At 46.2% G+C, this 142,824-nt stretch overlaps 3 protein-coding genes across 8 annotated transcripts in view; 2 read left to right on the top strand and 1 right to left on the bottom strand.

Moving 5' to 3' along the window:
• The window catches only part of ZNF286A (zinc finger protein 286A), a 14,334-nt gene extending 2,376 nt beyond the window's left edge, over positions 1-11,958 (bottom strand). The window contains exons 1-7 of one of the 3 annotated variants that reach the window (XM_059907672.1): positions 11,884-11,958; positions 11,382-11,592; positions 10,244-10,332; positions 6,684-6,798; positions 5,542-5,634; positions 915-2,169; positions 1-36 (exon numbers count right to left, since the gene is read on the bottom strand). The exon at positions 1-36 is cut by the window's left edge and continues 2,376 nt beyond it. In XM_059907672.1, coding sequence (XP_059763655.1) covers positions 938-2,169; positions 5,542-5,634; positions 6,684-6,798; positions 10,244-10,332; positions 11,382-11,418 — 1,566 coding nt within the window. In that variant the 5' untranslated portion in view covers positions 11,419-11,592; positions 11,884-11,958 and the 3' untranslated portion in view covers positions 1-36; positions 915-937. Of the gene's footprint in view, positions 2,170-5,541; positions 5,635-6,683; positions 6,799-9,302; positions 9,485-10,243; positions 10,333-11,381; positions 11,593-11,883 lie in introns of those variants that run through there. The other 2 variants (XM_059907671.1, XM_059907673.1) reach the window with 2 other exon arrangements.
• Positions 11,959-35,631: 23,673 nt separating this feature from the next.
• On the top strand, positions 35,632-99,864 carry LOC132354588 (F-box/WD repeat-containing protein 10-like). The gene is made up of 21 exons (XM_059906448.1): positions 35,632-36,164; positions 42,271-42,366; positions 45,743-45,976; positions 48,196-48,361; positions 48,795-48,890; positions 52,720-53,294; positions 53,756-53,817; positions 57,108-57,235; positions 60,430-60,951; positions 62,893-63,069; positions 64,096-64,299; positions 64,402-64,529; positions 65,223-65,345; positions 71,575-71,684; positions 73,311-73,511; positions 81,200-81,321; positions 84,997-85,145; positions 86,134-86,276; positions 95,408-95,673; positions 96,409-96,555; positions 98,991-99,864. Exons 1-21 carry the CDS (start codon positions 35,658-35,660, stop codon positions 99,812-99,814), a joined length of 4,980 nt encoding a protein of 1,659 aa, XP_059762431.1. The 5' UTR covers positions 35,632-35,657; the 3' UTR covers positions 99,815-99,864.
• Positions 99,865-101,596: 1,732 nt separating this feature from the next.
• TVP23C (trans-golgi network vesicle protein 23 homolog C) lies at positions 101,597-125,908 on the top strand. 4 transcript variants are annotated; one of them, XR_009499375.1, is made up of 9 exons: positions 101,597-101,739; positions 104,906-104,988; positions 106,177-106,321; positions 110,253-110,342; positions 111,557-111,688; positions 116,078-116,206; positions 117,665-117,794; positions 118,912-121,042; positions 125,867-125,908. XR_009499375.1 is itself a non-coding variant. In XM_059906678.1 (7 exons), exons 1-7 carry the CDS (start codon positions 101,728-101,730, stop codon positions 117,689-117,691), a joined length of 618 nt encoding a protein of 205 aa, XP_059762661.1. In that variant the 5' UTR covers positions 101,597-101,727; the 3' UTR covers positions 117,692-118,067. The 4 variants fall into 4 exon arrangements, 1 of the variants encoding a protein (XP_059762661.1); XR_009499376.1 differs by lacking the exon at positions 125,867-125,908 and having other exon boundaries at positions 118,912-119,069; positions 120,952-121,077; XR_009499374.1 differs by lacking the exon at positions 125,867-125,908 and having other exon boundaries at positions 118,912-121,077.
• Positions 125,909-142,824: the final 16,916 nt, after the last annotated feature.

Raw genomic sequence — 142,824 nt, 5'->3', positions numbered from 1 at the left:
TCAAAGCTGCTTCAGTTCTTCTTCTTGTCCGAGACCCTACATGTAACCACACATGGAACCCATCAACTTTTCACTCTGCACATCCCAGGGGCTTTCTCTCCAAGTGACAAAACATACTTTACAGAGAGCAGAATAAGGTAAAGAAATGAAATCTCCCTAATACTGTGATTACAGAAAACCAAGGATTCATTCAGTGCCAAGGATAAGAAAAGAGGGACTTGATCAAAAACTACAGTTAAGATTCTGACTCTTTCTCTACCTCAGGGTAACTTCCAAGGAAGTGTAAAGTGAAGATGTACCCAGCGGGGGGATAATAATCATCTAAATCTCAGCATAATCCATGTGAGCATAATTTAGACCTCTTATATTCATCAAACGAGACAGTAGCCTTTGGGGTTGGGAGGGAATCCAAAGCACATTTCAGCTCTTAACCTTTAAGTTTTTATAGTTAATGTAAAAGAAATGACATTCTCTGTATATCTGGGTCTCCACTTTGGATTCAAAGAGCAACAGCTCTGTGTCTTCCCGATGATAAGAATATGAACCCTCTGCCTCACCTACCAGATAAGAATGTCCTTACAAAGTGAGATGCTATAACAGGCTTTGATGTGACAAAGAGGGGGGAACTGGATTTCACATTGATTGCATTACTACCCACTCCCAAGGATTTCTGAATTTCCACAAAAGGGTATTGGGGGGGAAGGGGGTGGGTTAGGGATCAACCTTTGAGATTCCTGGCTGGAAGCATTCAGAATGATCAAATCAATGGATATAAAGAACATTCTGTTTATGCCTCAAAGCTATGTATTATGCAAGTAGAGTTAGATACACACAGAACTGGTCCTCAGGCAGCAGTTTATGGGTCTTCCACACAAACTGCTCAGGTATTTAACACAGCGATAAAACCAACTCACATTTCTTCACATTCAGTCATTTTTCAGGGCTGCTCTTCCGTGTGAATCCTTTGATGTCTGATGAGGGATGAACTGCACTTAAAGCTTTTTCCACATTCGTTACACCTATAGGGTTTCTCCCCAGTATGAGTTCTCTGGTGTTGAATAAGGGCTGATGAATGAATGAAGGCTTTTCCGCATTCGTTACATTTGTATGGTTTCTTCCCAATATGAATTCTTTGATGTTTAGCAAAATTTGAGCTCCGGCTGAAGGTTTTCCCACATTCGTTACACTCATAGGGTTTCTCTCCGGTGTGAATTCTCTGATGCTGAACAAGATGTGTGCTCTGACTGAAGGTTTTTCCACATTCACTACATTCGTAGGGTTTTTCTCCGGTATGAACCCTCTGATGTTTGGTAAGGGATGAGCAGTGGCTAAAGGCTTTCCCACATTCCTGACATTTATAGGGTTTCTCTCCAGTGTGAGTTCTTTGATGTTTAATGAGTGCTGAAGAATGAATGAAGGCTTTATCACACTCGTTGCATTCATAAGGCTTCACCCCTGTGTGGATCAGCTGGTGCTGCACAAGGTGTGTACTTCGATTAAAGCCTTTCCCACACTCACTGCACTCATATGGTCTCTCTCCAATGTGAATCCTCTGATGTATTGCAAGGGATGCGCTTTCTGTGAAGGCCTTCTTGCATTCGCTGCACTCGAAGAGAATTCTAGTGTGAGTTCTCTGATGTTTAGTTAAATTCGCCCTGTGGCTGAAAGACTTCCCACACTCGGTGCAGCTGTAGGGTTTTTCCCCGGTATGGACTCTCTGGTGTCGAATGAGCACTGAATGGTAAGTGAAGAGCTCACCACAGTCATTACATTTATGAGGTTTCTTCTCTTTGTAGGTCCTCTGCTTTTTCATTAAGGTTGATTTCTGTTTCAATCTTTTTTCAAGGGTATGGAAGGCACAGGATCCTTTGGGAACTCTGTCTTGAGTGAGAAGTACTGACTTCTGACTCAAGTTTTTCCAGTAAACATCATGCTCATGAGCTCTCTCTTCCGGGAGTGAATTCATGTGGGTGAACATTTCTCTCAAGCGTCTCTCCTGATTTCCTTGCTGATTCTCTAACCGGTTTTCACATGCGAGAGTTGTTTCCAAGTTGGAGTCATAGACACCATTCCTTGTCAGCCTGTCTATGACTGCAACCTGGCATGATTCTTCTTTGGAAAAATCTTGCACTGAAGTTGAATCTTTGCTCCCGGGTCTAGTCTCTGAGTCTGAAACAAATTGGAAATGCAAATTTCCTTTGTTTTCTGAATTCAACAAAAAGGCAGGTCTGTAACGGGTAAGAGTTAATGAAGGTGAAGAGCATGGCTTCAAAGAACAAGTGGATTTGACTCTTAGAAGATGACTTGCAAAGAGAAGCAAATGGAGGGAAACAAATGCACAGTAGATGCAGAGAAAATCAGCAGACCCTACCCAGGAATCAGAATGGGGGAAAGATGACCAAAAGACAGGAGAAGGAGGGATGCAGATGAAGCACCATTTCACCACATGAGCAGGAAATGAGCATCCCAGATCAGGATAGGGGAGGAACAACCTCTATAGAATATCAAGCACTGTCATAAACTTCCAGGCAGTTACCACCTTAGTGCAGGGCACAGTGATGACTTCTAAGTTTCCAGTTACCCAACCCTACTCACATCCTAATATGCATTCCATTTCCAGTTTAAAATCTTCCCTAAGAATTCTTTTATAATATGTCCCTGTTGAAAAATCAATGATCTCCCAAAGATATAATGGCAGATACATTAAATTATATCCGAACAAGGCTAATCATTACAACACTAATTGAGGTAGCAAAAGACTGGTAACATCTCAAATATTAAAATACAGTAATATTTCAATACTATAAAGAACTGATTAAACTATGGTGTACACATACAATGAAGTATGTGCAACTTAAAATAATAAAATTATTAAAATATTAAACATTATATTATTAAAATAATGAGAATGATCTTCTATTGCTATGAAGTGATCTTCAGGATACATTAAACTTAAAAAACCCAGCAAGCTGTGAAGGAGTGTGTATGGTCTGCTACTTTTTGTGTAGGGGAAAAAAGGGGAGATACAAATATATAGACATATTTGGTTATATTTTCCAAAACTAAGGACAGATAAATGAAATACTAATAAAAATGACTGCCTACAGAGAGAACACCAGAATAGAGAGGGCAAGGATGGAAGCCAACCTCTCTGAATATATCTACTATAAATCTATTAGAATTTTTATATTCAATATGAAACTACTCTATAAAGCTAAAATAAAGAGTTTGGTTCAAAAGAATATGTAAATAGACCAATGAAACAAAACAGCAATTTCAGAAGTAAAGTCAAGTAAATATAGGAATTAAGGACAATACAAAGGTGGTTACTTCAGTCAGTAAACTAAAGATAATTTGTTTTTACAACAAATGGTCCTGTGAGTGATTAAACATTCAAAAGACAGTTAAGTTAGATCTGCCCCTCATTCCACACAGCCAAGTGAATTCTGTTCCTTCATCTATGTACTCTTCTATCCATTTATTCAACAATTACCTATTGGATGTCTACCATATGCTAGGCTCTGGGGAAAAACACGCAGTCCCTATGTATATGAAGGGAGAGAAAATTTAGTCTAACATCTACAAATACATATAAAAATGCACCTGTAGTAAGTACTAAGAAATAAAAGGCGAATGATGCTGTGAAAGATGATAAGGGGAACCCAGGGGGATGAGGGGAGGCCTCCCTGAGGAGGTAAATGGCTGAGCTGAAATTGAAGTGGGTTTGGGGCTCAGGTGAGTGTTCCAGGTAACAGGTACAGCAGCACGGGGGTGAGTGTTCCACATAACAGGTAGAGAAGCACGGGTGTGAGTGTTCCAGGTAGAGGGAATGACATGTACAGAAGCCCCAAGGTGAGAGGGGACATTCAGGAAGAGCACAGTGGTTGAGAGCAATGGACTCTGAAATCAGAATGCATGAATTTAATCCCAGCTCTGCCACTTACTAGCTGTGTGACCTGGGGCATGTTGTTTTACGCTTCTACTTCAGTTTCCTTATCTGTAAGCTGGGGCAATAACGGTACCTACCTCATGAGGAATACAAACAACACCTACCTTAAGGAGCGTTTAATGAAAATATTTATAAAACACTTAAAACTCTGACACAGCATCGGTGCTATATAAGTGTTTGTTAAATCAGTAAAACATAAATTGATATAAGGATAGTGTAGGTAGGTAGAGGCTGTGACCTCAAAGGGTGGTCTGAGGATCCCTGGGAGTCTGTAGGTTCAAAACTATTTTCAGAATAATGCTTAGATCTTATTTGCCTTTTTCATTGTCTTGACATTTGCACTGATGTTGCAAAAGTGATGGTGGTAAAACTGCCCACAACTTATGCACAAATCAGGACAAGACACCAAATGTACTAGTAGTTGTATTTTTCCCCACCATGTACTCTCAGTTAAAAAAAAAAAAAAAAAAAAAAAGCCAGTTTCACTTAAAAATTTCTGAGGAAACAACAGGAATTATTACTAACTTAATAAATTAATTTTATTTATTAAACCTTGACTACACGCCTTCTTAATATTCTGGATGATGAAATAGGAAATATTCAATTCATAATGCAAGTCTGCTCATATCGAAGTATGATGCTTGCCTTGAGGAAAACCACTCATGAGACTGTTTGAGAGATGAACTGGCCATTTTTTTGTTTGTTTGTTTGTTTTTTGTTTTTTTTTGCCATTTTTTTTTTTCATGGACCATCACTTTTACTTGAAAGAATGACTGACAAACTATGTTATCCATGTTGGGTATTTGGCAGATATTTCCTCAAAACTGAAAAAAAAAAAAAAATGATCCTGTCACTTCAAGGAAAACAACTGACAGTATTTGATAAAATATGAGCTTTTGGGCAGAAATTAGAATTTTGGAAAACTTTTATCTACCACTGAGAGCTTGATAGCTTTCTAATACTTAAAGGCTTTTCTGGTAAGGTCAGTGGTGATACTGAAAATTGTGGTTTTTAAAATATCGCATAATGTATTGTGTCAGTATTTGGAAGATATGCATAACTCAGTGAACCAATATTTTCCAAAAGATCAATAGATTTTAAGAGTAGGAAAAATTCATGGATACGGTTTCAGATGCACCTTGCACCTAACCTTTAAGAAACTACCACTTGCACAACTTTGGTGTAATATCAGAATAGCCAAAATTATCTGGAAAGTATAGTAATTATTTTTTTGTTTGTGTTTTTTTTCTTTATTTTTTTTATTAGTAAGGTTGTTTCTTGATGTGGATGCTAGCTACATGAATGTGTTCAATTTGGGAAAATTCATAAAACTGTACAGTTATGATATTTTAATCTATTTTACATTACAAAAAAAGGAAAAGAAAAAAGGCAAATGAAGCAAATGTGAGCATATGTTTGATCTCAGTGTTATTTTATTTCCTTGACTTTGTATGTATTCAAAATGCAATATAATTTAAAATAAATAAAAGCATGTTGGCACTTCTATATTCTTTCTTAAGCACTGAAGAGCGCCACTTCTTTACTGTCTTGTGGGGTTATTCTTTCCGAAGATTCCCGTCTATCTGACTCACCTGAACAGCTGCTTTTGGGGGCTTTTCTCTCAAGCATCAATGGTTCTTTTCCATTCTCCAAATTGTGGTTCTCAGGTTTGGAAACTGGAAGCCCTGCTCATTAAAAAAGAAAAAAAAAAAGAAAGAAAGAAAAAAAAGGGACTTAACTCTTTGTGATGGGCACAAAGCTCTATCCCAGAGCACGGTCCCAACCCCTGGATCCACAAAAGACAGGACATCATAGGAAGTTCTGGAATAAGGGAGCGGAGGGCCTCTAAATGAACCTTAAAACAGGTGCAGCAAGAGCCTGGGCCTCATAAGGAGTTACATGCATTTGAAAAGACAAATATTTAGCCTGTAAAAAAATAGAAGAGAATTTCTCTTGTTTACTGTGGGAGTTCTAGGGAGATACTGCAGACCAGTCCTCAGCTCAGAGAAGGAGTTGGGTGAAGTGGGACCCCAGTGGCAGCACCACAAGCCTGTGACTCTGTGACTAGCTGTCTTCTGATGTTTTTCCTTTCTCCTTTCTTCAGTTACTAGAACCTGCTTTCTTAGGGAATTTATTATACGAGGTTTGGGAGGAGCTAACATAGTTCCTTCCACCAATGATACGAACACATATGTGTACATGCATGTGTGTACATGTGTACACATGCACATACCTCCCCCCCCAGAGGTGGGCACAGTATCCAAACTGGTCAGAGCATACTCTATCTCCCTGGCTCGAGTTACTGCTTCACTGATGGACATGTGACCCTATTTGCTGAAACTCCCAGGATAGAAGCCTTCTTTTTTTCCTTAGCTCTCTAACTGGAAGAATAATGTAACCCTAGAGCGGCCAATGGCCATCTGTGACACACAAGAGATCAGGGAAAGCTATACCACGTAATTAAAAAATAAGTAAATAAAAGAAATTCCTGACAATATATCTGATTCCCTTTTAAGCTAGTGTGAATTCGGTTTCTGTCACTTGAATCCAAAGACTCCTGATACAAAACAAGCCTAGACATTTCACCAAGAACCCAGAGCAGAAACAGATTTTCTCTGGGCCCAAAGGGATCAATACTTTACGATTACTGGCTTTGTTATGCTACTTCATTGTCAATAAGGTAATGATGTCCCCGTAAGCAGGGACCAGAGTCACGGTGGGAGCCCATCCTTACAGAGCGAGACCAGGTTCCTGTAGTTCTCCAGCATCACGTCCCTCTGTGCAGGATCCAGCCTCCCCCACTCCTCTGGGGTAAAGTCCATGGCCACATCCTTGAACGTCACTGATGCCTAAGACACAAAACATACTTTTGTTCACCATCTGTCACTCCACAGCCTCCCTTTCACCCCCCAGTTTCTGTTGGCCCTGGAGTAGATGCGTAGCTGTATTCAACGGGGGAAAATCACTGTGAAAAATGACAAGCATTCTCATGTGTCCTGGACATTCCATGGAAAGTCACTGGGTATCAATTACGTGCCAGGCACACTGTCCAAGATTCAACATGAGAACCAAACGAAACAAGACCACGGTTTCTCCACTGACAGACTAATTTTTCTGGGGAACAAAGAGTTAAAACATGAACCAATGAATCAACAATGTAGTTTGGCAAAGTAAACAAAATATAGGCAGAGAAAAAAAGGCATGTGTCTGTATAATTCTCCTGTGAGTCCTCGCCATGGAATGAACAGACTGGCACCAAATCCAGTGAAGCACGGAATCAATTCAAGGCAAGATGCATTAAATTGGAAAATGACAGCAACAAATTAATTAAGGGTACAGATATCACGTATAAATGTTTATGGGTAAACACCATAGGATTATTTATACAAGACATAAAATACAAAAACTATATGGAGATAGACACATACCAGTACTGAACATGTCTCTTTAAGTAAAGATATAGAGAATGGGAATAATATTCCAGGTTATTGAAATAAATATATACCAAATGCTATAACTGGATAGAAAACACCTTCTATTTAAATATTCATGAAGCACTTGCAAAAGTAACAAAGTAAATGTTAATAAATTCCAAAACAGAGATGAAAGAGCAATAACTGATAACTGAAAAAACATATCAAAATTTCAAAATAATGAAATAAAACGCAAAAATCAATGCCATAAGGCTAAAACTGTACTCAGAGGAAACACTTCAATTTCGTTAAAAGAAAATTAATGTAATTAAATGAACAAAGCATACAAATCAAATTAGAGACAGAACCCAACAACAAATTAGGGAAAACAGAAGGAATTACAGGATAAAAGTAGAAATTAAGGGGAAGAAAAACAAGAAAAATAAGACAGCTGGGAAATCTGAATAAGAGCAGTAGGTTATAGTACTATACCAACGTTAACTTCCTGATTTTGGAAAAAGAATAATAAAAGCAAGGTGAAATGCTAAATTTTGGAAAATCTGAAAGGAGAGCATATGAGAAATCTTTCTACCACTTGCTAAATTTCTATAAGTCTCAAATTATTTCAAAATAAAGTTCCCCAAAATGGAAATAATCTGAGACTTAAAAAATGTAAGAATCATCCTTGGAAAATAAAACGTAAAAATCATTAAGCAGCTACTAAATAGACAAGATACTGTGAGAAAAAATGACTTTGATCCTACAATCTGCATATCTATAGCTAAACTGACAGTGGAAATTAACTTCCAAACCATAAAAGAAAAAAAAAATCAGAATAACAAAAATGCAAACTACAGCACAAAAGGGAGAAAAAAATACAAAAGAAGAAACAAAGCATAGTAAACACAATTATAAAAATCACATAGCAAGAAAAATGTGAAACATACAAGTAATCATCATAATATGAATAAATTAATTTCTCTTATAAAAAGGTTTCTTAAAATAGCCACATCCTCTTTACAGAAAAGAGATCCAGACAAAACCCCCAAAGTTGGGGATGGAGGGGGGGATGGAAGGAAATATAGTATACCACATATCTGAATACAGTACTTCAAGCTCAACAAAAACATGGAAAAATATACACAAAACCGTTATCCTCAGTAGGGAGAGGTGGTGGACTGAACTTGGGGAGGTAAGGACAGGTAATATACTTTAATATTTATATACGTCTGTACCGTTCACCTGGTTACCATGAGCAAAAATTAAAACTCTAATTATTTAAAAAGTCTAATAAGTAAAAGATAAACAGCCCAGGCAAATACTAATAAGAAAGACAATTGCAGTATTAGCATCAAACAAAATCCAATGCAATGCAAAAAGGACAGTTTTAAACATTTCCATAAAAGGTTTAATCCATTCTGAAGCTATAAAAGCAGTCTTGAATCTAATATTAATGTGTTGAAATGTATAAAGCATTCACCCTTTTTCTGGTACCTGTACTCTGACTTTCCTCTGGCTGCTATGCCTGTGGCCACTTTTAGGCCATGCGGTTCAGGTAGTACAGCTCCATCTCTGACCCATGGGTGGGATGTGTGTTTGTATGTGTATGTACAGGTATATTTTCTAGTCTGATCATCACACTCAGATTTGCCAATAATGGTCCAACAATGGGCCTAATACCCATTATAGAGTTAAGCTCAGTCCTTCTTCTGCAACGACCAGAAGGGAAGATGCCCCTTTTCTCTGATCTTCAACATGGGAAGATGTAGGCCTAAATTCGTTAGGGGCTACCCTGCACGAGAAGAAAAGCCTGCTTGAGTGCAAAACACACAGAAAGAAAAGAAAAGGTCACTGAAATGGAGAAAATAGATTCTAATGTCACTGCCTGAACTCAATTTTAGCCAGACCTGGATTTTTCACTTATAATAGTCAATAAATACCTCTTTTTGCTTAAGCCAGTTTGAATCGAGTTTTCATCAGGTGCAACTTAAAGCTTCTTGACTAATGAAGTCTTCAATATTCACATAAGGTATTCGAGAAACCAATGGAGGCAAGCAAGTATGCAAGGATCCTGAGAAATCACGTTGACAAACAGCAGCAATGTGCAATGTCCACTTTCACACTTTGGATTAAAGTAGCAAAAAGAGAGGCTAGTGGAGGAATCTTTGCATTGTGGTATGACACACACCATGGAGAACTCTCTTCTCCCACTCAACTTCGTTTAAGAAAAATGTTCAGACATACAAAAAGTTGAAAGACTAACACACTAATCACCCATATACAACTACCACTTAAATTCAGCAATTCTTAATATTTGCCCTTGGGGAAGTGAGAGTTTGGAAACTGAGTTGTAACTTGGTAACAGTTCACCTCTAAAATACAACCGCATTCATCATCTTGTTGGGCTGGATTCTAACTCTTTAAATTAAATCTTCTATAGGCTTCCCTTTCCAGCATTCCTTTGAACTATTTGAGTACTCACTATGTTCATAATTCACTCCAGCACTTCAGGTGTTTTCTTAAATTCGTACTTAACAGTCATGTGTATGTTGTTTCCCCTAGTGAAACATACATTTTAAGAGGTATGCACCACATTGTCTTTTAAAATCGTTTCCCAAATAACAAGCATAGAAATTAGCTAATGGGCTAAAGAAGGGCAATGCTCCTTCCACGTCTGCTGAGTGATAATAAATACTAGACGGACAACATACAACGAAGAAGCAGAAAACATTTTCCACTGAGCCCTTTAGTCACTCAAGTTGTCTCTTAGAATTAGAACTCAGCTCTAATGGACACAGAAACTCCACATCAAAAAGAAGGGAGTGCGTCTGCACTCCGAGAAATAAGGTGGAATTTCAATAACCAGCAGAGACTCACTCACCTGCGATCTGGCTGTGAGGCGCAAAGCTGCCACTTCTCCCTCTTCTGTCCTCTTTTCTTGGGAAAAGGGAGAATCCTGGGAAGACGGAGCTAAGGGCAAGAAAGCAGTCATGATAGGGCCTAGATCTACCTTGTGACTCAGATTTATGAGCTTAAAATTCTCGGGACTTCCCTGGTGGCCCAGTGGATAAGACTCCGTGCTCCCAATGCAGGGGGCCCCAGTTTGATCCCTGGTCAGGGAACTAGACCCCACATGCATGCCGCAACTAAGAGTTCGCATGCCACAACTAAGGAGCCCTGGAGCCGCAACTAAGGAGGCCACCTGCCGCAACTAAGACCCGGCGCAACCAAATAAATAAATAAATATTAAAAAAAAAAAATTCCCACCACCGTACTCCTGGTGTTCCCTACAAACACTGCGACTGAAGGCAGCCTGAAACAACGACATCCTGGAAGACGGCACTCTCTGATCCGGAAATTAAAATAAGTTTTTCTCTGAGCTTAATCTACATTAAATTAATACGGGAAAAAGAGGCTCAACGGTTCTGAAAAATCACCCTGCAAGCTTAGTCTAAATGTAGCTTGCTGGATCCCATCTCTAAATAATTATCACTAGCTGAGACTGGGGTACAATCTAGAAATCCAACAAGCAGAGGTAGGGGCAGGGTGTGGATTCTGATATAAGAGGTCACAGACCAAACTTCTAGGAGAACTGGAAGCCAGTCACTGACTCCTCTGCCTGGTGCCTCCTCTATTAAGCAAAAGTATCTGCTCTACTGAAACCAAAGGGTTTTTGTCCAAAGTGGAGGAACAGGAGTGGAAAATACTTTTGCCAACCAAAAAGCTAAACTGTCAGACCCACTGATGAGGCTAGGATGGTATAATCACCCGGGAGGAAGAAGGTGTGAGACAAACTACGAGGCTATGCTCAAGCCTCAGAAGATGACATTTCGCTCACATTTTGGCGGTGTCTTTGGAGGGTCCGCTGTGTACCCAGCTGGGATCCCACAGCACGCCCTCCACTCTCACCCAAAGAGCCCTTCCATCCCCAGACAAAGGAGCCGGACAGCAGTGACTCCCGCTCAGGAGGAAGAATTCGGCCCGGCCCCCAGCACAAGTTCAACACCGGCCCCCCTCACCGCTCTTCCCAGGCATTTCGGCCATATCTGTCTCCATGGTCACCACCTCCTCCCGGCCGCGAAGGTTCAGCTCTCCCCCCAGCGCAGCCCTCGCCGCGCGGAGGAGCGGGAAGCCCCGAGGCCTCGTGGTCCTCCTTCCCGCCTCCCCTCGGGGGGCTCCTCCGAAAGGCTTCGCTCCGTCCCGAGCCGGCTTGGCCCTCGAGGCTGGCACCTGGAAAGCCGGGACAGCATCCCTGAGGCTGGGCGCTCGCGCCTGGCGCTGCCGCTCGGAGCTGCGCGGCGGCCGCGCGGCCGGAGGAGAGGCGCCCGGGCCGCAGCCAAGGGGCCGCCGCGCAGACCAATCCCCCGCCCACCCCGCGCCCCGGGGCTTCGGGGATGGGGCTCGTGCCTGCCCTCGACGCCCCTTTCTCCAGCGCGCACTCCACCCGGCTCGGCGCAGACTAATGGCCCGGGGGCACCGCCGAGGCCGAGCAAGGAGAGCCGCACCTGAGCAACAACTCACCTTCTACGCCGGGCCTCACAAAGGCTACGAACTTCTCTGGCCAGCGGGGCCGCGCATGCGCAACAGCACAAGGCAAGGCTGGCGGGCCTCGTCCGGCCCCGGAACTACGATTCCCAGAAGCCCGCGGGAGTGGCCGGACTCCGCTCCTCAGCAGGTGGGAGCTCGCGTAGCGCGGTTTGGGGAATCCAAGGAGCCGTGGTCTCCCTCCCTCTCGCGAGAGTAGCGGTCGCTTAGCTCGTGCGGGATCCTGCGGACACGCGAGAGCGTGAACCGCAGAGCTGCGTTGTTGCCAGTCCGGCGCTGTGTCTGCACGTGGACCTGCTGACGCTGCCCACGCAAATCACTCCAGTGTAAGGTATCTTAGAGTATATGGCTTTCCCCATATTCTTGTCCTCCCAAGACTCATCCTTTACCGTCAAACAATGTGGAAGGTGTACTTTGCAAACCGATGTGCATGCGTCCGTAGGCTACTTGTTATACAGAAAATTCACACGTGTGAGATAGGGGAGTTGAAAAGATTTAACCAGTTTCAACAAATTTGAGCAACAGGTTATTTGCAAGCATAAAAATTAGATTTATCAAAGGAGGTGTTCTCTCTAGGGAGCACGTTTCGTCTCTAATTCTGTTACTGGACACACCCAAACTCAAAATGTCTAAATGCCCCTCTTCTTCTTTAAAGGAGGTTTTTTTTTGTTTGTTTTCAAAATTTATTTATTTATTTTTATTTTTGGCTGTGTTGGGTCTTCGTTTCTGTGTTAGGGCTTTCTCTAGTTGCGGCAAGCGGGGGCCACTCTTAATCGCGGTGCGCGGGCCTCTCACTATCGCGGCCTCTCTTGTTGCAGAGCACAGGCTCCAGACGCGCAGGCTCAGTAGTTGTGGCTCACGGGCCTAGTTGCTCCGCGGCATGTGGGATCTTCCCAGACCAGGGCTCGAACCCGTGTCCCCTGCATTAGCAGGCAGATTCTCAACCACTGCGCCACCAGGGAAGCCCGCCCCTCTTCTTCTTAGTGAGTAATATTACTGCTCACAAACCCATTTGCAAAAACCAGAAGCAGAATATCCTCAACTATCGCTGTCTGTTCATCACGAAGTCCTATTTATTGTATTCTCCAGTTTGTCCATCTTTCTCTTTTCCCACCAGTATTACCCTAGCTCTAGCCACCGACATTTCACTAGGATTAGAGTACCAGTCTCTTAGCTGATTTCCCCAAGTCAAGTTTGCCTTCCCACCAATCTATTTCCCACACGTTCTGGCTCATGATCGTTCTGAAGCAAGAATAAGATGTTACTTAACCCTTCAGTGGCTTTCAAAAACTTTGGGAAAGATGATTTTTAGTTCCTACAAGAAGGCACCCCCTTATCCAGTTCCCATTTTCCAATGTGGTTCTCATTATCTGAGCCTCCTGGTATTCACACCTGTGTGTAATCCACCCCCCACTGAGTGTGGATAGGACTTGTGACTTACTTTTAACCCATAAAACATAACAAAGGTGACATGATTCTAATGCTTGTTTTGCTAGGGTAATCCTCTTTGCTGGCATGGGTGAAGCAAGTGTAATGTTGGGGAAATCCACATGACAGGGAACTGTCAACCAGTAGGGACCTAACCCCTGCCAACAACCCCCAGGTACTTGGAAGTGGATCATCCCTAGTAGAGTCTTCATATGAGAACCCAGTCCTGGCCGAAACCTTGACAGCTGGCTGCAGAGGACCCAGCTAAGCTGTGCCCGGACCTTCAGCCACAGATACCGTGAGATAATAAGTGTGTGCTGTTTTGAGCCACTAAGTCTGTAGTAATATTGTTATACAGAAAAAGGTAGCTAACACAGCATCCTGATGTAAGTGGCTAGCTCCTTGTCCAAAACCCAACCTGGATGCCTTTGGAAGGAGGGAGGTTGTTGGATTGAGAAACTATTGAAAAACTGATTGGAGACCTTCTGGGAGACAGATGGCTACAGTTGGTCCTACGGGGTGTGTGTGTGTGTGTGTGTGTGTGTGTGTGTGTGCGTGTGTCTATGTGGGGAGGGAATGGTAGCAGCAATGGATAGCTCCAGATGCCCCAAGGGGACTGCAGGGAGATGCTTTCTGTTGTTTTGTGTGCTCTTTTCTGTTCACTCCCACATTGCCCCGGGAAAATCTTTGCCCACTCTTTCACCATCACACAGGGTAACCTTAGAGCTGGTCTGGGAGAGGCATGGATTGTAATACAAGATACAAGCAGCTCCACCTCAAAGGTTTTTATTCACCTTTCTCCCACCCTGATACACACAAACACCCACACACACATATACGTGCACGAACACACACACAGTGAGCCAGGTGATTATTGCAAAAAAGAGGTGGGATGATGAGGTTCCTTGTGGGGTAAGATCACCTGGTAGGAAAAGGGAGGTAAATGGGGAGTGATCTTGCCCCAATTTTAACATCATAGATTCTCTGCTTTGAAAATAACTCAAATTTCCCTAAGCCCCCTTTTCCCTCCCCACATACACATACATACATATAATTCAGCCACAGCTTGTTCCCTTCCTGGTGAGTTGAAGGAGGTATAGGAAATACCCCAGGGTTTTGGTTCCCTTTGTCCCTACATTACCAGCTTATATCCTGGGATTGGGGAATGTGGACTCACAGTGAAAAAATAAGATCTGAAGCATTCTATTGCTATAAAAGAAAAACAATAATTTGAATGATCTATAACAGATAAGGCAGAATTAGTGGGCCATTTAGAATGTATTTTTAAAAAGCTATCCTAAAAGAGTTAAAGGAGGACATAAGAAATATTAAGCAAGAACTTGTCATAGTATTCAGTTTTTTATTGAATAGCAGAATGTGTAAAACTGAAGAGTGAATTTGAAAGCTGGGCTCTCGGATCAAGGAACTCTCCTGTGCCATAAGATAACAGGAAGGGATAGAAACTTGAAAAATGTGAAAGGAATATTAAGCAATATAGAAACTGACTAGATATTCATATAATGAGAGTCCTAGAAGGGAATAAAGAATAAACAGAGCGAACATGTTTTAAGAAATAACAACCACAAATTATGGAGAAATAAAGGTTAAAGAACTTGGATGGAAAGTGCTCGTTGAAAGACAAACAGGAAAAATATGAAAAGACATTACACGTTATAATAAAATCTAACAACATAAATGTTGGTTCACAACTTCAGGAGTTTCTGGGTGAAATTCGAAACTGGCCCCTGTATATGGGGGGCAAGGAGAGACCAAAGAAAGATGCAGACCACAATCCAGGTTGGTAGGTGGCAGGATTAATAAGGGAACTCAGATACGAGCCTTGTCTTGGGCCGGCCACGAGACGAGTTGATCTCTGCACCCAACCACCAGGGTCTTAAAAGTTTACACAGAGGCCTTAACTGGGTTCAATCACGTATTCAGTCCAGATGTTCTCAACAACACACTGCTCTCTCAAGGCTGCATCCCTGAAACAACTCCTACTGTGGGAACAGTGGGCAGAATGTACATTCCAAGGACAGGGAGGGCGTGAGGAGCCTCCAGTTGCCTGAGTCTAGTTCTTGGGTTAAAACCAAAGTGTCAAAAACAGTGCCTGGCATTTTGTGGCCCCTCAATGAGTAACAATTGACTAAATAAATCTGACTTTTCAGTAGCACTGAAACAACAAGAAACAAGAAAATGTAATGATATCTTCAAATTGTAAAAGATAAAACTTTGAATCTAGAATTTGATATTTTACTTAAGAATCATGTAAATGAGGTAAAATAAAGATACTCTTATGCATGTAAGACCTTGGAAATATTCTTGGAGGAAGTATTTCAGCAAGAAGAGAAAAAATGAGGGAGATGCTTCAAGATACAAAGAAAGTAAGGATAAGAATAATTTAGTAAAGAGTTTGTTATCGTCTTAATAATCAAGGAGCAGAGATAGTGAGACAGGGTGACACCAACTACATGTGCATAACAGTGCGATACTAAAATTTTAATGACACCAGTGGGGAGGAGGGTGGGAAGTAGAAATGAGAAAGAGTAACTAAGTTACTTGTCTTGATTAGAGAGGGGATGTACATATTCACAAGCTTAATAAATGGATAGGGTGAGAGGAAACATAGGTGTGGGTTTTACAACTTAGGTACAAGTACCATGAGAATAAAAGTAGAACGTATAACACTCAAACCAGAAGAAAACAACTGATTGTTCAATAGAAAACTGGACAAGAGGAAAGCAAAAAACAAAGTGTGGTAAAGGGAAAACACAGAATAAGACCCGTTATATCATTTATCACAATATATGCAAATGGGTCAAACCTACTGATCAAAAGGCAGAGAACTTCAGTTTAAATTAAAAAGAAACAAACAAATGGAAAAAAACCCCACAAAAGACAAACCCCAAGATGCAGCAATATGTTCTTTACATCAGAAACCAAGCAACACAGAAAGATTAAAAACAAAGTGATGGCAAAAGATATACCAGGCAAACATGAATGAAAAGAATACCCAGACCACAATGTTATTATTAATATAAGTAGATTCAAGATAAAATGTCATATTGGACAAAAGAGGAACATTATATGTTTGTAAAACTCATGAGGATAAGTGTAGTCAATTGTATTTGCCCATATTTCTGCTCTTTCCATTTTTCTTCTTTCCTGATGCTCCCTGATTCCTTCCTTTAGCATTCATTTTTTGATAGAAGAACTTCTCTTAGCCATTCTTTAAGGGTAAGTCTGCTAAGTGACAAATTCTTTTAGTTTCCAGTCATCTGAGAATGTCTGGATTTCCTCTTCATTCCTGAAGGATAGTTTAGCTGGGTATTCAATCGTGGTTGACAGTTCTTGTCCTTCAAGTTGACAGCACTTGAAAATGTGCCATTTCTCTCTGGGCTTCATGGTTTCAAATGAGAAGCCTGCTGTCATTCAGATTGGTGCTCTCCTGTAGGTAATGTGGCATTTCTCTCTGCTGCTTTCAATATTTTTTTCTTTGTCTTTAATTTGCAGAATTTTAATTATGATGTGTCTCAGCAGGGATTTCGTTGAGTTTATTTCTTGAATCTGTTAAGTTTGTGTCTTTCACCAAATTTGGAAACTTATCTGCCATTGTTCTCTTGAATACTCTATCAGCTCCACCTACTCTTTCCTGTGCTTTTGGGACTCTGATGTTAAGATTGCTGGATCTTTTGTCATTGTCGCAGCAGGTCTCTGAGGCTCTGTTCATTGCTTTTCAGTCTGTTTTCTCTCTGTTGTTCAGATTGGGTACATTCAATTGATCTGTCCTCAAGTTCACTGATTCCAAAATCTGTCATTTCCACTTTGCTGTTGAGCCCATCCAGTGAGTTTTTAATTTCAGTATTTGTATTTTTTAGTTTTATAATGTTCCTTTGGTTCTTTTTTTTATAACTTCTTTTTCTTTGCTAAGATTTTCTATTTTATAGTTTGTTTTGAGAGAATTTGTAAATTCTTGTTGAACATTTTTTTCGAACAATGGCTGCTTTATTTATTTATTTTATTTTTGGCTGCATTGGGTCTTCGTTGCTGCACACAGGCTTTCTCTAGTTGCGGTGAGTGGGGGCTACTATTCGTTGTGGTGTGCGGGCTTCTCATTGCAGTGGCTTCTCTTTTTGCAGAGCATGGGCTCTAGGTGCGCGGGCTTCAGTAGTTGTGCTGCACGGGCTTCAGTAGTTGTGGCTTGCGGGCTCTAGAGCGCAGGCTCAGTAGTTTTGGTGCACGTTGTGGCTTGCGGGCTCTAGAGTGCAGGCTCAGTAGTTGTGGCGCACGGGTTTAGTTGCTCCGTGGCATGTGAGATCTTCCCGGACCAGGGCTCAAACCTGTGTCCCCTGCATTACCAGACGGATGCTTAACCACTGTGCCACCAGGGAAGTCCACGATGGCTGCTTTAAATCCTTGTCAGATGATTCCAATGTCCAGTTTGTCTCAGTATTGGCGTTAGTTTGTTGCCTTTTCTCCTCCAGGTTGTGATTTTCCTGGCTCTTGGTATAATGGATGATTTTGTATTGATCCTGGATATTTTGTCTGTTATGTTAGGAGACTCAAGGTCCTATGTAAATCTTCTATTTTAGAACATCGTCAACCTATTTATAGGTCTTGGTGTACTTTGGTGGGCTGTGGTTTCAATGGCAATTTAATTTTCAGAGCCTTTGTGGTACTAATTTGGTCTGCTTGGTTTATCTGGTACTGCTAGGGCTCCCGCTGGTCCCTGCTGATGCTGCCTGAGTGGGTGGAAAGGGCTTCCCCAGGCTGGTCCAAGGTGGGGAAAGGGGTCTTCAGCCCTTGAGGAAAAAGAGTGCTTCCTGGGTCGGGTGCTTTCTGTGGTGGCATCCCCCTGCCAGTACCACCCAACCACCTGCTGTCTCTAGGTGTGTGTGTGTATGTGTGTTTTTGGGGGGAGTGGAGATTCCCAGGTCCGGTTGAGACAGAGTACTTCCTGGGCCAGCCGATTGTTGTGGCAGGATCCCCCCTGCTGGTGCCATCTGGAGCCTGGTTTCTCTCTGTGGGTGAGCGGGGTCTCAGGTTTGGGGGGACAGAGAGCCTTCTCAAACAGGATCCCCCTCGTCAGTGCCACTTCACCCCTGCTTCAGCTCTGGGTGGGGGAGGGAAGACTCAAGTCCAAGGGATAAAGAGGCTTCCTGTGTGGGTGATGGTTGTGACAGTTGCTGACTGGAGCACTGTGATGAGGCCACAGCGTGGATCGCTGTGAGCTGCTGCCAGGGGTGTGAGTAGAGTGTGGGGCACGTGTGCCGGGAATCGCCATCCTCGTTATTTCTGCCTGAGGCAGTTGGGGGGGGGGTCACTGGTTAAGAGGGGATTTTCCTGTTAACTGAATTAGCTCAGAACCTCGCGAAGCTGTGAAGAGCCGCCGCGGGTTACTCCTTGCAGCTGACGTTAGGAACTTATCTCGCAAAGACTTTGCCTCGTGTGAGCTGTTTGTGAGTGAATGAACGAACACATTTTATCTGTTTGTTTTGCACTCACAAGGGTCTTAGATTCACGGTTCTCAACCACGGGTGTTTTTGCCCCTGAGGGGGGACAATTGCCAGTGTCTGGAAACCTTTTTGGTTGTCTCCACTTGGGGAGGGGGTGTCACTGGCATCTAGAGGCAGAAGCAAGGGATGCTTATGCTTTAGACATCCTACAATGCACAGGGCAGCCTCCCTGCAGTAAAGAACGATCCCGCCCCACGTGGCAACAGTGGGGAGGCTGAGAAACCTTGATAGGCAATCCGCCATGGCGGCATGTGACCACCAGGCGGCAGTCATGCCTGCTGCTGAGATGTTGAATCACAGGCGCTCACCAGCCCCACAGTTGATTGTAATAACAGTCCGTCACTCTTAACATACACACAAGTTGTTTTTAAATTACAAAAGTGAAACATTCTTTGCAACAGGTTCAAATAATATAGAAGTATATAAAGTACAACATAAGGGTTCTTCTGATCCCCCTTTAAGTCTTACCCTTAAAGAATTGAGTTTGAATCTGAGGATCTATCCCGATTCCTTTCTCAGATATGTGTGTGTATACATATGCATATGTTGTGTGTGTGTGGACACACACGTCACTAGTATCATACTGTTTCTTTTGTTTAGCAACTCACTTTTAGTTCTCAACATCATACTGTGGACGAATTTACAAGTACTTTAGAGCTACCTCACGTTTTAAATGGATGCACAGTGTTCCGGTGTATGAATGCACTATAATTTATTTATATATATTCTTATATAAAAGTTTGGAAGAACTTGAGTTCTTTCCAAATTTTTTTTTTTTTTTTGCTGATGCAAGCAATTTTGTGGTCATGCTGCTATTTCTGTAGGATAGATTCCCAGAAATGTGATAAGTCAGAGTGTATGTTCGTTGGAAACTTGATGACACGGCAGCACTAATTCATGTTCTAACAGTGCAGGAGAGGACCTGTTTCCCCTACTCTCACCGACATTGGATACTATTGATATTTTACTATCTTTAATTTATGTTTTATTGTATGAGTTTGGATATATTTTTATATGTTTATAGTTTCATATGTTTATCAGTGTATTTCCCTTTCCCATTTTTATATTTGTTTTTTTAAAAAAATCAGTTCGAAGTAGTTTTTTATATGTTTTGCTTATTAATACTTTGTCTGAGTTTTGATTTTGAATAAGGGTTGAGTTAGGGATAAAACTTAATATTTTCTCAAATAGCTAGCCAATCGAACTAACAGCCTTTATTAAATAATTCCTTCCTTTCCCCTTGTAATGAACTGCATGCATCCCTGTGTCTATTTTTGGATTCTGTTCTATCTGATCTTGCGCCAGCTTCACAGTGTTTTGTTCATGGTAGCTTTATAGCTGGTGAGGAGGGATGGGAAGAGTGCTAGAATGACTTCTGTGATGTACAAAAGCCGAGTGGGAGGAGAAGACATGGCAAGAGACTCAAAGCCGCCAGAGGCTGAAGAAGGCACGTGGGCGGGAGGAGAAGGGGATGGGGTTGGAGTGAGAGCAGGCTCAGATCATACAGGGCCCTGCAGGCCGTTTAAAATTGGATCTTTATCCTTAGAGCCATGGATCCACAGACGGATTCTGACCAGAGGAATAATATGATCAGATCTATATTTTATTCAGCTTTCTCTGGACTTCTGTTTCCACCCACGATGGAGTAACTGGTACCAGACTAGCCCTCCCACCACAAACCTCTATAAAACTTGACAAGATGTAAGAGAGAACTATTTTCAGGCAGTGAATGACAGGCAGCACGAGACTGTTGATCCCTGACAGAAGGAAAAACTCAAGAGGTGAGCCCAGTGGCCACCCAACTTTCTGTCTGGGAACAATTTCGCAACCATGACACAGAGAGCTGGAGTCCAGCAGAGCACAGAGGCCCCGCTAAGCTGAGGGTCTGGAGAAATCAGGGTCCAGAGCAGCTGAAGCAGCTAGAAACTGTGGGGCGAGCTGCACAGAGGAAGGTGTCGTGTAAAGAAACATAACACTCCGATTGCATGTACATTACACCTCGGTAAGGTGGATTTTAAAGCTCTTTCCCTCGGGAATTCGCTGGCGGTCCAGTGGTTAGGACTGGGTCCTTTCACTGCGGTGGCCCTGGGTTCAATCCCTGGATGGGGAACTAAGATCTCGCAAAATAATAAGTAAATAAAGAAATAAAAAAGCTTTTCCTGGATGCACTATGGAGAACGGATTGCAGGGAGTGGCGGGTGGATGCAAGGGTTCCAGTTTGTAGGCTGTCACCGTAATGCACGTGAGAGACAGTGGTGGCTCCGGCTACAGTCATGGAACTTAAAGGGTAAAGGTGCTGGAGGTACTTGGGGTGTAAAATGGTGATGGAATGGATGTGGGGGACGAGGGAAAGGGAGGAGGGAGGGGCGCTCCCTGGGTATCTGGTTGAGTGCTGGCAGCAACCTCAGGGACGAGAACCAGGAAGAGGGCCAGCTTTGTCTGGGGGGGCATCCGGAAAGGTCATCAGTTTCATTTGGGCTGTGCTGGGTTTGAGGTGACTGAGAACGTCAAGTCTTTATATTTAGAACATAGTTGGAGATACGGATCTGAAAGTCTGAGCTGGAGACGTCAGTTTGTACCGACGGTAGCTGAAGTCTAAGGAAGGGGTGAACTCATCGAGGGCAGAGAATAGGTTGGGAAGGGGAAGTGATCGTGGCTTGAGCTTCAAGGAGCTTCTCGTCTTTACCAGCCGGGGAGAAAGAGAGGAACAAGAAGAGCAGATGGGAGAGTGGTGGCCGGGAGATGAGGGCGACCGGGAGAAAGGGGGTCCCTGGAAGGCTGTCTAGTCATTATCGAACTTACCACTACATCATCTTGATCTAAAATTTAGAGTCTTGCAATAACCCTGAGAGTTAGACAAAGTGAGTACTACTCTAATTTGACAGGTGAAGGAACTAGAGGCTCGGAAGGCAGATGACATCTGGAAGTGGCTAACGAACAGCTGAGCTGAGTGCAAACCCGTCTTCTGACTCCTAAATCCTGGGCGTCTCTGCTTGGAAGACGATCACTGAGCCGCCACAGGAGCTGTGCCAACAAACAGGTTCATTTTTTAAAGTTGCAGTTTTATGATTTTGTACATTATGAGTTGTTGGTTTAAAAATTGGAAAATATGGGAAAAAAGTAACTACCTGCGATAATTTCATGGAGCTCTTTTCCCGCTGTCTACACGTAGACACACATACACTGAAGCTGTTCTTTTTGACATAATTAGTCTCAAAGTGCACGATCCATTTTATAATCTTTAAGAAACTTAATATATTGTGATCCTTCCTCATGCCTTTAAATAATGAGTAACTGGTTTGAATGACTTAGAAAGAAAAGCAAACAGAACAACTTGCCAAAAGCAAACAAGGCTTGTTGGGTGGATGACCTTTAATCCTACCCAACTGCCTATGACCTTTTTGTATACTTTTTATTGAACATTTGCATCTGCTTTTTGGAATGAGTGGTGGTGCAGGAACTAAAGCTTCCACGGCACAGACTTGTAATTCCCACCGCTCTCCTGCAACCCTGGAGGGCGTGTGTTGTATGCCTCAGCCTGACCCGATGCTCCCAGGCCCGTGGGTCCACCTGGGCTTCGGGTTTACGGGGACGGAATGAGCACACTCTTCCCCAGGCCCCCAAGGTGAAGCCGCAGCATACTTCAAAGATGAAACTTCAGAAACCCCTATGCTCAGTTGAGGGAAACAAAACCAATAGGTTCATATGGTTGTCAGGATAGGTCCCAGGCAGGATCAAGTTTCAAACCTGACACCGATCCAGAAGCCACACGCGCCAGTCCAGAGCGGGAGGGGAACACGTGCTTTAAGGGGTCAGTGGAAGCACCGTGTTCGGGTTCGTGGTCGGGGCAGCAGATCTAAGACACATGTTACTTTGATCCTGAGACCGTCACCTGCCTGCCTCAGGAAGCTTCCCTGATGCCCATTTTCTTAGGATGTAGTCTGTCCAGCTTTGAGATGCAGGGGCTGATAGGTCATGCTGGGGAGAAAGCCAGGATCTGAACAGATTAGGGGTGTGTGGTCAGAAGTCAGAGCAGGTCCTCCTCTACCTCTGTCTGGATTTCTTCAGGCTGAGTTTTTCCCACCTTTGTCTTTACTCACGTTGTACATTCATCCAGGCTTTTTATCACCTTTGCTGTCCTACAGCTCTCATATTTACTATCCCCATCTGCTGTGCGTTATGAATTCTCCAACCAATTTTGACCATCCTGATGCTGATTTAACTTTCAACTTCATCCAAGCCTGCACCCAACCGCGGACAGGCGCTCCTTTCTGGGCCTCAGCTGCCCTCCCCTCTGCTACAAGTCGGGAAATGGGGTCACTGTGCTGCCTTTTCACCCTTACAACTGACATGTCATCCCAGCAAAGTGTGAAACCCACCTGTACCACCCTCTGAATTACAGCTGCCACCACGTGAGCCCGTTTGTGCTTTTCAAAGATGATTCAGAACCGGGGGTTCAACTTGGCTCTTAAATCCTATTTTAGCTGCTGTATTGCCCTGGTTGGCTTGTGTTCACCATAAGGGACCCATGAGGTGTGGTTTTAGTCAAACACTGTGCCCCTCCTTTGTGGCCATGGGCAGACTCAACGTCCAGTACTGATTTCTGGGCTGCCCACCATTCTGTGATCCACCAGGCTGACCCCAGGTATTACTGGTGGTGACCGACCTGGGGTGGGCAGGCAGGGTAAACGGCATTGACTTGCCCTTCCATGACATTTGCTGTGTGGAGACTGGTGGGAAGAAGGTCTCTTCCCTTTTGGATCCCAGGCTGTAAGGGTGTAGATCGGACCTGCTTCTGGGTACCTTTCCTGCCACGTGGAGATAGTGTACCACTTACACTGCTTCCAGCTGGACCTCAAGGACATTTATCATCTGATATGACTTGAAGCCTGAAAACAGGCAGTTGTTTTTTTTTTTAAAAACCATGGGCTTTATTTATTTATTTATTTATTTTTGGCTGTGTTGGGTCTTCGTTTCTGTGCGAGGGCTTTCTCTAGTTGTGGCAAGCGGGGACCACTCACTATCGCGGCCTCTCTTGTTGCGGAGCACAGGCTCCAGACGCGCAGGCTCAGTAGTTGTGGCTCACGGGCCTAGTTGCTCCACGGCATGTGGGATCTTCCCAGACCAGGGCTCGAACCCGTGTCCCCTGCATTAGCAGGCAGATTCTCAACCACTGCGCCACCAGGGAAACAAGCAGTTTTGAACAGCTCAGCAGTGTCACCGAAGCTCTTCCCATCTTCCTGTTCCATCTTCCTCAACTACTGACTTGGCCCTTGCCTTGGTCCTCACGACTGCAAGGTGACTGCCGCAGCACAAAAAGCAGAGCTCTCAGCCAAGTCAAGGTGGAATTCCGGAGATTTTGTGAATGTAGGACTGGCCACCTGTGCTCTTTGTGGGCAGGGCCTGTGTCATAGCCTGTATGTGTTTTGTGACCTGCACAGTATCTCACAACAAGCGTGGGATGGGTGCAGCCTGGATATAGATGGATGAATGAACCCTGCCTTCTGGGTCATCTCTCAGGCCAGGCCTGACTCTGGGGCAGACACATGGAGACCCTTTTCACTGGAGGGCGCTTCGGTGTTTGGGAAAGAATTAAAATGAGGTAAAGACGTTTCAGGAGAGAATGTGCCCGTTTTTTCCTCCCTTGGGGAGGGGGGCCTCCTGAGAAGATTCAGCTGAAGGACAGACAGAGCCCGAGCATGGACAGCCCGCTTCTCCACTACCAGCCAAGTCAGAAGAAGCTTCCCCAAATCTGCTGGTGAGGGACCACCTCCCTGCCCGCGGAGATGAAAGGTACCTCACAGCACCTCTGCCCCTCCCGAGGACCAGCCTCCGTGCAGTCCACCTGGGGCTTCTCCTGGCTTTGGAGTGACCAGTGTGCATTTAAATCCCAGCTCCATCGTATGTGAGGCGTGTGGCCACCCAATCTCATGTATAAACCCGCTCTCACAGAGATGTTATAACGTGTATCTGCCACTCAGCACGTGAGCAGTCAGCTGTGGTGCTGGTGCTGGTGGTGGCAGTGGCTGGGATTTCAGAGACAGTCCTGCTGTCGAGCTCAGGAAGAACACAGCCTTGTCTTGGAGATGCTCTGTGATTGGGGGTCAGGTGGAAGTGGTCTGAGGGCCCGATTGTGTGAAAGATGAAATTGGAGGACCAGAAACCGAAGGATTCAAAGCAGGATGTATGCAATGTCTGTAAATAGTGGACGAGACATAGGTGAGTCTGAACCAGGAAGTTCAAGGAAACCCCAACAAGGTCATGGTACGGAATCTGGGACGCTTATGAAAACTGGGCCGGAATCAGTACAAATAGAGACCTGGTTTTGGGGCAGCCGTACCTGAGCTCACAGCTGACTCTGGGCCTGGCCTCTCACAGCCAGGTCTCAGGAGGATTCACTTTAACAAGTATTTATTAGGCACCTACTGTATGCGTTATATAATCTGCCAAATACTGTATTTTTGGAATAGATGATAAGCTCTAGGGGCAGTGAGGAAATGGAAAAATCAATATTTACTTATGAAGGGGGCAGAACCTGAGCTGACACTTGAGGGGTGATGTTTGGAGGGAAGTGGGTGGGATCTTGAGGCAGAAATGATCCCTTAGCTCAAATCTAGGACTCAGAGTTTCTTTAAGAGTCTGTCAGAGAAGAAGCCAGAGGAGAGAGTGTGGGGCTGAGAGGGCAGGACCAGGTCTGGAGGAGGGAGAAGTGGCCTCTGAGCGGCTCAAGGGCTGGTGGGAGCATGCTTAGCCACCATTCACCCTCTGCTAAATCCCCACGTAGGAATGACTCCTGAGGACGCTGGCCTGTTGAAAAGGGAGGCTGTACGAGACATGCACCGTATAATCTAATGCTCTCAGCATCCTGGAGGCTGAGTGCTGTTTTCATTTCCATCTGGGTAAACTTGGAGGAGGTAAGGACATGTCCAAGGTCACCCCTGAAGGTTTGAACCCAGATGACCTAATTCCAGAGCACGCACTGCAGAGCTGCAGGAATTGCCAGTTTCCCGGCCAAGACGAGGGTGCAGGAGGCAAATGTGGAGTGGGCCACGTTTCCAAAGCTGGAGCCGCCTTGGATGGCCACATCACATGCAGGCAGCCTGGGCCCGCCATTATACCCCAAAAGGAGTACCAAGAGTTAAGGATGGGCGAGGAAAGCAGGAAACGTCAAATGCCAGGCTGGGACAAGGGGTGGGGAACAGCGTCCGGTGACTGTCACCAGTAGAAATTATGCCTGTAAAGTGAAAGGGCTCCTGTGTGCTGAGGAGACCATCTCACATAGCTCCAAGGGTGTTGTGATGAGCTTTGTGGTTGAGGTCTCCTGACAATGTCCATTCCTTCCTGAAAAAAGGCCAGTAGCACCTGGAGGTACACTTGACTTAAAGTGCTTGTGGCAGAAGAATTCAAGCCGGTTTCAGGGCACATGCTTTTCAAAGTATTCCTCCGTCAGGTCAGATGTTTTAGGCTATTTGCCGACCAATCCAAACATTTAAAAATCATAACGAAATGCTTAGAAAGTGGATCAGTTTGATTCTGCAGCTCAGTGGTGCCAAGGACGAGGTCCTCTTAGTCTCTGCTTTGCTGTGCGCGGTGAGGGCACCATCCTAAGCTGGTCCCTTCATACCTAGGATAGTTGCCAGGAACAACGCTTCTTGGTCCATCTCCAGAGGGAAAGAGGCCGGTTTCCCAATTATCTCTTAGGAGCCAGGAAAACCCCAGCAGACTTCTCAGATATCTTCGGCCTAAATTTGCATGGACATCCGCATCCCTGGAGCAGTCAGCGTAGGCCAGTGGGCCGGAACGACCAGGCCCGGCGTAGATGAACAGAGTCTATCCCTGGAGCCCCCTGGGTGCTGGGAAGTCCTGTTTTCCAAGCTGCGGAAGAAAAAAAAGAAAAAGCCATGTTCTGGTGATTTAGAGTGAAGCTAGAACGTGGGATTCAGAAAGTCTGGGCCTTTCTGGTGAACTCGTGGGGCAGCCCCCCAGGGGTCTCCGCACGAGAGGCCGAGGAGCGGCCCAGCAGAGCGTCTGTCCCGAGGGAAGGGGTCGACTGTGGTGGGTTTGGCTGTGCACAGCTTCAGGGTCAGAGTGGAGGGTGGTCCTGAGGAGGGCAGAATATGTCCACAGCTAGCCTCTGTGGGATCATGGAGTTTCAGGGAGAAAAGGGGCTCTGAGCAAAGAGAGAATGAGCAGTTTCAGGAAGATGGGAGGGACCCTGGGTTTGGGACGCCTCTGACAAAACATGTTACGGGACCTCCCTGGTGGTCCAGTGGGCGCTCCCAATGCAGGGGGCCCGGGTTCCATCCCTGGTGCTCCAGCGGGTGCTCCCAATGCAGGGGGCCCAGGTTCCATCCCTGGTGGTCCAGCAGGCGCTCCCAATGCAGGGAGCCTGTGTTCCATCCCTGGTGGTCTGGTGAGCACTCCCAATGCAGGGGGCCCGGGTTCGATCCCTGGTTGGGGAACTAGATACCGCATGCATGCCGCAACTAAGAAGTCCGCATGCCACAACTAAAAATCCTGCGTGCCGCAACTAAGACCTGGTGCAGCCAAAACAAACAAACAAACAAGAAAACGTGTTACAAACCCTGGGCAACCCTGGGCCCCTTTGGACTCTAGAGCATCAGAGGCAGCAGTGGTGGGAGAAGAAGGTACCCAGTGGATGGTGGTGCCCCCGGGGACCCCCAGAAACACTGGGAGGAGGGGTTGTACAGGTCTGGGACCCTGGCCTTAGTCTGCAGGGGAAGGAGCAAGGAAACATGAATGGTGACTATAAAAGTGACCCTCTTCGTATTCACAGGCTTCTGTGACCTGGGGAAATTAGGTTTTCATAACTTTTGGAGAGAGGAGGGTCATCCTTAGCCTGTTCCTTGTCTCACAGCTTAAGAGAATTCATTTGAAGGAGGCTTCTGCTCATTAAGTCCTGGCGTGTTTGTGACCATAATATCATTAGTATACAGATTCACTTGCATTATATGATGGCTTCACTTCCATCTTTTCACAAACCACACTATAAGTTAGCTGGACCAGATATTGCATCCCCATTTGTTGGATGAGGAAATGGAGATTCAGAGAGGTTAAGCTACTTACCAAGGTCACACAGCTGGCAGGTGCTAGCATCAGGGCTCTGACCACCTAACGCTTCTAATCCAGATTCTCTTTCTGATTATATTTGGATTCCCCCAACATATACAGACACATCTCCTGTTTAATAAGCTTGTTTCTTTCCTACTAAAATATTCTTGGCAAGACAGCAATTATTTCATTCCCATGGAGGTAATAGCTCCTACTCTTGGTGTTTCATTTAGTTCCTGAGTCTGTGCACCAGGCTTTGGATCAGGGCGACCCCCTCATCCCTGGAAATCCAGATACAGATGTTATGCTTCCTCCACCCAGTCAGGGGTACAGAAATACAGAGCGTTCTTCAACTTCTGGTTTGCAACAGTGAGGTGGAAATTGAAACCATTTGAGCGAATGTGTGTGGGCTGTGGCAAAGTGCAAGTAAGGATGCAGCTTCTATAGCTCCTGAGACCCAGCATCTTCCTGCAGGGAGGGGCCTTTGGTGAGGAAGAGAGTATATTATGTATACAGACCTTTTGTCCTCAGACCCAGCCACAGACAATCCCTGGGGTGGGAGGTGGGGAAGTTCTCTGGTTTTTCCTCTCTTTGTTCAGGGATCTAGGTCAGTAGTCCTTTTTTATTATTAAAAAATAAGTAAATAACTAAGAGGAGCCCATTCCAAGATTGCTGGAGGAGAGTTAACACAATGCAGTGTGGTAATGCACATTGTAATAGAAACTGTAGACATGTCCTCGTTAGCATTGTTGGGGAGGAAGACATTTCCCTCTACCCTTCTAGGTTCTTCTGGCTGGTCTAAGAATTAAAGTGACATGAAACAAATCAACAGGAGGAAATTAAATGAAAGTTTAATAACATGTGTACATGGGAAAGACCCAGGAAAAATGAGTAACTCACCAAAATGGCTGAAACTCTCACCTTAAATACCATCTTCAGCTAAAGACAGAAGAGGATGTTGGGGGTAGTGGTTTGGGATGTCAAAGGGGAGGAATGCAATTCACATGAAGATGGAAAAGCAAATGTTTGGAAAACAAGTGTTTGCTGGGCCAGCAGAGACAATGGGACTCGGAGAAGAATTTTAACAAACAGACTTTTCTGGGTTCTTCCCTGTCTGCCACTCAGTTCATACTATATATATCTATGGGGATAGCTCACTTACTGGAATGGGTCCTTGCTCTACATTCTTCTAGGCTGCTCAGGGGAGGTAAACAGAAAGAATTCTTGAGTCTTCTGTTTCTTAAAAATAATCAGCCTGAATTAGTCCTCATGCCTGAGAGACACATTTTGGGGTCTACTTTTGCTCCCCTCCGGTGTCACGGGTTCTGAATCAGCCTCTTGGGTTCAAATCCAGCTGGTTCAGAACCAAGGGTCTTTGGGCAGGTTATCTAACCCCAGAAAACTTAGTTTCCTCATCTGCTAAATAGGAATAGTAATGGCCGCTGTCTCGGGGCTGTTGTGCGACTCACCCAGTTGGTACATGAGGGCCCTGAGCATTTATACTGGTGTTAGTGCTATCACCAGCACCCTCCTCTGGGCTTCATCTAACTCCACATGCAGAGATGCCCGAACCACAGTTACTGCATTTTGATTTTTTAATTACATTCTTTTCTTCCATGGCTAAAACAGATGTGCAGTGTATGTTTGACAGGCCACAAAGCAGACTGTTCTGGTTAGTGTAAAGTTTAAGTTAAATCATGTATAAGCCAGAATGACTTCCCCATACCTCAATATGTGAAAATTTCCTCTCTCATTTTCCTCTTTTGATTGCAAGTATTCTGACAGAAAATATTGATGATTAAAATATTTGCCCCTTGATGCCAGGGTGGTTGCTGCTTGCTCTGGGTCCATCATGTCCCTTGTTGCTAGGCAGAACACTCTTTGACATAAATTGTAGCAATATTTTTTTTGGATATGTCTCCTAAGGCAAAAGAAATAAAAACAAAAATAAATCGTACCTAATTAAGCTTTAAAGCTTCTGTATAGCAAAGGAAACCATTGACAACATGCAAAGACAACCTACAGAATGGGAGAAAATATTTGCAAATGATATGACTGATAAGGGGTTAATAACCAAAATATATAAACAGCTCATACAACTCAACAGCAAGAAAACCAAACAACCCAATTAAAAAATGGGCAGAAGACCTGAATAGACATTTTTCCAAAGAGGACATGCAGATGGCCAACAGGCACATGAAAAGATGCTCAACATCTCTAATCATCAGGGAAATGCAAATCAAGACCACAATGAGATATCACTTCACACCCGTCAGAATGGCCATCATCAAAAATAACAAATAACATGTTGGAGAGGGTGTGAAGAAAACACAACCCTTGTACACTGTTGGTGGGAATGTAAAGTGGTGCAGTCATTGTGGAAAACAGTATGGAGTGTTCTCAAAAAACTAAAAATAGAACTACCGTATGATCCAGCAATTCCACTCCTAGGTATATATCCAAAGAAAGTGAAAACACTAATTTGAAAAGATATATGCACCCAATGTTCATAGCAGCGTTATTTACAATAGCCAAGATAATGGAAGCAACCCAAGTGCCTGTCAAAAGATGAATGGATAAGGAAGATGTGGTACATATATACAATGGAATACTACTCAGCCATAAAAAGGAATGAAATTTTGTCATTTGCAGCAACATGAGTGGATCTAGAGAGTATTATGCTAAGTGAAATAAGTCAGACAAAGACAAATATTCTATGTTATTACTTATATGTGGAATCTAAAAAATGAAACAAAGGAATGAATATAACAAAACAGAAACAGACTCACAGATATAGAGAACAAACTAGTGGTTACCAGTGGGGAGAGGGGAGGGGGAATAGGCAAGACAGGGGTAGGGGATTAAGATGTACAAACTACTATGTATAAAATAGATAAGCAACAAGGATATATTGTACAGCACAGGGAAATATAGGGGCTTTTGGGTCATTTTCCGCATCTTTCCATCCGAGGTGCCCATTCTGACTGGTTGGGGGTGCGCAGCTGTCCCAGGTCCAGAAAACTGGCCAAACAACAGTGGTACCAAAGCAACAGCTGTCCTAGGACCTCTGGGGTGAGCTAGACTTGGAACCCATCTTCCGTCCCCAGGGCAAGAGAGAGCATTTGTTGCGTGTTTGAAAAGATTCGCTCATTTGGTCGCAGTAGGTTGTTTTGCCATTTTAAGCCTAAGCCGTAAAGGTGACTAGAGTTTACTTTGTGTAGTTACTTTGGGTTTTCTCATACACAGTTCTCAGAGTGTGAGGCATGTGCTGACCATGTGCCACATAAAACGTCACGTCTTTGGGTCTGGAATTTATGAGGAATGATTGGAGAGTGTGGTCCAGGTCCTGGGCTCTTCGTTTCTAGGGCATTGAACGCTCCTGCGGAGGTTCCTGGGAGGTCCAGCTGCTAATTCTGGCCCTGAGAGCCTGGGTGACTGGAGGATTGCTGCTCAAGGGTGCACCATGACCACACCTCGTCGGCAAACAAGAGTGAGCTGGGAACAGCCCCGGGCCAGACCTTCTGTGGCCTCGGCAGGAAATGACCCCGTGTGCTTCCTTAGTTGCAGGTGGTCTGTAGGCCAGTTTTCTCCACCCATCATCAGGAGTCCTGCAGGCATTGTGTTAGGTGCTCACGGGCAAGGCAAACCCTATGCAGGCTCACAATCTTGTTTTCTGAACCAACGTGTGTGCCCCCGTCTTTGTGAAGAGCAGACATGTGGAATACCCTGGGACAGCCCTGCCTTCCTCAGTGGGCCAGTCACTACCCGACAAAGAGACAGGAGGTTTGGGGGGGGGACTCAGAAGGGGCTCGTGTGGTCACACCTGTTGTGCTCTGAGACTAGGAGCAAAGATCCTTTGAGTCTGTTCTCCTCTCCTGCAGTTTGTTCTCTTGTTTTGCAGTAGTTAATTACCAAAAACGATCTAAGAGGCTGTCTTCTCATTTTAGGAGAAAAGCAGGGCTGGGGACCAGTTTGCTGGTGGCAACCCCAGGCCAGAAAGTCTACTGGGCCCACACCCCCAGGTGAATCAGGAAAAGTCTGGGCTGGTTTCTGGAAGAGTGGTGATGCAGCTTCCAGCTCTGTGGTTCTCTGATTTGGGGATTTTACCAGAAAAACTGCACAGTGAATTTGGAGGACTGATTTAAATGTAACTCTTCCAGATAACTCCACCTCACTGTTATCACCATAGTTTTCATAAAAGATAAGACTTTCAGTTCCAGAAAAGGGGGAAGGACACAGTCTCAATCAAGTATCATCCCTTGAAATCAATCAAATTCAGATCTATGACTTGTTTATTATGTTATTCTTATTTTTCTCAGTCTGATTGCCTGCTTTTTCTTAATTTCTGATGGACAAATATTAGCTAGGTTTGTGAGTCACAGCTTGGCAGACACAGACGAAAAATATCCAGAGAGATTTTTGAAGCTGTTTCCTTAGGAGAGAGGCTGCGGGGCTTCCTTAGTCTGAAGCTGCCAGATAGAGTCTTTGGGTTGAGAATGCTCTTCTTGAATTCTTCCAGATCCCTCAGGGTGATGGCCTTAAACCCATAAACTGGGAAGGGATCTGTTGGCAGCCATCGTTCATGTGACTCCAAGGGAGTTTGTCAGTTTGTGGGATTATTCATCGCAGAGTCAACTGGATGAAAGATTAATGATGACCTACCTGCCGACCGATTTCCTACCACATGGCTTGGTAGAGTTTGAGTTTCAAAATTCTGAGCAGGGAAACCTCCCTCAATTCTGGGAAGGAATACCAAGCCACAGCTTGGCCCTAACATCCCTGGTGGCAGGTTTGATTCAGGAAAGAAGGAAATTACAAAATTTGTTTTGTGCCGAAGAGAGAGAGACACCTGTTTCATGTGAGGTTGAGTGATGGGAGGCTGGCCTGGAGGACAGGACAGGGTGGAATTGCAGGGCCATCTGACGTCCGGGGAGCAGGTGTGATGAGAGGGCCGGGAGGTGGTCTGGAAATTGTGACGGGGGGTCAGGAGGACCCCCACCTCGGCTCTGAGATACGTTGGTGGGGGGCGGTGGGGGGGAGAAGGATAGCACCAGCCGAGAGGCGGCAGGAGAAGCAGCGTCTTTGGCGAAAGCCGAGCTCCGGTTAAGGCAGGGAGGCAGGGGACTGTCTGAGAAGAGGCTGAGGATATTGGGGTGCTCAGGGCGCAGCGGGGGCGGGGTGGTGACTGTGAGCGCTGGGTCAAGAGGGAATTAGGGTCTAGGACATACGTGGGCATTAGCCCTGCCTTCCGGTGCGGGAGCATTGACCCAGGAGGCCTGGGTGTGATGAGGTGCCCTGCAGCTCCTGGAGGCCGGCCGGAAGGTGCTGTGTCAGGCCTGGCGGGGGAGGGGGTTTAGAAGTTGAGGTGGATTCTGTGGTCCTGGGAGGGCCAGAGGCCGCCACGGGGTCAGTGCTCTCAGGCCCAAGTCCGGGCAGATGTCACAGCTTGGCCACGGCGCCCTTTTCCCACAAGCTCAGGCGGATCTCAGACACAGCGCAGTTTCCCCGAGAGCCACACTGGGAATCTGTTTACCAGCCCTGGCTTCGGCCAACCTCCTCACTTCATAGATGAGGAAGCTGGGGTTGAGAGAGGACAAATGATTTTCCCAGTTCAGGCTGGGACTGAAAATTCAGGTTTCCTGTTTTCCAAGCTGCTGTGGAATGTCTGGTCGCTTGGAGCTCCGATGGGGCACCGGGACGGGCTGAGCAAAGCTGTGGGCTGCCCTCCGGGGTCAGCAGGAGAGAAGGGGCGGGGAGGTAGGGGAGAGCCGGGCTCAGTGCCCCCCGATCGGCGCCTGAGGTCGTGGGACGGGTCAGGCTGGGCAGCTACGCCGCCTCCCCCTCCCCGGAAATACCAGAGGCGCTGTGGCATGTGGGTGGGCCAGTTCAGCTTCCAGAACCAGGCCATTCGGAGAGAGGGACAGAAAAGAAAGCAACCCTACTCGTTAATGTTGTAGAAGACTCCAGGAACGTTCTGGGCTGCGAGAAGCCAGCTCCTTTCCCTCCTGGCCAGAGATTTAAAACCATGAAATGAAACGCAGGGGAACCTCTGGGAACCTCTTCTGGCGTGTCTTCAGCAGTGGAAGAGGGCAGCCAGGTCAGGGATACTCAGGAACCTTCGTACTGCTGAAAAGGGCCGCATCTAGGCCGTCATGACATGCGTGCTCTGTACATGCTGACAGTCAACAGAGCTGCATCTGACATAGATTTTTACTGTTTTCCATGCCCTCCAACACCAAGCGGGAATTCTCGGTCAGTGACAAGAACTGCCCCTTGGTTTATGTGCTTTAATCCAGATCCTGCCAAATCACACGGGGTGGAGAGCCATGGGGGAGTGCGATGGCTTGGACCCACCCCATCCCTAATCTCAGGGGCGAGCTGGACCGGCCCCCACCCCATTCTCCCTCTGTTCCCTTAGTTTTCCAAATCCACTTGAGTGTATATGAAGAAATCCTGTGGGGGAGCTGTAGAACCTCTCCAGGACAGGGGTCCCCAACCCCCGGGCCACAGACCAGTGGTGGTCCGTGGCCTGTTAGGATCCAGGTTGCACAGCAGGAGGTGCGTGGTGGGTGAGCGAGCGAAGCTTCATCTGTATTTACAGCCGCTCCCCATCACTCGCATTACTGCCTGAGCTCCGCCTCCTGTCAGCATTGTGGTGAGTTGTATAATTGTTTCATTATATATTACAATGTAACGATAATAGAAATAAAGTGCACAGTAAATGTAATGCGCTTGACTCATCCCGAAACATTCCCCCTGACCCCGGTCCGTGGAAGAATTGTCTTCCGTGAAACCAGTCCCTGGTGCCAAAAAGGTTGGGGACTGCTGCTCTAGGCTACGAACGTTGGGGGCCAGGTACCCTGGAACGGTCCTGGGTTCCTTGGTGCCCCCCTGGCGTCCCCACCCAGTGGCGCTGCCCAGGAGCACCTTTCTTCTGAGGCGCGAGATGCTTCCCACCTTCTCCCCTGGCGTCTGTTATGGGCTGAACTGTGAACCGCCCGCCCCCCGCCAAAACCCCGCATCGGATGTTGAAGTCCTAACCAATGCCGAAAGCTCAGCTTCTCTGTACTGGTGCCAAATCGAATCTCGGAGTTTTGGGTGAAGTAGAAAGAAAAGAATAGCTTTATCGCTTTGCCAGGCAAAGGGGGCCACAGCCAGTGCCAGCCTCAAAGAACTATGTGTCCCAGCCCGGGAGGATCTGCTGAGGGGTTTTATAGCAGTGGTTCAGAGGTGAGGTCTCTGACAAGATGAGGGTGTGTGTGCCGGGTCTCAGGTGGGTCTCCTGATCTTTTTTTTTTTTTTTTTTTTAATATATTTATTTATTTTTAGCTGTGTTGGGTCTTCGTTTCTGTGCGAGGGCTTTGACCGCAGAGCCCAGGAATCTCCAGTCCTTTCCAGACCGATCCCCCAGCTTGGCTGAGATTATGGGGGGGCGAATGATTCACAGAAGAATAGCAGTTTTGGGTCTGGGCTGGAGGACGGGTCGGAGCCTGTGGGGAGATAGCCTGGGCCTCCCTGAGCCTGGGGACTCGGGCTGCCTTGTGGCCACTGCAGCTGGCCGTCCTCTAAGCCGAGCAGAGTAATGACGACCGACCGAGCTTCCTCTGGGGGGAGGAAACAGTTAAAATCCTGCCGCAGCTGCCGTCAGCTGGGCGTGGTTCTCCCATCTGACTGGGGCGGCAGGATCCTGGGCCCAGGAGCAGAGGAAGCCCAGCTCCTGCGCAGAACTTCCACATGGCTGAGTTTGATCTGATGGCTCCAGGGCCTCTGCCCGGGGTCCCCGCTCACCCTCCGGCCACTCTCAGCCCAGACTCTGGGTTGGCCAGCCCAGCAGAAGGAGAGGGCACAGCCTCCCTGGGGAGCTCCCCGGGGGAGAGCTGGGGACAGAGCCGTGGCTCTGCCTGGCAGGGGCGTCCTGGGGCGGAGGTGGAGGAGGAGGAGGAGGTCCTGTGCGACTTCTGCCTCGGGGCCAACAGGGTGAGGGCCGTGAAGTCCTGCCTGACCTGCATGGTGAACTACTGCCCAGAGCACCTGCGGCCACACCAGGAGAACAGCAGGCTGCAGGGCCACCAGCTGGCAGAGCCCGTGAAGGACCGGGACCTGCTCGTGTGCCTGGCCCACCGCAGCCCGCTGGTTGCCTTCTGCTGCCCCGATGGGCAGTGCATCTGCCAGGAGTGCGGCCGGGCCGAGCACAGGGGCCATGCCTCTGTCTCCCTCGATGCCGCTCACAGGGACAAGGAGGCAAGTGCCGGGGTCCGTGCGGAGAGGGAGGTGGGGAGGCCGTGGGTCAGGGAGAGGCCTGGGCTCTGCCTCGGCTCCTGGGGCTGCCGGCTTCACTCCTGTGCTCTTAGCTTTGGCCCCTGGCTGTGCAGCCAGCATCCCTGTCTCTTGCACTTGGCTTTGGAAACTGGAGTCGGTTACTCTGTCGCCATCTCGGTCCTGCTGTCCCTGTACTCTCTCTGTCTGCGTCTGTCGCTCCTCTGGCTACTTTCCTGCTACTTCTCACTCAGCTTTTGGTGACTGATCCGTGGGTGGGTGTTGGGTGCAGAAGATGTTTCCCTCTGGCTGGATCTGAGTGGCAACGAATGCAATGTAAAGCTTGGCAGAAATTCAAGAGAAAACAGCCAAAACTTTGCCCGAAGTTCTCTTTTCCCCTTTACCCCAAACAAGAGATCAGTAGCAAGGGCCCCTCTGGCGACACCGGGTATGAAATCCAAGAGCTTGAATAGTGCCGAGATAAGAGAGAACTGGAAACTTCCCTCCAGGTACAATGTCAAGGACTGCTTACCTTAGGGAAAATAAATCTCCTCATCAGATAGAGGTATCATAAGAGATTGAGAAATACTGTGCTCGTAGCCTGTAATTTTATTCCCATCAGGTAGGGCAACCGTTTCTAGAACAGCTGACTTTTCTTTGCCCTGAGAAAGCTGAGAGCCTGGAGAAGTTCCTGGGAATGGATTCATATGCTTCGTTTCTCATACTTGGACTTTCCACGAGCACGTTTGTTCTCAGTGGGGAAGTGCAGTTCTTTTGTCCCACATTTCTTGTGTCCAGACTCTGGGCAGCTCCCTGTCTGCACTGAGGCCTGTGGCAGCGTCTTGGCCCCGGGGGTCCCTGGGCAGCGGACAAGGAGCTTCCTGGGAGGGGCAGCAGACAAGGAGCTTCCTGGAGGAGGACCCGCTCCTCCACACCCTCCCTTAAGCGTGGATTTTATCCAGCGTTAGTGGGAATTGTTCCAGAAAGCTCTGTATTCCAGATGCCAGTGAGTCATTGTTATCAGCTCTACAATCCACTTGCCAGCAGTTCCCAGCATCTCCAGTGCCAGGAAATGTCCGATCAGGAGAGCAGGTCACTGCCACCCACTCCCCACGTTCACAGTCACGTTCACAGAGGAGGCTCTGGGTCAGCAGACAGGTCAGAGGATAAAGCTCCACGTAACTGACTCCTTGGTCTTCGTGGAGCCTTGCCGTGTGCTATGTGCTTTCCGTGGATCTTCCCATCCAGTCCTGGAATAACTCACTGAGGTGGTGACTCTTTTCGTCTTCACCAAATTTGTCCAGACTCATACAGATGACTAAGCCATGGAGTGGGAGTGGAAGCTTCTGGAAAGCCACCCCACTGGAGGAACACAGGGAAGGACCCCAAGGTCACAATATTATAACCTTACTTTATTTTTTTTGCACCAAAACCCTGCCACACATGTCGTAGAGAGATTAAAGCAGAGTGTACTGCTTTCCCCTTGTTCAGGGTATAATATCTGAATTCTGTTATGTTTCACTGGAAAAGTGATGCATGTCCCCGTTCAGAAACAATCTCCACCAAATACTGAGATAGATTTTCCCAGAAAAGGCCTCCCTCCCAGCCTGGATCTGCCCATCTCCCTCCTCAGAAGCAGACACCACGATCTACTCTTTCTTCTGTTTCCTTTCAGAAATTCTATGCCTGTAGCAGCATAGATACAATGTGAATTTTAACGTAGTGTAAGCTGGTGCGTTACAGAGACGTAGGGTAATTGTCGTTCTGAGCAGGGAGGGTTGTGTTTCTCGTGTGTGGAACCCCAAATTCAGACATCCCAGGAGGGAGCGGTGTGAGGTAAAATACAGACAACTGGGGCAGTTCTTGGTGCTGAAAGCAGGCCGGTTCCAGGTGTGACGCAGCAGCCCCGTACCCCGGATCCTTGGTGCGGGCCCAGTGCCCAGCCTCTGCCTTCCCAGTGTGCCTAGCAGAGTTCCTGCCTTTCCACCCCGCATCCTTGCTTTCAACGCTGAGAGTGCGTGTGTGCTCTGTGAGCGCTTTTTGGGTGGCCCTGCCACGGCTCAGGAGCCAAAGGGTTTCTTGCAAGGAGCCCAGGAGACCAGCTCCGAAGACACAGTACCTGGATGAGGCTGCAGCCACCACCAGGATTATCTTGAAAGTCTTGTTAGACATAAGTAAGGCTCCAGAAGCTCCGTCTCTCCTCCAGCCAGCCCCAGCCCGCTGGAGCCGCTTGCTGAAGGTCACTTTGGATCGAGGTAAGCGCCAGTCACTCAGGCATGTTGTGCAAGGGAAACCGTGAACAGCGGGGTCAGCAACAGGGACACAGAGCGGCCGGGAGCTGCATCGGGTCCACAGAGCGACTGATTTCTCAGTTCACCGACAGAGCCCCTCCTGAGGCCCCCACGGTCTCTAGCTATGCCAGTGGGCAAAAACTCTGGATTTGGGAATTCTGGGTGTTCTCTGATGATTTGTTCTGTGCCGCTGGGCTTCCAGAGCCCAGCTCTTCCCAATGGGGACTCCGTTCTTCCCCTTGCCCAGGCCAGCGTCCCAGGGCCTCTTAGTTGTTTGTTTTTTTTTTTTAAATTGAAGTGTAGTTGATTTACGATGTTGTGTTAATTTCTGCTGTACAGCAAAGTGACTCAGTTTTACACGTATATACATTTTTAAAAAAAAACTAATTAATTAATTAATTAATTTCCAGCTGTGTTGGGTCTTCGTTTCTGTGTGACGGCTTTCTCTAGTTGCGGCAAGTGGGGGCCACTCTTCATCACAGTGCGCAGGCCTCTCACTATCGCGGCCTCTCTTGTTGCGGAGCACAGGCTCCAGACGCGCAGGCTCAGTAGCTGTGGCTCACGGGCCCAGTTGCTCCGCAGCATGTGGGATCCTCCCAGACCAGGACTCGAACCCGTGTCCCCTGCATTGGCAGGCAGACTCTCAACCACTGCGCCACCAGGGAAGCCCTATACATTCTTTTTTAAATATTCTTTTCCATTATGGCTTGCCCCAGGAGACTGGATATAGTTCCCTGTGCTCTACAGTAGGACCTTGTTGTTTATCCATTCTACATGTAATTGTTTGCATCTACCAACCCCAAATTCCCAGGCCATCCCTCTCGCTTAGCTTTTTTTTTTCTTTTTGGCTGCACCCTGCAGCGTGCAGAACTTCCCCGACCACTGTGCCCCCTGCAGTGGAAGTGCAGAGTCTTAACCACTGGACCACCAGGGAAGCCCTTCCCTTAGCTTTTAAGAGCAGCTAATCTTAACTCCACTCACCTTCTCTGAACTCAGGCTCGCTGCTGGGAAATGAAGCTGTGGCATGCATGTGTGTGAGTTGTGAAGTTTGCACTCTTTCTGTGACTGCTTTCCTGTTTGTTCTTTTCTGTTCCTTTTCAAGTTTATCAAACGTTATCAAGTACTTTCTATGGGCTAAGTGTGCTACACTATCTCAGGGAGCGTGGGCTGTAGTCAGGAAGCCAGGGCAGGTCCACGTCTCCCTGGATGCCAAAGGGCTGGGGCAGCACAAAGGCCCTGCTGCGTGTTCCAAGGAGGAAGACCCCCAGCAGTGAGGTCAGGGCAGGTATCTTGGGGGAAGGAAGGCTCGGCTGGGCCCCGTCTTAGACCTTCAAGTCCATTAGTGGCAGGTCACTGCGTCCAATCTCAGCATTGGTTCCAGAAAGCTCAGGATACGGTGGGGATCTCGGACACAGTCTCCAGGTGGAGCAGGAGCCAAGGTCTGAGAGCCACAAGTGTTCCTGCTTCTTGGGGGCGCCGTTAACCAGCATTGTTCACGGCCCATCTGCTGCCAAAAGGCGGATGGTTTGAGGCTGTTCAGGAGAATTTCTCCTAGAAGTTCCGAGGAGTGCCTTGGACTCAGTATTATGCAACTTGTTTTATCCTGAACATTCCAGCAGGCTGTATGTCTTTCAAGAGCAGGGACAGTGTCTTATATAACTGGACTGGCATGTAGCGAGCTCTCATCAGCCGGCCAAGGAGTGAAGTCAGGGCCCAGCTGGGACCCTAGTGTTCCCAGACACAGACTCTCCAGAGGGAAACACCAAGCAACTGACACCATCTGGAATTTCCTCCTCTCTTCTCCCTCCCCCTGCTGTTCCAGTTTGCATCTCTAACCCGACCCTGGCCACTGAGCTGGGTACCCCCTTTGCCCTGGAGACAGAAGCAAGAACGATTTTGTTAACATATCCTTGAGGCACCAGAGGAGATGCTAAACCATCTGATGAGGGTCGTAGAGCCTGAGAGAGGCAGGTCTTGTACCCCAGATATGGTGCCTTTTGCACAGCATCTGTCCTCACCCCGCTGAAGCGGGGAGGACTCTCTGTGCCCTTGGACATGGGGCCGTCTACTCTCATTGGCACTGCTGTCCTGCTTTTGTGTGGGGCCTGCCTGGGCCTGCGATGTGATGTGCGTATGGCTGACGCCTTGGGACACCCTGGAGCCAGGGTCTGGGCACCCCATCATTTCCTGGGAACAGGAAAAACTGGAGATGCTGGTCTCCCAAGTGGCCCCGCCTCTTGTGGTAAGCAGGAGTGCCTGCTTGTGGGGTGACTCACTCAGAGGTCCCCACTAGGCACTTGGGAGTCCCTTTCTCCTTTTATGGCAGTCCGCAGACAGCGGGGAGAAACCCCCTCCCTGGACACTCTGGGGGTCTCCTGTGACCCCGGATGGTGCTGGGGCCGACCGCTTTAACACACTCTGCACTCGTTGCTACTGTGTGCTCTGTTGTGTCTCCCACCACCTTTCAACAAGCAGCTCATGTCCCCTCCCGTCCTGGAGCAGGTCACTGGGTAATAAGCCTTCTAGACAGACCAAGATTCCACATTGCCCCCAAACAGGCCAGACCCCGCATCTTCCCTGCTTCCCCCACTCCTGGGCATCAGGTCTCAGGTCTCAGGGGCGGGAGGTCACCTGGGCTCCCTCGGCTCTGAGTCGGGGCCGCAGGGCCTGAGCAAACGTTCCCGGGCTTCTGCAGAGGGAGACGAGTCCCCTGCCTGCCTGGGCTGCCACCACTGGGGCCTGGGATTCCCGCGGGCTTCAGTGGGAGGAAGGGGAGACGCGTCACGGTGCCCCCGCACCCCGAGTTCTGTTAGGGTGAATGACGACACAGCTGGCGTGCAGACACGCTGCTGTGAAAATCAGTGAAAGCTCTTCTTTCTGTTGCTGCTGTCTCGTGCCCTTGTGGACGCAGAAAGCGACAGGGCTTCTGAAGCTTGCAAAGGCTCTGGTTTCAAGCCTCGGCACGTTCTCAGCAGACAGTGCTTGGGGAGTTTCAGGAGGCGAGAGTGGGGCTGGGCAGGGGCGTTGACGTGGGCGCAAACCCAGGGTTCTCAGGCGGGCACTTGCCTCGGCGGGGAGGGTTCGCTCTGCCTGCATCTGGCAGAGAATAAGAGTCCGTGATGGAAAGCAGCTGAGGTAGAGCTAGTAACGATGATGAGGATAATGACGCCACCCACACGGATGGAGAACCTGCAACGTGCCCGCTACTGTACAGAGTTCCTGCTGACACGCCTCCCATCCTTGCGGGAACCCTGTGAATTGGGCACTTTAGCTGCTCCCACCTCACAGGTGAAGAAATGCAAGTGTGGAGGCGTTAAGTAGATTTTCCCGAAGTCTCATCTGCTAAGTAGGAAGCCTGGGATGCCCACCCCCGACTTCAAGCGCCCTGTGCTCCTTGTAAGGCTGTTCTGGGGCCGGATGGGCTGGACTCAACTCCACTGACAACTGTGTGACCTTGGATAGGTGGCTCCATTTTCTCACCTGTACAATGGAGATAATGTGTTTACCTGCTATGGGCATGGTCAGGATGATAGGAGGTGACGCAGAGAAACGCTTGAAGCGATGCCCAGCGCAGCGTAAGCTCTCCCTGCACTTTAGCCAGTTCACCCCAGGAAGTGCCGGCCCGCGGCTGACCCTCTGTGCCTCCGCTGAGAGTGGGTGCTCCAGCCTGGCTTCCGAGAGCAGCTTCTGAGACTGACTCCCCTTTCCATGGAAGAAGGGCAGACGGTGCCTTTGCTCCTGGGGACCTTCCGAGTGCCCTGGGCTCCTGCCTCCTTGACGCTGACCTTTCCTCTTCTTAGGCTGAGCTTCGGAGCACCCAGTTAGACCTGGAGCGGAAACTCAAGTTGAATGAAGACGCCATCGCCAGGCTCCAAGCCAACCATAAATCCGTTCTGGTAAGGCTGGCTGGGGTCACCTGCCGGGCTTTGGCACACCTGGCAGCTGCTGCGTGCTCAGCCAGGCCCACCCGGGGTTGTGGGATGCAGGGTGCAGGCCCGGCCCCCATGTCCACGGGCCCCATGGGTTTTATCATTGGGTGAGAACTGTGGGTACAGATAAGGTCGGCCACACCGCAGGGTGACTTCACCTTGTTACGGGGATTTGCTATGAAATTAGTTCAAGATTCAGAACTGGCAAGTGATTTACTTTTTAATGTTATAGAGTAGAAGCAAGCTAGTCCTGTAATGACAGTGTCCTTATTTGTATATGTGCATATGCTTTTTTGACCAGGAGAAAAGGGTATATGTGGGAGTCAAGGGGGGTGGTTAGCTAGAGCTCCAGAAATTATGCATAATCTTGGATTCTTCCATCATGGGAGGGTGTTCTGCATGCGATTTTCACCAGTCCTAAATCCTGGCAGCCAGAAAAGAGAGGTGAGAGCTGCTGAATTAGTGGATGGTATTTGATAAGGCCAGTGGCGTGCCAGGCTACTTAGTTTTAGTCTCTCTGGTTTATGACCACTTTCTATAATAAACTCTAAGTAGACCCAAACAGTTCCCACAAAGGTTTCTCATTAGTGGCAAGCCAATAACCACAACTCAGAGGAGAATGCAAAACAACTACCCTATGGCAGTCAGTCAGCAGCAGCATCTTTGCATATCAAGAATGATTCTATCCATTCATCCATCCATCCACCTACGTATCCACTATCCATCCATCCATCCATCCATCCATCCATCTGTCCATCCATCCACCCACCCATCCATCCATCCATCCATCCATCCATCCATCCACCCATCCATCCACCCATCCATCCATCCACCCACCTATCCATCTATCCATCCATCCATCCATCCGTTCTTCCATCCACCCACCTATCCATCCATCCACCCATCCACCCATCCATTCTTCCACCCACCTATTCATCCATCCATCCATCCACCCATCCGTCTATCCATCCATCCATCCATCACCTACCCATCCACTCACCCATCCATCCATCCATCCATCCATCCATATCTAATACATGTAACCATTTCAACTTAATTTCTTCCTCCTTGGTGTTTATAACTAACTAGCTGTGGAAGCAGGAATACCTATTTCTTACCCATATAATCTTATGAAAAGAAGAACAATAATTATCCCTTTAAAGTCTTGGAAACCTTCAGAGATTGTTGATTTCCATGCTCAATGTAATCTGGAGAACCGCATGGAGCATCTTGCCTTTTTCCAGCTCTTTATTTTCCAGACACTTTGATCCCTACTCAGTTCTTCTCTTAACTGCATGGTAACCAGGTGAGGTAGCTACCACAGTGGCCACCGTGTAGGAGGTACATGAGGACACAAAGACAACAAGAACTGTCCAGGGCCCCCAGGTTGATGGGACAGGAGAGCCTGGGAGTGTTGCTTCCTTGACCTAAGAATGACTCAGTCTGTTGCAATGGTGGTGCTTTAGTTTCTTTATCTAAGAAATGGGGACTGTAGTAGTACAGTCGTCCCTTGGTGTCCTCAGGGGATTGGTTTTAGGACAACCCCCAATCCCCCCCCCCATGGATACCAAAATCCACAGATGCTCAAGTCCCTTGTATAAAATGGCCCAGTATTTGCATGTAAACCTACGCACATCCTCCTGTATACTTTAAATCTTCTCTAGATTACTTACAATACCGGCTACAATGTAAATGCTATGTAAATAGTGGCCAGCTTGGCAGAGTCTAGTTTTGCTTTTTGGAACTTTCTGGAATTTTTTTCCCAAATGTTTTCATTCTGTGGTTGGTTGAATTCGTGAATGTGGAATCCGCAGATATGGAGGGCCATCTGTATTTACCTTCTGGGGTTGCCATGAGAGAATATGTATACAGTGCTCAGAACAGTGCCCGGCCCATGATAAGCACTTCCTAAATGTGGCCGTTATTGTATTACTATGTTATGTAACTAAAAAGTGACCAGGCAGGCGGCAGGACCCCAGGAGAACAGAAAACAGTACCTGGAGGGGCTGCTCAGAGGGGTCTCAGATGGGATGGTCATGGAGGAACAATGGGGGAGATTGAGGCAGGCGGGGCATGGGCTCCGGGCTGTGGAGTGGTGCGAAGGGAGGGTGAGCAAAGGAAAGTGTTTCCAAGAACTTTACATGAAGTTGAACCAGGTAATTTGTGTTGGGGCAACGATCTGGAGTTGGGCGTTGTCAGAGGGAGCCATCAGCACCAGGACCTAAGAACTACCAAAGAGAAGTGGAAACCATTGAAAATGTGGATTGAAGTTGTAAATATGGCATTGACTGAAGGCATTTGTAAAGGATGTGGAAGGATAGAATCCCACATGCACAAGTGCCATCATGCAAATCCTTGCTATTCATCACATGGAATTTGTTTTATATATATATATATATATATATATATATATATATATATATTTAAAGTTGGGCTTATCCTTTTTTTTTTTTTAATTAATTTATTTATTTATGGCTGTGTTGGGTCTTCATTTCTGTGCTAGGGCTTTCTCTAGTTGTGGCAAGCGGGGGCCACTCTTGATCGCGGTGCGCGTGCCTCTCACTGTCGCGGCCTCTCTTGCTGCGGGGCACAGGCTCCAGACGCGCAGGCTCAGTAATTGTGGCTCACAGGCCCAGTTGCTCCGCGGCATGTGGGATCCTCCCAGGCCAGGGCTCGAACCCGTGTCCCCTGCACCGGCAGGCAGATTCTCAACCACTGCGCCACCAGGGAAGCCCTGTTTTATATATTTTTGAACGTGGCATTCCATTCTGCATAGGTAGGCTGGTCCTGCAATGCTTCGGTGCTGTGGACACCTGCACACACCCTAAACATTTTGTGCCTGGCACAGACACCATAGGGTTAGATGTGCTTTTGGCTCAGATGGACCCGGTGGGCAGTTTAACTGGACATAAAGGAAATGCTAAGAAAGCAAATTCATGCTACTGATTTGTACAAAGAAGCCAAATTATTATTTTACCACAAGAAACATGACTATCAAGTATACTGAATACGCACATTGTCCTGGTTGGAAGATTGATGTCACAAACTTGAAGAGCAGCCCGACTGTCAGAGCTGGACTCAGAAATGAGATAATTCACCCTCCCATCTGATGGATGAGAGACTAAGGGAATGATTGGCAAATAAGTACTTATACCCTGGAGAGTCCTTCTTGCTTCCGGGAACCCAGGATTCAAATGAGAATAAAGGCTTCCTTTTACAATAGGAAATCGCTCCCTGATTTGCGGGTTTCTCGGGTTTGCGTTTCTGCATGTTGAGCTTTGAGAAGGTTGGACGCCTCACTAACAGGTTCTTCACCCCCACCCCCACCCCCGCCCCCTGCCAGGTGTCGGTGTCGGAGGTAAAGGCGGTGGCGAAGGAGCAGTTTGGGGATCTCCTTGCTGCCATGAGGAAGGCCCAGGCTGACGTGATGCTCTTCTTGGAGGAGAAGGAGCAAGCTGCCCTGGGCCAGGCCAATGGCATCAAGACCCACCTGGAGTACAGGAGCGCAGAGATGGAGAAGACCAGGCAGGAGCTGGACAGAATCGCTGCCATCGGCAGCCCCGTGCTTTTCCTGGAGGTATGGGCCGCCGTGCCGCTGATGACAGGGAGACCTTCACTCTGCTCGGCCTGCGGCGCACGGGAGAGGGGAACTGCCCGCTGATAATCGGGTGTGCAGGGAGCTGTGAGGACAGAGAGCGGCTGAGTACACGAGTACGGGAGGGAGGGCTTTCCAGAGCGGAGAGGCTGGAACCGGGTCGTGGAAGATGCATCATGTGCCAGCAGAGGCAGCGGCATGTGCAAAGGCAGAGAGGTTTGAGACAGCACAGCCGATTTGGGGAACTAAGGTGCTTTCACAAGGATGGGGTGTGGGACGCTGGGCACAGAGCGATGGGAGGCAAGGCTGGCGGGGCCAGGTGGGCATCTGGCTGTAGAAGCTTGTTCTTCATCGTGAAGTCACAGCAACCCAGGGAGGACTTCAGGTGAGGGGTGATGAGCTCAGGCCTCAGTGTGCTTTATAAACCACTCCGACAGTGGAGGGATGCTTGCTGGGCCGGGGTGAGACCGGGGTCCTGCTGCCTTTCGGAGAGGGCTGCACGTGCTGGGGTGACTGAGGACAGACAGCCCAGCAGAGAAGATGAGACCTTTCATTACAACGTGCCATTCATTGTATGTTAAGCCACCTGCCATCAGACATTCCATCCTCCTGGATCTGTCACTAGAGCGCTGTGTAGTTTTTAGCAAGTCACTTAACCTTTTTGCGTCTCAGATTCCTCATTTATAAACAAGCAGGTCGGAGTCAGTGATTTCCAAGGCTCCTTCAGTGCTAATATTCCTACACACAAATAATTCTTTTATTGCATTTTGGGAAGAGATTCCCTTCTAGTTAACGGCAAACATAAATGTTTATTTTGAAAAAAAAAACTTGGAAAATATGGAAAAATATAAAGGAACACTATCATCCATATTCCCATCACCCAAGATAATCATCGTTAGCCTTGTAATGAGTGAGAGGAAGAGAAGCAGACAGAGACAGACAGACATACCAAAGAATGTCTTTCAGTTCCTTTACTTTTCAATATCAAAACAAAGAAACTATGAAGAAAAATTTGGCTTCCCATGTCATGAGTTTCCTAAAGAGCATATAAATAATTAAAAAAAAGAAATAAAATCTCTTTTTTTTTTCTCCTTTGGTAACTTTAACATAAAAACTTTAATATGTATAAAATATATTTTAGTATAGGACAACTTATTTTAGTTAAACATAACTTCTTTTTCCACAAATATTTATCCAATCGAAATGACATGTATTGTTCCCCAGTGATTCTTTTTTTTTAGAAACAGACCATTTTATTTTATTTTTTATTTTTTCCCTGTGCCGTGCGGTATGAGGGATCTTAGTGCCCCGACCAGGGATCCAACCCTCGCCCTCTGCCTTGGAAGCATAGAGTCTTAACCACTGGACCGCCAGGGAAGTCCCCCCAGTGATCTAAAATGTTACTTTTATCATATATGGCACTAACTCTACATATGGTGTTAAAATGTTTATTTTTCTCCCTATCTACTCTCTGGCTTGGCCTCTTTCTTCTCTTCCATTAATCTAACCATTCTGGTACAACTGTTTTCATCACTAAGTTTTCTGCTGTACCCAGTCTGTAATTCAGTGCTTCCATTGCATTTGAATTTTGATAATGTGTTACACCTGAAAGCAATCTTTCCTGATCACTGCAGAGTTTTGAAGCATGAGAGGCTTAATGTGATTATCTATGTGAAAACACTTTTCAAACTCTTAAAGCACAGAACAAGAATTAGAGAACACTGTGTATTGGGTTGAACCGATTAGGAAAATGCAGCAGCAAGCATTCCTGCCTGAGGAATTGTCTGTGAATCTTCCAAGTGCTACACCCGTTCCTCCATCCCTGTCGTGGCTTGTGTTTAAATTAGTTAAAAAAAAAAAAAAAAGTACTGATAGAATGAAGGTTGGAGGAATGTTACCGCCATCTGCGCTGTTGGTGTAACACATTTGTTCTTCGATTCCCTGTCTGGGCTGTGTATTGCATCTGCTCGTGGGTGCCTAGTATCTCTTGATCTTTAAAAGTCCACTTTCCCAGTTAAAAAACACGAATGCTTTCTACATTATCAGATGCTGAGCTGGACCCATTACACACACTTTCTTTGTGAAGTGCACATCACCATCAGCCTATTTTACAGATGCGGAAGGTGCCGTATTGAGGAGGGCAGCCCTGTTTAAGAAGCACAGAAGCCAGGGCAAGTTCTGCCGTGTGTCCTTTCCTGCAGGAGTACTGCAAGTTCAAGAACATGAAGGATGATGCTTTCCCCAGTGTCTACATTGGACTCAAGGACAAGCTCTCGGGCATCCACAAGGTTATCACGGACTCCACCGCACACCTGATCCAGTTGCTGCAGAACTACAAGGAGAAGCTCCAGGAGTTCTCCAAGGAGGGTGAGAGGCTGTGGCTTGTAGTGTCTCGGAGGGGCTGACGGGGGAGGTGGGAGTTGGGAGGGAGAGCAGAACCGGGGAGCTTCTCATTTTCAGAGCCATCCCCTGGCTAGCCGTGCTAGTGATGGACACTTAGCTTGATGACTGAGACCCGAGAATGTGAGTCAGTCACGTCACGCCCTTGGCTGGCATCTCCGAGACTAGCTTCTGAGGTTGCTGACGCCTGTACTTTCAGGTGAAATCCAAGTCAGGCTGGGGTCTTTCCTCAGCGTGTTTTACTTTTGTGTGGTCCGTTGAGCAGGGGTCTCTGACACGTGACTGGTGTCCGGACCCTTCTTCCCCGAGGAAGCCCAGGGAAGAGGGTCTGGGGGTTCCTGCTTCTTAGGTTCTCCTGCCACCTGGACAGGTGTGCATGCACAATTCTCTGATTTTCTAGAGGAGTACGACATCGGAACTCAGGTGTGTGCCTTCACTGAACACAAACACTGGACCTCGGAACCCGAGCCCAGCACCAGGCAGCAGTTCCTCCAGTGTAAGTTGTGAGCAACTTCCCTCTCCCTGGGTGTGGACGTACGTGTGAGGCTTTGGAAGCAAGGATGCCGTCTCTCATGTAGGTTTCAGGTTCTTGCAACATCAGGGTCTATGCCCAAATGGTACATTTTAAAAAGTTTAATTTAAAAAAAATTTGAACTTTTCATTTTGAAGCAGTTTCAAACTTAGGAAAACATTGCAGAAAGAGGACCAAGAATTCTTGTATACCTTTCATTCAGTTTTTCCAAGCGTCGTTATAACGGTCCACTGATCCAAACCGGAAAATGAAATTGCTGCAAGGCTATGAACTAATCTATGGAATTTATTCAGGTTTCACGAGGTATTCCTCCCAGTGTCCTTTTTCTGGCTGGAAGTCCGGTCCAAGATCACAGTTGTTTCTTTGTCTCCAATCTGGGTCCAGTCCCTTTGTCCTTCTGTGTCCTGCATGACCTTGGCCCTTTCAAAGATCCTGGCTAGTTCCCAAATGGCTCCCTGTTAAGTCTGACTTGGCCAGAACTGCAAAACCCATTGTCCCGTCATGATGTGGGAGTGTCCTGGTCTGTCAGCAGTTTTGAAAACATGTTATTTCCAATCAATATTTACTTCCTTATGGTTAACAAGGCAGGGAGGTTTCATCTCCCAGGAGAGGAAGGGCTGCATCTGGGTAGTCAAGGCTCACTTTTAGGACATGCAGCTGCTTCATCTCTTTGGAACGTGCCGTTGAACCCTGCTTCTGCTTGCTTTCTGGAGGTGAGCGCTGGCTGACCAACTCCTGAACCCCTTTTGCTCTGGTCGTGACGTGGAGCCTCGGGTTCGATGACTGTCTCCTGTTCTTTCCACAGCTCCTCATTTTCCCCAGGACCTCTCGGTTTCCACACAGTTTCCTTGATTTATTCTTTCCTGCTTCCTGACACCAGCACATCTGTGTTTTTTTTTTTAAATAAATTTATTTATTTATTAATTATCTATTTTTGGCTGCGTCGGGTCTTCGTTGCTGCGCGTGGGCTTTCTCTAGTTGCGGCTAGCAGGGGTTAATCTTTGTTGTGGTGTACAGGCTTCTCATTGCGGTGGCTTCTCTTGTTGCAGAGCACGGGCTCTAGGTGCATGGCTTCAGTAGTTGTGGCGTGTGGGCTCAGTAGTTGTGGCACATGGGCTTCAGTAGTTGTGGCTCACGGGCTCTAGAGCTCCGGCTCAGTTGTTGTGGTGCACGGGCTTAGTTGCTCTGTGGCATGTGGGATCTTTCCGGACCAGGGCTCGAACCCGTGTCCCCTGCGTTGGCAGGTGGATTCTTAACCACTGCGCCACCAGGGAAGCCCCACATGTTTGTTTTACTAACAGATATAGTTAATACAAGAAGCCAAACACCTTTGTGCTTAACGTTAAAATAAAAGTGAACCACATCCTATTATAATCTGTTTTCTGTTGCATGACAGTCGTCTTTTTTCATGCATGACATTAACTTTTGCTCCTAGAGTATTGCTGTGAAGTTTTAGCCTTTTATGGACTCAGATCATTTCACCTGTCCAAGTTCTGTCAAATTGCCAGCTTGACTGACCGGTGGGAACCACTTGTAAGCTGGCCTCTTTGTCCTTTAAGCATTGACCTTCTGCCCTTGACATTCTAAAGAGTATTGCTGCTTTCTGGCACTCACAGAATGTTCCAGACCCATTCTGGTTTGCTTGTCCCAAGGCATAGAATCACCTACGCTGTAAGGAGCCCTGGGTCCCCCAGATGAGAAGAGTACTAACGCACTCATTCATTTGGCACGTGTATACCGAGCATCTTCTCAGAGCTAGAAGCCCAGGATAGAGTCCCACATAAAATGTGGAGCTGATAGAATGAAAGGAGAACATTCATGAAACAAACACACTGATAAATAATTACACATTGTGATGAGTACCAGGAAGTTATAAAGCCAGGGTGCTCCGAGAGACGTTGACAGGCAGGCGTGGAGACCTCTTTGAGGACAGACTCACAGCCACAATCCCAACGGATCAGTCAGGATCTCCCTGACTCAGGTCAGGGCGAGGACCCCACCGCGGAGGGAACGGTCTGTGCCGAAGCCGCCCGAGCGGGTTCAGCGCTGGGTGGGTCTGAGGTCAGGCTGCTGGAGTGTGGAGGTCAAGGGGGAGAGGGCAGGAGACGAGGCTGCTGACGCAGGCACGCGCCAGTCACGCCGGGCCGGGCGGCCAGGGAGGCGGGTCACTGCGTTATCCTAAGGGCAGGGGCACCGTCAGAGGCTGTAAGCTGGGGCGACGTGCTTCCCCTTAGCTGGCTCCCCGAAGCGAGCTCCTGTCGGGGAGAAGGTCTGGGCGGGGGAGGCGGGAGAGAGCACCACGACCGGCGTGGGACTCCTGCACCCTCTGGGGGAGATTTGGGGGCGGCTTAGATGGGGGTGAAGTAGGGCACGGAGGGTGGGATCCACAGGACTCAGGGCCGCCCGTGTGTGTGGTGGGGCAAGACGTGGGAGGATGAGGGAAAAGAAGTGGAGTGCGACTTGGGCACCTGGGTGCGTGGAGGTGTTGTTCTCTGGGACCAGGAGGAGAATGTGTGGGGCGGGGACTGCTTGAGAGTTCCTCTGCTAAATAAATATTGGCCAGATATTTTAACAAATGAGTGAATCAAATGTGGGTGTATGAGCGCCTGTCTGCCCCAAACCCCTGCCGACGCTGGGTAGAAAAGTGCGTGGATTTCAGGACGTATTTGTCGAATGAATGAAAGCATGAGCCCATCCGTAGGTTTTATTTCTTGATTCAGTTCAGCAAATAATACAGTAAATTCCAAGCAATTTGAGCTTCAGGAAGGAAGGAGGTGGAGTGACTTGTCAAAAGGGGTCTGGGACCACTTACGACCTGCGTGGGCGAGGTGCCCCCCCGCAAGCAGTTCTCCGTGACACTGGCCTGGCGTCCCACAACTTAACTTGGTTCTGGCACTGCCTGGAGATGGCGTCAGATCCCACAGGATGGCCCCCACTTCAGATGCCAGTCGCGAGTATTGGGTCCCCAGGTGACGGACAACTTCTGTCCGACTTGGCTACAAATCAGAGGTTCCCAGGACCGCCCCCGTTGGACTCGAGCATTTGCTACAGCAGCTCACAGAAGTCAGGGAGACACTTACGTTCACCAGTTTATTAAAGGATGCGATAAAGGACACAGATGAGCAGCCAGATGGAGAGAGAGAGGCACGGGGCAAGGCCGGGGAGGGTCCCGATTGCAGGAGCTTCTGTCCCCATGGAGATGGGGTGCATCGCCTTCTGGTGTGGATGTTTGCCAGCCTGGAAGCACTCAGAACCCTGCACTACTGGGATTTTATGGAGGCTTCATCTCATAGGCATGGTGGCCCACTAACTCCATTTCCAGCCCCTCTCACTTCTCATGAGAATAGGAGTTAGGGCTGCAAGTTCCAAGCTTCTAGTCATGACTTGGTCTTTCTGGTGACCAGCCAGCCCCCGCCAGGAGCCCATCCAGAGTTGCCTTGTCAGAACAAAAGATACATGTATAACCTGGGAAATTACAAGGGTTTCAGGAGCTCTGTGTCAGGAACAGGGGCCAAAGACCAAATATCAGAACAACAGATGGTCCTAGTGCACTTATGACTCAGGAGATTACAGGGAGCTTTGTGCCGGCAACCGGGAACCAGAGACCAAATATATATTTATTGTAAATCACAATATCACACTTGCGTTCTGTTTTCTGGTTTTCACCCACCTCTTTTCTGGGAAGGAACAGGGGTGTGGGAGACGGATGTCTTTTCGTCCTTTGGAGGCTCGCTAGGTTTGAAGTGTTGGGTCTGAATCAGCTGGCAGCCCCTGACTTTCTGTGTCCCCTCAGATGCCTGTGACATTGCCTTCGACCCCGACACGGCACACAGGTACCTCCGGCTGCAGGAGGACAACCGCAAGGTCACCAACACCACGCCCTGGGCGCACCCGTACCCGGACCTCCCCAGCAGGTTCACACACTGGCGGCAGGTGCTGGCCCAGCAGAGCCTCTACCTGCACAGGTACTACTTCGAGGTGGAGCTCTCCGGGGCGGGCATCTACGTGGGCCTGACGTGCCAGGGCATCGACCGAAAGGGCGAGGAACGCAACGGTTGCATTTCCGGAAACAACTTCTCCTGGAGCCTCCAGTGGGATGGCAAAGGGTTCACGGCCTGGCACAGTGACACGGAGACCCCACTCAGGGCCCGCCCTTGTCAGAGGCTGGGGGTCTACGTGGACTTCCCCGGAGGCGTCCTCTCCTTCTACGGCGTTGAGCCGGAGGCCATGACGCTGGTGCACCGGTTCGACTGTAAGTTTTCGGAGCCCGTCTACCCAGCCTTCTGGCTTTCCAAGAAGGACAACGCCATCCGGATTGCGGATCTGGGAGAGGAACCCGAGAAGCCGGCACCGACCCCGGTGGAGCCCGCCCCCTAGATGCCGGGGTCCAGAGCCCAGACCTGTGCTAACACACAGATGGGGCGGCAGCTTGCGCGTTAAGGCTGACTGGGGGGCAGAATCCCTGCCAGCGGTTGCTGGCTTTAGAAATCACGTGGGTCAGAGGATGAGGGGAAGGGTGTCTGGCCGCCGCCTTGGGCTCCATGCAGCACTGTTCCCCACGTTTGCAATAATCCTCAGGCCCTAAGTCCCCCTCACCATCTTCTCGTGATGTCCTGTCTGCTCGGGTGAACAGCGCACTGTGCCCAGAGGTGGTCACCAGGAATCCTCAGAACCATCAGAAAGACTGCAGAGGAATCAGAATAAATTGCTAACTTTATCTCGCTTCCCCGGCGTCCCCGGCACTGTCCTGAGCTCCTCCCGTGCGTCAGCCCTCGTGGCTCTCATGGCAGCCCCATGGGGTAGCTGCTTACACCGTCCCCATTTTGCAGATGGGGAAGCTGTGGTTCAGGTGGGGGTCAGTGAACTTGCTCAGGTTCATCGTGGTCACGTGGTGAGTGAGTGGCCGAGCTGGGATTCAGATCTGGGAGGGCCGATGTTGTACTTCTAACCACTACCCCATGCTGCCTTCCTCCTTCGACGGTGGGTGTTGTGTGCACGGGAATAAACCACATCATGAACTGCGTTCGTAGGAGTAGAGCGTCTTACGGCCTCCGTCGCTTTGCACCCGCACGTCTGACTGGGCCTTGCGGCTGTGCTGTGACGGAGAGCTCACTACCTCACATGGATGCTCACCTGGTTTGGGTACAGTGAGGACTGCAGGAATGTCTTAGTGGGGTCCGAGTCCTAGTCTCTGCGACCTCAGGCGACGGGGCTCCTTCCTCTCCCCTGGAGCCGCCCGGACGGTGTGGACGCGTCTGATTCCTCATTCAAGGGCAGCTCTCACACCGTCCCCCCCGGGAATTATTCTTCGCTTCTCACTCTGTCTCCCACTTTCCTTTGTGGTTTCCAGACCTTCTACTCCTCTGATCACATCCCCCTTCTCTCTACAGACGCGCTCCCTAAGATTAATGATGTACATTCATCAAACCTTTAGGCAAATGACAAACTGTATTTAAATGGGTTTCTGGGGACATAACCTGAGGCCCCTTTCGGGATTCCCTGGAAATACAACTTCTGGGTCTTTTCCGTGACCTGTGTCAAGGCAAGTACCTTCTTCTTTGGCCGGTCTGACGGTCCTGTGTCAAGAGTACTTTACTGCAGCGTCACTTGACTCGTTTCCAGAGACCCTTGCCCTACATTTGAATTCTAGGATTTATATAGTATAGGATTTGAACCTTTTTTAATTGAATTTAAAAGCTTTGAATTTTATTGACCTTTAGAATATTAAAAAAAATTTTTATTGGAGTATAGTTGATTTACAATGTTGTATTAGTTTCCGTTGTACGGCAAAGTGAATCAGTTATACATACACATATATCCACTCCTTTTTAGATTCTTTTCCCATATAGGCCATTACAGAGTATTGAGTAGAGTTCCCTGGGCTATACTGTGTATCCTTAGAAATTTTTAAATTTGAATTTTAAATTTCATCACATCATTGCTGCTTGCGGAGATAGTTTTATTCATGACTCTATGCCCAGTGTAATAGCTCTCCTTCCTAGCCTGGTGTCACCTACAGAATTGGTAACCTTTCCTTCTTAAATCTTACTCTTGTTGATATACATATTGATTAGGTTGATACCTATATTGATTAGAATTTTGCAGTCCTCAGCCAATATCTTTTGGGTTTGGTTATTCAATAAGTTACGCATCAGTAGAATTGTTTGCTAATGTAGCCCACCTTATGCCCCTTTATCCACTGGACACCATGAAGGACTTTTCAGCGGCAGAGATCAGGATATACTATGTCAGCATTTCCTCTCTAACGATGCTCTCTAGGGGGAAAGTGAGATCAGCTTGGCTGGGTTGTTGATGCTTCTTACTTTCTTCCCCAAATGCTCACATAATATTTGACAAACCATTTTAGAATTCTGGTGTAAGTTCACACCTCACCTGCTGTTTCCAGAATCTACCCTTTTTTTCTTTTAAAAAATCAAGACAATGTTGCCTGTTTTCATCCTCCACCATTCTCCCTAATTTCTCAAAATTTACTGCCTGGATTTCAGTCACGTTGGTAAATTGTGTCATTGTCGTGAGATATAATTTGTTTAGGCCACGCTCAGATTCATAAAAGGAACCCTTTGGGTGTCTCCTTACCTGTTTTGAACTTCAGTTCCTCTTTTTGTCCACTCAGTTTTGGTTTTAAGACCTTTCTTCTTGATATAGAAGATCAAAGCAAAATTGAGCATTAGCATTGTCTTAAGCGATGGGCATATCTTTTTTCTTTCCCTGGGTCCAAAAACTGAAAATCGCCTAAAACAAACAAAATAAAAAAAAAAGATAACAAAGGCCAATTTTACGCCCTCTGTCATTTTCCCCAAGCTGTGTCAGTGTGTGCCACTCTTCTGTATGTCCCACAGAAGCCTCCACTGTCTTTGGCAACTCCCTAAGCATAGACAGGAACATATAATAGTAGATGCAGCTGGTCAGACGTTCCAGAGGTTCTGGATCCTCTTTCCTCTTTACACCCACTGCTGGCTACCACATTCCTTCACTGAAGTTTTGCTGAGGCCCTCGGGTTTCCTCTAAAAAGCTTAGTTTTGGGGACTTCCCCGGCGGTCCAGTGGTTAAGACTCCACGCTTCCACTGCGGGGGGCAGGGTGGGGGCTCTGGTTTGATCCCTGGTCAGGGAGCTAGGATCTCACATGCCTTGCGACGCCGGCAAAAAATAAAAATTAAAAAAAATTAAAAAGCGTAGGTTTTTAAATTTAATGATGAGTAGGGAGGGCTTTGGCATTTTGAGGACCGTTCCCCATTTCTTACCTCATTTAATCTTTGCAGCCCTGTGAGATAGGTAGTATTTTATGGAATGAAAATGAAAAGGTTGGTGGCTCAGAGAGGCAAAACTTGGTCAAGGATGCTCAGTAGGACGTTTTGAAAAAAGCGTTTGTGTTTATTTCTAAAACGAGGTTACGTTCACAGGTTCTGAGACATGAACGTCAGTGGTTCTCAGAGTGTGGCTTCCTGACCAGCAGCATCAGCACCACCTGGGAACTTACTAGAAAAGCAAATGCTCGAGCGTCAGCCAGACCCGCTGAATCAGAAACTCTGGGGCAGTGTTTCAACAAGGCCTCTGGGGGTTCTGATGCAGGCTTGGGTTTGAGAACCTCTGTCTGCCCCATCTACTCTCTTGAATCTGTTCCGCCCTTCATACCAATAACAAGTGCCCGCGAGTTTCCGAACAAGCAGGAAGTCACCCGATCTCCTTGAGGACCCAGCCATGTCAGCCGGGTCAGAACTTTTCTGTGCTCTCGTGTTTCTCCCCCTCCCGGAGAGGGAGACATTTCTAGCCAATGCCCTCGTTCCCCACCTGCTTCTCTTTAAACCGAAGGGCAAATGGCAACTGGAAACTCCACGATTTCTCAGGAACGAGGCCTCGTCTCAGTTAACTTTGCCAACAAGTGTGACACCACCTGACGGGCAGGCGGTGGCTCAAACACGATGGTTTTCCCACCTTTCCTCTTGAGAACGATCCTAGTACAGCTTTTCCCATGTGATCAAGTGCCTTTGCAAACACATCACCCGCCTGTGAGCGAGGTAGACTCATGATGTCCATCTACAGAGGCGGGCAGCCGAGGGCGGCAAGTGAGTCGCGGGTGGAGGTATGTTTGCTGCTCCGTAGCCGAGACCCTCCTGCTCTGCAGCCTGAGCCCTTCCCTGACTTCCCGCCATCTGACCCAGGTCAGGTGCTGGGTGGGAACCAGCAGAACCTCAGGTGCACGTCATTGGGCAGGACAGTGGAGCCGATGGGGGTACAGCAGCCGTGCCTTCTGGGGCTCGCTACACCATGCAGGGGGCCGGCAAAGGAGGTGAAGATTTGGGGTGGTATAGGCTTTAATCAGAATCATGAACAAAACAGAATGCAAAGGGCAGAAGGAAGCTAGGGGACTGCACGGAGACTTCAGGCTGCTCGTAACCTGGATATTTGGGAAATCTCCAGATGTACGTCTCAGCCCCAAAGGTTTCCTCTGAGAAGTGTTTTCCCCTCTGGGTCTTACTCCAATGAAACCTGTTTGCCCACCTCCCTCTTTGGGTACCACCGGCGCCACTTCCCCACCATTGGCTTACCCATCAGGCTGTCGCATCCCGCCATCCGCCAAGGTCACATTCTAAACTCTGACACCCGATCTCACATGGCTCCAGTTTCCCTGCCTGAGCCGGCTGACATGCTGTGTGTGCACGTGTGTGCGTGCTCACACCTGTGTATGTGGGATGGGGCGGCAGCAGAAGTAACCACCAGGCTTACTTACACTAACGAATGTAAGCCTCACCCTACGACACCCTGCAGGGCACTGGTGATCACACATCTTCTACAGAGGAGGAGAGATGGGGGCCCAGAGGGGCCGAGGGGCGTGCCCAAGGCCACAGCCCTAGTAAGAAAGCAGCAGGATTCCAGCCAATCTTAGACTCCCAAGGTTGGGCCCTCAAGCGTGGAACCAAGGCTGAGTTGGATTGTAAAACTGCTCCTTTGAAGTCTGTCAGCTTCACAGATTAAAATCCTAATTTATTTGGACCTTTAGGAACAAGCTATTGTACTTTCAGCTTGTAGCATTTCTGGGGGTAATGTGCCCCCTTATATACTCAGGCGCTTTGGGCCTCCCTCCTCTGTCTGGCCTTCCTGGTGGGTGAGATGCTAATCCACTCTGGCCTTTTCTCCAGGCATCTGTCAGATAGAGGAGCTTGAGCTGTTAGCACTGATCTCCTTCCCGGCCTGATTCCTGTCCCCACCCCAACTCTTTACAAGACCTTCACGGCCAACCAACCCAGCGATGACTTACGCTGCCTTTCTCTATCGGTGCCCGGTTGCCAGATGTGGGCGCTAGACATGCTCACGGTATCGCCAACCTTTTGGTTTAATCCGGGGTAGTAATAACAACACCAAGAGCAGAGGCAACTGGCCTCACACATTTGATCTCATAATAGAAGGTAGCATAATTTTCATCATCTGCCTTCATCTCCTCCTTCCTCATCATCAGTAGGATGGAGAAACTGAGGCTCAGAGAAGCCAGGCAGGGAGCTCACGATCATCCAGCTCCTTGGTACCAGAATCACTGTGTGAACCTGGTCCCACCTGAAGTAGAGTTGTCTCAGTGTGTCCTCAAAACTCTCTTCTGGGTTGCCCTACGTTTGCAAGGGCATTTTGGCTGCGGTGGTGAGCTGAGGGGCTATGGTTAGGTAGTAGTCTATTACAGTCATTTTTCCTAACTTAGCAGTATAGCTTTATTAGTTATTTTGAAAAACTTCAAACCTGTGAAAAGCTGAAAGAGTAGAATGATGAACACTCATATGCACTTCACCCACATTCACCAATTATTAGCAGTTTGTTGCATTTGTGCTCTCTTTCTCTCTGTGTATACACATACACACACTGAATATATGTGTAATATGTGTGTGTGTGTGCGTATTTTTCTCAGACCTTTTGAAAATTATTTGTAGACACTTCATTCTGAGTATGTCAGCATTTAGGAGTGATTTTCAAGCTGTTTTCTGCGGACTCTGGGTTCTCTGGAGCTGCTGCTAATTTAAATTTTGTGGAGTCTGAAGTTGGTGTAAGACAGTGTCTGTCATCTTTGGCCTCAGGTGTAAAGGTTTTGTCTTCAGAATAGCCCGTTGCTGTCAAAAACTGCCCTGCTAACAAGTCAACTTTTGAACTTATAAATTTGTACTAATAGACTTATCACTATGTCTATGTTGCATGTTGTGTTTTTACAGAAGATATAATTTGCAAACAGGCTTTTGTTACTAAAAAGTTTTGGAAATCTCAGTGAGCCCCTGGTCTCCTTCAGGGTCATTACTGACCATCTTTTGGGGGCCCCGAGGGCCGTGTGTGCTCACATGTTTGGCTGTAATGGCCCAAGTCACCACTTCTGAGTGGATCACAAGCCAGTGCTAAATGGTAATGATCTCATGAAACAGGTAAGTCATTGTCTTGTCATTTTTCTTTTAAAAGCTCCACACATATTGTTTCTTCCCATGCATCTCAATGTCTGTACATACGCGTGTATAAACATCATAGTGGACATTGATTATCTGGCTGGCCAGAATAATGATCCCAATGACAGTAATACTGATGACAATAGGACGATAGTTAGCGTTAATTAAGGGCTGAATATGTACCAGGCAATCTTCTAAGTGCTCTGCATATAATACCCCATTTCAGCCTCACGCTGCCTCTGAAGTAGGAACTACTGTTGTTTCCATTTTACAGATGAGGAGACTGAAGCATAAAGGGTTAAGTAATGTGCCCGTGTTCACAGAGCTAGTGAGCCGCTGGGCTGGGGTCCAAACCCAGGAGTCTGACCCCAGACCCCACACTCCGCTCAGCTGTGCTTCCTCCCAGGTACCTGGGTTGGTGTGTGATTGAGGCTGGAGGTCCCCAGATATATTCTCAGGCCCACAGACATTTTTTTTCCACTAGGGAGTTTTCCCTGCAGAGGTTTCTGGTTAACCTTCTGAAGCAGTTACGTAACAAATATATATTAAACATTTGTGTTTTCACTTTGATGATGAGTTAAGATGACTATAAACGTATTCAGGATCATTCTAACCAAACAGCCATTCACAGATGTTTCCAACTAATTTCATATTCACAAATATTTAAAAGTCACTCACCAACAACAACAATGGAAGCTCAGCACCAGGTTCCACGATATTTTTTTTTTCCCCCTTTGAAAGGGGTCCGTACATTATTTAAATTTGACTACCTGTCTTCCTGTTGTTCTAGAATCGACATGACCAGCTCTTTCAGAATATACAGCAGCTGCCTCCCCCTCAGCAGTGCCAGGCTTAGGAGATTTACGGTAAAGGCACGTTTCCTAGGAGGTCAGTACAGAAAGCCAGACTCAACGGCAGTTTCTGGGGAGAGCAGCTGTCTGCCCATTGCAGCAGTTTCCTTTTTCTTTGGGAGATGTTCACATTTGAAAAGGCTCAACTGGGATATTTATCAGCCTCTCCTGTTCCTCTGGGGTTTGATGCAGTTGACAGCCGGCAAGGATAAAATGAGCTGGTCATCTCGGGACCATGGAAAACATGGAATCGAGGCTCAAGAATGTCCCTTATTTTCGATGTGAGAAGGGGAACAATTCCGTCCCCGTGTGCCGGAAGTGTGAGACGTGTGTCCTGGCCTGGAAGATCTTCTCCACCAAAGAGTGGTTCCGAAGGGTGGGCAGGATGTCCCAGAGGAGGTTTCTGGTCAGCATGCTGCAGCAGCTGGACAGCCTGTATTTGTTACACTATTTTCAAAATATCCTTCAGACCACGCAGGGGAAGGATTTTGTCTACCACAGGTCCCGGGTCAACCTCAGCAAGAAGGAGGGGAAAATCGTCAAGTCCTCCTTGAACCAAACGCTGGACGAGACGGTGGAGCAGAAGATGAGGGGGATTTTGCACTGGTTTGGGAACAGCAGCTCCCGGACGAAGGCGAATTACACGCTCCTGCTGCTGCAGATGTGCGACCCCGAGCTACTGCTCACTGCCGCTGATGTCGTCAGAGCCCTGCTTCTGAGAGGGCGGAACGGTGCCTCAGGTGAGCGAGGCCACAGGTAGAGACCTAAGGGTCCCCGGAGACCAGGAGGCCGGGCTTCAGGAGCCCGTCAAGGAACGGGAGGTGTGGACAAGCTTAGGTAGACGGGAATCTTCCAGATGGCAGAACAGAGCGCTTTGTCCTGACACCCGATGGTGTTGACCGAAGGAGAAGCTGCTGGATGTGACTTCCTGCTAGAAAATTATAAAAGGACAAATGCAGAAGGAACTTTCAACTGTCAGGCGTTTCAAAGGGATTTCTGCATCCCTTAGGCCCAGAAATGGCGGTCTGCGCCTCTGCTACTTAATGCTGGGGCGGTTCCTGCTTTAGCGGGTTAGGGATTGAAGCGGGTTTGAGAAGGAGGTAAGGGGGGTGCTACTGAGTTGTTTTGCCCTTCAGTTTACACTGCACGGAAACTAGGCCAAGAGGTCAAAACCTAGGGCTTTCCTTCATTCATCCCACTGTATTCCTTGCTTGCACATAAAATCCAACCTCGACTTGGAGTTTATCCAAGGCTGGAGGTAGTGGAAGGGCCAAGTAAGGCTGGGGTAGGCGTTCTCAATCGTTGCTTGTATCACAATCACTGGGAGAGCTTATTAAAACCCAGGTGGCCGGGGTCCTCCCTGAAAGGTCCTGACCCAGCAGGTGTGATGTGGGCCACGAGTCTGCATTTCTAACAAGTTCCCAGTGGATGCTGATGCTGGTCTGGTGACCTCACTTTGAGAGCCGGTGGTCTGGGGTGTCGGTGACAAGGTCTTGGAAATGTTTGGCCAGCTGGACTGGGGCAGCAAAAGCAACCAGAAAGGAGGCAAGGGACTGGGGGTTGCAGGGGGTCCAGTACGAGAAGCAGAGGATTAACAGACTGGGACAAGGCTGGGAGAGGGCGTCAGATGGAGGGATTCGGAGGTTGAGCTCTTGAGGGCGGGGAATTCCTGCTGTCCACGAGACCTGGTTTGTGGTCCTGTTTGCAGACTCATAGAATCCCAGGAAAGTTTAAAGCTACGTGACCTTGGGGGCAGTTAGATCCCCTTATATGCCCTTGATTTCTTTGGTGTGTCCAGGAAGTAAAAGAATAATCATCTGGAATGAAGAAGTGGTGGAGAAAATCAGAGGATCCCGTAAGTTAGATTAGAGATTGATAAGTCCAGCTGCTTCATTTTATAGGTAAGGAAGTCGAAGTTCAGGGAATCTGAGTGATTCGGCCGTGGTCACCCAGTCGGGGGGTTGAAAACCAGGCCCCCCGTCCTGGTCATCTCCCATGGGCAATGCCGGCCCCCGGACAGGGGCGGCAGGCTCGAGTAGCCTCATCTGTACACACAGGTCCTTACCCACCGCAGGAATCAGCTCCTTGTATTAAAAGTTGTGTAAGTCCATTTACAGGTTGTGGCAACCTTCCCCTTTTCCTAGGGGAGCTTCTCTCTTAAAATTAAATTTTCTAGGACTTCCCTGGTCGTCCAGTGGTTAAGACTCTGTGCTTCTACTGTAGGGGGCATGGGTTCGATCCCTGCTGGGGGAAGTTGTGCATGCTGCCCAGTGCGGTCAAAAAGAAAGAAAAAAAACTAAATTTTCTAATTTGACTCAAGGGCATTTATTCATATCATTGAAGAAAATGACGCGAAAGCTTCGGAAAAGCAGTCCCTCTTCCAGCTCCTCCCTCTCTCTCTTTCTCTTTCCCTCCCTCTCTCCCTCTCATTCTGTCTCTGTCCTCGTGTATATAGAGCTCCGATGAAGTTTGCAGTGCAGGTGGGCTGGCAAAGGCTAACAGAGGCTTTCTGTGATTTTTACATAGTAACTCAGAGGCCTCAAATAAAAACAGACATAACTGGCCTGGTCCGTTTTGTGTCGATTAAAAAGAAGCCAGTAGAAATGAAACCATCTCTCTCTACCACTTCCTCTCCACACACCTGCTTAAAGAGCCGCTCGTCTTGGCCTTTTGTTTTTCAGGGAACGACCCAGACTCCAAGGATGTGTTTTTCTTCCCTGAGAAAGGCCACACGCCCCCGTTCGAGACCTCACAAGTCTGCTGGGCAGCAAGACCCGGGCACACATCCTTCCCGTTGTCCAAAACTACAGGAAAAGCAAACTTGCACGAAAATGTGTGGTGCGGAGCAGCCACTACTGGTAAGTCCGCTGGTAGGAAGAAAGCCGATGGGGAGGGAGTCCCGCGGAGATGGAGGGGCTGGTAGGGCAACGGTGTCTGGGGAGGACAGAGTTGGGCAACTAACATTCACTTGTCACCTACAAAGTGGGTTGGGCTCTGTGATATTTATCCCCTCATTTAATCCCACATCTGGTAAGGGGAGAAACAAGGATTAAAATCAGTCAGTGTGGGACTTCCCTGGTGGTCCAGTGGTTAAGACTCTGCGCTTCCCCTGCAGGGGGCACGGGTTCGATCCCTGGTCCGGGAGCTAAGATCCCACATGCCGTGGGGCATGGCCAAAAGATAAAATAAAATCAGTCAGTGTGATCTTAAGTCCCCTTCTGCCCCAGGCCGGAATCTCTCGGTCTAGCCCCTGACCTCTGGTGTGGGGGGATGGGGAGGGGCACCTCCAGAATCTAACCCACCAGGAGCTATTTTTGCAGCATTCGATTCAGTCTTGAGGTGGAAACAAAAGCAGTGGGGAATTGGGCCCTGACCTTAAGGCCGTCCTCACTTGGTTTCTGAAGCAAGACATATACACGGAATAATTACGGGAAACATAGATTCAGAAACGCTTTTTATACAGAAATTTTCAAGTTTCAAAAGTAGGTAGAACAGTGTAATCATCGCCCACATAACCGTCATCCAGCCTCAATAATTACCACCATCTTACCAATCTTATTTCCTCCATCCCCCTCTTTTGAAATTGAGACTTTTTCTTGTTGGGCTCATTTAAAGGAAACTCCAGACACCATGCCATTTCACCAGCAGGGCAGTTTTGATGCCACAGCCGTCGACTTGAGCTGGGCACGCTGAAAACTGCTTGTGCGTTTGGTTGGGGAAGCTCTATTTTCATTTTGGCAGAAGAAATGACCAAACCCCGGTGGCCTCAGGGTAGACCCTGATGAGCTCTGTTTTGGGGGACAACTTTTGGCAAGGACTTGCTCTCGGCCCGGAATCACCCCAAAGACGCCCCAACCGTGCCCCCTTCTCCGGCTTCCCTCTAGAAGGACAGTGGAAGAGTTCACTCCAGTATATTTCCGAGATGAATAGGCTGTCTTCTGAAAAAGCAAGCGTGTCCAAAGCAGGCTCGGCTCCCGCCGCCGATGTGCTGGTGGATCTGGAGGCCGTCAGAGAGCTGTCTTCTGGGGTCAGCAGATACCGCGACTTCATCCGTCACCTGCCCGCCCACCTCTCCAAGTCTATCCTCAGTATGCGGGGCCTGTTGGGGGATTTCTCAAGACCCCGCCCTCCCCGCCCGCCACCATCGCAGCGCAGTTGGGAGGTCCCCAGGTCCACCTCTTGTTTTCCAGGTATGCTGGATAAGAACAGCCTGAACAGATGTGTGTTTGTGAGCCAGCACTGGGCAGTGCTGGCGCAGCAGGTCAGGACCGACATGTCCATGCACTCTTTCATCCAGCACCAGATCACCTTCCTGCAGGTACTTCCTTTGGGAGGGGACAGCTGTAGACCAACCTCATGTCTGCACCAGCCTTTCCGTCTGCGGTAGACCCTGAGCTGGCCCCCTGCTGCTTCCTCAACTGCCTTTTTGTGCGGACTCCCGATATCCCCGTTTACTCTCCCCTTGGTGGTGCATCTAGCAGGGATGACACGTATAGAAACCTCTTGGGAGGACAGAGGCAGAGCCTTTCCGGAGCCTCACAGAGCAGGGAACTTTCCCCAGGGAGCCATATTGCAGCTTGTGCAATGTAAGAAAGCCTCAGGTACACAGATGTTTACAGAGCCACAAAGTGTTTTTTTAGGTTAAAATGCAGTTTCCCCTGAATAGTAACCATCTCTGGCATTTATACTTCTGTTTCTTGCCAGAAGCCTGACCCTAAATCATGGGTTCCTGGTAGCTTGGATTTTTCCCAGCAGAGGGAGAGGAGGCCTTGAGCCAGGGGACATGCTGGAAGCTGGGAACCACCCACCATCCTCGCTGGTCCCCCTCCGGGTGTTTGGTGGGCGTTACCCTCCTTCAGCCAGTTTACACACACCACTGGCCTAGCTGGCCAGGCCCAGGCCTTCCTTGCCCAGAACTTACCCATCTTTCAGATCTTGCCAAGCACTAGTTTTTCCCCTCCTCTTGGAGTGGAAGAACTAAGAGTAGCCATTTTCTGTTACTTTCCCCCAGGGGTCCTACACCAGGGGAATAGACCCTAATTACGCCAACAAGGTTACTATCCCAGTTCCTAAGATGGCAGATGACAGGAAGCACCTACGCGTGAAAAATCAGAAATGGAAACTGAGAACGAAGGTGGGTTCCGATGGCACCTGGGGCAAGCGACTGTGGGCGTCCTTTCCTACTGGCCATTGAAGGCTGAAGTCCAGACTCAGCCCTCACATATGGATGTCGGATATGGGAGGATGTAGGATAGAGCATATGGAAGTAGGGTATGGGAGGGTGTAGGTTAGAGCATATGGATGTAGGGTATGGGAGGGTGTAGGATAGAGCATATGGATGTAGGGTATGGGAGGGTGTAGGATAGAGCATATGGATGTAGGATATGGGAGGGTGTAGGATAGAGCATATGGATGTAAGGTACGGGAGGGTGTAGGTTAGAGCATATGGATGTAAGGTATGGGAGGATGTAGGATAGAGCATATGGATGTAGGGTATGGGAGGGTGTAGGATAGAGCATATGGAAGTAGGTTATGGGAGGGTGTAGGATAGAGCATATGGATGTAGGTTATGGGAGGGTGTAGGATAGAGCATATGGAGGTAGGTTATGGGAGGGTGTAGGTTAGAGCATATGGATGTAGGGTATGGGAGGGTGTAGGTTAGAGCATATGGATGTAAGGTATGGGAGGGTGTAGGTTAGAGCATATGGATGTAAGGTATGGGAGGGTGTAGGATAGAGCATATGGATGTAGGATATGGGAGGGTGTAGGATAGAGCATATGGATGTAGGGTATGGGAGGGTGTAGGATAGAGCATATGGATGTAGGTTATGGGAGAGTGTAGGTTAGAGCATATGGATGTAGGTTATGGGAGGGTGTAGGTTAGAGCATATGGATGTAGGGTATGGGAGGGTGTAGGATAGAGCATATGGATGTAGGGTATGGGAGGGTGTAGGATAGAGCATATGGATGTAGGTTATGGGAGGGTGTAGGTTAGAGCATATGGATGTAGGTTATGGGAGGGTGTAGGTTAGAGCATATGGATGTAGGGTATGGGAGGGTGTAGGATAGAGCATATGGATGTAAGGTATGGGAGGATGTAGGATAGAGCATATGGATGTAAGGTATGGGAGGGTGTAGGATAGAGCATATGGATGTAGGGTATGGGAGGGTGTAGGATAGAGCATATGGATGTAGGATATGGGAGGGTGTAGGGTAGAGCATATGGATGTAAGGTATGGGAGGGTGTAGGTTAGAGCATATGGATGTAAGGTATGGGAGGATGTAGGATAGAGCATATGGATGTAGGGTATGCGAGGGTGTAGGATAGAGCATATGGATGTAGGATATGGAAGGGTGTAGGATAGAGCATATGGATGTAGGATATGGAAGGGTGTAGGATAGAGCATATGGATGTAAGGTATGGGAGGGTGTAGGTTAGAGCATATGGATGTAAGGTATGGGAGGGTGTAGGATAGAGCATATGGATGTAAGGTATGGGAGGGTGTAGGATAGAGCATATGGATGTAGGGTATGGGAGGGTGTAGGATAGAGCATATGGATGTAGGTTATGGGAGGGTGTAGGTTAGAGCATATGGATGTAGGTTATGGGAGGGTGTAGGTTAGAGCATATGGATGTACGGTATGGGAGGGTGTAGGTTAGAGCATATGGATGTAAGGTATGGGAGGATGTAGGATAGAGCATATGGATGTAAGGTATGGGAGGGTGTAGGATAGAGCATATGGATGTAGGGTATGGGAGGGTGTAGGATAGAGCATATGGATGTAGGATATGGGAGGGTGTAGGATAGAGCATATGGATGTAAGGTATGGGAGGGTGTAGGTTAGAGCATATGGATGTAGGATATGGGAGGATGTAGGATAGAGCATATGGATGTAGGGTATGGGAGGGTGTAGGATAGAGCATATGGATGTAGGTTATGGGAGGGTGTAGGTTAGAGCATATGGATGTAGGTTATGGGAGGGTGTAGGTTAGAGCATATGGATGTAGGGTATGGGAGGGTGTAGGATAGAGCATATGGATGTAGGGTATGGGAGGGTGTAGGATAGAGCATATGGATGTAGGTTATGTGAGGGTGTAGGTTAGAGCATATGGATGTAGGGTATGGGAGGGTGTAGGATAGAGCATATGGATGTAGGGTATGGGAGGGTGTAGGATAGAGCATATGGATGTAGGGTATGGGAGGGTGTAGGTTAGAGCATATGGATGTAGGGTATGGGAGGGTGTAGGATAGAGCATATGGATGTAGGTTATGGGAGAGTGTAGGTTAGAGCATATGGATGTAGGTTATGGGAGAGTGTAGGTTAGAGCATATGGATGTAGGTTATGGGAGGGTGTAGGTTAGAGCATATGGATGTAGGTTATGGGAGGGTGTAGGTTAGAGCATATGGATGTAGGGTATGGGAGGGTGTAGGATAGAGCATATGGATGTAGGGTATGGGAGGGTGTAGGATAGAGCATATGGATGTAAGGTATGGGAGGGTGTAGGATAGAGCATATGGATGTAGGTTATGGGAGAGTGTAGGTTAGAGCATATGGATGTAGGTTATGGGAGGGTGTAGGTTAGAGCATATGGATGTAGGGTATGGGAGGGTGTAGGTTAGAGCATATGGATGTAGGTTATGGGAGGGTGTAGGTTAGAGCATATGGATGTAGGGTATGGGAGGGTGTAGGATAGAGCATATGGATGTAGGTTATGGGAGGGTGTAGGATAGAGCATATGGATGTAGGGTATGGGAGGGTGTAGGATAGAGCATATGGATGTAGGATATGGAAGGGTGTAGGATAGAGCATATGGATGTAAGGTATGGGAGGGTGTAGGTTAGAGCATATGGATGTAGGGTATGGGAGGGTGTAGGATAGAGCATATGGATGTAGGGTATGGGAGGGTGTAGGATAGAGCATATGGATGTAGGGTATGGGAGGGTGTAGGTTAGAGCATATGGATGTAGGGTATGGGAGGGTGTAGGATAGAGCATATGGATGTAGGGTATGGGAGGGTGTAGGATAGAGCATATGGATGTAGGGTATGGGAGGGTGTAGGTTAGAGCATATGGATGTAGGGTATGGGAGGGTGTAGGATAGAGCATATGGATGTAGGTTATGGGAGAGTGTAGGTTAGAGCATATGGATGTAGGTTATGGGAGAGTGTAGGTTAGAGCATATGGATGTAGGTTATGGGAGGGTGTAGGTTAGAGCATATGGATGTAGGTTATGGGAGGGTGTAGGTTAGAGCATATGGATGTAGGGTATGGGAGGGTGTAGGATAGAGCATATGGATGTAGGGTATGGGAGGGTGTAGGATAGAGCATATGGATGTAAGGTATGGGAGGGTGTAGGATAGAGCATATGGATGTAGGTTATGGGAGAGTGTAGGTTAGAGCATATGGATGTAGGTTATGGGAGGGTGTAGGTTAGAGCATATGGATGTAGGTTATGGGAGGGTGTAGGTTAGAGCATATGGATGTAGGTTATGGGAGGGTGTAGGTTAGAGCATATGGATGTAGGGTATGGGAGGGTGTAGGATAGAGCATATGGATGTAGGTTATGGGAGGGTGTAGGATAGAGCATATGGATGTAGGGTATGGGAGGGTGTAGGATAGAGCATATGGATGTAGGATATGGGAAGGTGTAGGATAGAGCATATGGATGTAGGGTATGGGAGGGTGTAGGATAGAGCATATGGATGTAGGGTATGGGAGGCAACATTCCCTAAGGGAGACCACATTTGGGTGCTGTGTGTCCTTAAGCGAGTGACTTTCTCTCCTTAAGCCTTAACTACCTCTTCTGTTAAATGAGGGGGCTGATTTGGTTGTCTTCTCAGGGTTCTTCCTGACTGCAGCTCCCACGTCAGGTCCTGTGTCCATGGCATCTGTCATCTAGCGGGGAGCTCAGAGCCAGGAGCTGGGGTTTTCCTCACCACCTCTGTCCCTGCATTGAGAGGCTGCAGGGGGGTCTGTCGCTCGGGATTGAGGACATGAGGGCAGGGCTAGGGCCGTCCCCAAATGTCCAGGGTCCAGAATGAATTGAGCTTTCTGACCTCTCACTTCCAGGTTCATTCTGGTTCTAGGACGGAAGGAGTTACTTAGCCTCAGACCTCTCTACAAAATCTCGGGCAGTAACAAAAAAAGTATCGTGTCTCAGATGGAAGACTCTGAGCTCTGGGTTCTGCCCGTTCAGGCGTGATGGTCATTCCCCAAACCAGTGGACTCCTGCCCCCTCCTCTCTGCTCAAGGGCCTTCTATTTTGAAATCTAGTCAATGGGCCCCAAAAGGATACTTAACAAGGGTGGTCAGACTGTAGCTTTCCATAGGAAGACTGTGCAGTTTCAATTAGAAGTTGAGAAAGAGAAGGGTCCAGTTCTTAGTCTGTAGAGGCCGTTCTGGTCACACAAGGAGGGAGGGGGGCAGGGAGGGCAGCAGGATGATGGGACTGTGGTGACTCTGGGGGGTCCAGTCACTACCCAGGTCCAGCTGAGTATTGCCACGGGAGACTGTGCACCCCGGCTTCCCAGGCTGCCTGAGCTTTCAAGGGAAGTGAGAAATCTGAATTATCACGGGACAGCTCCTGCTTTTCTTTAATGCTGGCAACCAATTAAAAGCATTAAAAAAAAAAAAAAAAAAAACTACATGGGCCAAAGAAAGCACATTTGTGGACCTGCAAGTTTTGAAAGCTTTGAGTTGGCCCCTCCACTCATTTTATAGATGAAGAAACAGAGTGTCAGGCCTCCACTGGAGCGAAAGAGACATAAGTTCAAGGCTGACCTGCTCTTTCCAAGCCCGTCGCTCTGTTAAGCGTAACAAGACCAACACCCTTCTTCCTTAGGTGATGTAGCCAGTAATTGCCAGACAAACAAGGACTACCCAGACAGTGTTTGATGCTTAGAAATGTGTAATTCATTTAAGAAGAGAAAGAGAAACAGGTAAAGGTATGGAGAGCGGTAGGGAAGCAGTGGCACTGAGCAGTGAGGGGCGCTGGGAAGAGGCGAAGGCGAGTGGTGAGGGCTTCCGGGCTGGCGGCTGCGGCGGGTACTGCCCGTGCTTGATTTCCGTGAGCTGCCTCATCCTCACGATGGGTCGGGTGAACAGCGTTGCTCCCAGTGTGTGGGTGTGGAAATGAGGCTGTGCTGTTAGAACACTTACCCAAGGTCTCCTAGCTGGTCACGGCAGAGCTGGGATTCGAACCCAGATCTTTTTCGCCCCATCGGCTCCACCGAGTAGCCTCCAGGCTCTCAAAGCTCAGTGGGTGAGCAAGAGCCAAGGAATTCCAGCCTGGGCTGTGAGAAGCCCGGGAAGCCTCGTTTAATTCAAGGCAGGATATCAGAGCTGCCTGAACACGCGAGGGGAAGCAGGCTGATGGATTCTTCTGGGGGGAGACTTCTGTGTGGACGTCAGGACGTGGTGAAAGATCGAGAAGGAGAATGGGCTGAGGAAGAGTGGACGGGCGTGGAAGAGAAGGCTGAGGTTGGGAAGGAAGACAGGTCTCCAGACACAAACGTGGTGCTGTGGTCCTCTTTGCTTTCATCATAAGCTCACCTTGTCTTATTGGTTTCCTGCTAGTGTGATTGCTATTTTCTGCTTTTTGAGGTTGAAGAATGAGGCCGGGAAGAAGACTGGAACTGGAATTCCAGTTGAGTCATCTATACCAGAATTTAGCATCCCTGGAGGGCCATAGCTACTCAGAAAGCGTGTGATGAAGGGAGGGAGTGGGGAGGGAGGAAGAGAGGAAGGAAGGAAGGGAAGGAATGTTGGAAAGGGACGGGGAACACCCCTGTTGAGACTTGATAAAATTGATTTCCCCTCTCTGAGGCTCAGATGCATCATCTGTAAAATGGTGAGAATACTTTGTGGGGCAAGTGATGTACGTTGTGAGGCAGCTGTAAGGAGAAATGAAGGTTGCAGATGTATGAAAACTTTGACACACAAGTGCGTAGAGCGTGCAACAGGAATTTCACATGTGACTTGAGTTCCCACGAGTATGCTCTGTACTGTCTCGTGCACACACAACAGGAACTCGAAACCCCGGCTTCTGTGAAATGGGCACCAGTGACTTTATTTTGCGTGCATCCTGGTCGTGAGCTCATTTTTGGAAAAGTTGTGCTATCAGCAACATTGGAAGTTCTCAGAATCAGAGGTGGAAGAAGGATCAGGACCTTCAACTCAGTATTTTCTCACTCAGGGGTTCCTTTTGCTCACGGGCCCCTCCCCATCACCACATAGCAGCGGCCACAGCCTGAAGGGGAGGAGCTCTTGGGCCCCTGTGCCCTCGCCAGGGGAGAGTCTCAGGGATGCGTGTCTGGGGTCAGGTTGCTGCCGTCCTTTGACTATAAGTGTTCCCTTGTTAGAATGACTACGACCTGTGGACCGCATACCAGAACGAGGAAACTCAGCAGGTGCAGATGGAGGAGAGGAATGTCTTCTGTGGCACTTACAACATCCGCATTCTCTCTGACATGTAGGTACTGTGGTCAGAATCCAGGTCTCCAGGGACCCCTGAACTACCCTCACGGGCATCTGAGGACTCCCATGACCTTTGCTCACTTGGAAAGGCAATCCTTCCTCACCTCAAGCCCCAGCCTCAAACCCACATGAGATCCCATTTGGAGAATAGGTGCTTGATTTTTGCACCATTCTTGGCATTGGCTGGAGGTCGCTCTCCCCTTATACATTTTCGGTACACTGACCAACAAGCTTTTGCACAATTCACAGGCATGAAATCTTTTTTAAAAATATCTTTACTGTTTAATTCTTATTTTAGAAGTAATATATCCTTATTGGAAAAAAAATCCACTGAATGCCAGGAAATGTATAGAGGAAAGGAAAGCTCTCTTACAATCTTGTCACATAGAGATAACTACCATTAATATTGATGTTTATTCTAGAATTTTTTCTTTGCCTCTATGAATACATATTTTAAATAGAAATGGGGCTATGCTCTACATAGTTCTGTAACCCACTCTGGCAAGGTACTGTGAATGTCTTCCCATGTTAAATATGAAAATGGTATTTATGATAACTACCTAGTGTGGCATCATTTGAATATGCCATAAGAAGACCCTTTAATAGGCAACTTTCTAGCATACTTTAGACCTAGGACTTCACTCTTTATTCATAAAGTTTTGTGCAGGCCATCATCGTTCTATTTTTGGCTGTGAACCTTACTAACAAATTGCTTCTTGACCAGCCAGTAGGGGGAAGACAGAGCAGGTGGGAAAAGGCAGAGCTGAGATTTTATGGATAGTATGGTGATACGTGCTCTTTAGAAGAGAAGATGACTGGTTGAACTCTAGATAGGACAAATGGAATGAGGACAAAAATGTCAGGAAGTGCTCCTCATATTTAGAGTGACTTTACATCCCTGTTTACTGAAACAATTCCACTTTACTCTGTGGTCCTCAAATAATTAACAATAGTGTCCCCTTTCACAATGAAAAAAATCTCAGTTTGGACAATAGATTATTTGGTCATCCTGCTCATATTTTATCTATTTGCTAATAATCTTATGATTGGAAAATTAATTCAACTCACCCTGTTTTGTTGGACTGTAAGCTCATTGAGGGCAAGGTCCATTCACATCTTATTCATCTATCTTTGTATTTCCCATTAGCACCTATTATCACAGGACTTCGCCCCTAATATATGCTCACTGGATATTGGTTAAGGGAAAAACAAAAAACAAAAAAACCCAACAGTGGGACATGCAGTGGGTATAGGGCTTCCCAAGTGTGTTCCTCTGAGGTTTTCCATGAAACAAGGTTGCCATGGTCAAATAAGGTGGGAAATGCTGCTTACTCTGTTCTGTGTCTTGATGATTTATCATACATTAGCAGAAATTATTAAAATAGTTTTGCCTTTTGTGTTTAGGTTTTAAATCTGTTTGAAATGGATTTTTGTTATGGTGTGAGGTGGGGATCCATCAGGGACCGTTAACACTAGGCCTTGCCTTCTGCTATATCCCTTGTTGGAAGGCCCTGGATTTTCCATTACAGCATTGCTGCAGGTGAAAGGCACTGTGCTAAGTGAGTTCTAGGAAGGACACTAACTCTTCTTTCCATGGATCATCCTTTTCCTGGCAACTCAGGTGGGACCAAAACAGAGTCATCCACTATTCTGGGGGAGATTTGTTAGCTATGTCGTCCAATCGGAAGATCCAACTTCTGGACATCATACACATAAAGCAGATACCCATCAAGTTCCGAGGCCACACTGGGAGTGTCCGTACCCTCTTCCTGTGTGAGGAGGAAAACTTTCTCCTGAGCGGGAGTTATGACCTGAGTATCAGGTAAGTGGTCCAAGAAAGCTGTGGTCCCCAACCTGCCCAAGCCTAAAAGCAGCTTGTGGAAAGAGCATGCATGCTTTTACCTTTTTGTATTTATGCAAAAGTTATCCTAAATTACACTGACTTTTAGAATAACCCACGTTTTTTTTGGCAAGATAAAAACCAAAAATTTGTATATTGTTTAAACTTTGGATGAGATAGATTTATGGCAATTATCAGATCTATTTTCTAGCTGAAGACTGTGACTCAAGAAGTATTTTCTTTAGCATTCTTAGATGAAGGCATAATTTATATTTCTTTTTATAGATTTCTTCAGGGGAAAGTAGTTTTTTGTGGGTATGGAAACAAAATAGTGTTAAATATATATATATATGTATATTTTTAGACAATATAATAAACACCCATGTGCTCATTACTCAGTCCAGGAAATAGGGTGTTACCATTCCCTAAATCCCCTATGTGCCTTTCTCTTATTCCTTCTTTCTTCCTCCCAACCAGAGGTAATGTTATCCTAAATTTTATACTAATTATTCCCTTGTATTTCTTTATAGTTTTGCTGCCTGTTTATATATATGCAGATATATTAATTACTTTTGTCCATTCTTGAACTTAACATAAATGGAATTGTGTCTTAAAAGTTCATCTGTACTTGATTCTTGCACTGAACTGTGATTTTGAGATTCGTTTGTATGATGTAGGTAGCAGTAATTAATTTATTTTCACTGAGATACAGTATTTTATTAGATGAATACATCTTAGCTCATTTATGTACTCTTCTGTTGGCAGATATTTGCATTGTTTATAGTTCTTTATTCTCAAAGAGAACTGCCATAGACATTCCTGGATGTGTCTCCTGGTACCCATGTGCATGAGTTTTTAAATTTTTTATTGAGGTATAATTGACAGAAAGTGTTAGTTTTAGGTGTACGATATAATGATTTGATATATGCATATATTGCAAAATGATTACCACAGTGAATTTAGGTACATCCATCACTACACATAGTGACAGTTTTTTTTTCTTGTGATGAGAACTTTCAAGATCTACTCTCTCAGCAACTTTCAAACATACAACACAGTATTGTTGGCTTGTTTTTCTGTTCTTGCATCAAAACCGCCTTTTTAAAAAAGATAGTTTTTATAGAGCAGTTTTACATTCACAGCAAAATTGAGAGGAAGGTACAAAGGTTTCCCATATACCCTTTGCCCCATTCTCAAGATACCCCATCAGAGTGGTACATTTGTTACATTTGATGAACCTGCATTGACACATCATAATCACCTGAAGTCCATAGTATACCTTAGGGCTCATGCTTGGTGGTGTACATTCTATGAATTTGGACAAATATATAGTGACATGTGTTCATCATTATAGTATCATACGGAGTATTTTCATTGCCCTAAAAATCCTCTATGCTCTGCCTATTCATGCTTCCCCCTAACCCCTGACAACCATAGATCTTTTTACTGGCTCCATAATTTTCCCTTTTCCAAAATGTCATATAGTTGGAATTACACAATACATAGCTTTTTCAGATTGGTTTCTTTCACTTAGTCATATGCATTTAAGGCTCCTCTGGGTCCTTTCATGGCTTGATAGCTCATTTCTTCCTTATGCTGAATAATATTCCACTTTCCAGATGGACCACAGTTTATTTATTCATTCATCTACTGAAGGACATCTTGGTTGCTTCTAAGTTCTGGCTGTTATGAGGAAAGCTGCTATAAATATCCATTTACAAGTTTTTTGTGTGGACATAAGTTTTCAGATTCTTAGGGTAAATATCAAGGAGAACAATTGCTGGGTCACATGGTAAAGTATGTTTAATTTTGTAAGAAATCGCCAACTGTCTTCCAACGTGGCCGCATCATTTTGCATTTCCACCAACAATCATTGAGAGTTCCTGTTCCTTCACATCCTCACCAGCATTTGATGTTGTCAGTGTGCTGGATTTTGGCCATTCAGATAGGTGTGTAGTGGTGTCTTGTTATTTTTTTTGCATTTCCCTGATGACCTGAGATGTGGAGTATCTTTTTGGGATGTCTTCTTTGGTGAGATGTCTGTTAAGATCTTTGGCCCATTAAAAAAAATTGAAGTATATTTGATTTACAATATTGTGTTAGTTTCAGGTGTACAGTAAAGCTGAAATACATACATATATATATTTCAGATTATTTTCCATTATAGATTATTACAGGATATTGAATATAGTTCCCTGTGCTATACAGTAAATCCTTGTTGTGTATGTATTTTATGTATAGTACTTTGAATCTTTTAGCCCCATACTCCTAATTTATTCCTCCCACCCTCCCTTTTCGCTTTGGTAACCATAAGTTTGTTTTCTAAGTCTGTGAGTCTGTTTCCGTTTTGTATATAGATTCATTTTTATTATTTTTTAGATTCCACATGTAAGTGATATCATATATTTGTCTTTCTCCATCTGACTTACTTAACTAAGTATATTCTCTAGGTCCATTCATGTTGCTGCAAACGGCAATATTTTGTTCTTTCTCACGGCTGAGTAATAGTCCATTGTATATATATATATATACCACATCATCTTAAGCCAGTTGTCTGTTGATGGGCACTTAGGTTGTTTCCATGACTTGGCAATTGTTAATAGTGTTGCTATGAACATTGGGGTGCGTGTATCTTTTTGAATTAGAGTTTTCATTTTTTCCAGATATATGCCCAGGAGCTGGATTGTTGGATCATATGGTAGCTCTATTTTAGCTTTTTTAAAGGAACTTCCATACTGTTTTCCACAGTGGCTGCACTGTGGAAAAGTGCAGTGTAGGCAGGTTCCCTGTTCTCCACACCTTCTCCAGCATTTATTACTTGTAGACTTTTTTTTTTTTTTTTTGGGGGTGCCTGTGTCCTGTCGATGTTTGGTTTTCCCAAGATATAAGCCCATGAGTGGAAGTGCCGTATGCTCTGTAACTCTGTTTTTTAGATGTTTTAGGAAACACCATACACTTCTCCAGGGTGGCCGTTGGCAATTTACATCCCGCCCATCAGCGTAACAAGGCTCCCATTTCTCCATGGCCTGTCCTGCATTTCTGGTTTTTCCACTTTTTCAGGATGGCCCTTTTGATCGATGCGAAGTGAGACTTCTTTGTAGTGCTGATTTGCCTTGCCTGCTTGTTTGGTTGGCCAAAAAGGGCATATGCATTCCTTCCTGAATATATTCAGGAGAAAACGCATACGCACTTCCCGGCCAACTGCATCATAGTCGACGTTTTGCCGCTTTTCATGTGCTTTAAAGGCGATTCCAATCTACTTCTTGAAAACTGTTTCCTGCAATTCTGCCTTGCTTTCAAATCCTCTTCGTTGCCTTACCTCAATATATTTTTGGACAATAGTTATCATTTATAACCCTGCAGCTTTGTGAATTGCAGTGCCCCTGAGCTCCATTTTTCAACTCGTTTTTTTGGGAGCTGGCCGCAAAACCGCATGATTGCTTCAGGCCCTATTCTGGTTTGGGGGCGGGGGTGGGGGCAGGCTGAGCCTTTGGTTAATTCTTCTTCCTGATTGGAAATTAGAGTGACATGTGCCTTTACAAACACCTAGAGCTAGTCTCTCATTGGTTCCCCCTCTTCCCGTTCATCCTCCGGACAAATTGCAAACTGTACGAAACGGGGTTATAGGTGCTGATTCTCCAAGTGGGGAGATTGTTAGTGAAGCGGCTGGAATGGCGAACCCGAGCACAAGGAGATGAGAAATGAGGTGCGTTTTAGAAACCTTTCCCGATCACACGGTGTACCATCTTCTGGGTTTCTCATGCATGTTTTAGCTGTAGGAAGATTCCCTTGAACCTGGAGATTTGGGACCCATGGGATGGGTACCAGGCAGTATTACTTTAAAGGGTCTGCATTTGCTCAACCAACCTCACCAATCCTGTCAGCCCCAAGAGTGTCCAGCCTTATGTCTCATCCAGCTGTGGGTCTAGATATGGTCAATCCAGGTTGCTTCACAGCCCCTGAACGAATTTTGTAAGAATTTCTCTCTCTTTCACTGTCTTTTTTTGTTGTTGTTGTAATTTATTTTTTTACTTGTAGACTTCTTGATGATGGCCATTCTGACTGGTGTGAGGTGATACCTGATTGCAGTTTTGATTTGCATTTCTCTAATAACTAGCGATGTTGAGCATCTTTTCATGTGCCTGTTGGCCATTTGTATGTCTTCTTTGGAGAAATGTCTGTTTAGCTCTTCCCAGTTTTTGTTTTGGTTGTTTGTTTTCTTTTTGTTGAGTTCTAAGAGTTCTTTGTGTATTTTGGATAACAGTCCTTTATCACATGTGTCTTTTGCAAATATTTTCCTCCAGTCTATGCCTTGTCTTCTAATTTTCTTGACATTATCTTTTGCAGAGTAGCTATTTTAAATTTTAGTGGAGTCCAGTCTATCAATTCTTTTTTTCATGGGTCATGCCTTTGGTGTTGTATCTAAAAGTAATTGCCAAACTCAAGGTCATAGTTTTCTCCTATGTTATCGTCTAGGAATATTATAGTTTTGTGTTTTATGTTTAAGTCCATGATCCATTTTGAGTTAAATTTTGTGAAGGATGTAATAAGGTCTGTGGCTAAATTCTTTTTTTTTTTTTTTTGGCATGTGGACGTCCAGTTGTTCCAGAACCATTTGTTGGATAGATTCTCTTTGCTCCATTGTATTACCTTTGCAATCAGTTGACTGTACTTACATGGGTCTGTTTCTGGGTTCTCTGTTCTGTTCCATTGATCTATTTGTCTATTCTTTCACCAATACCACACTGTCTTAAGTACTATAGCTTTGCAGTGAGTCTTGAAGTCAGGTAGTGTCAGTTCTCCAATATTGTTCCCCTCCTTCAATATTGTTTTGGCAATTCTGGGTCTCATGCCTCTTCCTATAAACTTTAGAATGAGTTTGTCAATATCCACAAAATAACTTGCTAGGATTCTGATTGGGACTACCCTGTTTTGTTTTGTTTTAAAGATTTTTTTTAAAGTTGTTGTTTTTGATGTGGACCATTTTTACAGTCTTTATTGAATTTGTTACAATATTGCTTCTGTTTTTTATGTTTTGGTTTTTTGGCCGCGAGACATGTGGGATCTTAGCTCCCTGACCAGGGATCAAACACGTACCCCCTGCACTGGAAGGTGAAATCTTAACCTTTGGACCGCCAGGGAAGTCCTGGGACTAACCTGTTTTAAAATTTTTTGATTTGTTTTGTATTTAGCTATGCAGTTGGAAAGTTTTAGTATGTGATGGTGGGGCAAGTTTTACACTTCACTTTCCTTTTTTTATATAACTTAGCTATGGTATATATTTTTTGAGTTTTTAGGGTAAGTTTACCGACTTGAAAAATCTAACTACACTTTCAATTGGAGTTGCATTGAATTTATAAACAATTTGGGCAACACATTCATTTCTTTGTTCTTTCTTAGAACTTAAAACTTTTTCTTTATAGAAGTCTTGTGTAGTCTTATTTAATACTTGTAAACTTTATAATTTTATTGCTATTTTGAGTGGTATGTTATTTTCATTTATATTTTAAAGTTGGTTATTGCTGGTATTGAGAAATGGTATTGATTTTTATAGGTGGATCTTGTATCCAGCAACCTTGCTAACCTCCTTTGCTAACCTCAAATTATGTATGTTGGTTTGGTTTTTCCATGTAGATGATCTTATCAACTGGAAATAATAGCAATATATTATCTTCTTTTCTGATACTTACACTTTTTTCTTTTTCTTTCATTCTAACTTTGCCGGCCTTATAGTTAAGCAGTAGCTGTGAAAGGCATCTTTATCTTTTTCCCCTTTTTGAAGGGAGTACATCTGTTTTTTCTCCATTAAGCATAATGCTTGCCGTTATGACTTTCTTTTATAAGTTTGCTAAGGCAAGGAAATCCCTTCCATTCCTATTTTTCTAAAAGTGTTTCTCAAATATCAATACCTTTTCTGCATAAATTACGAAAACAACCTGGACATGTGGTTGGCCATGTTGCTAGAAACAGAAGTTCAAAACATGCTTTTGGGGACTTCCCTGGTAGCACAGTGGTTAAGAATCCGCCTGCCAATGGAGGGGACATAGGTTCGAGCCCTGGTCCAAGAAGATCAGAAATGCCGCGGAGCAACTAAGCCTGTGTGCCACAACTACTGAGCCTGTGTTCTAGAGCCCGTGAGCCACAACTACTGAGCCCATGTGCCACAACTACTGAAGCCCGCACACCTAGAGCCCATGCTCTGCAACAAGAGAAGCCACTGCAATGAGAAGCCCACGCACCACAACGAAGAGTAGCCCCCGCTCGCCGCAACTAGAGAAAGCCTACGTGCAGCAACGAAGACCCAACGTAGCCAAAACTAAATTTTAAAAAAACATGCTTTTTTTTCAGACCAGTGGGACATTGTTGAACACACTATGGGTGCGGAGCAGGCTCTGACGAGCAGGTAAAGCCATAGGACCTTTAGGAATATTAGAAGGAAAAGCCTAACAAATCTAAAGAAAAACAGAACAAAAAAAACCATTTACTAATCATTTATTATGTGCCAAGTCTCCTAATAACTATGAGGTAAGTACCATTATTATCCCCAATTTACAGATGACGAAACTGAGGTACAGGGTGAGTCAGTAACTTATTCGAGATCACACAGCTAGTAAGTGATGGACCTGGGGTTGGGCCTCAGGCAACCTGGCTCCAGAGCCCACCATCTTGACATTATATTGATACTTTGTCCTGTCACAAAGGCATTTGGCTGAAGTGGAAGTCAGTATTAATGATAGTTGAGAGACCTCAGGCAGGTTTGCGTATTAAAAAACAGTGTGACTCTGGGAATTACCTGGCGGTCCAGGGATTAGGACCCTGTGCTTTCACTGCCGAGGGCGCCGGTTCAGTCCCTGGTCAGGGAACTAAGATCCCACAAGCTGCGTGGCCAAAAAACAGACAAAAACAAACAAAAAAACAGTGTGACTCGTACACGTTCCCACGTTATCGCTTAGATATGCTTTAGAAATGCACGTAAAATATTCTAGTGGCTTGGGTCAATTGTTGTGTTGTTCTTGTTTGAAGGTCAGCTCTACCACTGAATCAGTGCCATGGATTCTGAGCCTGGTGACCACTCTAGGGACCCTTCCACCTAATACCAGCTAACAGTTATCAATTATTTTCTACACACTGCTCATTGTTCTAGTGTTAACATGCATTATTGCAGAGTTTCTCAACCTCAGAACCATGGACATTTGGGGCTGGAAAATCCTCCCTGTGGGGGGTCATCCTGTGAATTGTAGGATGTTTAGCAGCATCCTTGGACCTTGCATGCTACATACCAATAGCACCTCCCTACCAACTTGTGACAACCAAAAATGCCTGCAGACATTGTCACAGGGGGTGGGAATCACCCCTGGGGGTAGAAATCACCCCTGGTTGACAGTCACTACATTAGTGTATTTAATTCTTCACAAAAACCCTGTGAGGTAACTACTATTATTATCATCTCCATTTTACCAATGGGGAAATGAAGCTTACTCAGAAATTAAGTAACCTTCCCAAAGTTACAGCTGATAGGTGCTGCCACTGGGGTTCAGATCCAGGCCTTGGACTCATAACGCTCTGCTGCCTTCCAACTTGCTATTGAGCTCTGTACTGTCTGATCCCTTGGGCCCTCAGAAAATCTCAAAAACTTATTGTTATTATTTTTTTTGGCCTGATTCCTGCAGATACTGGGATCTGAACAGTGGGGCTTGCATACGCATCTTCAGTGGCCACCAGGGGACTATCACTTGCATGGACGTGTGTAAGAACAAGCTCGCATCTGGAGCAAAAGATTGCCAGGTAAAAGGTGAGAAAGAAACACCTCCAACTCTCTAAGAAGTTTCCCCAAATCCATGGGTTGCCAAAGGACTTGTTTTGCTCATTTCTATGGGCGGTCATTTATCCTTTCAACCATCCATGTATCCGTTGACCCATTCACTCAACAACTATTGATTGAATGCTAGGTGCTGTGCTAGGCGGTAAGGAAAAAAGCGCTTATGATATGGCCCTTCCGATGTGGCTTTTTATTTCCCCAAGAGTCTCATGGTCTTCTAATGGAGATACATGTAGAAATATATAATGGGGGATTATAGTAAATATGTGAATGATAACTGTTGCCATTCATTGAGTACTAACCTTGAGACAGGCACTGTGATAGGTGCTTTGCATACATTATTTTGTTTAACGCTCACAAGAATCCTATGGGGTGATTGTAAATTAACTACACTTCAATTTTAAAAAGAAGAGAAAAAAAAGAGGGAGAGAGAAAAAAAAGAATCCTATGGGATGGATGCAGATAAGGAATCCACAACTCAGAGAGAAAAACAACTTGCCCCAAATCAAAGCTGCTAAGTAGTTGGGTGGGGATTTGAACCCAGGGCTGTCTGGCTCTAAAACTTGTGCTCCAATGAGCTTGTGGAGTACTAAGGGACCGTAGAAATAAGAGTAAAAGGGAAAGCACTGCAGGCAGGGCGCTCTTTGAGTGTGATCTTGAGGAGGAGTAGTTCTACACGCAGAGGGAGAGTGTAGAGCGTTCCAAGCAGAAGGAACACCTCAGGCAAATCACAGAATATTGAAAAACATGAAGAACTTGGGGAATTTCCCTTTGCTCTGTACAGCTGGGCTGCAGCGTGTGGTGTTGGAGATCAGGCGGGTACGTTTGTCTGGGGCCAGATTGTCAAGGGCCTTCTGTGTCGTGGTTGGAAATTGAACTTTATTCTATAAGACGTGGGGGGCAGTAGATGCGTTTTAAGCTGAGGATTGATACGATGAAATGTGTATTCGAGAAAGATTGCTCTGGTGATATCGTGGAAGAAGGATTTGGAGAGGTGGTGACTCCAGGGGACAGGGGGCAAGTTAAGGTACTTACTCAGTCTAGAGAACCTGTGATGTCTTCAGAATATCCGAGAACAGGCAAGTGTGAAGATGTCAGATGGATGCGAGTTTACACGAGATGGTACAAAGAGAAGGGAGACTTCTAGAAGGAGAACTGGCGGGACTTCAACACTAGCTGGAGATGAAAAGTGAGAGAGGAGGGCAAAGGGTGAGGCCAGACTTTATAACGCAGGCCTCTGGGTATCTGGAAGTACCGCTAATGGAAACGGGGCTTCAGAGGAAGAGTCGGGTGGCGGGGAGGGAAGGAGGAGGGGGTGAAGGCTTCCATTTTGGACACGTTGAGTGTGGCAGGCAGAAGAACGGCCAACCAAAGATGGTCACGTCCTAATCCCGGACACCGGCAGCTGTGTCATCTTGTGCCTCGCATGGCAAAAGGGACTTTGCAGATGTACTGAAGTTAAGGACCTTAAAATGGGGAGATGCTCCCGGGTTGTTGGTGTGGGCCCATGGGTAATCACGTGGATCCGTTATAACAGACATTTTCTTACCTGTGATCAAAGGGAGTCATGACTATGAAGAGTGGTCAGAGAGATACAGTGTTGCTGGCTTTGAAGGTGGAGGAAGGGGGTCGTGAGCTAAGGAATGTGGGTGACCCTAGAAGGTGGAAAAGGCAAGGAAATGGATTCCTTCCCGCCCAACCCCGAGAGCTGCCTCCATAAACGAACACAGCCCTGCTGACACCTTGATTTTAGCCTTGCGAAGTCGTGCCGAACGTCTGTAAGATAATCCATGTGTTGTTTTCAGACACGAAGCTGGTGGTAATCTGTTAGAGCAGCACTAGGACGCTAACACGTTGAGCGTGGGATTACCGCGGACATCCGGGGGAGGGCAGCAGGAGGTGGATGCAGCCCCAGATGGGTCAGCTTGGTGGTTACCAAGTACAGTGAGAGGTGGAAGCCCCGGGTGTGGGTGAGATTTCCTTTGCAGAGCAGGAGGAAAGAGTGAAAGAGAAGAGAAGCCAGGGCCTCAGGAACCCCACAGCATGTTAGGAGTGGGCGGAGGAAAATGACGGGAAAGGGACAGTGGGCTGGTGGGACACACACGGATGCTCAGAGCTGCCTGGGAAGCCCTACTCCCTACCTCTTTGCCCTCCCCGACTGACCGAGCGTCTCATTGCCGTGATTGCTTTGAGGGGTGAAGCAGAAAGGATGAAGGATGAGGCTCTGAAGATGGAAGGGTGGACGTGACCTCCCACTCAGCTGAGAGAGTCCTGTGGGCCACCAGCAGGGCTATAGGGCAAGGGGAGTTAGGCCCTCACCTCTGGTGCAAAATTTAAGGGGACAGAAAAAAACCCTCAGTAATCAAGATGCTTATTGTAATGCAATATTTTAAAAGTCAAAATTAACGTGCAAAATACACAATGAAAAAAGTATCTGAAGATCTCTCACTCCACCCTAATCCTGGCCCCAGCTACCAGCCAGCCTGCTTGGGCTCTTCCCACCTTCCTGGGTTACCAAAATAGAACAAAAAGGAGACAATTAGAGACCTGAAGGGTACCCCCGCCCCCCACTTTAAAAATTCTTTTAAGTCAGGACACCTTACCAATAACTCTCTTAATTCATCTTTCAATTTTCCCACTTCTAGTTTGATAAAAGGGCCACTATATATTTAAAAACAAGTGTAGAAAATTGTACTCACGTAGTTCTGGTTAATGTTTAGGAGCGTGGCCTGTGGACCCAGAGTCCCTGGGTTCGAATCGCAGCTCAATCTGCTTACCACCTGTGTGATCTTGAGCAGGTTACAGAACCTCTCTGGGCCTCAGTTTCCCCATCTGTACAGTGAGGAACAGTAACAGCTCTGCCTTGTGAAGATGAGTTAATGCCTGTCAGGCGCTTTGAGTGGCGCCCGGCTCACAGCTAGTGCAGCGTGGATGCCAGCTATGGTTACTCGCCGGTCCTAGGCTACGTGTTCTGTTACCCGAGGAGGAAGGTTCTTCGGGGGCTTTAATGCCCTCACCCCTGAATTCGTGGTGCCTGCTTTCAGCTTCTTCCTTTAAGCTCGGCTCTCCCACCCACCCAGGGACACATACCCACCCAACACTTACAGAATGGGGTACAGTGGCTCCGACGCTGTCTGTGTGGCAGCAGTAGTAGACCTGCCCTGAGCTGTGACAGTCTCGCAAAAGTAAAATCGAAAAGTCAGATTCAGAAATATTTTAAAATGTAAATGAGGAGAGACAGCTTTCTTTCCTTTGGGGGATAGAAGGTGTGGGTCAGCATCCGGGAGGAATGAGGACATGAACGTCTGCCATGATTTTCCTGAAATCCACTCCACAGGAAGCATTTTTCAGGCTTATTAGAGATGAGGAGGCTTATTAGACATGAGCTGTCCGACTCTTGGACCCCGAGGCTAAGTTCCAGGGTCAGAGCCGAGGTCCATGCGCTGCCGGCTCTCCTAAGGGCTGTGTTCGGGGAGCGCTGGGTTGCAGGTACATGGGCTGTGGGTAAGCCTCTGGAGCTGCCGGGCCAGGTGAAGCCTTCCGGGGTCTGACACGATGGGCTCGACTGGTCTTAGCTTCTGCGATGGGGTGTGGAGCCCCACTGCCGCCCTCTCCGTGCACCTACCCCTCTCTCCCCCTCCCTTTCAGAGTGGGATATAGAGACAGGAAAGTGCCTGAAGACCTTTAAACACAAAGACCCCATCCTGGCCACCAGGATCAATGACACGTACATCGTGAGCAGCTGTGAGAAAGGGCTGGTCAAAGTGTGGCACGTCATCACGGCCCAGCTGGTGAAGGTGAGGGGCGGGGACCGGGGGGGCGGGGCACTGGGGGTGAGGGGCTGGAGGACACTGGCAGTCCCCCTCCAGGTAGCTCCCCAGACTGCCCTAGAGCAGTTGAGTGACAGTCACCTAAAGAGGGTGGTCCTGAAAAGGGGGAGGGGAAGGCCCCCCAAGAAGGGGCCATTCTGAGCCAGTAGAAGGTCAAGGCCTGCAGGAGCCGCGTTGTCATGGGTGGGTGGTGGCGGTAGAGCCTGCATTCTGACTCCGCGTGGTACATGGGCTTGGGGTCTTTTAACAGCAGCACTAGTAAAGTGCCTTCTCCTCTTCCGGAACATTCCAACCTGATTCTGGTGTGGGGTATAGGAATGAACAAAGCCACAACTGTCTTCCTCCTTCCTCTCATGAGAAGAGAACATTGGCTGTCTAGAAAGTGATTGTTCACACACAAAAAGTGTTCTCGCTGGATTGGAAGCCCCCTGGCCCTAGTGGGCGGTGGGGAGATGTCCTTTGTGCCGGGACACGGGATCACAGTGAGAAGCCCTGGCCTGGCTGGCAAGCTCTTGCCACCAGTAATGTCGTCACCGTGGTCTGCCCAGCAGTTGCAGGCACAGGGGAGCCCAGCTGCCTCTGGGTCCTGGCAAGGAGCTGGGGCCGGAACACCTGAGCCTTGCCCTTCTGGCAGCAGAGGAAGGTAAATCGTGGCCCTCTCTGGCACTCTAGGAAGGGGGGGCCTGCCCCGCCACAGACCCGCCGGGAGCAAGGCCTCTCCCTGCTCACCTTCCTCCTTAACTTGGGAGAGAGCTCCGGAGAGCGGGGGGCGTGGAGTCCGCTGGCCTCATTAGAGCAAAGGCGCGGTCAGCTCGGACAAGTGCTAAGTGGTGGTGGCCACGGATTGGTGGAGTGTGGCTTTGGGATTCATCTCGAGAAGCCTCCAGCTCTGGCCTTCGAGGAGTCACAGTCTGAGTTGAAGACGGGCTGAAAACAGAGGCATCTTTTCTTGCAGACGCTCAACGGCCATGAGGGAGCTGTGAAGTGTCTGTGCTTCGACCAGTGGCATCTCCTGTCGGGAAGCGCTGACGGCCTGGTGATGGCCTGGAGCATGGTGGGAAAGTACGAGCGGTGCCTCATGGCCTTCAAGCATCCAAAGTAGGTGCCAAGGAAGCCGTGACCCAGGTCCTAACCCCCCTCCGTTTCCTGCCAGAGCCCAGACTTCGCTCTTCGGCAGATCGGTCCCCTCTGCTGACCTTCTGTCGCCTCTGCTCCTCGCCCGTCTCCGCTGCCTCTTCTTCTGCCTGTCGCCCGCTACGACCACCCCCTCTCCTGTCCTCCCTTATTTCTCTTAAGAAAGAATACTAAATGTGGATTTTGAGAGGTTACTGAAACTTTACACGTATGGCACATGGGATAAATTTGTATCTGTTACCTACCAAACTTAGGAACATTGGCAGAACTGTCCCCCAAATAATGCCAGCTCCAGTAAGCTTAAAATCTTGGAATTGCGTGTTTACAAAAGCTTAATATTATCCAAGTGCCAAAGGTTTAAAAATAACCAAGGGCTTAAAGAAGGAGCTCCCTTAAAGCCTGCGGGCTCGATTCTATTCCAGGACAGCAAATGGATTTCATGGTACACTTCCAATCCCAGTTTAGTGGTGGTGGCTGCTTGGAGCCAATTAAGAAGTACTCTGAGGCCACATCTAAGCTTATTTGAAAGGGTATTATGGTCAGTTAATGGTTCTGCCACAGTCATGGGTTTTACAGGCTGCTGTATGCCACTCCTGTACTGCATGAATAATGCTTCTTCCCCTGAGTGCATTTTAAGGAATGCCAGGAAACTAAGTGCTGTCCCAGTCGATTGAAAGAGTAAGTGGGCCTTCCAGGAGGATCTATCACAGGATAGTTATTTAGTGAAATATGGCCCTATATTTCCTTGTACCCTCACAGCAACCTCTTGAACAGGCAGACTGGCTTTGTGGGCGGTGGAGGGGGATATGGGCGTTTATGTGTATGTTCTCTCTCTGGGGTGTATGACTGCATTGTTGACAGGTGGGTGTCAGGAAAGGCCAGTGTTCAGTGACTTATCCAACCCTTGGGTGATTTATCAGTAAGCTTCTCAGCATATCATCGGGATTGTCAAAACTTGACCTCAAGGAGGGACTCAAACTTTGTGATGTCGCCTGAAAATTGTAACTATGCGTTTTTAAAACCTTCCAAGCATGATTCAGTAAGATTTAGTTTAGTTATTGGAAAATAATTGTTCCCAGCAGACTCAGCAGTATGTTCAACATTTCATCAATCTATGAGCCTCCCACTCTTCCTCAGCTAGGAGACCTTCTTAGACCATTCCCACTTCCATCGAATGACAGCCCAACATACCATTCACATTGGCTCTTGATGCCTTGCACAGTTACAGCAAATCCATAGACAGTTACAGCACACCTGGAGGACATTGTCAATGTTCTCATTTTTAGGGCCCTTTCTCCCACTCATCTGTAGTAGTGCTGTGTATATGTAAGTGCTTAATAAATATTTCCAACTGATTGATAATGAAGACTAATTTGACAGATTGCCTTCCTGGAGGGTTCTAATGATTACACTGATACTCATCTTTAGAATATGACATGGATGAAAAAACATGTATTTGCTGTCTGTCCTTCATGGAAGAAGGACCAGAGAAAGAGGGCTCCTTTCTGTTCTCTTGGTCCAACATTTTCTTTATCCAAAATTAAGATTCTGCATACAGTGTAGGAGAGAATGGATATGAGGAATGAAATTAGAGGATGCAAAGTAGGGCTGACAAAAATGACGATCCTTAGAAAAGCTTCTGTACCCTGTAGTGTCTTTTTTAAAAAAAACCTTTATTCTTTAATGTCTTTTCCATAGCTAGTATTGTACTAATATATATTTTTTTGCAATTTAAAAATTAAGATATAATTCACATTATAGAAAACTTACCATTTTGTAGCATACAATTCAGTGGTTTTTAGTATATCCATAATGTTGTGCAACCATTACCACTATCTAATTACAGAATATTTCCATTAGTCAGTAGTAATGTCCTCTGTTTCATTTCTGATTTTAGTAATTTTAGTTTTATTTCTTATTTTCTTGGCCAGTCTAAGCAAAGATTTGACAATTGCTAGCTAAAGGTTTGTTGATCTTTTCAAAGAACAAACTTTTGGTTTTATTAATTTTCTCTATTTTTCAATTCTCTTTTCATTGATTTCTGCTCTATATTTTTTCCTTCCTTCTGCTTGCTTTGGGTTTAGTTTGACCCTTTTTTTTAGTTTCTTAAGGTGAAAGTTTAGGTTATTGATTGGAGAAATGTGAGTATTTACTGCTATAAATTTCCCTCTGAACACTGCTATAGGCTGCATCCCATAAGTTTTGATATGTCGTGTTTTTATTTTAATTTATCTCAAAGTATTTTCTAATTTCGTTTCTAAACTCTTCTTTCCCCCAGTGGTTATTTAAGAGCATGTTGTTTAATTTCCATACATATTTATGAATTCCCCAAATTTCCTTCTGTTGTTCATTTCTAATTTAATTTCATTGCAGTTGGAGAACATACTTTATATAATTTCCATCTTTCAAAATTTACTGCCACATTTTATGGCCTAATGTATGGTCTACCCTGGAGAATGCTTCATGTGCACTGGGATGAATGTGTATGCTGTTGTTGGTGGAATGCTCAGTATATGTGTGTTAGGTCTACATATAGTTTATAATGTTGTTTATGGCTTGTGTTTTCTTGCTGATTTTCTGTTCTATCCATTTTTTAAAGTGTTGCATTGAAGTCTCCATCTATGATTATTGAGTTTTGTATTTCTCCCTTTAATTCTGTGAGTTTTGCATAGCATATTTTGGGGCTCTTAGGTGAATATGCATTTATAATTGTTATATCTGCTTGGTAAATTCACCCTTTTATCATTATATAATGTTCTTTTTTGGTCTCCATTAACAATTTTGTCTAAAAGTCTATTTTGTGTGATATTAGTGTAGCTACTCTGGAGCTTCTTTGGTATGGAGTATCTTTTTCCATTCTTTCATCTTTATTTGTGTCTGTAAATCTACAATTGAGTCTCTTGTAGACAGCATATAGTTGGATTACGTTTTTAATCCTTTTTCCAATGTCTGCCTTTTGATTGAAGAGTTAATCCATTTACATTAAGTGTAGAATGGACTTAACTCTACCATTTTACTATTTGTTTTCTATATAGTCTTTTTGTATTTTTTTGTTTCTCAAGTCTTCTGTTATGGTCTTTTTGGATATTAAATGGATATTTGGATATTTTCTAGTGTGCCATTTTAATTCCCTTGTCATTTTTTTTTTCCCTATATTTTTGAATTATTTTCTTAGTGGTTGCCCAGGGGATTACAATTAATGGCTTCATTTATCTAGTTCACATTAATATCAATTTAATTTCAATAGTATACAAAAACTGCTCCTATACAACTCCTTCTCCCCCCTCTTTTATACTCTTTTTGTAACAAATCTTTATATCCTGTGTGTCCATTATCATAGACTTATAATTATTGTTTTATGCAGTTGTCTTTTAAATGAGATGGAAAAAAAAGAGTTATAAATTAAAAAATACATTTATGCTCTGTTTTGTATTTTCCTAGATAGTTGTGTTGATAGTTACCTTTCCTGATGCTCTTTATTTCTTCATGTGGATTTGAATTAGTGTCTAGTGTCCTTTCAGTTCAACCTGAAGGACTCCATGTACCATTTCTTGTTAGGTAGGTTTGCTAGTGATGAACTTTCAGTTTTTGTTTATTTTGGAATTTCATAATTTCTCCATTTTTGAGAATGGTTTTGATGGATATAGAATACTGCGTTTACAGTTATTTTTTTACCCTTTCAGCACTTTGAGTAGGTCATTCTATTGCCTTCTAGCTTCTATGGTTTCTGATGAGAAGTCAGTTATTAATCTTATTGAGGATCCTTTTTATGTTATGAGCTGCCCTTTCTGTTTATAGTTTGATTATAATATATCTAGGTGTGGATCTTTTTGAGTCTATCCTAGTTAGAGTTGAGGTTCTGGAATGTGTAGATTAATGTTTTTCATCATGTTTGGAAAGTTTTTGGCCATTATTCAAATATTCTTTCTACTCCTTTCTCTCCTCTTTTTCTGGGAATCCTGTTATGCATATGTTGATGTTTGATGATGTCACACAGACTTCGGAGGTTCTGTTCATTTTTCTAACCTTTCTTTCTGTTCTTTAGACTATATAGTCTCAACTGACCTCTTTTCAAATGCTTTCCTTCTTCTGCCTGCTTGAATCTGCTGTTGAGCCCCCTAGTGAATTTTCATTTCAGTTATTATAGTTTTTCAACTCCAGAATTTCTGTTTGGATTCTTTTATAATTTCTAATTCTTTATTGATATTCTTTATTTGGTGAGACACCATTCTTATACTTTCCTTTAGTTTTGTGGGCATGGTTTTCCTTAGCTCTTTGAACACATTTAAAATAGATGATTTAAAGTCTTTGTCTAGAAAGTGCAACCATTGGGCTTCCTTGTGCACAGTTTTTATTGATTACTTTTTTCCCTGTTTATGGGCCATACCCTCTAATGTCTTTTTACACTTTACATTTTTTTTTGCTGAAAGCTGTACATTCTGAATATTTTAATATGACAACTCGGGAAATCAAATTCTCCCCCATGCCCAGGGTTTCTTTCTTTCTTTTTTTTCTTCTAGTTGTTTGTTGTAGTTTTTATTGTTTGTTTGTTTAGTGAGTCTGTATTCTTTGTCTTGTTTGGCCACTGAAGTCTCTGTTTTATTACCTTGGTGGTGTGCTCATGACTGGAAAGAGATTTATTGGAACACCTGGAAACAAAATACCTCCCATTCTTTGCCAAGGGGCTCTGTGTGCCTGTTGAGGGAAGCCTTCAACACTCAGCCAGATAGTTTACAACTCTGCCTTAGCCCTCATTTCCTGCTTGTGCAGACCATCAAGTGAGAGCTTAGGGTTTTTTCAAGTCTCCCCCAAGCATGTGCACAGCCCTGGGCGTGTATGTGGCCAGACAGAGTCCCAGAAATGCATCTGAGCTTTTCACAGCCCTTACAGACATTTCATTCCCCAGTTTTTCCTCCAAAGCTTCTTGGTTAGTGTATTGTTTGCCCCAACAGATATCTATTGCCTTAGGCAACTATGACTAAAATATTTGCCTATGTTTTTAACAAAACATTCCCCCCACCCCCGCCCTCCCCAGGTTGTAGTTTTAGCACTGGGTTAGTTCCTGGTAAGATGAAATAATGACAAGTTTTTTGAGTCAGTCTCCCAGGAAGCCACCAGACAGGTCAGATAATTCATTGTGAATGAGGTCTGTTCCGTTTCCACCAGTACCAGGAATGTGGGCTGTTATTAATATTCTCATGGCTGCCACTGGGCTGGGGAGTTGGGATTGGACTAGGGTAAGTTAACATGCCACAAAGTCCACTGTTCCTACTAAGACTAAGATCATTTTCTTGTCTAAGTGCTCCCTGGGTTGCTGCAAGCCTCTGGTTATTTTCCAGAGTTCCAAATAGTTGATTCTGACAGTTTTTGCCAGTTTCTTCGTTGCTTTTATGGAAGGACGGAATTTTGGAGTTCCTTCCTCCACCATTTTCACTGACATCACCCTCTTCAGTCTCTTTTGATAAAAGAGGAACAAAGAAGGAGACAAATGACTTATTTCTAGAACAGAGATAAACCTGAAAGGAGACTGGGTTATGCCAGGACCATGAAAACCGCTACGGTGTCAGGTATGGGCTAAGTTTTTAAAATACCTTGATTGATTTAATCCTGACAGCAATCGTCTGAGGCAGTTCCCCCTTTTCATGGAATAGAAACCTGAAAACTGAGAGGTTAAGTTATTTTCTCAAGGTTATATAGTCAGTAAGAGGTAGGATCAGGTTTTGATCCCAGGTTTTCTGATCCCAAAGCCTGTGCTTTTAATCACCAGGCTATAATGGTATAGGTTGAACCACCAAATGTCACAGGAACCCATGAGAAGTGTAGACTTAGCTCAGCAAGATCCAAAGAGATACACAAAGAGGCAACCCTTCTCTCACGAGGCATCTCTCCTAGTGCTGGATTCCCCCACAGGTGGACCGAGGTGCACCAATATAGTTATTGTATTTCCATCTTAAGAAAAAACTGGGACTTTGTTGGACTTTCTTATACTTATTTTATACCTTAGATTGATCTATCTATCTATCTGTCTATCTATCTATCTATCCATCCATTCATCATGTGAGGTGGGATTCAAACCACATTGGCATCTTTGCTGTTTTTTGAATATCTCCTGTCTTTCAAGGTCTTTGCTATTTCTGTTTCGCTAGTTGTTGGGGCCTTGAAAAGTCTTAATATGGCTCTGGGATCTGACCAAGGCCAAATGATGTGGGGTGGATGTCATTCTTTTAACGTACTGTAGCAACAATCATACACTGAAACGTGAGTCAACATTCACTTTTCTAACAAATATTTATTGAGGGCCTGCTACGGGGTTAGGCACTGTGCTGGGTGTGCAAAGCTGGATAAGATGTGGACTGTGCCCAAGAGGTTCTGACAATATACCCGAAGTTTGTGTATGTGAGTGGAATGAGAGGAGAATGAAGGTAAGGGATGGTTTTATGGAGAAGGTAGCACATGAGCGAGGCCATGGATGGACTTGGATGGGTAGAGACGGCAGGGATCAATGGACCTGCTTTACATATAAGATCTAACAAATTGGTGGCATCAAGGTCCATTTTTCAGTAGCATTAACAGCAATGGGGTAATTACACTTCTCAGAATTGAATACTCCAACTTACCTGGAGCCCAAGTTGGAGCCAGCTGTTGTAGGGAGAATTCTGTTGGAGGCATCTACCTAAGTCTTCTCCTGATCCCCTCTCTTTTCCTGCTGGTTGTCACAAAAGGGAGCTCAAAAATCTCACCCCTGGGTACAGTTTTCCTTAAGGATGTTTCACCGAAAGAATTAAAGCCACTAATTTAAGAACCAAAAGAAACTGCTCAAATACCAGGTTTTTGCTTCTTATAAAGATGATCATTTTCCCTTGCTTTTTTTTCCTTTCTTTATATAACAATGCTACTTTTAGAAAGATTGAAAACGTTAAATACTTCTCAGCATGAGAAGTATTAGCTAGGAATCAAATTGTAAGAGAGAAGCATGGTCATCTATGTATCAGACCAAAAAAAAAAAAAGAATCTGTGATATAAGCTTTTTTGTTTTGCCACCTTGTGGCACTGTGACCAAATTGCAGGAAAAATAACAAAGAATAGGGGGAGAGATTCCATCTGTGTCTTGAGGGTTAATGGTTTATATCCACAATCATAAAATGATGGCAAACATCGTTTCAAGGACAGTCACGACCCCTGCTTCCCAACAGTACCCGAAATGCCCCGACTCCAGACACACCCACACAGTTTGCCAGAAGGTGGGTACTGCCCATTGCTCTGTTCCCTTCCAGGGAGGTTCTCCACGTGGCCCTTCTCTTCCTCCGGGTCATCAGTGCCTGTGCAGATGGCAAGATCCGCATTTACAATTTCCTAAATGGGAACTGTCTGAAGGTGATGAAAGCCAATGGCAGAGGTTATCCTGTGCTGTCCTTCTTTATTCAGGGCAACAGGTGGGTGGTAGGTGTGGAGGTCAGAGCCCTGAGCATTTCTGTTTGGATGATGTTTTTTCCTCCTCTGGGACACCGGCCCCGGATTTGCCGGCAGCAGCAGAGAGTGGGCCATGCTCCCCTCCAGTCTTGGCTGCAGTAATAGGCTCATGGGGGACTCACGGGACTTCACACAGAACTTAGCAATCTGGGACCACAATACTCTTCATTCGTTCTGGGTGTCTGATCCAATCACGCAATGGGCTCGATACAGCTCTGCCGTGGGGACCGAGGTTCTGTCAGCCTGCAGCCCCTGATCCCACGTCCAGCGTGAGAGCTCCCCAGCTCTCTGTGTCTTGCTTCTGATGCAGAGAGACTTGCAGGAGGGTGGGAGTGGCATTGGCAGGCGGCCCAGTGTCCAGTGGGGCAGAACTGAGCAGATGAGTTTACAGAAAGCAGAACCATGACGACACTAATTGTATATAATACTGTGTTGTTAGACGCTGGGTTCAGGGTGATATCATGTGAAAATACCCACCTAGACTTAACTTTTAAATTCTACCACAGCCTCACTCAAGACATCACTTAATCGCTTCGAACCACATTGCCTTCCTCCTAATGATTAGTCCTCCTTGCTTAAAGTAGGGGGGTGCTAGTATACTAAGGCTCAATAAATTAATGGTTTTCAGTTACGAAGTCAGAAGGCTATAAAAAAAGGTCACCTTTGACCTTTTCTTAAGCATGACATCCGAAGAGAGATGTCAGCTTGAGCAAAAATATGTCTGAAAGAGATTTCTAATTGGAATGATTCCCCAAGTTCCATTCCGGTGCTTCCAACCGTAACGAGTCACTTTTACGGAGAGTTTACGCTGACAGTGACAGTCTTAAAATTGCAGCCTTTTGGCGCAGAAAGGAGCCCACACATAGCATTTCCATTTCTTGTTTATGGTTATGGGAGACCTAGGAGCAGAGGTGGGGGAGGGAAAGCAATGCCCTGGAAACACTGTGAACCCCAGGAACAGTGGGTGGGTAGGAGGCGATGTTGGGGACCCCGGGTTTAGAACGCTTTTTTTCTCTAGTGGCATGAGAGTGGGGATTAGGGAAGACAGAAATCCTCCTGCTTTACAGAGTACAAATGTTCTGTCTGAACGTAGAGCGTGCACAGACACCCGGAGCGATGGCGTGAAGGGGGTGGGGCTGAAGGGTCAGCGAGGGCTTGAAGGCTTCCCCCATTAGAGTTTTCCTCATCCCATCACGGCAGTAGAGCCATGGCATTTGGATGCTGTGCTTAAGAAAAAAGGAGTGAACTTGAAGACATCTGTGTGCAGAGTAGCTAAGCCTTCTGACTCGGGCACCCCAGGTTCTTGGCACTCACTCCAGGAACAGAAATTCATTTAAAAATATTGTAATCTGAGAAGCGAAGTCATCAGGACACGTGTGCCTTGCTCACATCTAATTCCTAAAGAAAACGGCTACAGAGCTAACGACCCCTGCTGCAGGACCTGCCACCTCTCTCTGCCGTAGACACTGCAACAACCTACACCACCCTGTCTGTGCGGTCGTTTCCCGGGCACTGATCCCTTGGCCTCAGGATCGGATGGGACAGTAGTCCAAATGCATATTTGGAAGCGGGCAGTGGCGGCCTCCACGCTCCTCTTGTGGGCAACCCTGTTGCTTTGGTTCCAGGATGGTGATCAACACGGAGAGCAATGTCCTCATGTTCCAGTTTGAGAATATCAAGTGGCAGTACTCCCTGGAACGGGCCAAGCAAAAGAAGAAGGACAAAGAGGAGGACAGCAAAGAAAACGGCCTCGCAGAAGTTCTCTCCAAGTCGAGCACTCAGATTTACAGCCCTCAGGAATCCACATCTAGCAAACAGACAGCCCAGGAGTCCCTGTTCAGCAAATCTCACAGGTCCCAAGTTCTCCTGAGGGCATCCAGGTTACCTACAGGTAAGAACTGAATCCCAGGCAGCCCCAGTGGTACCCCGTGGAGCATGTGAGGGGCTTCCAGGACCAGTTTCTCTGTGGAATATTTTGGTCAATGGTTTCTTGATGATATAAATCCCAACCTTTATGGCATTCTCTTTGATGTGACAATTTGTTAGCCAGCTCAAGGGAATCTCCTGATTTTCAAGGCCTAAGTTTTCAAACTTATTAGAATCTTTCTGCAGTAGATGACACTAGCCCTTCATACTTGCCATTAAAACAAAAAACAGACAACCAACATCCTCCCCCTTGCCCCTGATCCAAGCATATAGTACATGATTATTTCCTTAGGACACAGACAAGATATATTGTACTGCAGAAAACTGTCCTCTGCGGAGTGTATTCTCTGTAGACCTCTGACTGATAACATGTGTACCTGGAAAATACTAGATCAATAGATCACCTCCAAGCGGTCAGCTGACACCACAAACAGTCAGTTAGGACAGAGGACCGAGAATTTCAGATAATGCTTAAAGCTTGATAATCAGTAGGAAACGGGGGTAGGAGGGGGGCGTCAGGAGGTGATCTAGATGGACCTTCGGCTCCAGGTGATTGCCTAGTTTCATGGGACAACAGGAAGCAACAAACAGTAAAGTGATAATTTGGGTGAAAATCAGTTGAATTATCAGCTGCGCCCCCAGTATTCATACCTCATTGAATCATATAATTACTACAGTTTCCTCCTCAATCTTAATTTAGGAGTGTTAACGGAGGCACCTCTAAGTCAAGGAAAGCCAAAGTCACCCCGAAGAGATGGCAGGAAGAGACCGAGTTCTAGGGAAGCAAATGGCACGGGCACCGAGCAAGAGAATTTGGAAGCAAAACCCCTCGCCGGAGATAAGAACGGTGATCCTTTATTCTGAATTCATGTGGCAAGATTCAATCTCTCTCTCTCTCTTTTTTTTTTTTTTTAAATTAATTAATTAATTTATTTATTTTTGGCTGTGTCGGGTCTTCGTTTCTGTGCGAGGGCTTTCTCCAGTTGCGGCAAGCGGGGGCCACTCTTCATCGCGGTGCGCGGGCCTCTCACTATCGCGGCCTCTCTTGCTGCAGAGCACAGGCTCCAGACGCGTAGGCTCAGCAGTTGTGGCTCACGGGCCTAGTTGCTCCGCGGCATGTGGGATCTTCCCAGACCAGGGCTCGAACCCGTGTCCCCTGCATTGGCAGGCAGATTCTCAACCACTGCGCCACCAGGGAAGCCCTCTCTCTCTGTCTTTGTTCAGTCTAATTTTTCAGCAGGTTGATCAGTCAGTTTGCTTGGATTCTGAATGGATAAAATGCACAGCTTCTCCTAAGAGCGGTGGGTTTTTCCCTAATCGTCCCCTTACTGGCTTGAGGCCACGCAGAGCGAGCGCCTTTCTCAGAGCTGAGCTTCTGGTTTTGGGATCACAGTCAGCCTCGTCACTTCTTGCACTGTTGTGTCATCAATCTGAGTAATGGACACAGCGGAAGGGAGAAGAGGCAGTGGGGCTGATTGCAGAGGCATTTTAGGGGGTTTCACGGGGGAGGAGCTGGATTGGGGGGGTGCTCTACATGTGAGATAAGGGGGTCAGGGAGATTAGGCGGGGAGGGGCTTTGGAGAAGAGTTACCATGAATTGGGTGTCCCTTTGTTGTTTTTGAGAGACTCTGGTAAAGATTTAAATTCCTTTCAAATATTTTTGGCTAATATAATAGTGTTTCTTTGAATCAAACTCCCTGCAGAGACTAGCTTCAAGGTGGGGGTAAAACAATTGAGTTTTGTGAGGTCTGTAATAACAATGGGCATCCTTGCATGTACCTGTGTCTGTGTACCTGTATAGGTATACCTGTGGGGTAAAGTCCTAGGCGTGGCATCGCTGAGCCACAAGGATGATTGCATTTTAAAAGCTAGAAGGAGATTGCCATAGTTGTCTTTAAAAACTGCTGTGTCAATTTTCACTCCCACCAGCAATGCCCCCACTGCTCCCAAGCCAACACTGGGTGTTCACCATCATTTTGCTCATATGATAAGTAAAGATGATATTTGCATTTCTTTAAGGTTGATCACTCACAAACTAAATGTCCCTCAGTGGGCAGTAACTAAGTAGGTGATAACAAAGCCATACTATGACCAAGGCATATGATACAACAGCTAAAAATGGATGAGGAGCCCCATTTTTGACTTGGAAAGAGATCCATAATGTATTATTATATGAAAAAAAGACAAGTTAATGAACAATGAGCCCATCACAATTCCTTTTAAAAGAAGGAGAAAAACTGTGTTTTGTCTCTCTCTCACACACACAGACACACACCCACAGACACACACACACACATACATAGTGGTGTATTCTGGAATTGGACGAAGCACGGGGAAGACTTTGACATCTTAATTTTGTTTAGATAAGACCTATGTGGTCAAGGAAAATTATACACTGTTATAAAATTGTAAAATCAATACCCTGTTGCATTTTCTTTGCTAGTTTTATTGGTGTAGTTTGAGGTGCAGATTTTACTTGCTAGGTCAGACTAGACAAATGCCTTCTCCTTTTCATGGTTCAGTTATTCCTTTTGTAAAAGGAGGATAATGTTTTCAGTGTGTCTGTGAGGTATTCCAGGGATTCAAAAGCCCAAATAAGAGACATAGTAAATTTGCTCACCTATGAAGACATCATTGCTAACTCAAGGGTCTTAGGCATCTTGGAGGGCTTGACCCTAAAGTAGCATGCCAGAATGAATCTCTTGTCCTTGTCAGTGGCTTTTGGACCTACAAAATGTTCAAAACATTTTGGGAACTCCTGTTCAGGAACTGCCTTTTGGCCATTTTGATAGTTTCAATTTTGCAGGGGTGACATGTTTTTTGAAGGCAGTTTTGATTTTGAGAAACATCCAAAGATCATTTGGAGTCAAATTTGATTAATAAAGTGGAGATCAAGCTTTGCAATACAGGTTTTATTTAAAAATATAGGTATGATACTGAAAATTTGTAAGGTCTATAAATGGGGTGTGAAGGTCATTCCCACAGGGAAGTTTCACGAATGTGTGGAGCATACGCATTACATATGCTCCTTCCAAAATATGCATATCTAGAGGTTAATACACACTTGTACACAAGTACTAGCATATTTGTTAAAAACTTGTGTTAAATATGTTGTAATTTCTCGTCTCATAGAGGATTTTTGCTCACATGATGGCAGCATGTCCATTGGGTAACAAAGACCTTAGTCTGAATAGGAGTTGGAATGGATTTAACTTTCATGCATAAGTACTTAATGGTTTTCATGGAACACTGGTTTGTTTTTCTTTTCTTTTTTTTAAAAAGCAGATGATGTGGAGGAAATACCAAAACAAGGACAACTGGGAACTTTGGGAGAGTTGATCAGTTGCTCAAAGAAGAAGTCCTGGTGCATCCCTATGTCACCTGACCAGCTCCTCCTGACTGTGAATGCCCTGCAGAAAGCCCATAATTCTGGGGAGTTTGCCTGTCCCCGGAGGCCCCAAACCCAGGTCATCGATGCCTGGGGACCTTCCATTTCATACCCAAGGAAGGTCCTGAGTTTGAAGGGACAATCGGTCCAACATGCAATAGATCGGTTGAGATTGAGCAACCCTCCCATAGACGTGAAACAAACCAGTATTCCCCTTGAAATCCAGAAGCTTCAGCCTAACCTAAAGAACTCCGTGCACAGCCCCAGAGTCCAGTCTACCATCCCCCAGCCGGTGCTCATCTGCCCCAGGTTCTCTGGCAGCTTAAAGGGTGAAGACCCAGCAACCAGTTCAGCTGATGGGGCAGTGCGCAGCTTCAGCCCCTTAACCAGCACACAGGTCATCAAACCAAACCACATGCTGGCTCCGCCGATGGGCACGACGGCCCAGGCTGCCAAGAAAGATCGGCCCCGCTTCTACACGGCCCTCGACCCCTTCAGAGTGAACACGGAGTTCATGCTGCTGACTGTGAAGGAGGAGAAAGAGTACGAGGAGGCCAAGAGGAAGGAGTTTCAGGCCATAAAGCCGGCTGGAGTGGTTGATCCAGAAAAAGCGAGCAGAGCTGCATGGATCAGGAAGATCAGAGGCCTGCCCATAGATAATTTCACGAAGCAAGGAAAAACAGCAGCCCCTGAACTTGGACAAAACGTATTTATCTGAACCATCCTTGGGAAATTACAGTGTCTTAAATAAACAAAAAACCAAGTGGATGTTGGTGTTTGGCCTCTTTTTGTTTGTTTTCATCTGTTCCCTGGCAATTAACATGGGGACTCTTTAATTATTTTCCTGTAAGCCAAAGAACTGATATTTATCAAAGTAAGAAAACAGAGAGAGGCTGGGGGTGATTGGCATCTGTAGTCCCACTGAAAACCATTCAGTGAGAGGCACGGAAGCCCTGTTTCATTGATGGGAGATGTTGGAAGTTTAATACCACTCATGGCTACCAATTTAGGGCTATCGTTTCTTCTAGCAAATGAACTGATGGGATTATATCAGAATAATGCGCTGGAGTTCCCTGGTATTTTCGTATGGAAGCGTGATGAAGCTCAATGAGTTCAATTACGAATCTAAAAGGAGAAGCCCTCAAATTGCATTTTTCCTTCTCAGGGCTAACTCCTCTGGAAGAGAATTAGGCACATTCATCCTTTCTACATGAATATCATGTGTGTCGAGGTTGCTACTTAAGCCTGCTGAGGTTGGTGTCAGGGGCCAGGCAGGTGATTTAGATGTGGGCAGCCCAGTATAGGGGCTGTGGCCCATCAAAGAGCTCAAGCCCCATATGAAGGGGGTAGCTCCTACTCAGTAGCTCAGCATGGTGTAGGATGGAAACCATTCAAGCAGAATGCAGAACAAAACAACAAAACAGCAACCCCACAAAACTCCACAACCCACACACTGAGTGGGCCACCAAAACCCTGGCATGGGCAGGCTAGATGCACAGGCCACCTGTTCCCAGCCTCCGCTTTCACCTCCAGGTGCAGGAATACCATCATTTTTCAAGCTTTCTCTCCCTGGAGAATTTTTTCTCCATTATTAGGAAATCAGGTTTAAGGTAGCACTGGCAAATAGCCATGTAAAAATTGTGATTTGAATGGAAAGAATCCCTTCAATTAAGGAAACATGCTTCTACACATTATTCCATGAGCCTTCCAACAGCAGTTTGACAGCAGGCTGGGCAGATAGGATATTGTTATAATCACAGTTTCAAAGATGACATAAAGTCCCTGAATTTCAGCTCCTTCAAGGGGCAAGATCACAATATTCACGGCTAAACTTAAAACCGTGATAAGAAAACATCTATTGAGTAGGTATGGACCCTGTAGAGATACCATTATCATCACCTTACCGAGGAAGGGAAGGACACATAGAGGTTAGCTAGATAGTTGGTTAAGTGGAGTAGACGGGCTCAAACCCAGGGGGCTCAGACTCCGGGGCCCACGCTCTCAGCCTCTCTCCTTACTGTTTCCCAGGTCTATCTTCCTCCCTTAATAAGACCCGCCATGTATAGGGTCCTCCTGCCTCGTTCTTCTTAACAACATTTAGCCCTTCGCAGGAGGACATTTATTTCTTCAACTGCCTCCACTATCTAAGGTACAAAAGTAATCCTGTACGGAATTATACGTCATCGTAAAACACTCAAACGAAATGAAAACTACGGAATAATCATGCCCCTGACCCCCACCCCTGCCCTCAAGACATCCACACTAGCGGAATGACACTCTGTAGGTAGCAGCAACATCTCCAGGCGACAAACCATGAAGTCCCTAAAGTAGCATCGTTTATTTTCCTCTCCTGCTTTGACCGGCCCGTGCCCCAGCCCGAGTCCTGGCTTCTCGCCCCGCCCACTCTCTAGCCCCGCCCCGATCCTCCCACTACGAATCGCCCCGCCCCTACGCTCGCCCCGCCCCCACTTGCTCCTCCCCTGAGGGCCCGGAAGCGGAAGTTGGGTCGGGCTGCCGCTGTTACTCCGGCTCCTCCAGGCCCGTAGTGACCCAGCCTCGTCTGTTCCGGTCCCCGGCCCGCGGCTGCGGCGCTGACGTGGCTCCTGGAAGTGGGGCTGGCGCGGGACCGCCATGTTGCAGCAGGTAAGGGGCTGTGGGCGCGGAGAGAGGGCCACGGCAGCTGGGCCGGGCCTGCAGGGTCTGCGGGGCGCGTGTTGAGCGTCCGGGGCCGCTGCCCGAGCCTGAGGAGGAGCGGGTGGGCGGCGGGCGGGGCGGCCGGGGGCGGGGCTGGGGTCCGGGCTGCGCTGAGGGCCGGCGCGGGTGTGAGAGGCGCGGGGTCGCGCCCGGGCGGGCGGCTGCGGAGACGTCGTGTGTGGCCGGGCGAGGGGAGGGGGGCCGCCGCCCCGCACGTGGGATTAGGGGACCCCCCCCCCCGGCCTCGCGTTCAAGTTTGTGCTGTCACAGCAGCGTTGGAGGTGGCTGGTCCACTCCCGTGTCCGCATCTGCCCCTCCGAGCTAATTACAGCCCTCACGTGTAGGACCAGAGATTAGTAAGAATCATTTCTTAGTTTCTTCCTATTTTTAAAAAAGCTAAACTTTTAGTTAGATTTTGTAGGCGTTTTTTTCGTCTTGAGGGGTTCCTGTGGCCCAGGCACTGTCCTAGGCCCCGGGGAAGGGCTGCGAACCGCACAGACGATTTCCTGCCCTGAATCGGAGGGTGAATTGGAGGGTGCCGGGGGTGTGGAGGCAAGATAAGTTAGAAGACTGAAGGTAGTTTTCACACGGCGATCACAGAGCCGGGGTGATGTGATAGCAGGTGTCTGCGAATAGGACAGCCTCGGGATTTAGGGTCGGAAAGCACCGCTCCGGGGAGGAGACCTGAGTGGGGAAAATCGGATGATGGTCTGCACCTGCGCCCAGGCTGAAGGAGGCTGGAGAAAAACGGTCTGCACCTGCGCCCCGGCTGAAGGAGGCTGGAGAAAAACGGTCTACACCTGCGCCCCGGCTGAAGGAGGCTGGAGAAAAACACACAACGGCGCTGACTGTTCCCACTTAAGCTTGCGGCCAGGCACCTCAAGCCAGCCCTTAGGGCCGGCGGGCAGTCGTCACCCTGCCCCCTCCGTAGCCCCCTCTCCCTCCCACCTAGGCTGCTCTCCAGGGCTTCTCCCTCAGACCTGCAGCGTTTCTTCCTGATCTGCTCTCAGCCCCTAGCCTTGCTGCTCGTTTCACTGAGAAGATGGAAGCCATCGGTGTCCACACCACCTGCCATCTCCAGCTTTCCTCGTAATCTCCTGTTTACTCTGCCTTTGTTTTATGTAACTGCACTGTCTGTGCTGCATTTTTTTTTTTTTTTTGATGTGGACCATTTTTAAAGCCTTTATTGAATTTGTGCGAAAACAGTATTGCTTACCTTTTTTTTTTTTTTTTTTAATGTTTTGGTTTTTTGGCCACGAGGCATGTGGGATTTTAGCTCCCTGACCAGGGATCGAACCCACACCCCCTGCCCTGGAAGGCGAAGTCGTAACCACTTGACCACCAGGGAAGTCCCGGTGCTGCACTCTTAAGTCGAGCCCTTTACTTGTGCGCTGGTTTCCATCCCCTCTTGCCTAAAGTACCCCCAGAGAATTCTAGCGTGTCGCCAAGGTGGAGACCACTGGTCTCATAGATGTGAATCCATTTTACATTTTCTAGCTTCAGCTGTCACTCCACTCTTCCACCTTCATTTAATACGAGGGCTTTCCCCATACGTACTCTGTGTGTTCCCACTTCTGTGCCTGTGAACAGATACCTAGTCAAGGGGCCAGAGGGAGCAGGAGGCCCAGCGGGTAAGCTCTCCTCTGGAAGCCTCCCCACGGCCTGGTCCTTCCCTCTGCTCCTGTTTGCACTCACGTTACTTCTGGCACTGATGACAGTCTGCCATGTGTCGTAGGTGATTGCTCCTTTGTTTATTCACTCATGCCTTCAACAGATACTGTAGCGCCTGGCCTGGTGCTGTGCTAGACACTAGGATTTATTACAGTGCAGGGACGGAACTTGCCCTCCAGTAGCTTGGAGTCTAGGAGGAGGTAGGAGGAGTAGACGTGCAGTAAGAATATCCCGAGATAATTGTTCAAGTGGAGATTTGCCCAAGTGCCGTGGGAACGTGGGAAGCGGGGTGCCTGGGGATTTCAGGGCAAGTTTCTCAGCTGTTGCAGTGTTTGAGCTGAAAGTTGAAAGGTGATTTGGTGTTTGCCTGCTGGTCCGCTTCATAGGGGGTGGGGAAGGGAAGAGCTTCTGGGTAGAGAGAGCATGAAGGGCAGAAAGGTGGGAGGGCCCGAAGTGTTTTCCCGAGAGCAGGTCGTAACAGCGGTGCTGTAGTGCTCAGTGGGAGGGAGCGTTGTCAGGAGGTGAGCATGGGGTCAGGTCGTGAGCTGCCATGAGCTCTGGTTTGCTGTGCCTCAGGGATTGAAGTCTTATCCTGTACAGGGAGGGGCGCCGCTGGACAGATTGGGCAGGGGGGTGACATGGAATGCTCTCCATTTAGGGAGATACTCTGGGTAACGAGGGGCTGGAGTAGAGCGGGGGTGAGACCAGAGATGGCAGGTGAGTGGGGAGGGGCTGGCACTGTGAAGCGGTGAAGGTGTGAAGCCTGGCTGAGGCTGCAGGTGAGTGGCAGTGAGCTGAGGTGCGAACCACGTAGAGACCTGAGGTTGAGGAGGGAAGGGAAGTCGAGGACAGAAGGGAGATTCAGCATCAGGACTTTAAAACATCTCTTCACGCTGTAAAGGGCACCTGAAGGAGCTTGTATGCTGATGGGAAACATCCACCAGGAGGACCTGAAGATACAGGAGACTGTAAATAAAGGGAAGAGTGATGGAACACGCCCCCAAGGAGGCGGGAAGAGAAGGGATTCTGCCTACAAGTAGCTGGTTTAACCTTGGAGGAAAAGGGACAGAGTTGTGAGAGGGGTCGGGAAAACAGGGCTGCAGTCAGCTGATTTTGTGGAGGAGCCAGAGACAGTTTATCTCGGCAGCCTCCGCCTTCTCTGACCTGGGAGAGCCGCCTGACGGTGGCTGCCTTGAGTTTGCGCTTGGCAGCTTCTTGGGTGGGATGGAGACGGCAGGTGCTTGGGTTGCCACGTGGGGTTTGGCCAGGTGATCAGGGTCGGGGGAGGGAACTGCCCTCGCCCCTTCCCTAGGCTGTGAGTTCCAGGTGGCCGTGACCGCGTCCTGCCGTCGTCTTCCGTATTGACTAGCGTGCTGCCTTGCATGTAGTAGGCATGCAATACGGAGTTTCATTCTGCTTCATGGATGTTTGCTTTTCCTATCAGGACAGTAATGATGACATTGAAGATGTTTCACTGTTTGATGCAGAAGAGGAGACAACTAGTAGGCCAAAAAAATCCAAAATCAGGTACGACAATAAGTTACAAGACTCGGGTTAGTGTGTGGTGCTGTTCTGTCCATCGCCTGGTGCCAGCGACGGGGTTCGGGGCAGAGTGGTTGTGACGTGCTGGTAAATATTGTGAATTGCTGCTTTGCTCTTTAGTCTGAGGTGAGGTGACATCTCACGTTTTCCCTGGAAATAATTGACATATGGCATTTTACTCAATACTGAGTTTTCAAATCTGCAAATCCAATTTTTTGAACACTGGTGTTTTTAATTCTGACTTTTGTACCAAGAATGCACCATTTCTTTAGATAGTTTCTGTAGATATATTACATTTTGATTTATTATGCAAATTTCAGGATTGTATCTTTTGTATCAACTAGTGTGAGAATATCAAGCCAAATATATTTCTATTCCAAACTTAGTTATCGCTAAAGAAATTCACTTGATGAAATCAAATTCTACCTGAACCTTGAAAACATCTCTAAGTGAGAGATGCCCGTCACAAAAGACCACGTATTATATGATTTTGTTTATGTGAAATGTCCAGAATAGGCAAATCTATAGGGACGGGAAGTACATTAGTGGTTGCCTAGGACTGGAGAAGGGTGGGATTGGGGTAAATGGGGGGTGACTGCCCATGGGTTTAGGCTTTATGTTTGGGGTCATGAAAAGGTTCTAAAATTGATTGTGTGATAATTGCACAATTCTGTGAGTATACCAAAAATCACTGAATTATACCCTTTAAATAGGGGAATTGTGTGGCGTGTGGATTATATCACAACGAAGCTGTTGATAAAACAGCAACTGTGCCTGATGGTTACTTTGTCTTAATGCCTGAAGTGATTTCTGAGGGCCTAGAAATTCTTAGGGCATGATTTTTAGACATGTGAAAATAGCAGTCAGTCCTAAGAGTGTAGTTTCCTAATTCCTCTAAGCTTGGTAAAATTTCTTGTTATGTATTTTGTGAAAGTTTATAATCGATGAGGTGTTAAAGTCACATTTACATAGTGTATTCTCTGTGACAGCAGGGCCTAGTCAAATAATGGGACTTATGAAAAAAGAGAGGTAGGCGGTTTGCTTCTTCCTCAAGTCATCTTTTATTTTGACAAGACTCTGCATGGTCCTGCTATGGCTGAAACATTTTCATCTACATCTGCAGTACCTGTTGTAAATGTAATTGCATTTCTTTTATTATGTTTTGGTTTTCAGACATCCAGTGGCATCATTTTTCCATTTATTCTTTCGAGTCAGTGCAATTATAGTCTATCTTCTCTGTGAATTGTTCAGCAGCAGCTTTATTGCCTGTATGGTGACAATTATCTTGTTGTTGTCATGTGACTTTTGGGCAGTCAAGGTAGGTTTGATCGTTTTTATTTTAAAATCGTATTTATATGATGAGATTGAATGACGTGTAAACAGTAAAAAAAAAAAAAAAATGACACTTAGCATTTCCGATTGGTGTTAATTTATCTTTTTGTTACCTTAGGCCTCACCTGTGTCAAAGTGCCAGTTGTGGCAGATCACATGTAGGTTTACTGACTTGTCTGTGCTTTATGTTAACCTACATCAGCTTTAAAGTTAAACAAACAAATAAAAATGTGACCAGCAGCTATTGACTACACATATTACTTCTAATCCTCACCACTGGTTTCGCTTCAGGGTCACCTCCGGCTCTGCCGTGTATGATTTCTAGATAAGACCCCAGGGTAGTTTGTCCGCAAATACTCAAGTACCGACCATTGCAAAGGCTCCTATGTGAGCTTGAGGGCAGTGTCTCTCAGCCAGGGCCAGTTTTGCCCCCCAGGGGGACGTTCGTTTGTCAGTATCTGAAGACATCTTTGGTTGTCACAACTGGGGGTGGGGGAAGTGTGCTATTGGTGTCACATGGGTAGAGGCCAGGGTTGCTGCTAAATATCTTAAGGTGCACACACAGGGCAGCCCCCCACGTCAAGGAATCATCCGGCCCAAGATGTGGGTAGTGCTGAGGCTGAGGGATCCTGTTGTAGGGGATAGAAAAGAGTGTAAGAAATGGTTCAAACTCAGAGGCAGTGGTAGGTAGAGGCATGGATGGATGGAGAGATAGGTATATAGATAGAGGGGCATGTGGTAAAGTAACTATGATAAAGTATTAAATGTAGACACTAGGTGATAGGTATATGGGTATTCACTGTAAAACTTGACTTTTCTGTGTATTTGGAAATTTTCATAATAAAATGGTAGGGGGAAGAATTGAAGGCAAAAAAAAAAAAAGGCAAAAGCTACTTTTGGAATTTGAGGTATGTATATTGATTCAAAAACCAGTAAGATGTTACAGCTCTGCTCATGCCCACCAACCCAGCCATTTTTAGATCTTTTGATTGTTACAGATATCAGAAGTGGTTGGCTTGGTGGTGGCCAGTTTCCGTAGGCCACAAAATGCTGAGAATAAAGATTACAAAGGTCTGTTTCCTGTAGGCTTTTCTTTTGTACAGTCTTCTTTGCCTTGTATTTCTTTGAATTTCTTCTGTTGCTTTATGCTCTAAAGTGTTTACTGTATCCAGGTCACAGTTTTGTTTTGAGGAACGTTTCTTTTTGTTGTTCATGTAATTTCTGCTTAGTCAAATAGAACACCACCTTCAGTCAGTTCTTCCTGGTAATTTCCAAAAATTATATAATTAGATCCTTGTGGGCTTAGAGTTTTAAAAAATATGGCCAGAGGGAGTTCCCTGGTGGCCTAGTGGTTAGGATTCCGGGCTTTCACTCTGTAGCCTGGGTTCAATCCCTGGTCAGGGAACTGAGATCCCGGGATGCAAGACGCAGCACGACAAATTAAAAAAAAAAAAAATGTGGCCAGAAAGTATATTTTCTGATAACATTTTTTTTTTTAAAAACAAGGGCTTAAAAAATACCCTTTCATCTGTGGCAGAATTACTTACAGATATGCAGACAATTGAGATATGAAATTAAGATGTCAAGAATGGGGAAATTATTAAATGGACTTGGGGACGGGGGTGTGCAGGGTTCTGAATGTAGTTAGAACAGCAGTGTGTCGTAGTTGTAAATCTCAAGGCAGTTGTCAAAAGAAGATAATTATTAAAAAAATAAGAGATAAGATATTTAAAAATTGAAAAGAACTTAAATGTTATAACCCATATAGGGCTTTTGTCTTATTCTTTATTTTGAGAAATATAGTAAAAAAAAGAATAAATAGTTGTTTTCAAATTTTTATGGTAACTATTAGTAAAATTTAAAACATTGTGTGTCTTCCACAACATTGGAGAAGACAGGAGCAACTAAAACATAAGTCAAGAGAAGAACAAAGCAAGCGTCCAGGCACCTGAAATATCACAGGGCAGAGTGCAAGGGGATGGGAGCAGTAGCATATTAGTTGCAGCTCTAGATGTAATTTGATTAAACCCTCTTTTTAAAGATAAAAATTCTTAGATTTGGTCAAAAATCAAAGTCCAACCCAAAACATCTATCTATAATTGTAACATTAGAAAAAGTAAAAGAAGGCAAAGATAAGACCAATTCAAACAAAAAGAAACTTGACATTGTATTATTATCAGACAAAACAGAAATGAGAGTAAGACAGCATTCAGTGGAACAAGAAAGGTCAGTTGATGAGTCACGGTGAGGATCATTCACAGAACGACATCACATCAAACGATAGTGAAAAACTACTAGAAACACTAGAGAAGATGGAGGAACGCTGTCGTGACAGAAGTGTAACAAACCACTGCCTTTGCAGATCAAAGCAACAAAAAGTACGTAAGGTTTGAAGGATCTGAATGAAATAACAAGGTCGCTTTCATAGCAGTATTTGGAACTCTGTATGTAGAGGCATAATACCTTCCTGTTCAGTTCCTGTGGAACATTTACAAAAGTTGACTAAATATCACTATGAAGAAAATCCAAAGAAATTGCCCAAAGCAGCTACATTTTCTAGTCCAGTACAACAGAACTGGAGATAATTAAAAAAGGTTGTCAAAATTGGGATTTTTAAAAAGAGCCATTCTGCTAAATATCTTGGCTTAAAAAGGAAATAAAAACTGTAAATATAGATTATTTACACCTTAATGATAATGATCATCTACATTTAAACTTTTGAAATGTGTCTAAAGCTGAATTCACAGGAAAAACAATAGACAAAAGGCTTTTATAATTAGAGGTCTAGAAGTTTCAAAAACAAAAATAATAAGCTTGAGAGAAATTTGGACAATAAACTAATAATGACAAAAACAGCAAGTAAAGAATTGGAAAATGGGAAAATGGAGGAGTTTGAGACTATTCTAAGAGCTGTTATTTGAAAGTGCCACTAAAATAGACCTCTGGCTGTTCTCGGTCTTCTTTGCCAGCTCTTCTCTTTTACTTAACCTTTGATTGGTAGCATTTCTACAAAACGAAGTTTGGTCTCTAAGGCTCCTCCTCTTCTTCTCCTTCTGTATTCCTTTCATTATGTTAGGGAAGCTATCACAGCAATTTGTTACATTAGCTAAGAGGGAAAGAGCTTGGTGCATTTCAAGTACTGAATGAAGGTCAGTGCCTATAACCATAGTCTTCGTTTGGGCTGCTGTCCAGAATACCAGAGACTGGGTGGCTTACAAACAACAGGAATTTATTTTTCCAAGTCCTGGAGGCTGGAAATCCAAGATCAGGGTGCCAGCATGGTCAGCCTCTGGTGAGGGCCCTCCTCCGGTTCCAGACTGCTAATGTCTCGTATCCTCACATGACTGAGAGCAGAGAGAGGATGAAAGCTGTCTCGACTCTTATGAGGACACTAATCCCATTCACAAAGGCTCCGCCCCCATGGCCTCATCTAATCCTAATCACCTCTCAGAGGCCCCCTCTTGATACCGTCACTTGGTGATGGGGTGGGGGCAGAGTTTCAACCCATGAATTTGGGGGGACACAGTATTCAGTCCATAACCTTTTTTAGAGATACATAGTTATAAAGTATATGTAGCTGTGGTCAGGATATGTAGGAAAAAGTAGGTCCCAGTAGCTAAAGAGCAAGGGGTTTAGAAACACATTAGGGAACTGGAGAAAGGACAAGAGTTCGCGAGGGAAAAGAAGGGTAATTTTTATGGATGTGCTGACCCTGTCACCTCTGCCCCTGTGGGGCCTGCCATTGCCATTTTATTTACTCTTTTGTCCAGGCCTGGTACGTAGTGGTCTTTAACTGGATATTATGGCGGGAAAGCTGATGATTTCTTGTTTGTGAACTGTTACGCTAAGATACGATGTTATGGTAGACCTGTAAATAATGTTTTTAAAATGTGTGTGCATATATTAATCTTTACCAGAATGTCACAGGTAGACTAATGGTTGGCCTGCGCTGGTGGAATCATATTGATGAAGATGGAAAAAGCCATTGGGTGTTTGAGTCCAGGAAGGTAAACTGCTTTTGTTTTGTTTTGTTTTTTTTTTTTTTGAGTGTCATTCAAAAACTTATGTGTAGATACATTTGAGTATTTAAGGGTCAATTACCTAAACACTTCAGCTGCATGTACACATAAGGGACCGCCCCAGATCGCTTGGCATGGTATAGCACAGAACCAGATGGCCTTAAAACTTGCCGTGTGTTTCTCTTTAGTTCTGACTAGAAACGGGGCGTGTCCAGGAAAGAACCCTGAGAGGGCTTGGGCTCAGGGTTTATGTCGCGTGCTTAGCTGCCTCCCAGGGGCTGCTGCTTGAAGGGTCTCTGTTTGGGACCCTCTGCCCGGTGTGCCTTGCCTAGTGTAGCTCCCTCCACTGGCTCCGTCTGTCCTTGCCCCCGGGGTCCTCCTCCGTTCGTGCGCAGGAGAAGGAAAGAGGAGGGTTGCAGCTGGATAGAAAACCTGAGTCAAGCAGGGAGCAGTCTGTTCTTCAGGCTGCGCCCTCAGAAGCCCTAGGGGACCTTGCTCTGTTTCGGGTTAGCCTGCTTATCTGCAGTGGAAATCAGTTTGGGAGCCAGAGGACAAAGTTCCTGGAGACAGCGCCAGTTAAATTGCTTGCCTTCTGCTTGCAAGGGCCCTGACTGGGACTCCTCAGAAAGCATCTTTGTGCCCAGTGAGCCCAGAGTCCTTTATCTTATAAAATCTACCTTGGAAACCACTCAGCGCCCTTTTAAATTCCTGGGTATTGCTGAGACATTCTGGTCATTGTCCAAATCCCTTGACTCCATTTCTTCCTGTGGACCCTGACTTGACCTTTTAGTCTCCAGGATGACCATAGCCTTGATTTCCTGAATCCTCACCTAGGAAGGCATCTTTCAAAGCTTGCTTATGAATAATCAGTGAAAGTGCAAGAAGGATTGACTAGAAGCCTATCAGAGGCCACCCTTACTGTCTTGGGTGATGACAAACTGTCCACTCTGCCCTGAAAATGAAACATTCTCGATTTAAAACAAAGTACGTTAAGATCAGTTCCAAAAATTACAGTAGTGGTAGATCTACTGTTTTATTTGAGGGGGATTGTGGGGCAGGGGGTAGGAGTTCTAACTTGGGACTTGGGTTGTCTGTATTAATTTATTTGAATTTGAGGGTAAGGGGTTTTTCATTAAAAATGTTAAACTTTTTGCTGATAAGTATCACAGAACATTGGTTATTAAATTCATGTTCTTTTGTAGGTCTCTTCTCAAGACAGTAAAACTGTTTCAGAGGCTGAGTCAAGAATCTTCTGGTTAGGACTCATTGCCTGTCCGGTGCTGTGGGTAATATTTGCCTTTAGTGCCCTCTTCTCCTTCAGAGTGAAGTGGTTGGTGAGTATCAGTGTGGAGCTGTCAGTGACCCACTAAGGTGGCTGGTGGACCACCTGTGTTAACATTAGGGGCCCATCCTGAATAGGCAGCTTCATCATGTATTTCCCAGGTTTGGTTTCTCACCTCTGCTTTTCTCTAAGTGCAGAGAGCAGAGTCCTGTGAAAGACTCCATCTCACCGGTTCTCCAGGTGCTTAGCAGAATTTGATTTTGCCCATCTTGTTCAGTGATTACCACATTTATCATATAATCTTGTCGGTCGGGGATGGTCAGTAAACTCCAAACATGCTTAGCTTGGTTTGGAACTAACAGAGTGGTCTTTTCTGAAAATACTGGTTGGTAACCTGTTCTGGTTATCTATTGCAACAGTCATTTTATGATCTCTCGCAGTTTCACTGGTTCAGAAGTTTGGAAAGGGCTTGTCTGGAAAGTTCTGGCTTGGGATCTTTTGTACTTGTGGTCAGACAGTGGCGGGGGGCTGGTGAGGCTTCTCCTCTCTGTGGGGTCCCATGGCCTCTCACGCGGCCTTTCCACATTGCTGCTTGGGGCTTCATTACAGGCTGGTGGCCTCATGGCCGTTAGACTGCTTACTCGGAGGGTCACAGCTCCAGTTGAGAGTGTTTTAGCTCACAAGCTGTATTACCTTGTACAACTGTGTTAGTTTGCTAGGGCTGCCATAACAAAGTATCGCAGACTGAGTGGCTTAAACAACAGAAATTTATTTTCTCCCAATTCTGGAGGTCTGTCTCTTTGGCTTGTTGACTGTCTTCTCCCGGTGTCTTCACGTGGTCTTCCCTCTGTACATGTCTGAGTCCTAATCTCCTCTACTTATAAGGGCACCTATCATATTGGATTAGGGCCCACCCTAGTGACCTTATTTTTCCTTAATTCTTTAAAGACCCTGTTTCCAAATACAGTCACATTCTGGGGTCCTGGGATTATATATATATATAAACATATACATTCTGGGGGAACAAAGTTCAGCCCCTGACAACCACCTGGCCTCAGAAGTCACAGCATCACTTTTGGCACCCGTCCACATTCAGGAGAATGGAAATTAGGCTCTACAGCTTGATGGGGGAGTAAGAAGGTTCTAGAAGAGCATGTGGAGATACAGTTGCTACCATCTTTGGAAAATATAATCTGTCACTTAGCCCAAACTGTGTGTCTTATTCTTTTAATAATTGATTTTATCTCACTTAATACTTACTGGTATCAGATGTATTTTGGCCTTAATTGTGTTTTTTCCCCCTGTTTTTAATATTTCCTTGTCTAGTTCGCTGTATAGGTTCTCTTTTCCTTTGTGCATACACGTACATAAATACTTTCCCTTTTGAGATTTGGAAGGTGTATTTTCTGTTTTTAGTTTTTCTAGTAGTTATCTGTATCACGTAACCCTCTTTCATGCATTTCATGTATCATACCCTCTTTCATGAATTAAGAAATGTATTTAATGTCTTGATTTCCTGCTGTGAAAGATGTAAAGTTAACATTCATGCCTTCTCCCACCTTTCCTCCCTGCTTCCACTTCTGGATTTTTGTTGGTTGTAGTCTTACTTTAGTTATTTTAAGTAATATACTTACTCCTGTTTATTGACTTAGAGACTGTTTAGAAAGGGAATGAAATAAACACTCTTACATTCCCTCCTTTGTTTCTTCCCTTTCTATGCCTGAGCTTTGTTTGTTCCAGTTTTATTTTTGTTGTCAAGGTTTATAACAATTACCTTTTGAAACGGTATTTGTTACTGGTTGTTCAGTCTTTGATCTACTTTTAAATAAATTGATTTCAGTCCTTTTATTGCAGCTTCTCCTTTACCTCTTGGTTGGCTGAATTTCATTGTTGGGTGATTTTTTTCAAAAAACTTGTGGGTGTTGTTTTCCTTTGGCCCTGTCATGTTTAAGAATATGAGCCTGTTGACTTTATTCTTGAATAAACTTTTGTTTTTTCTTTTCTTTATGAATAAACTCTTTATGCTTGAATAAATTCTTTATTTCTTCATTGAAAAAAGTTTTTTTATTCTTGAATAAAGAATTGGCTAAGTTAATATTCTTGGGTCACAACTTTTTTCTCTCACCATTTAGGAGACATTACTTTCTCATTTTCTAATATTGAATATTGTAGAGAAATCTGAGGCCTGGCTTACTTAACCTCTGTGTAAGGCAGTGAATTGTTTTTCTCCCTGGACAAATAATTTTTGTTAATCATTCTTGAAGTTTTAAAATAGCATACATAACCAGATTGTCTTTGTGTTTATCTTTCTGTATTGCTTTTTCTGGAAACTGTGTGCCCCTCTAATATGCAGGCACAGGTTTTGCTTTGAATCAGGAAAATTATCTTCTTTTGTCTTTACATTTATTTATGTTCTGTTTTTTTGGTGTCTCTAATTCTGAGGTACCAGTTACCTCTGTGTTGGATCATTTTTATCTGTTCTCATCTACCATCTTAAATGCTTTCATCTCTCATCTTTTTCCTTTCTGGTTATTCACTCAGCACATCTTTTTAAAAGAGTCTGCCATATGCCGGAGCTGTCCTGGGCGCTGGGGATATGATTAAGGGCCTGATAAACAAGATAACTGCTCCGATAGCACCGGGTTCTAGTGGAGCAGAGTGTAGACAGACAGCAAATAAGGGTTGTTAGAAAGGTGATACAAGGTAACAGAGTGGAGAGTGCCAGGGAGACCGGAGTGGGCTGCTTTAGCAAGGGCTTCTCAGCGTTTCCTGAGCTCTGCCGGCTCCGTTTTCAACTCCTTCTGGTGTCTTGTCTTACCTTCATTCTCTTTGAATTCTTATCTTTAGGTTCTTCTGTAGGGTGACGTATGCTTCAGGAACGCGTTTATTTTGGTGGACTCTGTTTCTTTTTAGAATCAATTCTTCGCCTGCCTTTTGCATAGTGTGTTCCTTTCTTCTTTTGGTTTTCTGCTGTGGTTCTGCGTAGCTGCCTTTCCCTGTTCCCCTCCCCATTTTGCTCCTGTTCGCAGTGGCAGCTCTGTCCAGACCTTCTCTTTATGCTGGTTTCGTGTGGGTGAGTTCTCCTTGCCTGCCTGCCTTGTTGCCTGAGACGTCTGGGCTCTGCTGTGAGCTGCGGTTTGGTCGCCTGAAGGCGCAGGTGTGAGGAGGGGACCGCAGCCCTGCCGCCGGCTGCCTCGGCTGGCTTGCTGGGGTTCCTTCCCTCACGCGGTGGGGTTCTTGTTGCTCTGTCGTGGCTCTGCCCTCCTGCTTCAGATCCTTTGTGAGCCCCTGGAGCCTTCACCTCCCCCTGGGCAGGCAGCCCAGCCTTTCTGTGGCAGTGCTTCCCCTTCCCTAGAGCGGAGCCGGGAGAGGGGGCGAAAGGCGGTTTGGGCTCCTGTTTTAAGACCACAGGGCAGGAAGGGGGCATCCCGTCCCTCAAGCCTCCGCACCCACCGTTCTCTGCGGTGATGGGCTTGATGACCGTTGGCCCTCCTGCCTCTCAGACCATTTGCTTATTCTAGAACAGGGCTTGGCAAACTGTGGCCTGCAGGCCAAATCTGGCCTTAGCCTGTTTTTGTAAATTTGTGTTGGAACACAGCCTTGCCTGTTTACATATTGCCTGTGGCTGCTCGGGGGCTAGAATGGCAGAGTTGAGTATTTGCAACAGAGACCATATGGCCTGCAGAGCCTAAAATATTTATCATCTGGCCCTTTACAGAAAAGCTTTGTAGAATATTTAACCGTGGGATCCCCTCATGTTGTTCTAATTAACTTTTCTTCAATGATATTTAAATAGTAGGCTTGCGTTTCTTATTCTCAATCCTTAGCGGTCTTAGTGGGGTCACCTATAGGATTGTGGCCACAAGGAAGAAACAACTCTGTTGAAGTGCATTTCTTCCTAGTGCTGTGTCCCCCTCTGCCCACTCCCCCCACCTCCTTGTCACAGAAGGCAAACCCCTGTTGATTGCTACCTTGAGGCACCGGTTTGCTTTCTTAGAAGCCACTTGTTGCCCACACATTAGCATAGAGCAGAGACTCAGCTCTGTGTGCTTTCAGTGTGTTGAACTTGATCTATCTCTTGACCATTCTTTTGGAATTCTTAAGGAAATAGTTAACATTTGAGCACCTTCTGAGTCTCATTTACTTTTTTTATATCTTTACTCACAGAACCATGGAAAATATTAGAGAATGGTCCCCCCACTGCACCCCCGGGGCTGGCACAGAGCATGTGTGTTGATGGGTGCTTGTTGGGTGGTGCAGAGCGCGTACTGGACGGGTCTGCTCTGGGAGGGAGGGCGCACGGGAGTCTCACGGCCACAACCCCCCTTCACAGAGCTTCCTCTTCCTGCTCTTTCCCGAGACAGTCTTCGCGTTTTGTTTATGGCAGAGAGACGGTCAGTCAGCGTCAGGCCCGTAACTGTTGGTTATTCCCCTCTCCCAGGCGGTGGTTATCATGGGTGTGGTGCTGCAAGGGGCCAACCTGTATGGCTACGTCAGGTGCAAAGTGGGCAGCAGGAGGAATTTAACCAGCATGGCTACATCGTACCTGGGAAAGCAGTTTCTAAGACAAGTAAGTGTTCTCTGGGTGTCAGGGTGATTTGGATGCGGTCAGTGACTAATGCAATGATGATTTCTAACTCTTGTAGTGCTTAATTTCTATGAAGTACTTAAAAGTTTTTTAAAGGGACATATTTATTTAAGTATGACATGATGATGATAAAGTTATTTTAATTTCGCTTTGGAGGCTTTTAGGGCATTCCAGAAATGTATTGTCGATATCCTGAAATTATTTTAAAACCAGAGGGATAAATGTTCATTGATAACTTTTTTTTTTTTAATTAGCTGAAGTTCAGTTGCTTTCCATTACTTCCGGTGGCTCTAAATGAACAATTTTGAAGAATGTATCAATATATTGTATGGTTTTAGGGTTTATAGTAAGAACAAGTTAGAAACATAATAAGCCCATATAGTTAAAGATTGTTTTAAAGTACTCGGTTTGTTTTTGAAGGATGTATAGGTTTTACTATAGTTCCCCCATATGAAGATTTAAATCGGAGTTTCCCATGGGGTAAGTGGTTTTCATAGGTAAATAGTAATTGGTAAAACCTTTGGGAAATTGATTAGGTCTTTGTATGAGTGATGTCTCGTGTTTGTGTTCATGCAGTAGGTTGGGCAGGTAACGTTATACAGGACGGTTACGGGTTCTCAACCTGGGACATGCATCAGAATCTCCTGGAGGGCTAGAGCACAGATTGTGGGATCCTACCCCCAAAGTTTCTTATTTAGTTGCCCTGGGGCCGGGTCTCATAGGTCGCGTGTTTGCAGGTTCCCAGGTGGTACTGATGTTGCTGGTTCAAGGATTACATTTGTGACTAAAGCCCTGAGAGGCTAAGTGACTTCTCAGGAACATACAGAAACAAAGTGGTGCAAAGCTAGGGCTTAACCCAGCTCTCTTGAAATCCAGTGCCGTTTCCTGTACAGTTTCTCTTATATAAAAGTTAAGAAGTAGGGAAAATGAGGATTCTTGTAGGGACATGACTCTCCTCCTGAGGGGTTTTGCAGAGTCCCAGTATACCTTTCTGGGTAAGGTCCACCTCATGGTAATTGTCAAGTGTGTGCTTAATAGGTTTTTTTTTCCCTTACAATTACCAGCATTCAGGTGAAATTGAACCTTGAGCTTGACATACATGGACAGGGTCAGTAGACTTACATGGCACTTGCTGATGCTCTGCTCAAATGAGAGTGACTTGCTGGACATCTGGGTGGACCCATTGCTTTACTTCTCTAGCATGACAGTAATTTTTAACATAGTTGGGCCATGGGATGCCAGGTAATGTAGTAGCTGGCTGTGCTGGCAATTACGAAATGTTTTCCTAGTGCTTTAAATCTGGTATGTTAAGTAAAATAGCTTTTAGTGTTACGGAGTTGTTTCTCTTTTGCAAGTAAACTAGCTTTTCGTGTTACGGAGTTGTTTCTCTTTTGCAAGTAAACTAGCTTTTCGTGTTACGGAGTTGTTTCTCTTTTGCAGACCACTGGAGACGATCAGACCTCCTGAAGAGAGTGAGGGAGCCTGCGTGTTCTTTCCACTGGGAACAACTGAAGGGGGTCTTGACTCTGAACCTTTAGAACTCAGTACCTATTGCAAAGAGGAGTGTTGGGTTTGTTTTTCCATTTTAAAGTTTACTTTAAAAAAAAGGAAAAGTAGTTTTCATATTAAGTTTTTACTTTCTAGCATATGGGGCTTGAAGGTGTGGTGTAGCTAGAAACATTGTTAACATTTGGTTCATGGTGTACCTATGTGTATGCACATAGTTGTGTAAGATCCATGTGTCTTAAATTAACGGAAGTGTTTGTGTTCATGCCCATATGGAATGGAGACCTTTGCATTTTGACCCACAGAACAAGAAGGACGTTCCTAGTCTATCTCAGAACTCTCTGTGTTTACATACTATTTCTGTAGATTATTTTAGGTTTTGCTTCCATGGTAAGAATGAGCACTTTGGCTTATATATAGAGTTAGAAATAATTGTTAATTTTACACTTAATACATACTTCATGATGAAACTTCTTATCCTAGGCGTTTACAGGCAGGTAAAAACCAAATTTGGGCTATTGGTGTTAACTGGTTTCTAAAATTTTGTTTATTTTTATTTGTAATGAGTCACGTACTTAAGGCCCAGTTAACATAAAAGGAATTTTCGTAGTTTATGTTCATGGGATACGTAGGCATTGCTGCTGTTCTATTTATTTTTGGGGAAAGATAGCCAGATTTTACTTTGGAACCTTCCAGAAGCTCTTCAGTGGTCCTTGGCCTAATGAAATCGATCTTTTACCACTAAAAGAGTATTATTCTTATGTCATAGTGAGAATAATCATTTCGATACTTGGCATTGTAAATGCCTAAAAGACGTTTTATTTTACGAATCTATTTTTTTTCTTGCTATAATGGGGATATTGTAAATCATGTATTAATGGTATTTCTTAAAACAATATATGTAACAATCCGCAAACTATTGTAGGCATCTGTAAATTCTGTTGTAGGTACTGTAAATTTTGTTTTAACCGGCAGATAGATTATTTTGTGATTGTATTTATACATTGTTAAAAATTTTTTGAAGATGTTTTGTTTAATTGAATGTCTCTTATTGGCGTGATAGCTTTGAAGGTGCATAACTTTATATTTGTATAAAACTCTACTGCTTACAAAGCACTTTGATACTCGTAATCTCATTTGATCCTCACGACAAGCCTGTTATGTGTGATGCCGGTTTATAGGTGACGAAACAGGACTTCAGGTTATTGACTGACTTGCCCAAGGAGACACTGATTACAGGAAGACCCATCAGGACATATTACTGAATTTAGAGGAAATATTTGTCTCTAAATGTCCTTTCCTTTCGTACGAATCATTAATTTACTAAGTCATTAATTTGGTAAGTGCTTGTTTCCCATTTTATTTATACTTGTCTGGTGAGGAAAGTGGATGCTGCGTAAATGTTTTTATTTAACCTGAAAGATCTGGTGTCAGTCTGTAGAGCTGAGAGTCTAATGGGGGGGTTGCTCTTGAGGTAACTGTTGTTATTTGAGGCTGCAATCCTAAACCAAATATGAATTGAATTTTGGAATATGCACGTGGCAGGACCTACTGTTTATCCCCCAATATTCATTTTTCCCTTCTATTCATTTCCCATTTATTAGCCAGGACATGGCAACAAAGACAGGTTTTCCCAGATTTTCTTGCTGCACCTTGGCTACGCTTCCAGGAAGTATTCTTAGAAGGCCGGCATGCGCGTCCCCTCCCCTTTTCACCCCTCTTAGCTGAAATGTAGACAGAATAGATGGCGCTTGAACAGCTGTCATGGACGATGAGGTGGAAGCCTCATTTTGAGAACAGAGAAATAAGGTAGAGATTGAGTTCCCTCTGATGGGGCCAGCAGCCCTGAACTGCCTGTCTGACTTTTTAAGCGAGAAACAAACTTCTGTCGTGTTTAAGTGTTATTGCTTTGGTTTTTCTGTTGCTACAGCCTAAGTGAATTCTTATCAATACAGTATATTTTCAGCAACCCCCATAATTGTTTCCATTAGTACAGTATTTGAGATGTAATAGTTCAGCAAATACATATTTGCTCTTTTCTCTGTGAGGTAACTAAGCTCATATTATAGATGCTAACGAGTCCAGCTGTTCCAGATGCTGTTGCTGTGTAAAAATTCACCCCAAAACTTAGCAGCGTAAAACAGTCATTTTATTACGCTTACACAAGCTGTGGGTCAGGAATTTGGGTGGAGCTCAGTGGGGACAGCTTTCCTCGCTGCACAGTCTGGGGCTCGGCTGAGAGATTTGAAGGCCGGGTTTTGCACATTGGCCAGGAGGCAGGAAACATCTGGGGGCATCTTCACGGGTCTGGAGGTTGATGGTGGCTGTCAGCTGAACCTCAGCCAGGTGCTGGTTGGAACACCTACGTTTGTGACCTCTGGGTTGTCTCTCTGTGGAGGCTCATCTGGGCTTCTTCACAGCCTGGCAGCTGGGGTCTAAGACAGGCTTCCCCAGGGAGCCAGAGAAGTGTGTGACGTTTTTATGACTAGGCTCGGGGTTCACATAGTGTCACTTCTGCCATACTCTGGTTGAAGCAGCCACTAAGGTCCCCCTGAGTTCACGGGGAGGGGACATAGCAGCCATCTTTGGAAAGTAAAATCTGCCACACATACTTTAAACGTTTCAAGACTGGAAAACTACTTGAAGAGACCGAGGGTAGCAGGTGTTGCTTTCTTTTTTATCTTCCCTGGTCAGCCTTGAGCACAGGTGAACTGACTGAATGGTGCAATTAAAATGAAAGTAACATTGCATTCTGTAGCCCCCAGTGTGCCTGTTGTTTGGCCCACAGCTCTGAAACATAGGCAAGGGTGTGTGTGGTTGTGTGGAGGTGATGGCACAGTAAGTCCACCATGGTGTCAGTACTGTGGCCCTTTAAATTTGTAAAACTCTTTAGAGCTCATTCAGAGTTCTTTTATGTCTATTACCTCATTTGATTTCCCCCGTAACCTCTAGAGGGAGATCATGAATAACCTCATGTTACAGATGAACAGCTAAGACGGAGAAAAGTAAAATAATTTACTGACGATTTCGTGTAGTAGAGACAGTGGTGCTCCCCAGTATTCCCTTTGTTCTCCGGTACTTCCCACCAGCTCCCTGATGAACTGAAGCTATGAGATCAGTTATGGCCCGTGTGATGTGAGTGAAGGTGACCTGCATCGCTTTTGGGTGAGGAAGGTGCAACCGATGTGAGAGTCTCTAATCTTTCTTCCCTTCTGTGGCAGCCAGTGGTGCTCGAGATGGTGCCTCGGCCAGCTGGGTCCCTGGGTGGCTTGTAGAGCAGAATCCCCCACCTGCTCCTGTTGGACGAATGGCGTAAGTGAGCAATAAACTTTTGGTGTGTGAAGTCACTTGATTTCCTGGTTAATTTGTTTCCATAACATAACAACGTAATAGCCTCTTCTGACGAATATAGGTGCACAACTGACAAGTAATACTCAGAAAACTTTTAAGTCCTAATTCAGTAATTTCTCCACCGTTCCATGCTATTTCCTTTTGCAAGGAAAGAAATTGGAATCTGGTCCCTTAGTGCAGTGTCACCAATTCTAATCAGAACAAACAGGTGAAGTTGACCGGGTGAAAATTCAACTAGGAGCGTCCACCTCCATCTAAAGGGACAGGAGCTTCTCATTTCCAGCCACTTGTTGCCACTCAGGAGTGTGGTTCCTGCATTGCTAGGGTTTTCAGTTTTTTAAGAGGAATGGAAAATCTGGATGTTTATATGAAATCTGATCTTTTAATGTTTGTAAATTAAATTTTAAAAGGAAAAAAAGAAAACATATGTGAAGTCAAACTGAGTTATGTTTGCAGGTCAGGTTCAGCTGTGCTAACTTTTGTGGCAGTGCAATGATGTTCAAACTAGTAGAGCTCTTTCTTCTAAGTCTTGTGTCAAAGCTGAATGAATATCTGTAATGAGCAAAGCAGAGCTGCTCTAGAGGAAACAGGTTTGGAGGTTCTGGAATCGCCCGCTCAGCCCCTAACTACCATTTTCCAAGGAGCCCCCGAGCCACTGTTTGCTGCAAACCACTGCTGGGAAGGTGAAACCAAAGTCTGCCTGGTTTTGAGGAACACGTTCTCAAATCATATGTCACATACATTTTTCAATTAAAAATAAAGTCGAAATAATATCAAATTCTTGTGAGAAGCAGGAAGCATTCCTTAAAACCTTAATATTGTTATTCTACAAGGAAAAGAGCAATCTTATCACTTCCTGAAGAAGTTAAATTTAGTGCCAAGAAAAAATGTAGTCTTATATATAACTTTTCCCCACTACGATTAATTAAAAAATAATAATTAAAGCAGTCATGGTCAGAAAACCGAAGGGCTACAAAGAAATGCAAGTCTTATCCGACTCTCAGTTCTGCTCCCCAGAAGCAAACATCTTCAACTGCTGCAGGTTTTTGGGGTATTTACTTCCATACTAAATAAAATGCTTATTGTTCGTACAGTGTTTCTTGACTTATCAACTTTCTATAATAGCTGTTGGCTTCCTGCCAAGAAAACTGAAGATTTGACTCAAACCCCTGCCCCTCATATAGTTTGAGCACTTTTTTTTTCCCCCACTTGGTTGTAACAGTCAAGGCTTAACATAAACCTCCATTTCTTATTTCTTAAGTTATCTGATGTTTAACTGTTTTCTCTATTAGTAATTTGTTCAACTGCAAGTAACAGGAAATTCCACAAATAATAGTGGCTTAAACAAAAAAAGGGTTTGTGTGTTTTTCTACAGAGGAGGTCTGAAAGTGGGCACTTGCTGGTGTTGATGCAGTTACTAAACGGTTCCTCAGAAAGCTGGTTTTTGTCCCCATGCTCATGGCCTCAGGGTCACAAGATGACTGTCACAGCTGAAGATGACTCATCTGTTTATAAGCAAGGAAGGAGAGCGGAGGTCCCCGTCCTATCTGTTCCCTTTTAGCAGAAAAGCAAGAGCTTTCTCAGAAACCACTGTAGACTTTTGCTTCTGCTTACTTACATCTCACTGGCCAAAGTGGTGTCACCCAGGTGTACGGAAGTCTGGAAAAGCAGGTATGAAGGGGGCACGTGGCTGCCTTGAGTAAAAGTGAGGTTTTGTTAGGGGAGAAAGGAGAAAGGGACGTTGGGTAGGAAACTGGCAGCGCCCGCCACATACTTCTCACGGGGGCTTTATGTAGAGAGCACCGGCTGCTGCTATGGCTGATGCTGTTGGCGCCGTTTCTACAGTAAATAAATAGCCTTGGAGCTGGATGGCCTTTTTAAAGCCAACTTTCTATGCAAAGCCATTACAGCACTATTTGGTGAAATAGTTCTGTGAGGGCGTAGGCTGCTGTACTCTTACGTATATATTCTTACTTTAATGTGATTTGGGGGTTGGATTTAGGATATTTAGAGCCTACACCCTCAAGAGTTCTCTTGGGGTGGTGCCACCCCCAGGGGAGGGTGTTTTCGTAATTGTGTTAATCATTGGTTAGCACGCTGATTGGTTATTTTAGTGGGCGGAGGCCAGGGATGCCTGGAGCTTGTAGCGCACAGGACAGTCCTGCACAGCCCCAAATGGTCCTACATCTCTATAGCTGCCATGTGTCCCATGAAAATCATGTACACGACAGTCCTGCTATAAAGAGAAAGGACAAGCAACCCCTGACAGCTGTCGGCTGGAGGCTGACCTGGCCCTTACAGCTAGGCTCTGGTGTTCTCTTTGAACGTGAGTAATTCTCTACGACACCAGCATCTGACGAGGCTGCTCCGTGACCGTGAGGCAGCAAGACAAAAATGAGGACGCTTTGTAATCATGTTGGAGCATAGAAACAAGAATACCGTGCAAACCACACAACGTGAGCAAACACCCCCTCTCCTGGCTTATGCGGAGACTGCTGCTGCTGTGCTGAGTATGGTCTCAGACCACTCTGTTCTTCCTACCACCTAGATGAAGGTTATTAAGATACCTACTCAGAATTGCTTTGCTTTCTGAAAGCACCCAATCTGGACTAAAACTATGGTTCATGGAACCCTGCTTGAAATCCCCTAACACAGGCCCAAATTCTCTGATAAGCCCGTCCTAGCGCCCTTGTACTGAGACACCCCATGATGTGTGGTCTTCCTTGTGCAAAAAGTGCTAATAAACCCACTTTGGTTCAACCACAGTTCTTTTCTGCGTGGTCTCTAGCTGGTGAGCATTGACACTGATTAATAATTATCTGAGCTTAGACTGCAAGTCCTTTTTTGTTGCAGATTTGCAGCACTTGACTTACCCAAAAACGCAACTATCAAGTTAAAGAAGGTTGTACTCTTTCAGTATCTTACCAAGAGTATCTCACCAGTTTTCATGTCAATGTTGCTCATGGCATTTGAATTGCAAGTTAAAACCACTGCAGCTGCATTAGTCTGCTTTGTAGTGGCCACATATATGGGCATTATATGGATATTTGCAAGCACCCGGACTATGTGTCACATGCATTTACAGGATTTGCATGCCCAGGACAGACCCGAAAAGGCCCTAATCTCTCGTCTCTAGATGGTCTTGAGGCTCTGCACAGACAGGAAATAAAGGCTTAGGTAGAGTTGTAAACTTCTGTAGTGTTGAAGGTGTGCCCCAATACGCATGAGCCCCTCAGCAAAAGGCAGAAGACATTTCAGGTGCTTAAGGAAATATCTGCCTGATTATTAGCTGAAGACAAAGCTAACTGTGTAGAGATTTCAGTGGCTACACGTGACACAGAGTACGGATTTACAGAATTAGTTCTGGAAAGTCACTAAAAAACCTGCAGCCACCACCACAATAAGCATTAAAGGGAAGGGGCCACAAATCTGGTTTCCAGAGTCGCCACCTTATATTACTGAAATCCTCCAGTTTTCAACAACAACAAAAAATAAGACATGCAAAGAAACAAGACAGTGGCTCGTACACAGGAAAAAAAATTCAACAGAAACCTTCCCTGAGGAAGCCCAGACTTTAAATCAGCCGTCATATATGTTCAAAGAGCTAAGAGAGACTTTGGGCAAAGAACTAAAAGAAAGTAGGAAAATGAGCTATGAACAAAATGCAAATATCAGTAAAGAGATTAAAAATTTATAGAAAGGAAGCAAATAGAAACCTTTGGAACTGAAAAGTATGGTAACTGACATGAAAAATTCACTAGAGAAGTTCAACAGTCAGATGAAAGAGAACAATTGAAAATAGGCCAATTGAAATAATGCAGTTTGAGGAGGAGAAAGGAGAATGAAGAGTGAACATAGCCTAAGGGACCTGTGGGACCATCAAACACCAACATATGTGTTACGGGGGTCCCAGGAGACAAGAGAAAGGCAGAAAGAATATTTGAAGAATTAATGGCTGGAGACTTCTCAAATTTCATGAAAGACTTGGTAAAAAAAAACAAACCTGCATTAATCTGCACTTCCAAGAAGTGCAGCAAATTCTAAGGATAAATTCAAAAGAGATCCACATCTAAACACGTCATAGTTGAATTGTCAAAAGCCAGTGACAGAGTATTGAAAGCAGCAAGAGAAAACAATCCATCACATATAAAGGATGCTCAATAAGATTAAAAGCTTGCTTCTCATCAGAAACCATGAGGTCAGATGACACATTCAAAATAGACTTTAAGACAGAATTGTTACAAGCGACAAGGACATTACATACTGATAAAAGGGTCAATCCATCAGGAAGACATAACAATTATAAACATATATGCACTTGACAACAGAGGTCCAAAATGCATGAAGCAAAAGGTCAGAGGATTGAAGAGAGAAATAAAAAAATAATCATTATTACTAGTGGTTCACTATTAATAATTTAATGATTAAGTGAGATAATCCATATAAAATATTCAGCATAGTCTCAAGCATATGGTAAGCACTCCGTAATGGTAACATACTCAGAAAGGAAAACAGAGTTGCTTAGCTAGTTAAAGGTAGAGCAGTCAGGAGGTCTAACCCCTGGTTGAGTGGCTTCCTTATGATTTAGATTCCCATCCAATATGTGACATGGAGAATTCAAATCGAGAAAAGCGGTCAGTTGCAGGAAAGAATGCTTATTCTTTTATTTTTTATTTTGCTTAGAGCAAGTTAGAGATTGTAAGATTATAAGCTGGTAACTTACTGTAGTGTTCATTTACAATTTATTTTCTATTCAGAACACATCTTGTTATTTATGTTTTTCAGATAGTTGTTGAAATCCAACAATGCTATGGACCAGTCTTCACGGTAAACATTTCTTTTAGGATTATCGCGTTTCTCTGCGCTCCCTTTTCCTCTTTTGCTTGTAACTTGTGCATTGTCCACTAGATGGCAATACACCAACATAAAGTGAAAAGGAAACAGCCATACTGTAGCATCTTATTTACTCGATTTAGTGGGAAATGATAGTTTTCCTGGAAAATTAGCCTGCAAGTTGTGGGTTAGGACTAAATCCATGCTTCCTATTATAGAATAAATTAAAACCAGTGCTGATGAATGAATAGATGCTGAATGACTAAGTACAATCATATATTTAGTGCTTACAATGTACCAGACCCCGAGATAGGTACTGCATACAGGATATGTGTCTGCTTTCCTCATATCACCACCCCCCGCCCCCCCACTGAACAGATGGGGACTCTGAGGCTTGGAGGGTCAGTAGCTTTCCCAGGGTCATACAACTAGAGAGAGATGAAGCCAGGACTGGTCAGTGGCAGGGGAAGATGATGAGTTTGAATTTAAGATATGCTGGGTTTGAAGCCAGTGGTCACATCCAAGTACCAGAATGCAATAGAAGCATGGAATTCTACCTTAGGATTGGGCAGAAGCTATGAATTTAAGAGGCATCTCGGCAGAGCAGAGTTGAAGCTGTAACAACATATGCGGGCTGTCTTGGGCAGAGTGTCTGTTAAAGAAAAAACAGCTGAAGTGTAATCCCCAAGGAGAAGGTGATGGCAGAGGGTTAGGGGGACGAGCACTGGAGGCAGAGAGTCCTGAGTTGAAGTCCTGGCTTCACGCTTCCTAGCGGTGTGTTCTCAGGTGCGACAGGTGACCTCTTTGACCCCTTGCAGTAACCTCAGGAGGAAGATGCTATCTCCATTTTACAGGTGAGGAAACTGAGGCTTGCAGAACATAAGAATTGCCCCAAGGTCATGGTGCACCTAGTGCATGACGGCCCTAAGATTCAGATCTGGAGAGTCTGACTTAGGCTTACACTGTTACGTACCGCATGTGATGCTCCCCCAATCATAGCGCGTAGGATGCTGGCTAGTAATGCCTTGTGTATGTGTGAGTCTCCTTATACCAGTAAGAGGAACAGACCAGTAGGAGATATAAATGTAAATTATATCTATAGATCTATATCTATATTTACATCTTATGGATATATTCCTTGAAATAAATTCTCTCTCCATATCTATATCTACCTACCTAGTGCATGTACACCAACACATAGACACACACACACACAGACACACACACACACACACTTATTTCAAGGAATTGGCTTAGGCAACTGTGGGAGCTGGCCAGTCCTAGTCAGTATGGTAGAACAGCAGGCTGGGACTCTAGATTAGGAGCTGATGTTTTGGTCTTGAGCCAACTTTCTTCTTCCTCTGGAAACTCTCAGTTTTGCTCTTAAGGCCTTTTAACTAATTGGATGAGGCCGATCCACATTATCAAGGGTAATCTCTTTTACTTAAAGTCAGCAGATTGTGGATGTTGACCACATCTACAAAATACTGTCACAGCAACACCTGGATTAGCGTTTGATTAAAGACCTGGGTGCTGTAGCCTGGCCAACTTGACACCTAAAACTAACCATCACTCTTCTCCAAGTGGTCTGCAAATACTGTGACAGCACGAGGCTCTCTTTCTCGTCGACCAATGCCAGGCACCCAGTGGCACCCAACAAACCTTATTTGAGTGTGTACCGACGCTCCAACAGCCTGGGCGGAAGTGAACTTTCAACTGTAGACCTGGAGAGGTACAGATTTTCAGTGTCTTGAGTCACATGTTACTTCCTTTGGGGCCCCCTGGATTGAGCAGCAAGAAATGAAGATGAAGTAACTAATGGTCATTGCCAGCTGGGGCCGTGAGCAGGGCTGCTGCCACCACTGAGAGCTGGGTGGGGGTCCTTGTAGAATGCTGGCTGTCTCTGTTTTTAGGTTTCTGCTGGCACCTGTTTCCAGCCCCTGATGCTATTTGTCTTTGTCTGTGGGGATGAAGGCACAAAGTTTTTTAAGCAGCACAACCTGTGGGGTTAGGTAAGAGTGGATAACTGGATCTGTGAGTGCCTATGGTCACTGAAGGACCAGCCCTGCATGCGTCCTTCTGAGGCCTGGCAACCTCTTATAGAATATGGAGACAGGATAGTGGATGCCACCCAGATGGTGGAAGCATCCTCCAAAAATTAGGCTAAAACTGCAGTCCTTCGGGGAGCCTTCTTGGGCATCTGGTTTCATACCTCCCACCACTTCAGAGAGAATGGCATCACCTCTTACTTGAAGAGCATTTAAACACATCTTGGAACACTTGCTCACCTTCTCCTCTCTCTTCTCTGGGATCTCGTCATGCTGCCCTCCTAGAAGCATGGACGCATCCCTTCCTTAGCTGTATCTACAGAAGTAACCTGACGACAACCAAACTCATCTTGATACCCTAAGCCCTAGGACAGAGGTGGGCTATGGCAGATGCTGCTCAAGACTTGTACAGATTTCAGAAACCTTTTTAAAAAACAGGGGTGGTGGAGGCAGAATACCCGCCAGGACTGAGTTGTGTCCCCTCCCCGGCTACCCCAGTTCTATGTCGAAGCCCTAACCACTGTGACTATTGGGAGGTAGAACTTTTTGGAGGTAATTAAGGTAAAATGAGGTCAGAAGGGCGGGTCCTAATCTAATAAGATTGGTGGCCTTATAAGAACAGGAAGAGAGAGATCTCTCCATGTGCACATGGCAAGGAAAGGCCATGTGAGGACACAGAGAAAGTGGCCGTCTGCAAGCCCAGAAGAGAGCTGTCATCAGAAGCTGAATACGTTGGCACTTTGCTCTTGGACTTCCAGCCTCCAGAGCTGTGAGAAATGAATTTCTGTTGTTTAAGCCACCTCATCTATGGTATTTTTTTATGATAGCCCAAGCTGCCACTACAATACTAATCATAATGAATTGTAATATTTTAAAGCTTGTCTCATAGAGGATGTGAAACGAGCCAGAGAAGCATCAAGGAAGGAAATACTAATTTCCCTGAAGTCTTTATCAACTCCTAGAAGAAAACAGGGAAAGGGCATTCTAAGTCAAAAGAATTCCTTGTGCAGGAGCGTGGAGCGTAGCATGCGCGCGCGCGCACACCACTCTGTGCTACAGCCACGGGAGATACCTCATTGTTCTCCAGATGTGCAAGGCTTTGTTTAGCAAGACATCTTTTAAATATTCTGGCTATTTATCCCTTGTCCATGACATGTGTTCTGTAACTTCAATTTTAACTTGGTTTACGATGTTTCTTGGCGTAACAGCTTTAAAAAAATGTGTAGTCAATTTGTCAACCTTTCCTTTTATGACTTGATTTTTCAGTATTCATTTAAAACACTTGTTCCTTAAGCAGTGCTTAGTGGTACTCTATATTTTCTTTTAAAATGACAGTGTAGCTTTTCATATTTAGCTTTTTAAATAATCCAGAATGTATTTTGGTATACAGTGTGAGGCAGGGATCTCTTTTTATCTTTCCCCAGATGGACAGTCAGTTGTCTCAGCACCTTGTACAAAACAGTTCAGATTTTTCTCTCTGATTGTAATGCTGCTTATGTCAAATATCAAGTTTGCCATATGCACAGGTCTATTTTTCTTATTTATTTGGAAGGGTGCTTTATATATTCTGGATACTAATCCTTTACCATTGATATATGTTGCAAATGTTTCATCTCATTCTGAAATTCTGATCAACAGAAGTTTTTACTTTTAATGTTGAAATTATCAATTTTTAATGGTTTCTTTTTTATGCATTATATTTGGGAATCTTTTTCTTACCTTAAGGATATAAAGATATTCTCCTAAAAGTTTCATAACTTTGTCTTTTACCTTTATGTGTTTAAGCCTCTAAGGTGAACTTTTTTTTGTATGGTATGAGATAGAGATCCATAGTAAACTGTATTATTTTTAAACAATTCTTCCTTTCCTCTGTGCCCTTGCCATGGCTCACTGTGGGCAGAATATACTCCACTTTCTGACTGTCTTTGAACTTAACCATGTGACTCGCTTTGGTGAATGGAATGTGAGCAGATATAATGTGTGCCCCAGCCAACAAGAGACTTTAAGTGTGCTATGTGGTTTGGCTTACCCTCTTGGGTTCCTTACCTGCAACATGAGAAGTGCTTGTCCCCGGTCCCCTCTTCTCCTCCAGCCTGGCTCAGAGAATGAGAGACAGCTGGAGCAGACCTGACTCTGAACTGTTAGATGTCACGACTGGCATACAGACCTGTATGTGCGTGAGAAAGAAATGTTGTTTGTTGTAAGCCACTGAGATCTTGGGGCATGTTTGTTATACAGCATCATTGCAGCAACATGGCTGACTAACACTAGATTTAATTTATTTTTATTTTCAGTATGGATAACCAATTATTGAAATATCCACCCTTACCACGTTGATCTCCAGTACCAACTCTGCCATAAATTAAATTTCTGCATGCATGTGGGTCTGCTTCTGGAATCTCTTTTCAGTTCCAATTCTCTATTTGAGTACTTACTTTACCATTTTTAAATATATTTAATTGGGTTTGATTTTATATTTTACTTATTTATTTTTAAAATTTATTTTTTAAATGAATTTATTTATTTATTTTTGGCTGCACTGGGTCTTAATTGCTGCATGTAGGCTTTCTCTAGTTGCGGTGAGTGGGGACTACTCTTCGTTGTGGTGCACGGGCTTCTCGTTGGCGGTGGCTTCTCTTGTTGCGGAGCACGGGCTCTAGGCACGTGAGCTTCAGTAGTTGTGGAACACAGGCTCAGCAGTTGTGGCTTGTGGGCTCTAGAGTGCAGGCTCAGTCATTGTGGCGCATGGGCTTAGTGGCTCTGCAGCATGTGGGATCTTCCTGGACCAGTGCTCAAACCTGTGTCCCCTGCATTGGCAGGAGGATTCTTAACCACTGCGCCACCAAGGAAGTCCTTATTTTATTTTTAATTTAATATTTTACTGAGGTATAGTTGATGTACAATATTGTATAGGTTTATATAAATGGAGTTTAACCTTTAAAAGTTGTGAATCACTATATTGTACACATGTAACTTATATAATATTGTACATCAACTATACTTCACTAAAAAAGGTTACACTCCATTTATAGTTTTTACAAAATGTTGGCTAGATTCCCTGTGCTGTGCAGTATATCCTTGTAGATTATTTATTTTATACATAGTAGTTTGTACCTCTTAATCCCCTACCCCTATCTTGGCCCTCCCCACTTCCATCTCCCCACAGGTAACCACTAGTTTGTTTTCCATATCTGTGAGTCTGTTTCTTTTTTGTTATGTTCACTAGTTTGTTTTATTTTTTAGATTCCACATGTAAGTGATATCATACAGTATTTGCCTAACTCTGACTTATTTCACTTAGCATGATATCCTCCAAGTCCAACCATGTTGTTGTTGATTTTATATTTTAAAAGAATGTTTTTCTTCCATGTTCATGAGTGAGACTGATCTGAAATTTTTCTTTTTCAAATTGAGTTGAGTTTTGATATCAAGGGTTATGATTGCCTTGTAAAGTGAGCTGGCAGGCATTCCCTTGTTCCCTATATCATCCACTTCTTTAACACTGGAATTATTGTTTCCTTAATAGTTGGTGGTACATTGGAAGAACAGCCTGAGCCTTGTGTTTTCTTTGTGGGAAGGCATCAAGGTCACATTATCCTCATAAAATCAGTTTGGGAGTATTTCTTTCCTCTGGAACAGTTTGTGCAAAATGTGAATTATCCGTTCCTCGAATGTTTAATAGAAACTGCCTCTCAGACTCTAGGTAGGGTGATAGTATATGTGTGTGTGTGTGTTAAATTCCTAATTTGATTACTTTTATTGTTATTAGTCTGTTCAGGCTGCTTTTCTTGAGTCTGTCTGTTCTTTAGATATTTTTAAGAGAGTTGTCCCTTTTGCCCAGTTTTGAAACATGGGAGTGAAACATGATCAGGCCAGAGTTTTAGAAAGATCTCTTGGTCAGGTAGAGTCGCAGGCACTAGAAAGCACACATTTTCCCATTTACACTTTAATTTTAGGTATGTGTTTGGGAGGCTGGGACTTAGAGGGAGGAGCTCTGGCTGTATCTAACTTGGTCCCACCCCTGTCAGTGTCCAGGTTCTTTCCTTGTGGTTGTGGAGCTCCATCACTTTTAACCTTGCTAATCCCTTCAAGCCTGGTTTCCTCATCTGAAAAATGGGGGTAATAATACCCACCTCACAGAATTGTGAGAATGAAGTGATAACATATATGCCAGCACCTGGTAATACATAGTATAGATTCAGACATAAAAGACCCTTTGGAGAGCTCCCAGACCAGACCTTATGATGGGACTCTCAATTGGATGGATCTCTAAAAACGCTCAGAAATAACTCTCAAAATTACAAATATATGTTGTGGGGACTTCCATGATGTGATAACAAGGACTGGACTTAACCTCCCATTGTAAACAATTGGAAAGCTGAACAAGATACATAAAATAACTTTTTTCTCCCAGGCATCGGACAACAGGCGGTGCACAATTGTGGTGCCTGAGAAAAGGGATAACAATGAAGTGAGCCTTGTAATCACCTGGGCTTTCTGCCTGGAGGCAATTTGACACCAGGATCAGGGAGGAGGAGCCCAGAGAGAGGCAGGCAGCCGGCTTGAGTTGTGAGATCAAAGAAGATCCAAAGAAGCCAGCCCAGGGTAAGTTAGGTGATCTGAGAAAACCAGGTCACCTGGAAAACAGGGCAAGTCCTGGGACTGCTTAACTGGGAGCAGGAGAGACGCTGACCTCAGATGAGTGTTCTTCATGCTGTGTATGGCCCTGGAAGACAGAATCAGGATGGTTGGATGGAAATTAGGAAAAGAGGTTTGGGCCAAGCCCAAGGAAACACTTTCTAGTAGTCGTGGTTGATTGGGTTGGAGCGGCTGCCTTGCCCGGCTGGGCTGATGAAGGGACTGGGCAGTGTGCCAGGTTGTTGCCGAAGGTCGAAGGTCGTTTAGCAGGGGGCAGGGGCAGGGGCTACATGCTGTGCAGGGCCCAGGCTCGAGGTTGATTATAGTTTGGTTTTTTTTTTAATTTATTTTTGGCTGTGTTGGGTCTTCGTTTCTGTGCGAGGGCTTTCTCTAGTTGCGGCGAGCGGGGGCCACTCTTCATCGCGGTGCGCGGGCCTCTTACTGTCGCGGCCTCTCCTGTTGCGGAGCACAAGCTCCAGACGCGCAGGCTCAGTAGTTGTGGCTCACGGGCCCAGCTGCTCCGCGGCATGTGGGATCTTCCCAGACCAGGGCTCAAACCCGTGTCCCCTGCATTGGCAGGAGGATTCTCAACCACTGCGCCACCAAGGAAGCCCCATAGTTTGGTTTTGATAGCCTGGCTTCTGTAAGAGGCAGGTGACAACTGACTGTTATTAAAGCCTATTGAGAAAACTGAAAGTCCCTGAAAACCCCACCCCATAAAAAAACAGAGCAGTTTTCCCTACGCATCATTTGTATTTATATTTTTATTTGATTTCTCACCTCCGTGTGTTTCTTCTTGAAGGCAGGGACCATGTCACATATATGTTTTCATGTCCCCCTCCCCTCCCCTCCCAGGAATAAACCCCATGGTTACCAGGTGCTTTCTCAATACCTGAGCATAGGGGCTTGGCCTGAGGAAGGGCTGGCAAACGTGCATCTTGTGTGCTGCCCTTCCTGCTGTGCCCCTGGCAGACATCACTAGTCAAGCATGGAGTTCTTTTCCACTGAGCTCAGCCTCAGCCATGGTTCTAGACTGTTGCTTCTAATTAATTAGAATTAGTGCTGACAGTGTTTAACTATCTGCCATCCTGGGGCTGAAGGAATGCTTAGGATTCAAAAAGCACAGTAGTATCCTGTCCTGGTCGCAGTCTATGTTTTTCACCAGCTGTCATCTGCTTTCCAGTACGTGGGCACAGCCGGCATGCTAGTGGCCTGGCTGAGAGCCAGGGGGACATTTTGGGGGCACTGAATGCTAGGAATGCCGTGGGGCTGATGGAATGAAAAGGCTTTGGAACTTGGATGGGATATTGATATAGCGTCCAGCGTTGCAACCACGTAGGGTAGGAGTTGGGACTTGATCACATCTCTGAACCCCTTATTTTTGGGGTGGAGCCTGATGCGATATTGGCCCCCCGCTTCTGACTGTGAGCACCTGCAGATGTTCCTCTTGGCTGCGGATCATTTCAGCCTGATTGGCGCTGCAGGAGAAAGAGGACAGGCGTGAGACTCAGCTCTGCGCTCATGTTCTCTCCCTCTGCCACTTACCAGGTGAGCAGCCTGGCTTCCACCTCTTCAAGGAGGGGGCGACAACATCACCTGATAGTTGTTTGGAGATTTAATGAGAAAAACTAGGTAATGTGTCAAGCACACAGTGGATATTAAAAAAAAAAATGACCAGCACGAACATACTGTTCACTGTGTGCCGTTCGCTGCTCTATGAGATATAATGAACGCATAGATTAATTCAGTCAATGCTCATAATAACGCTGTGAGGTTCTGTAAGTATCACCCTAACTTGATAAGATGAGGAAACTGAGGCTCAGAGCAGTTGGTTCTACCCAGGGTCACACAGCTGGTACTTGGTAGAAACAGAGTTCTGACCCGGAGCCTGTGCCCTTAGCTGCCACTCCCCGTGTCGCCAGCGTGGCCACCAACACGTATCTGTTGGCCACCAGCTCCGTGCGAGATGCTGTGTTAGGTGCTGGGCGGACAAATATTAATAAGATACAGTTGGGAATGAGTGAACGGGGACGTGAAATCGAGTAGGACACAGTTTGGGGGCCACGGAAAGCTTGTAATCAGTGTGGGGTGATGGGATGGGGCAGGAAAGGAGGGTCCCACGGAAATGACCGGCACTCAGTAACCTTCCAGAAATCTCTGCAGGTAGATGATTAGATAGGCACTCTAGTTTACGGAGCGGCCTGTTCTGAGTTTGCTGGGTGTGAACCGGCTCACCGGGGCTTGGTCAGCACTTGGTGGTCGGACCCTGCTGCGCTTCTGAACCTGCACCCCTCGGGTGAGATGCGGCGCGCCCACCTCGCCAGGCGGCCCGAGGTGCGCAGGCATGCAGCCTCGTCTAGTCCAAGCTTTATGCCCAGACTGGTGTCCTTACAAGAAGAGGAGATTAGGACGCAGACACACGCAGAGGGACGACCAGGTGAGGACACAGGCAAGAGGCGGCATCGAAGCGCCCAGGAGCGAGGCCTCGGGAGAAACCAGCCCTGCCGGCACCTTGATCTCGGAGTCCTCCAGACTGTGAGGAAGCCAGTGTCTTGTCTGAGCTGCCCGGTCTGTGGTGCTTTGTTACGGGGGCCTGAGCCAACTCCGACACTAACCGTTTTCCATCTCGCCTCTCACACCAGCTTCCAGACCCCCGGGGGTCCCTCCACAAGCACCCCAGGCTTTCTTCTCTGTTCCTGCTGTTGCCTCTGCCCTGGCGCCCTGCTGTGGCGGCCCCGAGCCTCACTGTGTCTGGAACCTGCAGTCTGCCCTGGAGACGAGAGACCCCAGAGCAAGGGAGATACTGATGAAAGATGGGATTTAGGATAATTACAGCCTCAACCCCTTGGTGTGCCGTTCAGAGCCCTGTCTTCTATTACCTGGCCTTTCTGGATTCTGGTTCTCCACAAGCAAAAATGATTAGAAAAAATATTCCATGCTTTCTCTCCTCTGAACCCAAGTGACTCTGGTAACATTTCGTCATAAAAGTCACATCCAGCGTAGTAGCCGGTGTCTCGCTGCTCAGGCCCAGGCCCCCAGGGAGGCCTCCCGAGTGGAGAAATGCTGCTGCTCTGGGTGGCAAGTCCTCCACGGAGCCGGGCGCTGTGCCCCGTTCACCCAGGTGCTGGTCCTGGGTCAGGCCCCCCCGGAGGGACACTGAGACGACGGTTCTCCTGCAAGCCTTGTGTTCCTGGTTCCCGCACAGGAGTGGGAGGGCAGGGTGGAGAGGGTGTGGTTTTAGACTAAGTCCCTGAGAGGTGACTTCAGCCTGTTTCCGAAGGGGAACCCCGGAGTGTAAGCTAGGCCCTTGTAAGTTTTGAGTGCGTCTCTGGCAGCAAAGAGCAAGGGAGCCGGGCTCTCTTGGCTCCTACCCATCAATCACTGGCCGCGGGCCACACCCAGCGGGGGTTGGAGGCTCCCCGCCATTTCTGACTGGCTCTGGAAGAGCCGCTCCAGTAGCCCAAGGGCAGCTGTCCAAAAAAGACTTGCATCTGTGGGCTGTTGGAAAGAAAAAGCCCCCCGAAGCCAGGGAGAGGATGCCCCCCCACAGTGAAGGGGTCCCTGGGGCTGTGGGCAAAGCTCCCACCTGGGAGCTCCCTAAGGCCAGGGTCTGTTTTGACGTCTGCATCCCTTGCAACCAGCACGTCTGACACATAACAGGTGGTGAGTAAGTGGACGTGCCGTGGACTGAACTGTGTCTCTCCTGAGATTCATGTGTGAAAGCCCTAACCCCCAGTGGGAAAGTATTTGGAGATGGGGCTTCGGGGAGATGATTAGGCTTTATGTGACGTTATGAGGGTAGGGCCCCCATGATGGGATTTGTGCCCTTATAAAGAAGAGGCACCAGAGCTCGCTCGCTCGCTCTCTGTGAGGACACAGCAAGTAGGTGACCACCTGCAAGCCAGGAAGAGGGCCCTCACTGGAAACTGACCACACTGGCGCCATCACCTTGGACTTCGAGGCTCTAGCACTGGGAGAAAATACATTTCTGTTGATTGAGCTGCCTGGTCTATGGTGTTTTGTTCTGGCAGCCCGAGCTGAGACCAGATGGATGGAGAGCCTGCTCCAACCTGAGAGGAGATTCTTTTCGTTTTAAAGGGTGTGTTTGCTGTCAGATCGATGGTCCACGTTCATCTTTGGAGTCTGAATCCATAGGCCCAAGGGAAGGCCCTGGGCAAGCCCCCCGAATGGGAAGGAACGTCTTCTCGGCAGCTTCTTGATGCTGCGGTTTCTGTTGCTGCGGTTTCTGTCAAGTGACGGCCGCTGGGTCTCTGTGCCTCCCTCACTGTCGGCCCCTGGATTCAGAGCCCATCTGAGAACATCACAGAAGGCACTTTCTCCTTTCAGCTCCTTCTGTTTTGTGCTGGGATCCAGACAGTGGTTTACCAGGTTCAGTTTTCAGTATCATGAACTTTTGCCTTCCCTATGTCCCCAAATGTATTTTAGTGCGAATTAGGAAAAGGTTGCCTGGGGGGTGGTGAGACCCAGGTGTCCATTTTACCTGTTTCGGACCGTTTACGGATATCTTGCTCACGTCTTGCTAGGAGCAGGCAGGCAATTCCAAGAACTAAGCATTCGGCAGATGCCAACTCCTGGCTGAAAAGAACCATTTGTCCTGCAAGTTGATGCTGGGAACGGGAATCCTCAAACTATCAGTCAGAAGGGAAAGAAAGTATTTTACCTTTTTTGCTTTGAAAATGTAAATTGAGAGATTTAAGGTTATAAATCTTGGTCCTCTGGGTAGAATCTTGGCTGTTTGGATAGAATCTTAGGACTGGATGGCCTTTTGGGCCCTGACGTTCAGTTCCCCTCTGAGGCTCGAACACCCTCCATATTTCTTATTATTTCCAGTAGTGAAAAATCTAAATAAAGAAAATGCATAACTGTTTTAAAGAAGAAATGCCCAATTGTTTTCACACAGAAAGTTTCTTAAAGCACAGTTTAAAATTCAGTCCACTCTCAGGATATTTTTAGTGTCTTGAGAATGTTCCAGATCGCTGACTCAGTAAGCCCAGGCTCTTAAAAATGAGTGTTTTTAAACCCCACAATGTAACATTGTCTAAGGTCCTTGCCATTTGAGTCTGACCGTACAGTCTGAAGTCGGCCCTGGTTTCCTATGGGCTGTTCTCAGCCTTTCTGAGCGTCCAACACCCCCCAACTCAAATCTGATGATAGAGCAAGTTCCGGGCATAGCACAGAGAAGAGGGGACCTGTGGTGGCGTGTGAAAGAACAGAAGGTTACTGTGTTCATGTCGGTCAGAGCCGCAAGGGCCCCTGAGCTGGTGGAAGTCAGCATCCTCACGTTGCTGAGGAAGAAATGAGAGCCCAGGGAGGGCCAGGCACTTGCGGAGGCCTCATGGTGCCCATTTGCTTCCTGTCCTTCAGCTACCCGAGTGGGGGAGTGGGGGGCCGGCTCCCTCTTGATTCAGTGGAGCTCCTAATCCGGGCACCTTCCTTTGGTGCAGTTAGGTCTGGTCATGGTGGTAACATTGGTTTGCTTGACACACATGGATGCTTTAGGAGGTGGTAAACAGGGAGTGTGACCCAGTATTTCCAAATCTGAACTATGTTGCATTAATAAAAATATCTCAATGATCTATGGGCTATTTAAAATTTCTCTATCTCTCTTTCTCCCCCCTTCTCTCTTCTATCTATCTACCTATCTATCTGTCTATCTTCCTATCTGTAATGTTTATCTAATAATCAATATGCACAGCAGAGAGAGAATGCTCCCAGTAGTTTCAGATTGTAGCAACACAGATCACTTCCCACTCAGGGGCTGGGTACCACCAGATGGGACAATGTAATCCCCTTCCTTATGAGCCCCTGAGCATTGCAGGGGTTGTGTGGGTTCTGTCATGGTTACTGGTGCTGGAGAATTCCCCCTGGAGCCTTGGCCTCTTTGAGTCACCTCAGGGAAAGCCCCTTTGGAATCCCAGGGAGGCAGACAGGATCTGGTCCCAAAAGAAAAACCTTAGATCTCATGATGTCTAGCCCACCGATGGAGAATGCCAGGGCGCATATACAGCCCAACTCAGAGACACTGTGGCAAAGGTTTATACACGAGACCTGTCCCCCTGCCCAATATGTCTTCCCTGGTCTTTTCCTAATCCCAGCCCCTTTGCCCGTAGCAACCCCACATCCCAAGGAAAACGGAAGAGAAGGCTTCCATGGTTTGTCTTTGCTGGCTCTTCCAGTAACCATTGTTTGTATCAGTAGTTCTCAAAGTGGGATCCCAAGACCAGCAGCACCACCGTAACCTGGGAGGTCATGAGACATGCAGGCTCTGGAATCCCACCCCAGGCCTCTGAGGATGGGGCCAGGGATCTGTGTTTAACAAGTGGTCCAGGGGTCCTGATGCTCCCTGAGAATCACTCCTCTACATGACTGCTAATGAAGCCGGACTTTCCAGCTCCTTGAGTCTTCCTTGCCCTTCTATAAATTAAGTCTGATGTTGAGCTTATTTAAAGGTATCAGATTGCCGAACTTTTACATGTTAGCTGTTGTAAGTTATTTTCAGAGTCACAAATACTACTGAAGAGGGGAAATGAGCAGTGTTACAGTGGCTCCTGAGCCGTCAGGTGGAGGCAAGGGAAGCCCATCCTGTAAACTCAAGGCCATACTGATCTGGAGGAAGATAGAGACTGAAATGATTTTCTGATTAGAACAAAGAGAAAAAGGAAAATGGGACTAATTAAAAACCCCTCTATCCTCCGTCTTTGTAGGACTACCATTATCTCTATTGGTACTTCATATTTCTTAATGGTTCTAATTCTTCAGGACCTAAAATCAATTCCTTTGGGTTCCTGGCATCTGTAGAAACATCTAGAATGCTTTTTTTTTTTCTGCTATGATTTATTATTGAACTATTTATTAGAAGATTCAATCTTGGAAAGATGGAAAGGAAAAACATATAAAATATAAGTATAAAATTTAATATTAATAAATAGAGTTGGTTACAAAATCCCAGAAGTGTCCATTAATTCACCTTTAAAAAAGTATACACACAACACACTTTTATTTAATACATAAATGTCCACATCTATTACAACGTCTTTAGAAATTGCAATAAGATCCTCTTGATGCTTTTTTTGCCCTATATTCTGTTTTCTGATACTAGTCATGACTTAACGATTGGACAGTCTCTGAAGGCTTCGTTGGGGCAGATTTATGCCTTGAGATCGGGGACTGTCTCTCTTATGGTGATGCATTGGAGCGAAATAGGACCCTTGTCCTTGATGGCCGTGAGCACTTCGCAATCTGTAATGTCATTGTTTGCCCATAATAACCTCCCACATTTGTCTGGCTCTGCGGTTCTCAAAGCTCTTTGATGTTCAGTCTTGTATTTTGTCTTTACAGTAGAGACAAGGGTACCTGGAATTAACTCTTGTGATCCCGTCTCCTTAGCTGCGGAGCGTGGGTGGTGGCTTGTCCAAGGTCACATGACCTGCGCGTGGCTGCCCCTCCCGTCATCCTTCTTAAAATGAAAAGGGCCAGTGACTCTGGTTCTCCATTTCTCAGGAAAATACGGTAGTACGTGTAAAACCTCAGGTGTGTGCTTAGGACTTGGTAAAGGTTAGCTGTTACTAACTTGTCATTGTTCAATGTGGGGCACGACAGAGGGATGAAGTGGCTTTCTGGTGACAGCCAGGCCATCAGAGAGCTGGAACTCCGGGGTGACTTGGCCCTCAGCCCCCGAACTCTTTCCCTGAACCACGGGGAGCGGACGTATCCGACCCATGAGGAGGGCTCCCCGGATTTCATCTTGTCTTGCTTCGTCCGTTTCTGCCTTTACCTTCCTCCAGCCCGTGCTCTGCTCCACCACTCCCTCCCCTGGGATTTGATGCCAGAACCTCCGACAAAGCACAGAAATATTTACTGAACATGTACTGCATGCAAAACACTGTCCTAGACACGGGGTAGGGCAGCTATAAACCAGGCCCTGTGTTCCATTAATTCTAAGTAGCACTTAAAACACATTCCAACAACTCTGAAAGCGCGGTGTGTCTTATAACCTATAGCTTTGGGTGCACAGAGAGAAACAATAGGGAAGCCATGGGGAGGGGCACGGGGAGGTGCTGCAGGAAGGGGGACCTCTTCCAGGGCCCGAGAGTGGGCTCTTGTCTAACACTCGGAAATGGATTATCCGAGGAGACACACCTGCTGATGAAGCAAGAGACTTTATTGGGAAGAGGCGCCTGGGCGGAGAGCAGCAGGGTAAGGGGACCCAGGAGAACGGCTCTGCCACGTGGCTCACAGTCTCGGGTTTTATGGTGATGGGGTTAGTTTCCGGGTTGTCTCTGGCCAATCATTCTGACTCAGGGTCCTTCCTGGTGGCGCACGCATCACTCAGCCAAGATGGATTCCAGCGAGAAGGATTCTGGGAGGTTGGTAGGACATGGGGACTGGCAACAGAGGGGTCCGGGGGCTTGTGAGCCCCGTGGAAATGTAACAGGGAAGAGCTAAATTGGACTCCACGTTGGATCTGCTTCTTTGACTTTAACCTTTGCTTTTCGTTGATTTTGTTATTATAATCATACATAATGGCCTGCCTCGGGGAACCCTGCCCACCTGTGAAAGGCTGCAAGAGAAAAGAAACTAACACATCCCCTCACCGAGGCTGGTCATTCCAGGCGATGTTTTGCAAGACTGATGGCCCTTTTACTTTACTTCCTCACTGCCCTCTCTGATTCTATAAAAGAACCTGGCATCCAGACCCGGATAAGATGGTTTATCGGAGACACTAGTCTGCCGTCTTCTCGGTCTGCCGGCTCTCCGAATCAAGTCATCTTCCTTGCCTCAGCACCTCGTCTCCCATTCATTGGCCTGTCGTGCAGCGAGCAGAGCAAGCTTGGACTCAGTAACATAAAGAGCAGCTGGAAGTCTGGACGCTGGAGACTGGCCAGGTTGGAGCGGGACACGTGGACAACTGCAGGGCCTGAGCAGGACACAGCCCCCCTGGCCCATGTGTCTGGGGTCCGAGGGGACATCAGTGCCCTGTGGTCTCTCCATTCCTTCCAAAGGCTTTTTAACAAGACAGGACCATCATTTATTTCCACTTGCTTCGTTTACTGCAAATTCCCCTCCTCCTCTAGATTTCACCAGGCCACACACTGACTAGGTAATTTAATTTGCACAGCGTCTTCTCTTGGTTTGTTTTGTTTAACATGAGGTTGGAAGCACAAATCTCCACTCTTCAAAGGACTGGACATTAGAAACAACCCAGCTGGGCTCCAGACTGGAATTACAAAAAAAAAAAGGTTGATAGAAGTAAGGAGGTAGCAAAGTGAGACAAAGAGGGCTGTCCGAACGCCCCATAAATCTTTAGTGCCCTTCACCGTTCATTTCTAAGGACTGAAGCGTTCTCATTTACGGAACTTTTGCCTCAAGGACCTTTGATGGGATAAGTGGAATTCTTCCACCCAGAACTTCTGAATTGAGCTGGTCACCGGAAACCTCCAGCCCCACCCTAAAGCCTCCTCCTTCCCGCTGAGCTTCAGGCCGCGGCCATCGGGTGGCGCCACCTGCCCGCTTGGGCCAGGGGTGGGGTGCGGGGCAGGCCGCGCCAGGCTTCCTTCAGGCGCCTGGAACGCATTAGCGACGCCCGCAGATCCGACTCTCGTCTCCTTGGGAGAGACGTGGGGAGAGAGAGAAACAGCCTGAAACACCGGGAGGGGAAGAGGGCCGAGCAGACGCAGAGCAGCCCGGCCTCGTGGAGGGCAGGGTGTGCCTCCGCCCCTCGCTCGGCCGCCAGCCCCACCCCTGGCACGTCCGCTCCGGGTGGACGGGGCGCACGGCCTGGAGGAAGGAAGCCGTGAGCCAGAGGGTTCCAAACAAAGGGTGACATGACAGGGTCCCCAGAGCGCAGGGCCTGCCGGCCCCCCTCATACTGGCATGGCGGTCCCTCCTAGGCGGGGACCAAGAGGGAAGGGCGGAGGCCGTCCACCTTCCTCCTCTGCACGGTGTACCCTTCCTTCTGAGGGTGACTGATGGGTCCGGCTGAAGGGGTCCAATTCCAGAAACTTTCTATGTCACTCAATCACCCCTCCCCCCATTGGATTTCCCCTTTTATTTTTTTTCTGGGCCTTGATGGTGAGAAGTGGTTAGTGCCTAACAGGCTGTGTGATCCATTGGCCAGTGAGGTCCAGGCACCTTTCCGGGTGGGGACAGGGGTCAGAGGGGGACGGACATGGTGGCAGAGGGCCAGCCAGGCTCTCTCCAGGT

The sequence above is a fragment of the Balaenoptera ricei genome, chromosome 20 (assembly GCF_028023285.1).
Source record: "Balaenoptera ricei isolate mBalRic1 chromosome 20, mBalRic1.hap2, whole genome shotgun sequence".
Classification (NCBI taxonomy): Eukaryota; Metazoa; Chordata; class Mammalia; order Artiodactyla; family Balaenopteridae; genus Balaenoptera; species Balaenoptera ricei.
The sequence above is the reverse complement of the archived record's forward strand: the minus strand, read 5'-3'. Positions and strand labels throughout refer to the sequence as shown.

Excerpts from the sequence above, each read along its gene's own strand:
- TVP23C (XM_059906678.1), top strand. Across the intron at positions 104,989-106,176 it reads CCAAAAAAATCCAAAATCAG|ACATCCAGTGGCATCATTTT; the intron begins GTACGACAATAA and ends TTTGGTTTTCAG. Across the intron at positions 110,343-111,556 it reads GGGTGTTTGAGTCCAGGAAG|GTCTCTTCTCAAGACAGTAA; the intron begins GTAAACTGCTTT and ends GTTCTTTTGTAG.
- LOC132354588 (XM_059906448.1), top strand. The coding sequence starts at position 35,658 with ATGGCTGAGTTTGATCTGATGGCTCCAGGGCCTCTGCCCGGGGTCCCC. Across the intron at positions 48,362-48,794 it reads CCAGGAGTTCTCCAAGGAGG|AGGAGTACGACATCGGAACT; the intron begins GTGAGAGGCTGT and ends CTGATTTTCTAG. Across the intron at positions 64,530-65,222 it reads ACCAGATCACCTTCCTGCAG|GGGTCCTACACCAGGGGAAT; the intron begins GTACTTCCTTTG and ends ACTTTCCCCCAG.